At 50.7% G+C, this 144,179-nt stretch overlaps 1 protein-coding gene across 1 annotated transcript; it reads right to left on the bottom strand.

Moving 5' to 3' along the window:
* Nucleotides 1-38,384: 38,384 nt before the first annotated feature.
* Nucleotides 38,385-136,321, bottom strand: BCL11B (BCL11 transcription factor B). Its single transcript, XM_087447963.1, is given in 5 exon segments — nucleotides 38,385-43,970; nucleotides 43,972-45,265; nucleotides 95,818-96,033; nucleotides 121,482-121,850; nucleotides 135,134-136,321. Coding segments are annotated over 5 exon segments (2,694 nt in total). The 5' UTR covers nucleotides 135,192-136,321; the 3' UTR covers nucleotides 38,385-43,213.
* Between the last annotated feature and the right edge of the window lie 7,858 nt (nucleotides 136,322-144,179).

Raw genomic sequence — 144,179 nt, 5'->3', positions numbered from 1 at the left:
CCAAACTTCAGAAAAAAAGACTTTTTGGCCACAGCATGTCCAGGGAGACACTGAAACAGGGAGAGCAATGAGGAAGCTGTTGCCAGGGGCCCAGTGGAGGCCCCAAGAATGGATCTGGGAGCCGGAGCCTGGGGTGTGGCTGGGAGAGAGAGGAAAGGGGGGAGCATGCCAGCTGTAATGCCTGGGAAACCCTTGACATCAGGACACTGTCCCCACGCTCCTCGCTCCTGCTCCTCCGCCAAATCCCAGCTCAGGCCTCACTTCCAGAGGAGCCCTCAGGACCTCCCAACCAGGTCCACGTCCCCTGGAATAGGCTGTCATGGTCACAAGTTCCTCTGCCTCCCAGTTCTTACCAGACAGCGTTTTACATTTACTCCTGGGACTTCTCAATGAAGATCTCTCCCCAACAAGATACTAAGCTCCACCATTGGGTTGGTCAGTAGGTAGGTTGGTAGACTGGGTCGTAGGTTGGGTGGTTGCTTGTTTAGTTAGTTGGTTAGTTGGTTGGTTAGTAAGTTGGTTAGTTGGTAGGTAGGTAGGTTGGTTGGTAGGTTCGTTCGTTGGTAAGTTGGTGGGTAGGTTGGTTGGTTGGTTGGTAGGTTGGTTAGAAGGTTGGTAGGTAGATTGGTTGGTAGTTTGGTTGGTTGGCTGGTAAGTTGGTTGGTTGGTTGGTAGGTTGGTTGGTTGCTTGCTTGCATGGTTTTCTTTGAATCATCATCATTCAACACAGTGCCATGTACATAGTAAGCCTACAATAAGTATCTGTTGAGTTGTCTCAAATCCATATTATCTCATTTGATTCTTGCAATATCTCGGGGCCCTAGGCACACAAGGAAGTGATAACCTCACCGATGTGCAGGCTGTGAATTAAGCCAGACTAGCCTGGGTTCAAAACCAGCAAGTCAGAGGCAGAGCCAGTCCCTGTGCAGGTCTGACAGTCATGGAGCTCTTACTTCTGATGAGTGAGAGGAAACCCTTCATGGCAAGGTCAAGAAAAAAAAATGAAGGAAAATAGCATGTTTGTTCCTCATTAGTAATCGTGCAGCATTGATTACCTCCTACCACCACTACCAGCTGGAAGAGTGCCTCTCAGCACCTGCCTTCCATTCACGTGAAGTAAAGCGAGCCTCAAAGCCCCCTGACCACTGTCTTCCCCTTGGCCTGCAACAGGAAGGTAGTGAGCATTCCTGACTGAGACCCTGCAGGAAGGGGAGGCCACCACCCCGCCCCTACATGAGAGCTCACTGGCTTCAGCGAACCCCAGGCCCTGCCTCTCCACCAGCTAGTTGGCTGGCCTTCAGCAAGTCATCCGACCCATCAGATCTTCAAGGGAATAATCCTAGAGTGCCCTTCGCAGCATCAGCAAAGAAGCGGGTATGTGGCAGTTATAGCAGCCAACACCTATTAGGGCTGGCCACGTACCAGACACTTCTCTAAGCACTTTCCATTCGTTACCTTCTTACGTAGATGCCTCTAATGCCACCATCCCTGTCTCCCAGATGAGGAAACTGAGACACAAAGAATTAAGTAATGTGCCCAAGATTTCACAGCTGGTGAGTGAAGGATCAGGCTGGTGCTGAAGTTGAGGCTGGTGGGAGGAAGAGAGAGACCCTGTACGTGCCACTGTCCTTACTACTCATAGGTTTGGTACCCACTGCCGTGGCAGCTGTCAGTCACGCTTTGACATTCTGATCCAATTGTGATGATGGTGTTCGGGCTCTCTCCCCTGGAGTGGATGAGTGTCTCTGGCACGCTGCCTTGGAAGCACGATCCACAAGTAAAAGGAAGAGAAACCTGAGCTTACAAAATCAGCCTTAAGAACACTGTTTCCCAAAGTGGAAACGATCAACAAAGACCTCCAGTGATGTGTAGCCTCTGCCGCTGCTCGCTGCCAAGCCCAGCCACCCAGCTAGTGAGGAACGCACACGCTCGCGCACATGCCTGCTGTTGCAACTTGCCCTCCAGCTCCTCTCCCCTCTGCCCCTATTACAGGATAGGAAACTAATCCTTCGCCCCTTTCTTCCCAGCACGCGGGCTGGGAATGCCAGGGCTGCTTCACGGAAGGGAGAATGCCCTAACTCAAGCCGGTTCCAAGGTAAACAGAAAACTCCTGCCTGCCCGGCTCTGTGGTCTGTGAAAACCAGATGCACGTTCTCTTTCACATCGTGTGTGTGTGTGTGTGTGTGTAAGGTGTGTGCACGTGGGAGTGAGTGTGTGAATGTAAATGTGTAGGTGTATGTTAGTGTGTGTGTAAGTGTGCATTCTTAGTATATGTGTATGGTGCGTGAGTGTGTACATAAGAGTGTCGGGGCAAGGAGGCGTGTGATGTACCAGGAGCTGCCGCCCAGAACATGCTAAGAATTGGGAGCCCGGGTCTAAACCTCGACCCCCTGAAGAGATGCTTCTTTGAGTGAATTTCCAGAGAAATTCCCTCTCCTCCTCTCACTTCCTTCCATTCATTCCCAAACCCCTTGGGACAGAAAACCCTGAGCCCCTCCCAGCTGTTTTGTGCTAAAGGAGTAGAATTTAGATGGGCAGAGAGGCAGGAGAGTAAGGTCTCTGTGTGAGGGTAAAGGCAGTGCCCGAGACCTACAGGCTGAAGTGGTCCAGCAAACCCTCCCGACTCCATCAAATCGCTCAACATCAGAGCCGGGAGGAGCTGCAGAGCCCATGCAGTCAAGCCAACCCATTCTACAGATGAAGACACCCAGGGGGAGAGGAAAAGGAAAACCTGACCCAGGCCGGGGACCTACAACATGCCGAGTGCCTTGACACCTGCTGTCTTCGTGAATCCTGCACAGTCCTCGAAGACCAGTGTCCACCGTGCGGATGAGAAATCCTAGACTCTGAAAGTTAAGTCACTTGCCTGTTAAGGTCAAGGGAGCTGAGAAGTGGCAGGAGCGGAGCCAGGTCTCTGGGAACCCAGGCTTGTCTGTCCACCGCTCCTCGCTGCCTCGGAGGCCGGGAAGGCAAAGAGAGAGCCAGGAATCGGGGCCTGCTGAGCCTAGTCAACGCTCTGCTAAGCCAGCTTCTAACAGCTCGAGACTTGGCTTTCCCTTCCTCTCGTGGCACCGAGGGATGTTTGGACTTGGGACTTGCAAGACAGGGGGCAGAGGGAATGTTTTTGGTTTGGTGGCTTTTATTATTGGTTGGCTTTTCAGATTCAACCAAACGGCCCTGTGGCTGAGTCTCCTGGCCAGTTTCAGCTGAGTGGCTGCAGTGCAGAGGCTATGAAGCCTGTGTGGGGAGGCAGGTTCCCACGTGCGGCCCTGGGCCCGGCTTCCCGGGACTCCAGCCTCCCTCGCCGCTCCTCCCGGCTCCAGTTCCTGGCAAATCCTCTCCAGGAGGCTGCTGCACATGGAGCCTGGGGTCTTTCATAGAAGACGAGGGACCGCTACAGAGGAGTGGGCAAGAGCTGGAACGAGAAGTGCAGGCCCTTCTCTGGGACGGTCCCTGATCTGCATGCACCCTCCCTTCTCGGGCCCTGCCACTAGGTAGGCCTCCCCTCCTCTCTCTCCTATTTCTGCTTCCTTATCCCTCTTCCTCTGTCTTATCTTTCCCTCTGTGTGTATCTCTCCCTCTGTCTCTCTAAGAGGGTCTCTGTCCTTCTTGCTCTCTGGCTTCCCTCTCTCTTCCTCTTGGGTTTCTCTCTGCCTCTGTCTATATCCCTGGCTTTATCTCCATTTCCCTCTGTCTTTATCTCTCTAGGTCACTCTTCCCCGAGATGATCTCTCATTTGCTCCTTTCTTGGTCTCTACCTCTCTAGGACTTTAGAGTCCAACAGGCTCACGTTCAAATCCAGGCTCAGCCCCTTCCTAGCTTTTTGACTGAAGGTGAGTCATTTTACCTCTCGGGGCCTCAGTGTCCCGATCTGTACAATGGGGATAATAACATCCATCTCACAGGATCCTTAGGAGGGTTTGAGAGGTAACAGAAATACAATACTGAAGAAGCCAGGTGCAATTACGGTAGAGGGGGAGATGACAGCTGCAGAGGAGTGGGCCTGGGGCTGGAATGAGAAAGGCAGGGCCTTCCCTTGGCTCGGGGCCCCACGCTCCCCTCCATCTCTGGCTCTCTGCTCTCCTCCTGCTTCTCTCTCACTGTCTCTCTCTCTTCATTATAGGGGTTCAGGAAATGCCAGGCTGTCACCACTTTGCTCATTGTCCCTGTCCCCAAAACAGAGCAGTGCCTAGAGCCCATTCAGCATAAGGCTAAGCCAATAGAGATCTCTGGAAAGAATCCCTTTGCCATGTGGAAGGAGATGCTTCTTTTTACCCATAAAGTTGGCAAAATTAAAGAAGACGTCGCTACCCTCTGGCCTAGGAAAGGAAGCAGAGGGGCGCGGGCTCCCGTGTTGTCAGCGGGATGAAAGAGCAGAGGCGGTGGCTTTACAACCACCCTGGGCCTTGTGGCGGCACGTTAACAAGTGATTGGGATAATAACCACCAGTGAATGTCATAGTAATATTTTAGTAAGTGAGTATCACAATAAGATTTTGTCAATTGTTGTTAAAATGAATATTATAAAAAGATCTTTTTCAGTTGTTATTTTAAAAAGTCTTATGTTATACCTCCTGTGTTGGTCACTGCCCTAAGCACAGAAAGGTTAAGTCGTTTGCCCAGAGACACACAGCTAGGGAGGAGATGAGCTGGGATTCAAGCACATAAAACTATAAAAGTATATAAAATATATAAAGCATATATTTAAGCGTATATAATACTAACATATCATATATTATGTAACACATATAAGAACATATATAGCATATATAACATACAGCATCTAATAATTTATAATTTATATATGATATATAATTTGCATATAATTTATACATAAGATATATAAATTTATTTGTGAACATATGTAATTTAATATGTATAATTTATTTGTACAGTCACGTGCCACATAATGACATTTCAGTCAATGACAGACCACGTATATGACGGTGGTCCCTCCCATAAGACTAGTACCGTAGAGCCTAGGTGTGCAGTAGGCTGTACCATCTGGGTTTATGTAAGTACACTCTATGATGTTCACACAATGACAAAATCACCTAATGATGAATTTCTCAGAAAGTATCCCATCGTTAAGCAACACATGACTGTACATAAAATATTTACAGCACATAAAAATTTGCAGATGAGAACATTATAACAATGTAAACTGGCTGGATATGTCACTGACTACCTTAGAACACAGTGAGTTCGCCATCGCGGGAAGTGTGCAGGCGGAGGCTAAAGGGCTGTCTGTTGCAGCTGCTTGAAACGGGATCCGTGTCCAGGAGAAGGAGGAGCAGAGGACTGTGCCTCAGTGACCCTTGATTCTCAGTCTTGGGGGCTGGCCTGCTGGGGCAGGCTGGGGAGGGAGCCCCACTTACGTGTCCTCTTGAGCGATGGACGGGTCTCACGCCAGGGTGGATGGAGAAGAGTGGAGAAAATGTCAGGAAAGCCAGCCTTGCCTTCTAGTCCTAACTCCGGGGTTTCAGGTTACCAGCCGGGACAGTGCCAGTGCAGGATGGCACTGCATCCACCCTGTGGGGGAGGAAACAGCTGACAGTGACACCGGATGGGAGCCCTCACCGTCACCGGGATCCCCACACCAAACTCCCTACTCAACAGCACCAGCAGCAGGGAATGAGCTCATCCCCACAGAATCCGCAGAACATTGGAGGGAATGGGGCTACGGAAATGAATGGGCACCAGCGTATGGCAGGCTCCACTGGGTACCAGGGCGCGTGGACAAAGATGCTCGGAACCGCTGGCTCCTCATTCTCTCTGGTCTGACGCCCAGGGAGTCAGAGTCAGAAAGACCTGCTTCTCAATCCCAGCCCTGCACTTACTGGTCTGAATAAGTCACTTGTCTGTCTGAGCCTTACTTGTCCCCTCTATAAAATGGGATAATACCAGGCTCTATCTCCTAGGGTTGTTGAGAACGTTCAATGAAATGCTGTTTATAAAGTGGCCAGCTCCCAGCCCGACACACTGCGGGTGCCCGACAGATGTGGGGTTCCTTCCCCTTTTCCTGTGTGAGCCCATGCAGATATGTGAAATGCGGGAAAACGGTGGCCCTAGAAACAGACTAGAATCAGGAGTTGTGGTTCTAATCCTAGGCCTGCCTCTGTCTGCCTTACAGAGTCACTTTGATCAAGTCCCTTCACCTTCTGGGCCTCGCTTCCATCTGAGAAATGAGAAATGAAGGGCATAGACCTCAGAGCCTTCCACAGACCATTCGGTCAGAATGCCTTCTCATTAGAGAAGAGTCCCTGGACTCTGGGACCAGCATCTTGAAAAGCAGCACACTGCATTTGACTCACACCAATATCTGACCCACTGTACAAGCTGATGCCTCAGGGAAGGATCTCTTTTTCTTTTATCCTGACAGCAAATCCTGAGAGGCAAGGGGCACTAGGCTTACTCCCATTAAAGATGGGGAGGCAGAGGCCAAGGAGGTTGTGCCACTCCAGGCAGCAGGGAACCTCCTTCTCTTGGCTCCCTGCTCCGTGCCTTCCCCAGCCCCAGAAAGATAAAATAAAACCACAATCATAAGGCCAGTGTTCACACACCCTTCTCGTCCCCCGCCGCAGGGCAGGGGCCCAGCACTTTTCAGATCCATCAGCTCTTTAGCCTCATCCCAGCAGCCTTGTGGTCACAGCCTTCCCTCCACTCTGGGTGTTTCTGAGAGTGACAGAGGAAGACAGAGCCCCTATAGCATCAGAATCCTCCCTCCCTTGCCTATAGTCAGAAATAAAAGTCCTTACTCATTTTTGTAAGACAGAGCCGAGGCAGGGAGTCACAGTTGGAGTTGGGTGGGGGCGGGGAGCAGCTTGTTTTTTGGGGGGTGGTGGCATCAAAGATGTAGCGCTGTGAAGCCACCCTCTGTATTTTGCTTGCTCCCTCTGTCTCCTCCCAGAGCAGTTCCTTATTTGGGGAGCATTTGACGATGATCACGGCTCCATTTGCATGAGAAGTTCTTGGGAGGGAGAAAGGACTTGTCACATTTCTCCCACAAGAATGTGTTCACACCAAGAACAAGAGAGATGCCAACGGTGGCCTTTGCCGTCACCAGAAGTGGCAGCTGAGTTGAAGAATTTCTTCCTCTAGGCACATTTTCCCTGTCTCCCTATGAACCGACTTCTCTCTAGGGAAAGAGGATCTCGCTGTCACCAGCGCAGCCTCCCCGCCCGCCCTCCACGCTCGGCGCTCCAGTTAAAATCACGTCCTGTCGCTGCTACAGGTTTATGAGGCCCTGTTTCAAGGATGACAGTCTCCTCTCTGGGTGAGAACAGGAGAGCCAGGGCCAATCGTTACAAAACAGGCTTTTGGAAGGAAGCTGGCGGGGGTGGAGAGGGAGACCCACAGTCAAACTAGGACAGCCTTTCCCAAGAGGAGCCCAGGAAGACTCCACGTGATTTCAATCAGGGAAGGACACAGGCTGTTAGCCACTCCACCTCCCCATCAGAGCCAGACGCATGCAGATGTCTGCACAACAGCCTGTCTTCCCCAGGCGCCCTGTCTCTTCCCACCGCTAGCCTTTCCCTGGCCCTGCGGGGCACACCTGAAACGCGCTCCAGCCCTGGCTGCTCTCCCAGGCCAGTCATAGCTGCTCCAACCACACACACATGGGTGTAGTTCACAGAGCATTTTATAGCTCTCACGGGGTTGGACGTGAAGTGATGAAACAGCACGGGCCCTGAGCTGCTCCTTGGCTGCTGCTCCTGGGGGGACGTTTTGCGGTGTTACACAGGAAGTGGCATGGTGGCCCTGGTTGGACTCACTGGGGGATGTGTTTCCAGATGGAACTCCCAGCAGGAAATGAAACAAATGTCTCTTCCCGTCAAGGGCAGGGTTTAGACACCGCTGCCATCAGCACGGCAGGAAGAAAGCCTCCGCGCCTGGGGGCCAGGGCCCTCAGGTCCAGGAGGCAGGGAGCTGCCGCAGCGCTCAGCCCCTCCGGCCTCCGTGCTGCAACACTGCTGTGTGGTGGGGGCCTGGGGCCGCACAGCCGAGGGCCAGGGGCGGACCCAGGCCATGGGCCCAAGGCCAAGGCCACAGAGTTGATCCGGATGAGTTTCCCCAGCCCCTCAGCTAAGGAGGCCTCCCTGGATCCTCAGTGAGGACAGGCAGGAGCCCGTGACTGAGCCCCTCAACCCCCTTTAGGGCCCTCATTACTGCAGGAGTCCTCATTCTTGAGTGCGGGCGTGCTCACGTTCCACCCACCCTCGAGCCATTCTCACTAACCCCCAGGCTGACTGCCCATCCAGTATTACTGTCCACCTGTATCTGGACGTGGTGGATCCCACCTGACTCTAGTCGTGAATCACACCCCAATGGGCAAAGCCGGATGGACAGGCTCCTCAGCATTCCAGCCGAGTGACCTCCACCATGCACCTCAGCACCCACCACTCCATCTGAACACTTGAACGCTGCTGCTCCCAGAAGGTGCTCCCACCTGAGCGGAACTTGGGCTGCACCCTTTCTCTGCTTTGCTGTCTGCCCTTGGTGGGCCCGTCCGATTCGTGGACCACTGTTCGTGCCTGGTGCTGAGCTGCTTGGCCAAGTGATATCTGAGGCTCCTTTCTATTGTAAACACTCCGAGACTCTGCCCTCTGAATTCAGCTCCCAGAGGAGACAGTTTTAAAACTCAGACTTGGAGTAAAACCCAGGAATAAGACAAGTCCAGGGCAACATGGATTCAGTGCGTTATCTCCAAGCAAAGGAACAGCCCACATCTCCCCGGAAGCCTCTATCATTTTGCACCTCCAGCCCCACGCACAGGAAGAAGCCTCAGTTCCGTGCTTTCTCGTGATCTTCTCTGCCCTCCCTGATCTGCTCCTCACTCCACCTGCCCTTCCTCCATTCGTGGTCTTTCTGCAGGACCGGGGTGGTGCTCCCTCCCACTCCAAAATGAGCTGGGCCTCAGACGTCAAGGAGGATGTCAGCAGGGGCCGAATGGAGGCTGGAGATTTTAGACCAGAGCCCTAGACCCGGGAACGGCGGACAGCTTCAGGAGGGACGAGGGTCCTGTGTGTGATTGCGCCCACGTGCGTTTTCCTGGAGAGCTTTAGTCAAGTTCTCAGGGTGTTCTGTGATGCAGAAGAGGCTCAAAACCAAAGCAGAACAAAAGGAAGAGAAGAAATTGGGAGACTTTGCTCATCCATTAATCAGCCAATCGTTCAGTACTCCTTAGCAAAGGCCTGCTGTGTGCCAGGCTCCGTGCTGGTGTTGGGCATACAGTGGGGACTAAATACCATCCATGTGCTTACAGTCTCTGGTGGAGACAAGTATTAATCAAAAGCACACAAATAAAGGTAAATAGCAACTCGGCTAAGAAGAGGTCCATGGATAGGTCCAGGAAGTGGCGAGCAGCCTGCTATGGTAGAAGTAGTGGTTCAGGGACTTAAAGACAGATCAGTGACAGGCTGCTGCCAAATCCAAAAGAGCCAGGAGTGGCCAGCTCACAGCCTGGCCTTCAGATGGCTTGGAATAGAGAGAGAGCGGGCCAAGAGCCAGCCAAAGGCCACAGCAAGTAACCCTGTGGGGCCAGAGATGAGTGGTTCCATTTGACAGATGAGAACACTGAAGCATGGGGAGTTTAGACAACTAGAGAAGGTCACACGGGGTCCTGTTGCCACCCCACAGGGGCCTCCATCTTCCAGGCACCCCGAAGTGGGGGCCTGTGGGAAACCCCACACATCTAAAAATAAGGAACTCATCACCTACCCTCAAAACCTGCCCCTCCAGCTGGATGTTAGGTCTCTGAGCTCCTCAGAGGTGGGGCTGGCAGCAGAGTGCCAGGCACACAACAGACCATGGAGAATTGCCTGGATGAAGAAACCCATCGTCGAGGGAAAGGTGGCTGTGGTCCCATCAACAACACCGCAGGCCCCCTCCTCACCTAAGGGCTAGAGGGTGACTGAAGAGCCAAGGGAGCAGGCTCTGTGTCTCAAATCAAACTCAGCCCCCAAACCACGGGACAGAACATCAATATGGAGCCAGACAAATTAATAGTCAAGGGGGGAGAGTCAAAACCCAGGGCCGAGCTTGTGTAGCCGTCTCTAATGGACAGAGCCTGGAAGCATTGTTTTTTTCGTTCAGAAAATATGGCCCCCATCAGTTACTGGAGAGTAATTACCCATTAGAGCAAAAACTGTGAATGTGCCGCTCTGCCACGTGAAACGAGCAACTTTTATGATTTGGAGGGAGGAATAAATTGCTCTAAGTATGCATGCACAAACAGCTGTGCTCTGCCAAGATGCCCTGAAGAACCCACTTTAAATGATCACCTATAGGGCGTTGGAAGGGGCTCTGAGGAAAGGCCTCCTCCAAGGCATCAAAACCCAGTGGTCTGTGTGCCGGAAAGCTTCCTCTCCACCCTGACCCCTTCCTCGCCCCTCCTGCAGCCACTGAAGCCAGGTCTGCAGAGTGCATTTTCTGGGCTTCATATCTCCCACCTCCACCACCTCCCCCGGACTGTCGCAGCTGGGTCCCCAGGGGCACCCCTGCCTCTAGGCTCACCACTCGGCTCCAGCCTCCTCCTGGCGACCATAGTGGGCATACGCGAATCCAACTGCAGCACTCCCAGCTCAAAGCACCCCAGTGCCTCCAATGCCCCCAAGATGAAGGCCGCGGCATTCCACCCAAGGGTGAACTTGTTGTTTCAGCAACCTGCCACCTGCTCTCGGATCTTCGGCTCCAGCCCCAGCTCCTCCAGCCTCACGTCTGAGCTTCAGATAATTTACTGCTTCTTGGGCGTCTCCACTGGATGATCCACAGGTGCCTCACACTCAGTATGGTCAGGACCAAACTTGTCACCTCAGCCCTACTCACCCCAATCTGCCCCCTTCTCCTGGTTCAGTAGACGGTCCCACCTTCCAGCAGGGACCACATCCAGTGGGCAGTCCAGGACCTGCCGGTCTTACTCCCTGAACTTCACCCCTCCCTCCGTCAGCCTGCAGCCCGGCTCTCATCGTTTCTCCCACCCCCACAGTCTCTCCAATGATTTTCCTGTCCCTACCTGGCCCGTTTCTCCCCCAGGGCAATGCCAGCTGCTGTGATAAATAAAACCACAATCTCAAAGGTTTGACATGACAGAACCTTATTCTTCACTTATGTGAGGGTCCAGTGCAAGTGCCCTGACTGCAGCGGGGCCTTTCTGCAGGTGGTGATTCAGGGACCCACATTCCTTCAACTTTGTGTTTCTGCCGCCCCGGAGGTCTCTGGCTTCTCTGCTTACAGACAGTGGGAGAGCTCTCTGTGGAAGAGTAATGAGGCTCCCATTCTTCTTTCAAGACCCAGCTTTATCTCTGGCATCCCATTGATTGATTAAGAGCTAGTCACCTGGCTACACCTGGAAGCAGAGGGTTCTGGGAAATGTAGTTCTTCCATGAAGAGCCTCGCCTGAGCGAGTGGGAGAGGGAGCATGAGTTTCTTGCTGGACCACAGCCATCTCGCCACACTATACTCTCCAATGCATAGGAAGGCCAGTTCAGCATCCTTGGAACATGCATAAGGTGTTCTCCAAACAGGTGTGGCTCATCTCCCCGGCCTCAGCCCCACACACGTTTGCCCTCTGCTCCCAGCAGGCTGAAAGCCTTGACAGTCTCTGAATGAGCAGGGTCTCCTCCTTTCCACACCTTGGCATGTGCAGTCCCCTCTGCTGGTGCCAGGATAGAAACATTGACAGTGAGGAGTGTGGTGATGAACCTTCAGACGCAGACGTGGCCCCTCCAAGCAGATCTTAGACTGGGGGCGGGGAGCTGGATTCCAGCACACAGCCCACAGGGCTTTGTCACACTCCTGACGTGACCAGGTTGTGGGCTGGACATTCACACACCTCACTTCACTGGAACCCCCAGCGAGCCTGGAGGAGGGCACAGTCATGCCTCCCTTTGCAGATTCAGAACCAGAAGCACGGAGGGCAGGGGGTTCAGTTCAATGCCGCAAACGTTGGCTGGCTGGCTGGCTCTGATGTGCCAGGCAGTGAGGACACAAGGATTAACGGGCAGGGAGCCCCCACCCTGCACCGCCACCTCAGGGCTCAGCAAAGAGCCTGGCTCTCAGGCCCACTTGTCCCAGGGCAGCCCTTCTGGCCTGTGCCACAGGACCTCTGGGCGGTGAAGATTCATCCGCCCCGACTAACTGCCACTGGTTCCAGAAGAGGGGGCTGGAGCTGTGTCCCCTTCCTGCTCCCTGAAGTTCCACAGACTTGGGCCGCTTCCTGGGGCCACAGAGAGGCGGGAGCACACACAGGTGGCCTGGAGAGAAGCTGGGGGCCTCGTGGAAGGGCGGAGGTTCAACTTTACCTGAAAGCTTGAAGGACAAGCAGCAACAACCTGAGGAGAGATGGACAGGAAAAGTGGTCTGGATGGAAGGATCAGAATGAAGGGAATGCAGAGAGGGGCAGGATGCTGATGATGTGGGGAGGGAGCAAAGGAGTGCTGGGGCCGGGGAGGCTGGGAGCACAGGGCAGGAGGCCGGGCCTGGGGACGATGGAGATATCAGCAGCTCCCGGTCAGGGAGGGCCTCAAGTGAGGCTGGCCAGCGCCCCTCATCTGGGGCCAGCAACGGGGCTTCGGCCAGAGCAGAGACACAGTCACAACCGAGTTTGTGGGAGAGAAGAAGCCGGGGTGCAGCTGGCCCCCAGAGCTCCCAGCCTGCCTGGCGCCAATCAATTTCCAAACCCCTTCCCCTCAGGAAGCCAGTCTGGGCTTGCTTGGAACAATCCCAAATCAATAATACATCTTAATCAAATAGTACCAAATCTTTAATTGAAACCAATCATGGAATTGCATTCTCCTCCCTTCCAAAGAGCTGTGCTTTTGATTAGGCAGACAGAAGATGGCGTAATTTCCCACCCAGGGACTCGGGGTCCTGCCCAGACCCCGCTTCTCTGCTCCGCAGCTGTGGAAGATAAGCCCAGTGGGGAGGACTGTGGGCTCCAAGATAGGCCCAGGGTCCAGGGCTGCCTGTGGTGTGGGTTTCCCTGTGTGGTCCCCAGAGGGTGGAATGCTCTTGGGGGTACTCCTGACTTGGGGAGAGGCTCCCTGATGAGGCTCGGCAGGGATGGGCAGCAGGAGGTGGGAGCTGTCCCCACCTGGGCCCTATAAGCGCTGGACTGGGTACTACTGTCTCTGTAGCCCCAGTTTGAAGGATGGATGAATGAATATCTACATGGCCTGGAGGTGCCAGGAGGGCCTCCCTGGTGCCCTGCAAGTGGCTGGGAGATGGGGCACTGGGAACCCCAGAAGACTGCCAGCAACTGGACCTGGCCTATGGACCTCAAGGCCACTGTCCAATTGTGGCCCTGTCATCCCTCCCTCCCACCCCAGCCTTGAGCATCCCACGTGCTACGGGGCACAGCTCCTCAGTCATCTTTCCACGAGATGTGAGTGGGTTGGACCTGAGTGATCACAGACCTTTGTGACCAAGCACACCTTTGGCCCTGGCACTGGTGAGGCAACCCATCCCCCAGAGACCTGAGCCCCTGCCCCAGCCCAGCCTCAGTCCTGAGCTCTCACCGTCCTCACCTCCATGGGGAGCCTCCTGGGGCCGGACGTTGTGTGTGTAACCACATCATGCCACTTCATGGAAATGGGTCTCACTGAGCCAGGAGTCTGCTAGGCATCCTGCTCACCCTGCCTCCCTCAAGAACTCTGAATCTCCCCTCTGATGGTCAAGGGGCCCGCCTGAGCCCGTGAAGTCAACAGTGTTAGCTAGCGCATGTCTACATAGCACCCTTCTCCCACCGCCTCCTTGGCATTCCTTGGGAGGACTCCCCAACTCCATATGACACTAGCAGGACACTTCTTCATGAGTCCTGTACCCCCATCCATCACAGGGGCCAGGCTGCCAGAGTACCCGACCCCTGGCCACAGCAGTTTGTTCAGAGATGGATATATGAGCCAGGTGAGGCCAATCACAGGCTTCTGCCAGCATGCTAAGCTTGGAGGATGTTGCTGAGGTGAGCACCATCTTACCTGCCAGATGAAGCCAAGAAGTGGCCAGCAGAACCATGACATGCATGAGAGAGTGGGGAAGCTTGACAGCATTGCTTGAAGCCCTGGATCCAGCTGCACCTGAAAGTTCAAATGGACATCTCAGTTACTTGGGACAATAAATTCCCTTTTTGATGCTAATTCAAAAAGATATATGCACCCCTGCATTCATTGCAGCATTATTTACAATAGCCAAGATATGGAAACAACAAAAGTGCCCATCAATGGATGAATTGATAAAGAAGATGTGGTATGTATACAATGGAATACTACTCAGCCAAAAAAAGAATGAAATCATGCCATTTGCAACAACATGGATGGACCCTAAGAGAATTATTCTAAATGAAATAAGTCAGAGAAAGACAAATACCATATGATTTCACTCGTATGTGGAATCTAAAAAACAAAACAAAATAAAACCAAAATCAGAGATACAGACAGGTGGGGGGTTGGGGAGCAGGCAAAACCAGTGAAGGGGGTCAAGAGGTACAAACTTCCAGTTATGAAATAAATAAGTCATGGGATGTAACGTACGGCATGGTGACTATGGTCAGTGATATGGTAGAGCATCCTTGAAAGCTGCCCAGAGAGTAAATCCTAAAAGATATCTTGTATGGCAATGGATGACAACTAGAATTATTGTGGGGGTCATTTCACAATGCCTACAAATATCAAATCATTATGTTGTACACCTGAAACCAATATGACATTGTATGTCAATTATGCCTCAATTAAATCAATCAGTCAATAAATTCCCTTTTTGTTCAAACCCGTTTGAGTCGGGTTTTGCTCACTGGCATTAAAGGACTCTTAACTAATATGCCACCAGGCCTCCTAACCTGATCCCGAAGAAAATGTCACAGCCACGTGTGAGCATCTCAGAGCCTAAATGCTGGGCTAGGAATGACCCAGCATCACTACACTGTGAACTCCAGGGTCGCTGGTTCCCAACCCTGTTGAGGATGAGGACTCCTTTATAATGTCAAAAACTCTCACAAAGGCCCACAAAATAATACCTGCACCTTTCATATCTCTAGTGTGATTGAGAAAACACACAAAGAATTCGGTACACTCTTTAAATGAATTTTTGTTTTTTCTACATCCATAGCATCTGCCTACATCAGAGAAAATTAACCATATATAGGCATGCGAGAACGTGAATGTGCAGTCCTGAGAAATGCTTGGTGGCACGTGGACTCGGGAGGGCAGTCCCGGCAGCTCCCTGCCCGTCTCCCAGTGAGCCAGAATCCGAGTTTCCCAACTCATCTGGGGAGAGGTTGCCAAGCCTGGGCTCCAGGTCCCTGCACCGGCAAACGAGGGAATCACTCCACTCCTCCCTCTTCCAAAAGGCCCAGGCTGCCCTGGAGCCCGGGTCTAGCTGGCCCGGCCACCACCAGTGTCAGGGACCTCTGTCTGACTCGGGATCCAGCACTCAGGTTTGTTTAAGGTACCTCAGGAGGTTCCTGTCTTCAGTTGGTTTCAGGGGTAGCTTCATGTCCTCCCAGTATGTTCTACACCAGTGCTTCTAACTTGAGCATCAGACCACGTGGGAGACATGGAAACACAGATTCCTGGGCTGCATCCCAGACTCGGATTCTGTAGGTCGGGGTGGAGCTCAAGATTTTGCATTTCTAACAGGCTTCTTTCTGACTGTGGCCTTGGCAGTTCAGCCTCACTAACCTGAACGTTCCTAACATCTCATGTCCTGGCTTCATCTGTGCTCTCGGTACCCCGCCCACTGTGGTGATAGGAGGGACACATTCAGGCACATGAGGTAGAGAAAATCACTACCTGGTTGGAGTCCAAACAGGACATCCATCCTCCATAGTACAGCAGCTTCCTGTGACACTTCCTGTGTCACATCATTAACCTTCCCCAGGGAACGGCTTGACCATTTCCCACCCAGTACTGTGAGCAAGGAGAGCTAGGCTCTCCAGGGTCTCCCAGGGCTCATCTCCACTCCTCCACTCCTACCAATGTGTTTAGCCAAGCCAAAACACTTCCAGCTCCTCTGCAATGCCAGGCTACCAGTTTCTCTTTCTCTCTCTCTCCTTCTCTCTTTTTGCTGTCAGATTTCACCTCCTCAGAGAAGCTTCCTTGTTCCGCACATAGTCAAAGTTAACTATTCTACCTCCCAAGCTTCCTGGCCCTGTGCTACTGGGAACTTGCGCTAAGATATGAAGCCCTGGAAGGCAGGGATGGCTCGTATCTACCTCCACTGCCTAACACAGTGGCTGACCTGTAGGGACTCAGCATCTGTTGATTTGGAGAGAGAAGAGTATACAAAGTCGTAAGACAGGAAGTTGTAGCTATTACAGCAAGAAAAGAGCAAAATCCAATACCTTCATCATAGAGATGAGGGTGCAGAGGCTCAGAGAAGTGAGGGGACTTGCCTAAGGCCATTCAGTGATGAAGTGCCACAGCAGGGATTCAAACTCAGGTCTGAGTCCAGAAAGCTCAGGTTTTTCCAGCTGCGCCAGGCTGTCCCCACAGAACGGTGTTTCCTGAAATGGCATTTTAGTGTTGGGCCTCTGAGTAACTCTCCTTACTTTTGATTTTAGTCTTGAGGACACTGAAAACTGGGGATGGCTTATTTTGTCCTCTTCGCTTTGGCAGATAGGAAGCTCAGAGACAAATTTCTGGCAAACGTAACAGACATAGGGTGGCACCTTATGAGCTAACCTCCCCTTGTTTTCATTTTCTTTCTCTTTTTCCTTATCTTCCTACCCTGATTTTCTCCCTTACTAATTTGTTTCACTTGTACTATTTATTGCATCCCTCTAGGTGGAAGATATAGATAACGGAAGAGTGATGTAACAAATCTGGCAGGACTGGGATCAGAGCCACCTGTCCTGACCCCCACCCCAGTGCTCCTCAGCATCTCGAACATCCCTCGCCCTCAAGGAGCTTACAATCATGGTCTTCTGGACCAAACCCTGGAGATCTTTCAAAAGTTGTCTCGTTCTCCTCACTTTACTTTTCCCAAACTTTGGAAATTTCTCTGAAAACCTGATTAAACATTTTCCCCGGCACACAGCATACGAAAAGCAAAAACCTCCCCAGCCATCTATTTTGCCAGTTATTCTGGGAGAACAAGAAGAGTTCAACGAGAAAAGAACAGACGTGCATTTCATTACCATAAGAAGACACCACGAACGGAAGATGATTCACAGAGGTCACTGGGTTCTGACAGGCACATTTTGCTAAACAATTACCTGTTTTGTGCATTGTCGTAAACTACGGCATCTTCCATAAAATGCCCAAATGTTACCGCGGGTGGAATTGGACCTCGGGGCCCCATTTCCTGCCACATTACAAGGTGGTAATTAACTCAGCTCAGAGGTCCTGTTCTTCCCTAGGCACCTCCAAGTTTTGCCTTTTACAGTGTTCCTTTCAGCAACGGCTCAGCCAGTTACAGAGGCAGAGCCTCAGGACTATAAAATGCTCCCCACCTTCTCAAACAGTGCACCACCAGGCATGCTGATGCACCTCCATTAACCTCCCCTGGTAGGTCAACCACATGGCAAAGAGGTTCTCCAAGGTGCCATCAAAGGAATACACACTGCGATTCCTGAGGAAATCCTGTTCTCACAGCAATGCTGGGACATCAGACTCTAGTTCCATATGCCCATGAGAGCCAATCGATGGCTCCCTAAGCAGAGCGTGAACTCTGTCTCCTGGAAGAAGCGCTCAGGGTCCTCCAGGACCTGATTGCTCCCTCAGTGGCCATCTTCTGCCACATGAACCTACATTCCAGCCTCCCACAAGCCCGGTGCAGTTCTCCAAAGGTGCCCTGTCCTGAGGTCTCTGTGCCTTTAACCATTCTGCCCCAGCCTCCTCATCTTCCCTTGACAAACTCCCACTCATCCTTCAAGACTCTGCTCCATCATTAACTCCTCCAACAGCCTCACCCCAACCATCCACTGGAAAAATTAGCCAGGTCCTCCTCCTGTCTCCCTTGGCCATTAGAGCAGCTCCGTGGAGCCAAGTCCCAGCTGAAGGCGGTAAAGGTGAGTCCAAACCTCAAGCCTGTGAAGGGAGGCAGTGTGGCCTGGTGGGAAGAACCCTCACGTTCCCGGTCACACCACAGCATCATGATTGGTAAACACCATAAACATGGATGCATACAACAGATGTCACCAATAAAGCACACTTTTAGCTGTTTGGGTTCCATGTCAGATTTCATTTTTTAAAACACAATAAGCTTGTTTTGTGCTATTGGAAAAAATTATGCTATGAATTTGACACTGGCTCCTGTGAGCGGGTGGAGGGGAAGTATGAACCATGCTGGGGGAGGGGACACCATGGGCTGCGGCAGCTGAGCCGCCTACCTCCCAGAGGAGACAGCCTTGGGTAGGGCTGGCCTGGAGGAAGACACAAAGGGCATTCTGAGCCAGGGCAAACATCACTTTGGCACATTGGTTCCTCTGCCCAAGGCCACAGCACTTGTCAGGCAGCCCCTATCTGCCCCTTCCAGGTTCCGGTAACCAACTCCCTTGCCTTTTCAGGCCTGGCGGGGACAACTCATCACTGGTGCTACCCTGGGGCTCTCACCAGCCCTTGTTGGTTTCATTTAGCTCTGCCCACAACTTTGTAAAAATCCTTTCCTTAAACTCTCTCCAATCACCCCTATTGACCACGCCATCCATTCCCCGCCAGGACACGTACCAACATCGCTTACAACCTTGATTCATCAACTCAACCACGGGAAAGAAAAGAATGCAAATTTGTAGAGTATCACATGGGGCCAGGCCCTCTGCCTGCATTGTCTCATTTGATCCTTGTAACAACTCCATGATACAAGTGTCATTGCTTGTAAGACAAGTGGTCACTGAGGGGGAGACCAAGGCATAGAAAGGTGAAGCGGCTGGTCTGAAATAATACAGCTTTTTTCTTTTAATCTTAGAAGGATGTTTTCTAAACCTCCATCTCTCACTGAGAAGCAACATGACTAAGGACCACCCATCCTTCTGCCTGACTTATGTGTAAGGAGCTTCCTGAATGATGGTCACTCAATGTTAATGATGTTTATTTGGGGGTGGGGGAGTGACAGAATTTGTGACGTTTGAGATTTTTTCTTTTTATCTTTATGCTTTTATATATTGCTTAAATTTTTAAAATAGTGAACATCCATCATTTATAAAAACAATAATATTTTCTAGAAGGTTAAAAAAATGGCAGGCTTCTTTCAGTACGCAGCAAATATTAAGTCAGTGAGGAGCATGTTGTGCGTTTCTCTGTCGGGTCTGCGGGGCTGGAAATGAGGGTGCAGTGTCTACCTTCGCCTTCACACGAGACACTGGTTCAACCCACCGAGACCACCCCGCACATTAAAATGGGTGAGTGGGCTACAAGCATTTACCTTCATCCTACCACTCAAATGCAGCTTCACAAAAATATTTGAGTTAATAATTTTGTGATCTAGAAATTTGCTTGTGTGTCATTTTACAGTCGTATGTCTTGCTAGCGAAAGTGTTTCTGGTCCACATTTCAGGAATTAAGAGAATCTGTATTTCCTAGGGAGCTACAAAGAGCCCCATGACATCTAGATTGGGGTCCTCCCTGCAAAATGTACTTGAGACCCAGCTGAGGAGGGGATGTCCAAGTCCCCATCTACCCAGAAGTGTGAGGATTCTGTGTAATCAGCCGATGGAGAGAGCACCTAGAGATGATCTCATCTCCCAGGCTAAGTCCAAGGAAAGGGTGTGGCTGCCAGATAGAAACTGAGACGGATTTGGAGTTACAAGTGGGCTCATGGGGAAAAGAGCAATGATTGACTAGTCAGGTCTGCATGGTTATCCGAGGCATGGGGGCAGTAAGAATGCTGGGAATCTGTCATCTGGTTCCAAGTCTTCAGATTCAAGTAACTTAATCAGAAACTTTGTTGTTAATTCCTCGTGATAATTAAAATTGCCTGGAATATTGCAGCATGGCAGAGCCCTCTCCAATTCTCCACTTTCCCTGCTGTCCTGGGAACATCTGAAATTCAGGTGAGGCATTCTTTTTTCAATCTGCTTTACTGAAATATAATTTGTACACAATAAAATTCACCGACTTTAAGTGTAAAATTAGGTAAGTTTTGACAAATGTACACAGTCTTGTAAGCACCACTGTATTCACAATATAGAACATTTCCATCACACCAAAAAGTTCCCTTGTGCCCTTTGGAGGTCAATCCCCTCCTCCCAACCACTGGCCCCTCTTGTTCACTAATCTTCTCTCTATCACTGTAGCTTTGCCTTTTCTAGAATTCTACGTAAATGAAAATAATGCATATAGAATCTTCAGCTTCTCTCATTTAACATAATGCATTTGAGATTCATCCATGTTCTTGCAGGAATGAGTAGTTTGTTACTTTTTAATGCTGACTACTATTCCTGACTACTATTGCTGACTACTTTTTATTGCTACTTGTGAATTTCTATTTTAGAAGTCCTGCTGAGATTTCAATTAGGATTGCTTTGAATATATAGATAAATGTAGGGAGACTTAATATTGAGTCTTGCAATCCATGAATATGGTATATCTCTTCATTTATTTGAATTTTTTTTAGTTTCTCTCTGCCGTGTTTTGTAGCGTTCAGCATGCACAGTGTATCTGTTTATCCATTCAATCACTGACGGACATGAAAGTTGTTTCCAGGTTTTTTGGCTTTTAAAAATAAATTTAGGGGAAAATTTTCATGTGAACTTATGGTTGTATTTCTTTCAGGTAAATACTGGGGAACACAATTGCTGGGTCATACGGTAAGGGCACGTTTAACTTTATAAGAAACTGCCAAACTCTTTCCCAAAGCTCTGTATTATTTTGCATTCCCACCAGCAGTGTATGAGTGTTCCAGTGGCTTTTTGTTCTTGTCAGCACTTGTTACTTTGCAAATATTATCTCCTATCTAAGGCTTGACTTTTCATTTCCTTAATGGGGTCGTTTCAAGAGCAAATGTTTTAAATTTGAAGTCCACTGACATTTTATTTTTTTTCAGTTCATGTATTTTGTGTTTTATTTTTAAAACCTTTGCTTAATTAATACAAGGTCATGAAGATTTCCTTCTATGTTTTCTTTAGACGTTTTATCATTTTAGCTCTTACATTTAAGCCTGTGATCCATTTTGAGTTAATTTTTTTGAGGTGGGAAGTAAGGATTGAGGTTCATTTTTTGGCATATGGATATTGCCTTGGGACCAGAGTCAAAAATCAGGTGAACATGTATGTATAGTTCTATTTCTGGACTCTATATTTTATTCTATTGATCTATAAATCTTCCTTTATGCCAATACCAACAGTCTTTATTATTATAACCTTACAGTAAGTCTTGAAATCAGGTCATGTGGGTACTCCCTTTTTTTTAATTATTTAGGCTATTCTAGATCCTTAGTATTTCTATATAAATTTTAGAATCAGCTTGTCAATTTCTAATTTAGAAATCCTGCTAAGATTTCAATTAGGATTGCTTTGAATATGCAGATAAATGTGGGAAGACTTAATATCGAGTCTTGTGATCCATGAACAGTGTATATCTCTTCATTTATTTGAATCTTTTTAAATTTCTCTCAGCCATATTTTGTAGTGTTCAGTGTACACACATGCATTTTTTGTTAAATTTATCCCTTAAAATATCTTTTGTGATATTATTGTAAATAGTATTGCTTCTTAAAATTTAAATGACCATTATTCATTGATATTTATAGAAATACAGTTGACTGTTGTATATTGACCTTGTATCCTGCAACCTTTCCAAACTCTCTTATCAGTTCCAGTAGCTCTTTTGTAGACTGTTTGAGATTTTCTACACAGAAGATAATGTCATCTGGGAAGAAAGACTGTTTTATTTCTTCCTTTCCAATCCGTGTGCCTTTTATTTCTTTTTCTTACTGATGGCCTTGTCTAGAGTCTCACATATAACGATGAATAGAAGTGGTAAATGCAGACATCATTGCCTTAATCCTGATCTAAAAGAAAAGCATAGTTTTACACCACTAAGTAGAATGTTAGCTATAAGCTTTTGTAGACTTAGAAAGTTCCTTTGTATAACTAGCTTGCTAAGAGTTTTTTAATGATTACTAGGTATTGAATTTTCTCAAATACATTTTCTGCATCCATTGAAATGATCATACAGTTTCTCTTTTTAGTCTGCTAACATGGTGCATTACATTAATTGATATTTTAATTCCTGGAGTAAAACCCACTTGGTCATGATATATTATCATTTTTTATATTACTGAATTCAATTGGCTACAATTTTGTTAAAGACTTATATCCAAGAGGGATATTAGTCTGTAGTTTTCTTTTCTTGTACTATCTTTGTATGGTTTGGGTATCAGGGTAAGGCTAGCCTCATAAAATAAGTTGGATTATCCCCTCTTCTTCTATTTTCAGGAAGGGTTGGTGTACCATTAATATTATTTCTTTTTTAAATAGTAGACAGAATTCACCAATGAAGCCAGCTGAGCCTGGAGGGTTTTTTGTTTGTTTTATTTTTGTGAGAAAGTTTTTAACTGCAAATTTAATTTCTTTAATAGATATAGAGCTATTCAGTCTGTCTATTTCTTTTTGATGAGCTTTGGTAGTTTGTATATTTCCACAAACTTGTCCACCTCATGTAAGTTGTGAAATGTATTGTCATAAAGGTGTTCATAGTATTCTTTTATTATTATTTTAATATCTGTAGGACATGTAGTGATACCTCTGCTTTCATTTTTGATATTGGTAATTTGTGTCTTCTCTCTTTTTCCTGATCAGTCCAGCTAGAGACTTACCAATTTTATGGATCTCTCAAAGAACTAGATTTTGTTTTTGTTAACTTTTTCTGTTGTTTTCTGTTTTCTATTTCAATCTTTCTGCTCTTACCTTTATTCTTTCTTTCTGATTACGTCGGGTTTAGTTTGCTCTATTTTTTCTAGTTTCTTAAAGCAGAAGATTAGATCACTGATTTGAGATCTTTTTTCTAATATAAGCATTTAATGCTATAAATTTCTTGTTAAGCACTGCTTTAGCTTTGTTCCACACATTTTGATATGTCTTGTTTAGATTTTCATTCAGTTCAAATATTTTTTAAATTTTTCTTATGATTTCTTCTTTGACGCGTGAATCATTAAGTGTGATGTTTACTTTCAAAATATTTTGGGAATTTTCCAGATTTCTTTTGCTTATTGACTTTTAGTTTAATCCCATTGTGATCAGATAATATATTTGTATGATTTTAACCACCTAAATTGATTAAGACTTGTTTTTATAGCCCAGAATATGGTCCATCTTGGTGAATGTTCCATATGTTCTTAAAAAGAATATGTATCTTGCTTTTGTTGTTGCCGTGTTCTTTGAACGTCAACTAGGTCAAGTGAGCTGATAGCGTTGGTTGATAGAGATGTCTTCTACATCCCTTTTCATTTTCTGTCTATTTGTTCTATCAAGTATGAAGAGAGGAGTATTGAAATCTCCAACTCTTATTATGTATTCGTCCATTTTTTTTTCAATTTTATCAGTTTTTGCTGCATATACTTTAAAGTTCTGTTATTAGGTACATAGGCATTTAGGGTTATTATATCCTCTTCATGAATTACACTGCTGTTGGTATGCTGTTGAGGCTTATCATAGTCCCTTTTATAAGTGAGTCTCAACTTTTTTGTCTGAGTCCCATTTAGGTGGAGCAAATGACCTTGCAGTTTGTTACCCTACTCAATCCCATTTTCCAAAGCAATTACCAAGAAAAAAAAGATGAACAAAATTAAAACCTAAAAGCTATTCTACCAATGTATTTTCCAATATGAGACTAGAAACCATTGAGAATCACATGAATTCAAGACCACATTGATAATTCACTAATAACAAAGTGTCCTTCCCCCAAATTAAGGAAATTTCAGATCTTTGCCTATACATTTGATTGACAGGAATTTTGCAATACTGTCAGGAAGTCAGACTTCATGATAGAATGCTAAAATAAAGTCCTTAGTAAACTCCAGTAGCACACTACATTTAATTTATGAGAACTATATGGTAACTTTTAATAACTCAGTGAGTTACTGCTAAGTAGACATCAGTCATACAGGTCAACAAAAGTAAATGAGATTGTGCATAAGTCACTGCCAAGAACTGGATTCAGAATGTGCATTTTTAATCAGTTTGTGACTGTCCAGAGTCCCTTTCCTCCCACCAGTGGACAGTGGACCACACATAGAGAAACACAACTCCAAACAACGATCTGTAAGAGAAATTGCTTTCAGATTAAAGTATCAGGAAACACTCTGCAGGAAACACCCCTGAAGGACTACTGTGGTTCTTTCCACACTGATGACATACTCATTGCATCCCTTTTCTCTTTGACTGCCAGGAAGCTCAGAGCCAAACTTGCAAATCAAACTTTAGAACCCTCTGCCTTGAGTGTTTTCATCTTCACTTCTTCTATTCAAACTAGCATTTGCCCTAATCTTATTATTCATATTGTTTTAATTTATTAAACATCAGCCATTTTTTTTCTTATTTGTGTGTGTGGCACTGGCATGAATAAATAAATGCATGACTGTCTGTGGGTCCCTTCAGATAGTCCCACAATCCATGCCTGCTAAATTCCTGATCACAGCTTTGCACTCTATTAGTTCACTCAGGCCCCTTTCAAGCAGCTAAAAATACCATTCGTACTTACAAGCCTAACTCTAAGATAGAGGAGAAACAAAGTCAGCTTCCTGCCAACCTTCAGGCATGAGAACACCTGGGGATTGCAGACACAGCCAGGGCCTGGTGGGCATGAGCTGATTGAGAAACGAGAAGCGATCCTGACTGCACCGCATCGCAGTAGAACCTGGCTGTGGGGGGATGTTTTGTGCATTCTACTAGAGCAGTTACCAGGGCCTGGAGTCCCGGCGAACATGACATTGTAATCTCAGTTATGTTTTATTTATGGGGAGTGGTGGCACAGCTAGGGTGTGTTAACAAACAAAGATGATTGCTTCTGAGCCACTCTCTCGTCCTGAGGTAATTAACACAAAGTAATGCACCAGTCGGGAGACTGAAAGAGTCGACAACCTTTTCCATAGGAAAATGATCTGCAACCCCCGGGCCAAAAGGGTGGAATCTGGAGAAACAAGGACGTGTTTTATCTTTGTTTAAAGGTGAATCATTAAAAGGAACTGGCATAAATTATTCTCCCTTTTAAAAAAATCCATATAACATTAAGAAAACTACGGAGTATAAAATGTCAGGGGCAGAGATGTGTGGATTTGCAGCTGTTAGCAAAGTGGGCCGGGGGCTCCCTGTGTATCTCGAATGGCATAAATTAAAAATATTGACTGCAACCAAAATAGCATTTGCAATCAGCTCAATGTTGCAACGTGTTATACAGACCATTTGCTTTTAAAAAAATTAAAATATGAATCAAACTTGGATGACAAAGAAGTTCAACTTCTCGGGAAAAATCAAATGCATCATCAAAAGGTCACAATTCGTAGAGAAATTGCTGTTAAAATTTATTACTTGTTTGCAAAATGTACTGTTGATCATTGGTAACTGCTAAATGCTTGGGCGCCTCTGACAAAATAAATAAATAAATAAAGCACTCTGCATTCATCAGGGGAAAAAGCATGAAAAAGTACCCAGAATGCTAAAATCTTGCTGATTTTAGCTGAGGGAGGATAGGGAAGGTGAGGGCTGCTCGGGTGGGCGAAGCAGATGAGGAAGGACCCGGGGAATTCAGAATCAAAAAGAAAAGAGAAATAAGCATCGACTAAGCTGACTCATTATTGCTCCCTTGGAAAATCTGAGATGACCTATAATCTAAAAAGCATAAAAGTCAGAGCATCTAAACATAAACCAGCAAGGTTCCTGAGGCCCCAGGGGACATGCTTAGAGATTCCGTGTAATTCAGCTACCCATCCTGAGGGCTCCGACGCTGACCATCATGTGTGCCAGGTTCTCAGACGTCATTCCCTACACAGCTCTGAGCTCCCTGGCGGCAGAGACCGTGCCCGGGTCAGATCTGTACCTCCAGGCCCAGCAGAGCACCGGGCACAGAGCAGAGCATTCTGGAGGACTTCGTGTTTCTGCCTAGCACCCTTTCCACCCTTCCCACATAGGGCAGCAGCCATAGGTCTCAAGGGGAATGGCCTCACTCTCCATTCCAATCCTAGGCCCTTTGCCACCCTGACTGATTTAGAAAGCCAGGATTAAGCCAACTGGCACATGGCTTTCTTCTGACCAGGGAATGAGTTCAGGAACAGCCATGTGCTGCATTTCAGGCCGATGAGATGTGAGGAGAAGTTGGTTAGGGAATTCTAGGAAGGGAGATTTCTCCCTCTTCTGAGAGAGTTCCTGAACACCAGTGCCCTCTTTCCTTCGGGATGGTGTGGGGTGAGGGTGTAAGAGTGGGGTGGGCATGGGAAACGGAACAGAAGGAAACGAAACTGGACAGATTCACTGAATCCAGCTGTGAAGGATCTGAACGCCATGCTGAAGCCTCTGCAGATCTTCTTGAAGTTAGGTTGGGGCCACGTCATCGCTTTCTGGCCAAAGGGATCGGAGCTGAAGTGATATTCACCACTCCCAGGCCTGGCCCAGAAGGACCCCTGTATGTGACTATCCATATCTTCCATTGTGGGTAGCTCAGTGCAGAGGATCCAGCAGATACCCCCCAAGGACACTCTTGATCAGCACTATTCAATAGAACCTTCTGCCATGGTGGAAACGTTCTATGTCTGTGTTGCCAAATACGATGGCCACTAGCCATTGGCTATTGAGCACTTGAAATGTGGCTAGCACAACTGAAGAACTGAATTTTTAAATTTTTTAATTCAACTTTTAAACTAAATTTAAATTTAAATAGTTGCTGGTGGCTACCATATAGAACAGCACAGCTCTAGAAGATGGTAGCGAAATAAGACAGAAGAATCTGGAATCCCTGAATCACCACATAGGAAGCTGTCCACCATTCACTTTGTGGAACTGTGACGTTAACAAGAAATAAACCTTCACTGCATTGAGTCTCTTGGATTTTGAGATTGTTCCAGCAGCAAGTATGAATTATCCTGACTGGTGTTTGTTGTGCTTACACCATACACCACACTAAGCGCTTTGCACACCACATCTTATTAATCATCTCAACAACTGAAGGAGGTAGGTACTGTTATTATCCACATTTTACAGATGAGGAAACTGAGGCACAGAGTGGTCACGCATATAGAAAGAGGCTGAACAGGCATCCAACTCAGGTCGGTCAGGCTCCGGGGCCCCTCTGAGGGTAAAACCAAGCCACCCATGAGGGCTGTTCTTGTAGGAACCCAGAAGGAAGGCAGTGGCTAGATTGGAGACAAACCCCAAAGAGTTCTACAACCCAAGGGGGCTCAGAGAAGGCAGGCCTCATGGCAAAAGAGGTGCCAGGCCCCTGCTGCTCTTGTTCCTGCCGTTAAACTCCTTCCTGCCATGCTGCTCTGATCGTGTTTGTGAGGGGGGACCAGCTGATTCCCCAGGGTTCTGTCCCCCCACAGGTGGGCGTCCCCTCCACCGAGCATCGCGAGACACTTCCTCCTTGTCCCACTCATCAGCCCTCCAGGACCTGTCATGCTAAAAGCCACAGGGGACTGTGCCAGGTCAATGTGCCTGTGGGAGAGAAAGCGCCACAGAGTCTGGGGTGCAGGAAATACAGGAGGCAGGGCAGGAGGGGACCTTGAACGATAGGTCCTGTAGGGATTGGATGGGAGGGCACAGGTATTCCCCAAGGAGGGGACAGCATGGAAAAAGACAAGATGTCTGGGAAGAGCTTGCAGTGTTCCCAGGGCAGGAGGCTCCATCCAAGGGATGCTTGGTGGCAGATGAGGTGGACTGGGGGTTGCCATCATTTGGTTGTTTATTTAACACATCCACCATTTTCTGATATATGTGTAGGAATGTAAGCTCATTCCTCGTGTGTCACCTCATCAATCTTCCCAACCATGCTGACAAGGGCTCGTCCACCCCAGCGTGCAGAGAAGGACACAGACTGGGAAGTGACGGGACCTGTTCAGGGCGAGGCCTCAGGAGAGTGGACCAGGAGCCAGGCGGCGGGAGCTGACATGAGTGTGGGCAGGAAAGGCGGGCTCTGGAGATGAGCATTCATTTGACTCTTATGGGGCTCCTTGCACGTGGCTCAGAAAACCCCTGCATCAGAATCGCTCCGGATTTGTGTTTAAAATGCATATTTCAGGCCCCACCCCAGACCTCCTAACCCAGAACCTCTGAGCGGCTGAAGTGGGAATCTGTATTTTAACCAGCTCTGCAGATGATTCTTCTACTAGTTAAAGTGTGGGACCTACCCAACTAAGAAGGCTTGGGTTCCACATCTTCAGGGAGCCTGTGGGGCTTTCTCCAGGAGGCAGCAGGCCTCTGGACAGGGTCACCCTTCCCTAGAGCGCTCAGAATGACCCGGGGCGGGGGCTGGGGAGGGAGAAGCACATCTGCCCAGAGAGGTGCTCACAGTGGCCTGTGCACTGGGAGTACAGCGCAGGGGAGGGGGGAACGCCTAAGAGGCAGGGAAGGAGGGGGCACGCGAGAACATAAGGAGAGATGGAGAAAGTGACCAGAGAGAACAAGCCAGAGACAGAGGCGAGGGAGACTCAGAGACAGACAGACAGACAGAGTGAGAAGGTGGAGGGAGAGAGAAGAGAGGGAACATGAGAGAGCGATTAGAAAACAGGAAAGCAGTGTGACATGAGTCGTTCCCATCTGCCAGGCCTTCCAACACCCCCTCGAGTGAGGGGCAGGCAGGCAGGACCAGCAACCCACCTCCAGAGCTGGCCCCCTCCCCACATGCCAGCCACCTCCTGCCCAGCTGCCAGGCACTCAGGGCCACGCCAAGTGGGTGTCTCGGTGACTGTGCCGGGCGAGGCTCCCCCGAGGCGCACACATGGTGGGGGGGCGGGATCTAGTGAGCCTTCACAGGTCCAACACCAACAGTGGCACGAGGCAGGCGAGAGGCTGCCTGGTCCTCTGCAGAGTGTGGGGGTCCAGCAGGGGTGGGAGGCAGGGAGCAAGGAGGTGGAGTGGCGTGGGGTGGGGTCGGGGGCTTGCTGGGAATGTGGCACCAAAAGTAGAAAAGGGAAAGGAAGGCAAATGGAATTTTTGGGGCACCTTCCGTGTACCAGGGGCCTTGTCTACATTTTCCTGTTTGATCCTTGAAACAGCTCTGTGATGTAGTGATCTTGTGCCCATATTACAGATGGGGAAACGGAGGCCAAGAGATTACAGACCTCAGGCATTTAGCTGATAAGAGGCAGAGCTGAGATCCCTACTCAGCCTCAAGTGTGTCCAATTCTAAATTCCCTATTCTTTCCACTGCACTAAAGTTCCCAGGTTCATAAGAAGACAAAGAACACAAAAGATTCTTCAAACATTGCAATTTAGCAATACCAGAGCCATCACAAGGCAGTCATGACTGATCATGGACACGGAGGCTCAGACACAGCAGGAGTCTGGAGGGGAGCAGAGTCGTTTCAGCAGCGTCCTGGGATGGCTTCATGGGGTGGAGGGCATTATCTCTTTATTTATTTATAATTCTCTACCCTACCATCTTCTGAAATGTATTGAGGAGGTTACAATAAAATCACATATACAATAAGGCTGTCAAAATACAAAAACAAAACATAGTGGATAAAGAGGAACTTTTTTTAAAAAAAATCTCAAACTAATAGGGCTGCTGTGATTGAAGATTAAATTTCACACTGAGCTTCCTGGAAGTTGTGGCAAAAAGGGGAATGCAACATGTTGGATGATTCAAATACAAGATGAAACATACTGACTTATCAAGAGAGACATTTATCTCCCAATGCTAAGTCCTAGAAATCATGGATAAGACTTCTTGATGAATAAAATGTCACAAACACTTGCTATCTTGTTATATTGTTATACACACATATAAATAACTATATATAAAAAAAGTGTAATTATATAACAATATGGTTTTGTATATATATATATATATATATATAACTATGAGACTATGACTGTGTATATATATAACTAGTTGTTTATATATAATAGTTGTACAGTTATGTAGTTATATAGTATATAACTACATTGTTTTATATGTATACAGCTATAGTTGTATAGTTATATTGTATACAGTTACAGTTATATGGTATACAGTTATATATGCCATGATTGTGTGTGTGTGTGTGTGTGTGTGCGTCTAAACTCAAACGAAAGGGAATCCCTGAAAGCAAGAAAAATCAAAGCCAGAGTGGAGACAGCTGACTCCACAGCTCACGGGTTTCAGACCCAGAAATGGATCATGACGCTCAGGACTAGAGTTCTGGCATCAGTCTGTGGGAGGCATAAAGCCTGGATTTTGAAGAGCTGTGACCATCAGCAAAAATAGGACAAGAAACGCTACACCCACTGGGAAGCAATGAAGAAGCATGTGGCCAGCCTGAGCCTTGGGTGGAAAAAACCACGGGGCCAAAGCATGTGTGGGATCCAGGGCTACACTCCCCTCCTAGATCAACTGAAGCCCCTGGGGTCCCACAGAAGCAGCCAAGAAAGTGCTCTGAAGGACGTTTTTATAAGCAGAACTCATCAGACTTGGCCAGAGGGGAAACCCACAAAGATGAGCTCACAATCTGAAATCACAAACCATCAATGAATCAGATCCATGCGAGTCCTCGAAACACAAGAGACCTTGGAGTAGTGGAATGAGCTGAGCCAGACTATAAAACTACTGAGTTCAAAGGATGTCAAACAACAGTGGAAAGCATCTTAACAACTTTTCTGTTTGTTTTCATCGGCCAAGGTTGAGAGAATTGCTAGGTGACAGTGATTCTTTTTGCAGCCAGCCCTAGAAAGACCATCCATGGTAGATGAGACTATGACGTTACAATGAACTTTGCTCTAGGTGTTGACGTGGGTAGAACAAAGCTAATGTGCCTCTCTAGTGCAGCTTTGTGATGTTGTACCTGGAAATAAGGGTAGAACTTGAAATCCAGGGAGAGCTGGGCGGTCCCATGTGCTATCTTTACTGATACACATGGTCCAACTCTAATGAGGACATGAGCCCTGGTCCTTTTTAAGAAAGGGGACAGACTTTAAGCCCAGTTACAGATGCTCAGAGTTTTTCACATGGTTTGTTCACTGGATACAGAGGCACATTTACAAATAGTGATTGAGTCCTCATCATAACTCTGTGAGGTAGTGTCTTAGTCAGCTCGGGTTGCCATAACAAAATATTACAGAATGGGTGGCTTAAACAACAGAAATTTATTTTCTCACAGTTCTGGAGGCTGGAAGTCCAGGATCAAAGAGTTGGCAAGGCAGGTTTCATTCGGAGGCCTCTTCACTTGGCTTGTAGGCGGCTGCCACCTCTCTGTGTGCTCACGTGACCTCTTTTCTGTGCACACAGAGAGAGGACAAGAGCAAACTCTGTGGTGTCTCTTCTCATAAGGACACTAATCCCATCACGAAGGCCCCACCCTCACCACCTCATGTAACCCTAATCACCTCCTAAAAACCCTACTTCCAAATACCATCACATGGGGGGTTAGGGCTTCAACACCTGAATTGGAGGGGGACACAAATGTTCAGTCTGTAGCAGGTAGGCACTATTATTATCCCCACTCTTACAGATGAGGAAACTGAGGAAAAACCAGGTTCAGTGACTGGACCGAGATCCCATAGCTCGGAAATGGCAGAGCTAAGCTACAAACTCGGGCAGCTGCACCCTGAGTACCTGCTGTTGGTGACTACACTGCGCTGTTGCTTTGCAGATATTTATTCCCAGATTCTCTTGACAACATGGGGACGGGGGTATTATCAGCATTTAACTTAGTAGGCATCTCTAGCTTCCCATGCCAGAGAGAACTCTTGACCCCTTCCATCTACCCCACCACCCTCATTCCTCTCCAGCCTTCCCCAGGTCAGTAAATGGCCATTCATCCTATTTCTCAGGTTAAAAAAAAACCTTATCGTCCTTGTTGCCTCTCTTTCCTCCATACGCACACCCAATCCATCAGCAAGTCCTATCAGCTGTTCTCAAGTTCCAAAAGGGATACTGAACCTGACCTCTGCTTGCCTCCTCCAACTCTTTCCATCTGAGTCCCAACCATCATCTTTTCTCCCTCCCCAACCCCTGCTTAACCTCCTGCCTATGACAGTCCACCCTCCACGTACAGCCAGAAGGGCCCTGCTAAAATGTAATCCAGAGTCAGCCGCGTTTATCCTTCTTAAGCATTTCCTTCCAGCACTTGTTTTGATTCATATGTGTCTTCCTAAAATCACAAGCATATAACAGACCCTGCAATGTTCTTACTTTAAAAACTAACATTCCATCATGAACATATCTCCAACGCCATTTAAATTGCTCCAATAGCCTTATTTTTGATACCTGCATAATATTCCATTGCACCGATGTCCTGTCATGTATCTAATCCCATGTTATTGGGCATTATCTTTATTTCCAGTTTTTGCTATTGTAAATACAGCTACAGTGAACATCTTCGTGGCTAAATCTTTGGCTGAATTACAGCTTCCTTCAGATGACCTTCTAGAAGAGAAATTATTTCAGAGATTAATCCAAAATGACAAGATTGCTTCTGTTGTTATTAGAGTTAGATTATAGGATGTATAGGCATTTCCATCTCGTCCAGTGATGCCTCTGTACAGGGCCTATATGTGTCTTGGGAAATCATTAGCTGGAGCAAGTACCTCCAAGAGTTGGTAAACACTGGCAAGACATTTGCAAGAGCCAGTCTAGCACACATCATTCCCTTGAATATTTTCAGTTGCAAAAGCGATAGGACCAACTTCCTGAAACTTTGGAAAAGGCAGGAGAAATATCTTTCTGATGAAGCTCTTCCTCAAGCATCTGCATGATACACGTCCATATCTGCATACCCATTTAGCTAGATAATTTGGAATCATAGCATCTGAATATTTTCTATTCTTTTAAAAGTTAACATTGTCTCATACACAGTTTTCCTACTGTTACCAAAGGCTTCAAGCCCTCGTTGTAGGTGGATGTACATAGTCCATAATGAACAAACTCTTCTTCTCTCTTCCACTCCTTCATTGTTGAACACAGAGGCTGCTTCTAAAATTTTGCTATCATGTGTCTCATTCACTGGCGTGTTTCTCCTCATGGATGATAAGCAGTGTGTCTTCTTTCCCCTTTGGCTACCAAGAGGCTTAGACTCAAATTTACGATTTCAGTGTAGCAACATGTAGCCTGCTTCTCCAGGCTGTATTTTTACATAGGTGTATACATTTTACTCTATCTACTCATCTCTCTGGTCCTGATGTTTTATTACTTATTTATATTTTATTATGTTCCCTATTGGCCTCCTCAGATACTTGTGGAATGAGGAAGGATGCAAATCATTAGTAAAGAATTTAAAGAAATGCTAAGTGACCATCCAAAGACATATAGCTTTTACTCTTTCTAGGAATGGCTAACCAGTATACTTAGCATAGTTTCGGAGAATGACATGACCAGATCCAATAGTCAGAATATCATTAGGCCCCTTGATATACACTACCCAGTGCTTTCCAAAGGTAAAAGGGGAATGTAGTTGAAACATGATATAGGTAACCAAACTGAAACCTCAATTATACCTCCAAACACAGGTGAAAGGGCTGGGTCATGCTGAGTGCCGAAGGTGGTAGGGGGTCTGTCACCTGTGGTCTACCTCTCAATTTCTGTCTTTCACTTACCAACTCTTTAGTTCTGTACAACTGCTTCCATGCTGTCCTGTAGGACATGGAGTAGATGCTCAGTACAATCTTGTTGATGGAAGCGAGAGGAAGGCCTAGGAAGAAAGAGGGGGAGGGAGGCAACATCTTTGACCCTTAGTAGCTCCGTGCTTTGCTGCAAGGCTGGCCTCCTCTTGGAAACCTTAGCCTGCAGTGCATTTTGAGCCAAAAAAGTTTCATATTGCCTGTCCCATCAGTGACATGCCAGCATCACTGTCTTTTCTTGGGATTTGGACAGGGAGAGTGACCACCCTCTTCCTCTAGACAGGATATCCTAGGATGTGTCCTAAGTTGCACATTTCTTATTTTAAAAAATTTTGGAGCCAGTGCTGATAGCCAGCAGTTGAAGTTCAGCGCACTCTGCTTCGGCAGCCTGGGTTCTGTTCCCAGTCACAGAACCACACTACTTGTCTGTCAGTAGCCATGCTGCGGTGGCAGTTCACGTAGAACTAGAACTTACAACTAAACACACAAGTATATACTGGGGCCTTGGGCGGGGGAAGGAGGAAGATTGGCACAGATGCTAGCATAGGGTAACTCTTCCCATGCAAAGACAAAAGAATGTTTGTAAGGAACCAGCGCTCTTAAAAAAAAAAAAAGAAAGAAAGAAAGAAAAAATTTTGATTATAAAAGGTCACAGAAACACAAGTATATTCTCATTATGACCTGTGAGGAATAAACCATAGTAACACAGTGTGGGGAGGCTGGTTTTCCTCATCTGTGATGGAGGACATGAACATTTTCTCCAGCCTCCTGCTGGACCCTGTGCTCCCATCCAAAAGACTGAACCTTGATTGTCAGTCCACTCTCTGCCTCCCCAGCTAATACAGAATCATTCTGGGGTATAGACTGCATCATCAGGGCCCATGAGTGTGGGACACTCGGTAGGTGCTCAAAGGGAGTTAAGGGAATAAATAACTGAATAGATGGATAGATGTTCCATCCTCCCCACTGAAAGGTAAACCCTTGGAAGGCAGGGGTGAGTCTTATTGATCTGTAACTTCCCAGAAGAGTCTGTGGCACAGCACAGGCCTTTGATAAATGTTTATTAAATGAGAAAACTTGTGGATGGATGGATGGATGGGTGGATGGATGGATGGGTAAATGGATGGATGGATGGATGGGTGGATAGATGGGTGGATGGATGGATGGGAGGATAGATAGATGGATGGATGGATGGATGGATGGATGGATGGATGGATGCATGGATGGATGCATGGATGGATGCATGGGTAAATGGATGGATGGATGGGTGGATAGATGGAGCGATGGATGGGTGGATAGATGGATGGATGGATGCATGGATGAATGCATGGATGGATGGGTAATGGATGGATGGATGGATGGATGGATGGATGGATGGATGGATGGAAGGAAGGAAGGGTAAATGGATGGATGGATGGATGCATGGATGGATGCATGGATGGATGGATGGGTAAATGGATGGATGGATGGGTGGCTAGATGGAGGGATGGATGGGTGGATAGATGGATGGATGGATGCATGGATGGATGGGTAAATGGATGGATGGATGGATGGATGGATGGATGCATGCATCGATGCATGGAAGGAAGGAAGGGTAAATGGATGGATGAATGGATGCATGGATGGATGCATGGATGGATGGGTAAATGGATGGATGGATGGGTGGATAGATGGATGGATGGATGGATGCATGGATGGATGCATGGATGGATGGGTAAATGGATGGATGGATGGGTGGATAGATGGATGGATGGATGGATGCATGGATGGATGCATGGATGGATGGATGGGTAAATGGATGGATGGATGGGTGGATAGATGGATGGATGGATGGATGCATGGATGGATGCATGGATGGATGGATGGGTAAATGGATGGACGGATGGGTGGATGGATGGATGGATGGATGGATGGAAGGGTAAATGGATGGATGGATGGATATACGGATGTATCTACTATACTTTAGAGTTTGGGAGAGGATTCTTGTGTTAGAAGAGGTTGTACTAGATGACTTTTAAGGGCCCAGCCAACTCTAGGATATTGCTGCTTCTTGGGCTTGACTGTGCATTTCCAACATTCATGCATTTTTTCATGTCATACCCTCTGCAAGACATGTCTTTTCTCCCTCACCTGTCTTCATCTTCCTAGTGAGTCCTTACTTATCTTTCAAGGAGCAGTATAATTTCCCTAGTCCTCCCTCTCCTCAGTTGATTAACTGCTTCCTTATCCAGGCCTCTCACTGGCCACATTACCCTGTCCTACAGTCTTGCTCCATAATGCACTTCCCTCATTGAACAAGTTGCTCCTTGAGGGCAAAGACCAGGCCCGAGACTTTCCTGTGTACCAAGGCCTGACATCTGGCTCAGTCTGTGCTTTGGAAATCAGTAGATTTCCAAGCTCAACCTATTTTGACTTCTTCAGAGCATCCTAGATGGTCCGTAACCAGAATCCTATAAACCTGTTTTGAAGGTAATGTAGGGCAGGCAAATAGTGACTAAAACCACACCTGCACACAAGAATGTCAGAATTTTCATCCTTTGTGGTTCGAAAGTACATGAGCTTCATTATATATTTCATCAAGTTAATATTTTTTTAAAGTTCTATTCATCTAGTTTTATCTCCAAAGCACAAGATGTTTTCTAGCTTTAATTGCTTGACCTATAGCTGAAAAGTGAGGTGTTCAGAGGCCAGCTCTGAGCCCCAATCATGACTGGGATGGCTTGGAAAATGTGGAGACCCTGTGACTTCCAAAGTGGCTGAAGACTCCAACTCATGACCAACAACAACATGAGACTCTCTGTTCCTGAGAACCTAGTAATCTGAACAGGGAACATTTCTGACGCTGACACTCCCATCAAATTTTGTTACTCTGTGCATGCGTCGCACTCCCATCAGAGTCCAACCATTTGAAGGCAGAATGGGTTCTTCCAGATAACCTAACTCTCCATTTTACGGATGGGGAAACTAAGACCCAGAAAAGGGAAAGGACTGACCCAAGGCCACAGAGCTACTGATGGGACAATGGTGAGAACTGAATTGAGCCTCTCCTTTGACCCACTGGCAATCCCCAAATTTAGCTTTCTTATAAGGATGAGGGAAGGGACAGGCTGTGTGAACGACAAGCATGCTTGAGTGTTAACACACTCATCCCAAGCAATTTTTGATCCTCAGGCTAGGTGTTTGTTCCCCAATTCTAAGATGGAGAGTCTCCCCAAAATGAGCATGTCCCTGTGTATTCCAATCGGAAAGCAACTGAGCATTCCAATTCTGCTATTTGCACAGTTTTCTGGCTGGGAAAAAAGCAACATCTGGGACATCTGTGTTTTAAAGCCAGCTGGGGAAAGACTTGGGGCCCAAGACCTGTGGAAAAGAAGAAGAAAATTCCTCCCTGGGAATTCTTATTCCTTAAGCCCCTGGAAAGCAGGGCAGGTCTTCTCCTGAATGGCTACTAACTCCATTTTTGGTATTGAAATTCAAATCCCACTTCTTTTCCTCCAGTGGTTAGACATGACCTTGGCAGAATGGTGACTGTTTGGGGTGAAGACAGAACACAGAGGAACATACTACCCTTGCTTCTCCTATCATCTCTGTGGGCAGACCCCACAAAGCATCTTAGTAGGCATGGCTTGGTGTTGTCATTTTTGCAGTCTCCTTGCGAAGATTCTTGGGCTGCCTAGCCTGGTACCTGGTTCATGGTTGGTGTCTGATGAGTTTGCAGAAAGTGACTTGAGTGGAATGTTCTTTGTGCCTTTAAGAGCAGGAAACATAAGAAGAGTGGTCAAGAACCCAGTGGGTCTTTGATCGCTTTTCATTCATGGGTGGGCTCTGACTCTCACTCACAAGGAGGAAACCAAAGGTTCCTGTGTGTCTGAGTGGCTGAAACCCAACAGAACACTACCTTCTTCCATCTCCTTCCAAGGCTTCCAAGGAAGCCTTGTCAGCTGCTCTGGGCCCAACACTGTGAAAAGCCAAGTTAAAGGCTATTTCCTTCTGAAAGACCTTGCTTCCTTCTCTGGATCTGTGAGATTACCCCAGAGAACATTTCCTCAAATCTGTAGACATCTAGCACATGGGAAGGGAAGGTGGTCCTCCTGCATGATTTTGTTAACACTCATGATGGTCAGAGAGGCTATCTAGTCCAACGACCTCACTTCATGCATGGGAAATCCAACTGGACCTGGCCAAGGGCACGGAGCCCTTCAGAGGCTTGCAGTAGGGCCTCTGTCTCACTCATTTCTGATACCTCAATGCTTCACCCAATGGCTCTCACTGGGTATTCAGGAAATGTTAGCTGAATTAAACTAGACCCGAGACTTGCCTTTCCCAAACAAGTACTTTTTCTTCTATACGACTTATTCTCAGACTTGACTGTATATAAGAATCACTTGGATCACTTTGAAATACTGATGCCCAGATCCTACCTCCAAAGATTGTGAAAGAACTGGTCTGGGGTAGGGCCTGGGATTTTTAAAAGCTCCCAAGTGGTTCCAATGTGCAAACAGCACTGAGAACCCCTGTTCTAAATCACACTGCTTCACAGGGGTAAATGAAGAGAACTACTAGTCTTTCATTATTTTTCCTGTCTTCTCAGATATGGGCGCAAGGGTTTGGGTCAGATGGAAAATGGAGAAAGACCTTCAATTCACCCTTGGAAATAAGCTGTCCATCCCCCAAGCTTAAAAGACACAGAAAAGGACAAGGTTTGGAGATCAAGTTAAATGTCCAATTTATTTTTATAACTTGAAACCAGAACAAACTTGGTTTTGAACAAGCGTACAAATGAAATGGCAGACACATGCTGAACTCAACATTGTGACATTAAGGGAAAAAAGAGGCCCAAAATCTTGTACAGAGAATAAAAGGAACAATAAATATTTTACTAAGCCATATTGAAATGACCTCCTGTCATCTCAACATTTTATCCACAATAAAAAAAAAAGTGCCCGTTTTTGAAACGGATCACAAATACCAAGCAATAATAAATAGTTCCAAACTTGTAGTAAAAGACAGAACCTCCAAGTAAACAACAAAAGCTCATACAATAAGTAATAGAAAAGGTAATAAAAATATTTCTCCTTGCCAGTACAAATGCAAACAACTTAAATCAATGTAACTTTGCTTTGCAGGGCTAAGATACAAAGAGCACCAAAATCTCGGATTTGCCTGTGTTCAACAGAACCTTCGACTGACTGTCACTTAGGACCAGGATGAAAGGCTGACTTCCTTTTCACATTTTGCTTAGAGTAATTCAGCCTCCTCCTCTCCCCATGAAAGACCCTCTAATGGCAAGTGGCAGGTTCCAATTTGGGGCAACTTTGAACAAAGTTGTGGCAGTGTGGAAACCGGCCTGAGGTCGGCGGGGTCACCCATGCGCGGGAGCCTCTCTCACTGGGTCATCTGCTTCAGTGTTGGCTTTTTAAACATGAAAGAGAAGCAAAATTCTCTTTTCTCTGCAGTCGGCAGAGACACAATCTTTGTGCTTTAGGATGGCTTAGTCCTGGCATTCTGGTGACTTTGCGGAAGCTGGTGAGAGCTGGCTCGCTGTTGTAACTACAGGAGGACCACCTTGGAGGCTCTCAAGTACCTTAACAGGGCAGCCCTGGGTCTTCAGATCAAGCAGGTAGACAACTGACATCTCAGCTTAATCTCCCACTCCCTCCCTCTTTCTTTTCACTTTGCAAAGACAAGTGGCAAGGAGGAAAGAGCGTGTTCAACAGAAAAGCTCCCAGAATCAAGATTCCTGCATTTGGTCAAGAATTGCCCAAAAGGATGCTTGGTTATACTTTCATAACCTGAAATAATGGTTTCTTATAGTTCCTGAAATAAAAAATGGCTTCCTGATATAGGTATTTTTTAAAAATGTATTATTCCCTCATCCAAAAAACCACCACTTTATTATCTTAAAGCTACTTGGCTTTACAAAAAAAAAAAAAAAAAAAAGGAAGAGGAGCGGAGGGACAGAGAGGGAGAAAGAAATAAAAATGAAAACAAATAAAGGATGGACAGAAGCTGGAGGACAGAGGGGAAATGCAGAGGAAGGAGAGAGAAAGAGATATGGAAAGGCACCGAATTCATCCCAGGCCCTAGGCATTCGGAAACTGACGGAATGTAGGTTTTGGAGAGAAAGGCAGCAAAGCAGGTAAGAAAGACAAGAGGCCAACACTCTCCATGGAATGAAAGGTCGTGGTTGTGATGGGGACTCCTTCCTGACATCCGATTTTCGCCGGTCTCAGTAGAAGATCGCGTCACCTGTGCCTAGCTGACAGGCCAGCTCCTTTTATGACATTTTTTGTTTGTTTAATGTTTTCTCAAGGACTAAAGAAAGCTCGGTTTGCATTTCTCTCTGCTCTTAAGGGCAGGAGAGGTGGCGACAGTAGAGGAGGAAGATGCTCTCTCCCTCTCTCTCCTCCACACCTGACATCTTACAGATGGCCTCTTAGAGAAAGGGAGGACTCTGAAATGTTACCGACATCGTTACAAAAACTAATTCTTCCACTCAACACGAATAAAAGAATTTCCCATCTGGTCTGTTGTGGCCATACCAGGGAGCCTTGATGCAAGGTTCGGGGCGTTCGGAACGAAGCCCTCCTCCAACGGTCCTTTGTAGAGGCCAATTCCGACAAAAATATATACAACTAAAATGATTTGTGAACCAAAGCATTTAACTACTTCCTTTTGTTTCTTTTCCCCAAAGGTTGTCAAACAACCTTTTTTTTCTCCTGTACAATAGGACTTAACATACAAATTTTTTTTTTGCAATATTTTATCCTGCCAAATTAAAAAAATATATTATGGCAGCCTGTTTGTTTTTGTTTTTTTTTTCTTTTTATTTCCAAATTCACTAACAAAAAGGTACATTAAATCCCTTTAAAAGGACAAGCTTACAGTTAAAAAATTACAAGCTTCAGTAAAAATACAGCAAGTGCCTACATCATATTAACCAACCAATATATCCATTCCAGAGGGAGGTGGGAAGAGAAAAATAAGTACAGGTCAGAAATGTGATTTTTTTTTTCTGCAAAGCAATAACAATATTAAGCACTTTTTTTCTACATACTTTTTCTACATGGTGTAGCAATCCCCTTTTAATCCCCAAATACAAGTTTCTATACATTTTTTTTTGAAATAAAAATTCAACACCCAAGGCAGAAAAAAATTTACTAAAACTCCGACTTTACAGTTACTGTGACAAGAACAAATTTATAGACCCACCATTTAAATTTTACTGCAACATTTTCAAGGAAAAGAAAAGGGTTTTTTTTTTTCTTGTTTTGTAAAATGCCCAGGCATTCTTGATTATTACAAATACTGGTCCACTTTTACAGTAATCAAGAAATTTTAATATATATAATATATACTAAAACCCCATCACCAAAAGAAAACAATATACACGCAGCCACTGTGGCATTTTTTTATAACCTATTAAGCAAACTTTGAAAAAAAATGATCGCTCCAACACACATACACACAATTTTTTTTACCCTTGTATGTATCCAATACTGTAAACGTATTTTTAAGACAGAGTGCACTAAATTTAACTTTAGAAAAAATTAGCCGTTGTTCCTGAATCGTTTCTGTTTTGTTTTTCATTCAACGATATCAACTTGTAACTTGTGTCACTTGAGTTTTAATTCAGCAGTAAATCACCTCCACTCCATATCTAAGCAGCGTTGTCCCACAAACAAAAGGGGCTGAGGATAATTCAGCTAATGGATGTCCAAGGTTGTGCTGGGTTTATTTCTTCATTTAATTGGGTCTTATGGCATTTCCATGTCCTCTATCTTCAACCAGAATTTTTTAAAATTTATTTAAAGTAAGTGTGGCTTTGTTTGTTTCTAAAGACTGTACTTTTCTTGTTTTACTTTTTAAAAAAGTCTTTTCATGTCAAAAAAAAAAAGTTTTGCATTTGTCTCAAGAGACTCAAATAGGAAGATCAGTTTTCAAGGCACTCAGATCAAATTGAATGGCAGTAGAAAAACTGTCCAATAAATTATTATTTTATTTTGTTCTTTATAGTGCCAGTATTGTGAATGCCACGCTTAGCAACACTGACACTCAATCTCAGCCGTCCCTTACAGTTTAACCCACTTCTGGGCCAAAGAGAAGAATATGCTGCAATTTCTTGTTTAGAAGCCATTTAATTTAAATGCAAACAAAAGCTTTAAAGTGCGGGTCAACAGAATTCAAAAGTCTAATCTTAACAGTCCAATGTTTAGTACCTTCCAACCTAATGGGATAGAAAAAAAATTGGGAAGTAGCGCTGGGCACCTTCGGATGGAACTCTTTCCCTGCTTTTACAGTAAAAGGGAACAGAAATTTGCAAGATTTTTCCCCCCGTCCGTACAATGTCATCAGTGTGCATTAAAGGAGAGAACAATAACTTCTCTCCCTTCTCCATCAGGGCACTTGTCTGCTTGAGACATGATCAATTATCACTGGTAGCAACATGTGACCAGGGATTTTTGTGGTGGGGGCAACAAAGAGAGAGAGAGAAGCCGTCAAGCCAGAAGAAGCCCAAAGAACACCGCTGGTTTCTTCCTTTCTGTGTCACTGCAGGCCACCACCATCTACCCAAAAAAAGTACCCTCAGCCCATTTTATTTAGCCTAATCTACAGCAAATGCCAAACAAAGATGGCATTGCAGGGCACACCAACATTCCAAGGAAAGGACAGTTTCTGCTGGTAATGTACAATTTTAGAATGCTCTTGGGCCATGTCCCAGGGCAGCTCTCAAAGGCTCCTAGTTCTCTGGCAGTGCTGAGTTTTCAGGGAGCCTCTCCCCCACCACTCCAAGTTTCCCTTATATAATGTAAAGGTTGAAGTTAACACAGAAAAGGCCTCTGTTACTCAGGACATGTCAGTGCTACATCTCCATTCCAATTCTGAAACAAAGTGCTACAACTTTAAAGATTGTTATCCGCTGTACACACCCCCCCCCCAAGAAAAAAACCACGCATGCCACTTTTTATCTCAGGACCAAAAAAAAAAAAAAGGAATAAAAAAGTAAACAACTTTAAAAGTCATTTAAGTGTTGGCTTCTTCACAAGAAATTACACATGCTTAGCTTAAATTTCAAAAAAGCAGTGCCCTCCCCCCCAAATTATAATTTAAAAGATATGCTTCCCCTCTACATTGCTCAGGAGTCATTGCTCAGGCTGCTACTGGGTTTAAAAAAAAAAACACAACTGAAGAAGGGATGGATACCCAACAAAATCTTTTAAAGGAATTTAAACAGAAAGAATAATAATAAAAAGTACCTGCACATGCCAAAAAAAAAAAAAAAAATACAAAACCCAATAAATACAGAAATTATTGCACAGTTAAAAGGCTCCACAATTTTGACTGCCTTAATCAACCCTCGGGTTTCCATAGGACTTCGCAGACACAGGTTAGGTTGGAGCGCTGCCTCCCCTGGGCCCCGGGGACCCGCGGGGTGCTAAGTGGCGGTGACACGGAGGCAAGTGTCAGGTCAGCATTCTCTCGGTTGGCAACGGTTCCACTGTACAGGTGCGGGGTGCCCGGGCCCGCGCGCGCGCGCTTAGCTCCTCTCGGCCTGCTCGATTTTGACGTCGTTAGTCAGCAAGTGCTCGCCGTGCCACTTTTTCATGTGTTTCTCCAGGGTGCTGTAGACGCTGAAGGGCATCTGGCAGATGTCGCAGCGGTACACCTCCTTGCCGATCTGCCCGTGCGTCTTCATGTGGCGCGTGAGCTTGCTGCTCTGCGCGCACGCGTAGTTGCACAGCTCGCACTTGTAAGGCCGCTCGCCGGTGTGGCTCCGCCGGTGCACCGTGAGGTTGCTGCAGTTCTTGAACACCTTGCCGCAGTACTCGCACGTGTCGCTGCGGCGGCCCTCCTTGGAGCTCGGCCGCCCGGGGCCCGGGCCGCCCAGGTGCGGCGTGCTGCCGCCGCTGGCCGTGCCGCTGCGGCCCGACAGGCCGCCGTCCAGCAGGTCCCCAGGCGGCGTGGAGAAGCGAAGGCTGCCGTTCTCGGACGAGTGCTCGGACGACGTGGCGAAGGGCGACTGGCGCGCGTCCGTGAAGCCCAGGAAGGGGTCCTTCATGAAGTGCCGCGACGCCGCGTAGCCCACGAGCCACTGCGAGTACACGTTCTCGGACGGGATGAGCGCGGCGGGCGGCAGCTCCAGGTCCTTCTCCACCTTGATGCGCTTGGCCGCGCTGTTGAGCCCGGGGCTGGGCAGCGGCGCCGGCTTGCGCGGGAAGAGGCCCGGGAAGGGGTCGGCGCCCGGCGCGAAGCCCCCGCCGCGCCCGTTGACCGCGCCGCCCGGGCCCGCGTCCCGCAGCGCCAGCGTCGTCGTCGTCGCCAGCGTCGCCGCCGCCCGCCGCGCGCTTCAGGAAGGCGCCGCGCTTCTGCTTGTCGGCCAGCAGCTCGCCGTACTGCGGCAGCGCGCCCAGGCCCACGTTCTCCATCACCTTGCCCAGCACCAGCGCCTTCTCGTCGGCCAGCGCCTTGGCCGCGCCGCCCACGCCGCCGCCCGCGCCCGGGACCCCGGGCACCCCGCCGCCGCCGTTCTCGCGGTTGCGGCTGAGCTCCGAGTCCATGCTGAAGCTCGACTCGGGCCGGCTCTCGTTCTCCAGCAGCAGCTCCTCCTCCTCCTCCTCCTCTTCCTCGTCCTCCTCCTCGGGCTCGTGGCCCAGCGACGGGTCACTCTCGTGGTGGCGGAAGTCGCCGTCGGCCGCCTTGAGGCCCTCGCCGGCCAGCTCGCTGGTGCCGGGCTCCGGGGAGCTGGCGGCCGAGAGGCCGTCGTCGGAGCGGCCGGCCAGCGAGCCGGCCTTGTGCATGTGCGTCTTCATGTGGCGCTTGAGCTTGCTGGCCTGCGAGCACGCGTGGTCGCACAGCTGGCACTTGTAGGGCTTCTCGCCCGTGTGGCTGCGCCGGTGCACGATGAGATTGCTCTGGAACTTGAAGGTCTTGCCGCAGAACTCGCACGACTTGCTCTTGGCGGGCGGCTGCGGCGGCGGCGTGCCGCCGGGGGGCATGGGCGGCAGCGGCGGCGTGCTCAGGAACGGGGACTTGGGGCTGGGCTGGAAGGGGTTCAGGAGCCGGTGCATAGGGTTCCCGCGGCCCGGCGACACGGGCGGCGGCGTGGAGCTGTTGCCCGCCAGCTCGCGGAGCCGCCGCGAGAAGTCCATGGCGGGCGAGTCGATGGCCATGGGGTTCAGGCGCATGACTCGGTCAAAGGCACTGGGGTGCTGGGCGACGAGCCCCATCTCCTCGGCACTGAGGCGGTGCGGGTCCAGGTGGTGGCGCGGCGGCGGGCTGAAGAGGGGCGGCGTGCCGGGCAGGCGGCCCTCGCCGAAGCCCGGGTGGTCCCGCAGGATGGGGCCCGTCATGCGCAGCAGGTTGAAGGGGTTGCTGTCGCCAAGGAAATTCATGAGCGGGGACTGGGCCACGGCCTCGGGCCCGAGCGGCGGCGGGATGGTGAGCCGCGGCGTGAGCGAGCTGCTGGCCGGCCCGGGCTCCAGGTAGATGCGGAAGCCGTGCGTGTTCTGCGCGTGCTGCAGCAGGAACCACGCGCTGTTGAAGGGCTGCTTGCATGTTGTGCAAATGTAGCTGGAAGGCTCATCTTTACCTGGGGAGACACACGGACAGAAAGGCAGAGAGAGCGTGAGAAGCGGACGGGGCGCACGCACCACGGGGCCACTGACCTGGAGGCGCGCGGGGCGGGAGCGCGTCCCGGGATCTGCGGTTCTGAAAGGCGGCTGCGCGCCCACTTCCGAGCAGGCCCACGCCCGCGACGTGGCGGACCCTCCGGCCGTGACTCCACCTGGCTGGAGGGCTGAAGAAGCCAGCTCTGTGGGCAGGCGGCCCCGGCAAAGCCCACATCAGCCACACGCCCTCAGCAAGTTACTCCAATTCTGTAGCCCGTGGGTTGTGCCCCTAAAATAGGTGTTCTTACCCCTGAGATCTCGGAGGCCAAATGCAATGGCGTCTGTGAGAATGCCTGACCCCAATAATAGGATAGCTGGGATACCCACAACCCTGTGAACCAGGGTTTGTCAACCAAGGCACCATTGACATTTAGACCCAGATAATTCTTTGGGGGGGGGGGGCGCCTGCATCACAAGATGTTCAGCAGCATCCCTGGCCTCTACCCACTAGAAGCCAGGACTACTCCCTCTCCCAGTCCTGAGGACCAAAAATCTCTCCAGGCATTGCCAAATGTCCCCTGGGGTGGGGGCAAAACCGCCCCTCCCCCTCCCCCTTGAGAGCCACTAATTAGGCAATATTTGATCCAAGGAAGTTCTAAAAAACACGAGTCAAACTGAATCACCTCACAAATATTTTTTTAAGAGAAATGGCTGATACCTCTGCATCACTTGGGCTTTGAGCTATAGGAAATTCTAGGGTTTCACACACCAGTGCCTGTGCAGAAAGCACTGTCAAATTTACACAGGGATATGTAGGAGCAGAAGGAATTTAGCATGTTACCAAGGTCACTACAGTGTGACGGCTGCTCCCCCTCAAGCCCCCCATGGCCTCACACACACACCCCTAACCACAGTGTGGAATATGGGGAGACCCCCCCAGGAGGGGAGGGGGCCACTGGCCTACACGAAGCCCTTTGCCAGAGTACTAACTGAATGAAAGAATGTCATATCCGACAGGGCGGTGAGCATGAATGGCGGCAAGTGTGGATTTGTTACAAAGAGGCTCTGGTGACATCAGAAACAAATCTTAGTGGACACCGGTGGCACTGAGCCAGAATGTCACAGTCTCTGTCACTGGGGCAGTCACAAAATGGAGGCTGAACGTTTCATCTAGAACCTGTCTTGGGGCGCCCTCCTCCACCTGCAGGTGAAGCTCGCTGATCTTCCAGTCTGAGCCTCTCCCAATGCTTTACATAAACGCGACAGGTGCGGGCAGGCCCTGCCTTCCACCATCGGATTCGCGCACTGGCCAGGGAAGGAAAAGGGAAGAAGACATCACAGCCTCGATCTTGAAAAACCCCTTTCGTTTTTTCACACTTTCGCGTACCTGGAAGATTTCGTTGCTGATAAAGTACGGTCGCCGCAGACTCCTTGGTGAAGGCAAACGTGCAGATGCATTTCATACCCAGTCTCAGTATGGCGATGTGAGAGTACAGTGGAGTGCGAGTGGGGAAGACAGTCCCCCATCCCAGCCTCTCCCCAAAAGACTTAAGGACTCCTGAAATCCCGTGCAGGGATTTATTTTGTTTTCCACCCACGAATTATGTTTCAGGGGCTTCACTCTTAGCAGTAAATACCAAATATCCTCAATTCCGTACAGGTTAGACTCCACAGTTTCCGAGGGGCCAGGACCTCCCGGAGCCATGCGAGGTGTGTGATGTCACAGAAAGGGGCCGTGCCGTCCAGGGAGCAGGGTGGAGAGTCTCCCAGAACCAAGTGGGCCAGAACACCCACCACCAGAAACCATGACATGCTTTACAAGTTTGGTGTTCTAGGGGGATCGTTTCACTCTGGTCTCCTGTTTTGTCTGCGTGTTTGGTGGTGAGGAGACCAGAGGGTAGGGGAAAGGACAGAAAGAAGAAAAGAATGTTGAAGTTCAGCCTCGCCTTGCTTTTAAAAACCGATCGAGGAGAACTTCTGAGGTGATTTCTCTCTCTGGGGGGTCTGGGTAATTTCTTTCTCCCAGGATGTCTGGGTGATGTGGCTGTCCACACTGGAGCCCCCAAGGGGAATTTTCTCCGCCTGGAAAATAGTAGGGATGCCTTCCTGAGGCCCTGGGCGGCCAAGTTTCTCACGTGGGAGCCCTAAGGCCACACCAACACCCCTGCCTTCCCTCCCTGCACCCCACAGCTGGCATAGAAAGCGCCGGCTTCTTTGGTGGCACCATCTCCTTTCCTAGCTTATTAGTTAAGGTACATGGGAAACAGAACTCCACCTCAGACAGCCTCACAGGAGAGCTGGCCAGAAGCCATAGTTAGAGTCCTCCTCAAACCCTTTCCTGGAGCAAGCCAGAATAAATAAGTAATAAAGAAGAAGAAGATAAATAAAAATCCTTTTCTGACACAAGCTAATAACACAAATGAAGTGCCACCTCCCACAAGGTCATATATCTTCCAATTAAGAGTGTTTCTGTACCCTTCACCTCAGCTTCAGCCACTCTAATTAATCAATTTATGGCCCACAGCTTCTCTGGTTCTTGTTTTTAAGTCAGACCATCGGACCACCTCCCTTCCCCCAACCTCTTTTTTTCATCATCTTCATTTCCTTGGGTATCTCCAGAGCACTTCCTGTTTCTTGTTCTGACGGCCGTATATTTTCTAGAAAGTTCTACCGCCAGTGAGGAACGCGGCTATCAGAAGAAAATGCAAGAACTCCTAGGCAGGCCAGGAATGAAGACTGCTCTGCAGCCGACATGGCCGATTAAAACATTTTTTTTTAATTCAAAATCACCGCAGCTGGGAAGCATGTAGGTACATGTTCTAAAGTGCTCAGATGTTTCCACTTCTTGTTTAAAAAAAAAAAGGAAAAAAAGACACTTCTAAGACTCTGACATGGAGCAGCCAGGGAGGAAGTTACCTGTCTGTAATTCACCATCAGGTAGGGAAAGGCTATGTGAATCCATTAAATCGGATTTCAGGGCCACCCGTCAGGCCAGGGTAAGCTCTTTCTTTTTGGTTCCCACACTTCCCTCCATGTGATGGCAAGATTCACTGCAACGGCCTTCCCGGGATCTGACAGCTTCCGATTTTTAAAAAATCTCCCAGCCCCCAAAGGCCCTCCCTAGACAACTCTTTTTCCACTCTCCCCTCCCCTGCCTTTCTTTTTTTAATAAAATGTTCATTTTCATATTACCACTTCATGGTTATCTCTTGCCTAAAAGTAGCCTTGAGCACTGGGGCTGCTCACTTTCAAGAACTGAACAACGTCAGAAAGTCTTTGGAGAGCCACTCGGAACATTTTTCTATTCAAAAACGATAAATATTTTAAACGCGTGGCACACGCAGCCAGGGAGGGCTCCATTTTTAAGCGCAGTGGAAGACCCTCGGTGAGCAGGCTGCTTCTGACTCAGGGCTGGCTCTCTCCCCTTCTTGGGACCAGAGGTTTCCTCGCTGTCACCGTCTCCTGGAGCTCAGAGCAATCTGCCCAGAGGTGAGCTGGAGGCTCCGGGAGGGGACAACTTTGCCAGTGGCCCAGACCAGATCCACTTCCCACCACGCTGCTACTGCGGCTGCTGAGGTTCTGACGGAGAGGTTGATGCCTAGATTATTTTGAAGCCACTTACCCAGCGACATCAAACCTGGCCTGCAGACCTAGAAACGTCAGCTGCGTTTCAATTGCTAAGTCAGGCTTTCAACTCAGAACCCAGGGCCCATGTCTTTCCTTGCTTGCTTGCTTCCTCCTTCAGACATTTTTAGTATCAGTTGGCAAAAACCCACACTCGATCTTCTTTGCTCTACTAGCACTAAAGGGAGCCCTTTATGTTTTTCTCAAATGCAAAACCCTCCCTGTGATCTCCGGGTGGCGGGGCAGGTTCATCCCTCTGCCTTGACCTTCCCAGCAGAGTGAAGTCAATCAAGTCACTTAACCCTTCTGAGCCTCGATTTCCTCATCAGTAGAATGGGAATAATATTCCTGCCTCCCAGGAGGGCTGGGGGGACCCCATGAGATCTCATGTACATGGACACACTCGATAAAACCACATATCACCATGCAGACATTACCAATGGGCTCTGTACGTTTCGTTTTTTATTATTCATCCCTGTACCTGGCCATGGATGTTCCAAGGATGGCTTTCTGTGTAACTCTAGCAGTAATAAAACCCTGGAGGAATTTTAATGCTGTCTGCCTAATGCATTAGAGGTTCCAGGGAAGTAGAAACTTGCAAACGTTGAGAAAACATCATTTTTTATTGTGACACTTGGGAACCAACATGCAACGGACTCCTGCAATGAAATGTTGCTCTCCTTCTGCTATTAGGTGTTGTTTTGGTTTTTTTTTTAATGAGCATTTAAATAATTGTTCCTCCTTATTATGCCAAGTTACTCTAATAATACCAATAAAGGTTATCAGGGATGTTTAATAAAAAAATATACCTTTAATTGAGTTATTATTCAATGAAAAGGCCATAATCAAGAGCGCTAGTTGAACAGGTCTCCTCCTAAGGCTGAGCGATACCAAATGGAAGGGCATTCCTGCCTGCAGGAGATTTAGCGGTTCACTGCTGCTCAGGAGGGAGCATCAAGGAGACCCCACCTCCCAGCTCAAGCAGGGCCTGGCGTGATATCCTCCCCGGGCTGTTCTCCAAAAGCTAGAGGCCAAAATCAGAGTCCTGACACTCGGACACCGAAGTAAGAGCCAGGTCTTGGCTTCACATGGCGTTCTACAGTTTGCAAAGCACTTTACAGTTGGTTTGCCATTTTCACACGCGGTAGGGCGTTTCATCGTTACTCACATGGCCTCTGAGGGAGGCCAGGCAAGGACAGCATCCTTGCTGGCGAGGGATGAAAATGAAGTTCAGAGAAGGAAAGTCCCACAGCCACAAGGGGAAGGCGACCCCCCAGGCTCCAACCAGCCGCCTCCCCGGCACACAGCACCACCTGAGGGATTGATCCTTCTCGTTACCCTTGTCAGGGCCTGTTTTGCAATGAAAACAGCCAAGAAAGAGGTTCTCCTACCACACAGTATATGTCCTCCCAGTGAAGGGCCTGGTCCCTGCAGGGGAGACGTTTCACGAAGCGAGTGAGCCCACTGAGGACAACATGCCACTCAGCGCCTGGTGATGGGGTCAAAAGATGCCAGGCAGCCTGATCCAGGGGCAGGAAGCTGGATCCCAGGTCCCCTGGGGCAGGCCCCTTCCCCTGTCTGGACTTCAGGGTGCCCAGAGCCCAAGGAGAGGGCTGAATTCACTGGCCAACCACCCAATCCCTTCCAGAATCTCTGACCACTAGTGATGCTGTTCCAAAACGATGATAATTATTGCGACTATCCCTTAGATGTGCAGACCCCTTACTAGTTTAAAAACTGTCTCCCCTTTCATGATCTCAGAAAGAAAGCGTCAACTGGTGACCTCAGGGGTCTTTGTAAGTTTCGTGTTTGTATTATTTCTGAGCTTGGTCATCTAGGAAATCTATAACCCTCCTTGCTTGTTCTATCAAACCTCAGCCTCTCCGAGAGAGGAGGTGGAGCTAGGAAATAATAATAACAGCAGCAACAACAAGCCATTATTAAATCCTTACAGGAGCCGGACCACAGCTAAGTAGAACTGACCTCACATGAGGCTCCCAACAACCCCCAGGTAAGAACTGTCATCAGCACCGTTTTACAGATGAGGAAACTGAGGATTGGAAGAGATGAGGCAGTCCGCCTGAGGCCACACAGCCAGCTGTGCTCTTGAGTGTGATACTGACCGATAGAAGCCTGGTCAAAAGAGAAAAGTGTGCAGACCTGGGGCCCCCAAGCCAAGGGGCCCAGGGGAGGGGATGGCGTAGCCCATGTGCTAACTAAAACGTGGAGATGTGTTGCTTTTGGCTAGAATTGCAATAACTCGGTGAAATCATGCTGATTATCTCATGAGAAAGGAATAGATGCACTTTGTTGGGTGTTGGTGCTGATGGGGAAAGCAGTGGTCCTGCTACTGCTCACAAAGGGTCTCCCTGATGAGGAAGTGCTGAGGCAGCCTCATCTAACAGAGCTCAGGCCCCTCCACCAGTGTCTGTGGCAGATAATCCCAGTCCATCCCTGCACTCTCCCCCAGGCCTCAGAATCCTCTTTAACCCCGCGCTCCAGGCAGGCATCACCACACAGTGTACCTCTGCTGCTTTGCCATCCCTGGATGCAGGGCACTTAAGCCCAGTAAATGGGGGACCAGGATAGACAGGGCTGAATAAACTAGGTAGCAGTTTACATGCTGCTGAGAGCAATGACCACACCTGCCCTTCACTCATTTACTGAACAAGAAGGAGCTGGGCATCCTTTTTCCACTAGGTACTCTACTGGCAGTCAGGGAAACAGCTTGCTTTTCAGGGGGAGAAGGGAACACCTAACAACCCTCTCAATTATTTAATGAAAAGTATCAGTGCTGCCAGGGAGAAGTTCAGGGCACTGGGAAAGAGAAGCCAAGGGCTTGGCTGAATTTTGGGGTTGAGAAGCTGCATGATGCCCGCCTCTCACCTACATCACCCCATTTAGCCTCAAGATAACTCTGTGCACCGTGACCATTTACAGGAGCAATAAAGGAGGCTCAGAGAACTTAAGTTGCTCAAGCCCACATTATTGGCCTTGGGTTATTTATCTAAAGTTCATCATCTGGGCTGGATTCCAACCTCCCTGAGGACAGGAACCAAGCTGGTCGCGTCCACTGTTGTGACTCCGGCCGCCAGCACAGCGACTAACACACCTGTGCTTCAGAACTGTCAGTGGCCTGGGTTAATGCTGTGTTCTGTCTGTCTGCTTCCCCATGGTCGGTGTCGCTGAGGTCATCACCACCAGGACAAGGGTGTCTGTCCAGGTCTGGGTGAACCCGTCTGGCTCCACAATCTGCCCTCCAGGCTGGGCCGTCTCTAGAGCCGGGCTCAGCCCAGCAACAAATGGCCCCACTTCCCAGGCACGCCAGGCAGAGGCCCCACCCAGCACACCCACGCCTGTCCACCAGCTGCATTCCAACCGCCGGGGCATGCTGGGATCCAGGTGACTCCGAACAGAACTGAGACACTACGCCACTGCCGCCGCCCACCTCTAAGCCGCTGTCTGCAGAGGGGCTAAGTAGGCCAGCAATTTTCCAAAATCACAGAGCTGACAGCCCCTGCTACTCTGGCGGAAGCACCAGGCACTCAGCCTTCAGGATCTGGCGGACTCGTCGCCCGCCTGTGCACTGGCCACCCACCCTCCTGGTCCTCTCCTTGGGGCCGTGCATTTTCACACCTCCATGCCCTTGCACGGGCAATTCCTGACACCTGCCATACCTGTCTTTCCTCCTCTACCTGCAAAACATCTTTTTAGACCCAGCCCAAGTATAACCCCCTCCGTCCTCCCCCAGAATTTTGGGAATGCTGCTTGATACTGCTCACCATACGCATCGTCATTATTTGCCCTTGACTTTGGTGTGTTCAATGTGCATACAACCTGCACGTGCCAATGCTGGACTTGTGCTTTCACGTAGATGCTCACGGCGACTTTGGAAAGTGGGTTTTAATTCAGGTTTTATAATAAAAAGGAAACTAAGTCTCATCACAGTCAAGTGAGGGGCACAAGGTCACACAGCTCGTGGGTCACAGAGCCCGATTCACACTCCGGCTGAGCCCATGGCCTGTGCTGTGTCTGGACACAGACCTGGCTGCCCCCTCCACAGGGACTGCAAACTCTGCCATAACTGGCCCTGAGGAAGGGCCCGAACCAGCCACGTCAAATCCTTCCCCCTGCCCCCATGAGCACCAGCGAGTGGGCCGGCGACAGCAAACTGCAGCCTTTGTGCAGGAAATGCCACGTGCACCTCGGCCAAGAATAAAGGGGCCTTACACAGTGAGAAAACCTCACTCAGCCTCAAAGTGTTTGGGGACAGTCCAATCGCCCCAACAGCGTCCGAGCAGCAGAGGTAAACTTTTGTGCTAGGTGTGCACAAACGTGCCGGTGAATCTTGCTTCCAGCAAAAGAGGCATTCCTAGGAAGTTACTGAACCCAAGGAAATCTCATCCTGTCCCAAATGCTCTGGGGACATGCATTTCTCATTCATTCATTCATTCCTTCACTCATCCATCCAGTCACCATGTACCAGGTGCGGCCACAGTAGGGACCAGTCAGAGAGACTGGCCATGACCCCTCCCCTCCAGGGGACCACAGGTGGGAGTCAGGGAGTGGGGGTGGGTTAAGCTGTGGACACAAAGGATTCTAAAGCAGAGTAGAACCTGCTGAGTGACTTTGGAGCTCCTAGGAGGAGTTAGGCAGGAAACACGGCATGGAGGTGAGTTTGAGCTGGACACGGGGAGAACCAGACGTGCCCAGATCAAGGAGGGAAAGGCATGCAGGATGGGGGGCATGGCATGAGCACACTCAGGGGGCCGGGATGCCTGGGCTGCACAAAAGAGAAAGTTGTTCTGTTTGCTGCAGAATGAGGCAAGTGAGGGGAAATGGGAGATGCACTGGAGAGGCAAATATCTACAGATAATTCCACAAGAGGTGTTTCCATGTGATGCAGGCCCCTGCGCGTTCTGCAGGGTTTCCCGTGCACCGCTGTTCTCACTCACCCACACTCACCACCCAAACCCTGGGCTAAATATTGGACATTAAGAAAATGCCCTGAGGGCCGGCCCCGTGGCTTGGTGGTTAAGTGCCTGCGCTCCGCTGCCGGCGGCCCGGGTTCGGATCCCGGGTGCGCACCGAGGCACCACTCCTCCAGCCATGCTGAGGCCGCGTCCCACATACAGCAACTAGAAGGATGTGCAGCTATGACAGACAACTATGTACTGGGGCTTTGGGGAAAAATAAATAAATAAAATCTTAAAAAAAAAAAAAAAGAAAATGCCCTGAGCTCAGGTGTTCTTATTCCTCTCCTAAGGAAGCCAAGAAGCACAACGGGACAACACCCAAGGTCACGCTACATCTGGCAGCCCAGAAACTGTACTGCTGTAGCAAAAGGTGAAATGACCTTCTAACACCATTTATTCTTGTGCCCCTTCCTCCCTTCCTCTCTTTACTCCACAAATGCACAAAGCATCTGCTCCATGCCAGGCCCTGTGCACGGAGGACACAGAAATGAACTCAGGGAGCCTGCAGTCTAGTGCAAGAGGCTAATGATTCCACAAACATCTAGTAAGGGCTCAGGCCACTAGGTCACTAATGAAGGGTGTGACACGCAGCTTAGGACCCAGAGGAGGGAGACACCGACAGCCTGGGAGGATCAGGAAGACTTCTCTGAGGAGGAGACCCTGGAGCTGAGTTCATAAGGCAGAATGAGTCTGTCATGCAGAAAAAAGGTGTGCCTGGCAGAGGAAACTACATGCTCAAAGGCATGGAGGTGGGACCCTCAATTCACAGAGGGGAGGACCTGGAGATGCAACTGAAAAGGAGGTTTGGGATCAGTCTGAGGAGGCTCTGAAAACACGCAAAGAAACTTAGCTGGATATAGATCAAATTCCATTGCTGTAAATTCCATCACAGTGAAAACTTTCATATGAAAAAAACAATGAAGATTTTTAAGCCCATACTCAAGGCCTTACTTGAGTCATGAACTGTTCAGTATAACAAAATCTCAATACAACAAAAGGATGTAGGTGAACCCCTTGGAGAGTTTTGTTTCAGACCAGATCCACCCTTCCCAAACTATGAAATCATAAGCTATAAAGAAAGAAAACCATGGAGGTGACTTAAAATCCAGTCTGAGGATCACTACCTTAACAAGTAAGCTTCTAAATCACCCTCTCCAGCAGGAGTTCTATTGTTACATCAAGCCTCTCATCCGAACTCCCTAGGCCTGTGAAGGCACCTTCGGGAACAGGGCCGTCCAGGTTCTTAGTGGAACGGGGAAGTATTAAAACTGAACTACACCTGCAGGCACCATACACCCCAGACTTCCCGAAACAGTCTCGATTTCAACTGCTCAATTCTGTGGTCAGACCAGGTGTGCAGTTCAGGCTCAGGAAACAGCCACCCAGCCCTGCAACAAAGCGACATCGCTGACCGCGGGGGCATTTTGGGGCAGGGTGAGAACAGTGGTGTTGGCTAGTAAGATAGAAGAGACGGAGGCAGGACACGCGGAGTGACTTTATACGTGGCAACCCACTTAGGGCATTCTCGAAAAACTACAGCACATTCCTCAAGATCATCTTTCTAGAGTTTCCCTCCTTTGCATAAGGCACTCAAATCCGCTGGAAATAACGTCTTCCCCAAAACAAATAATGCATCGTCAGGCTCCTTTGAAATCTGCTTTCTGTAGACTTCTCTGAAAAGGGCCCACACTTTTTCAGTGGGTTTTGGTGGGCTGATAAAGGAACTATTGGGGGGGGGTTGTTCCCCTCACCCCATTCCCCCAAATGTGAGGTTTTCTGAAAGGATTCTACAACTCTGGGGACAGGAATTTAGCAAAGTACAGGAAGGAGAAGCACAGAGCAAACCATCCTTATCACTTAATGGAAAAATAAGCAGTGAATTAAGAAATAGGCAAGAAAAGCAAAAAGTGGGCTGCCGGCGTGTGCCAGAGGTGGTGCGCGCACACGTGTGTGCACACCTCACGCGTGTCTCTCACACGTGTTCTGGCCGAGCCCCCTCCCAAGCACACGAGAGAGCAGGCCTTCCTCCTCACGCCACACAGGAAGTCTCCCTTCTCCATAATTCCACTTCCTTCACGAGGCCTGCCTCCAGCCTTCCTTTCCTTAAATCCACAAAAATCTGCCACATTCCACCCCAAAAGTATGGCAGGGGCAGTAAATCTGGTTTTAATGGAGTGTACGTTTAGCTCTGAGGAGATAATTGACATTATGGAGAGCCCGAACGCCGAGTTATATAGGTTAGCTAATGCAGAGGGGACTCATTACCGACACACTGCAAACAAGTAGTAATATATGTATATTGTTCTGAGTGCCGTTATAGCAAAAGTGTTCCGGTCTGTGGGGATTGATAAAACACAAGAAAACAGCAGACATGCACTTGTAAATTTGTCTCATTTGTCTCTGAAGTTAAAGGTTATTCCCTTGTTCTGAATTTGTAATAAAAACATGCTAGCCCAAGGTTTGTGGAGTATGTTTGAATATTTAAATTGTGTATAATGATAGGCAATTATAGGGTAAAAATTGGACCTCGTGAATGGGGGAGCGCTGTCTGGATCACCAAGTGTTTTCCCACTGACGACTCATTTATCTTTAATGCAGTGCGCAAGCCGTCCCTCCAGCCCCCAAAGGGCTGCTGGGATCATTACCTGGTCCCACGCTACTAACCAGTAACCAACCGAGCTTGGGTTTGCCTGGGTCCGTGGGTTCTTTTCCTTTTCCTTTTCTTTTTTTAGTTTTGTTTTCTTAAATATGCGTAGTACATCTCTCCAAGCAAGGGCTGAGACTGAAGCCGTGGCCCCTCAAGGGCAACCCACCACACACCCTCCTTCCCCAGCTGGTCAGTGCTTCTCTGCAGTGGGGAGACGAGGCCAGGCACAGGAAGGGGTCTGCGAGCAGAGTGTGAATTTCCTCTGCTCCTCAATGCAGCGCCCTTCTCCCCAACGCCCTCCCTCAGGAGAGCAGGGAGGCTGGCAGGGAGCCCCAGCTGTGCTGCGCCCGTGGTGGCACCACAGCTCCCCCGCTGGAGCCGAGATGCCCGGCTGGCCCCATCCAGGTTAACCAACTGCAGTGTTAGAGTAACTCCAGCCAGCTTGTCACCAAGCACAAAAGTCATCAGCGAGTGAATGTTCTTTTCTGCACCACAATTAAGACGAATCAATACGACGTGCCACAAATGGTATTTTACTCTCAATAAGAACTCGAGCTGAGTTTATTCAGAATATTTTAGCGCTTCCCCGGGGGATTTTGGGCCGACGCAGATGGCAAATAAAGTACTCAGCCTAAGGCTACAGCACATTATGGTAATTCTAATGTCAGATGTACTTTAATATACAGCTCTATTTAATCACCCCATTATTTCACATTTCCATATGAAAAACCTGCGGCACTTCTGCAGCGCTCTGCCTCTGCCACGGTGCCAGCTTCCTCCGACCCGCCGGCAGCCGGGGAGATGGTCATCCTCTCCAGGCACGGCTAATGGTGCCCAAGCATCCGGGTACCCCGTTGCACGGCCAAGCTGCCCAGTATGATCGGAAAACCAGAGGCTTCAGAGATGTACAAACGCCATGGAAGTTATGGGAAAGAGAAACCTAGCGCCCCCACCCCACACACAGGTTCACGTGAAAATGCAGGGGAGTGTGTGTGTGTGCGCACACACACACACAAACCAGGTAGGGGGAGAGAATTACACCCTTGCTCACAAGACGGCCCCTCTCCAAACACCAGCAGCCCCAGCGTGGTGGCTGGGTGGCCCGGTGGCTAGATCCGGCCATGGCACTGGGCCAGGCGAAACGTGGCTCCTGCCCATGGGCCCACAGAGGCTGTGCCAGCTGGTTCTCATGGCCCTGCCCACCCACTCCATGAGGGCAGAGGAAAGCAGCAGCGACGCCAAGGGGCAGGAGGAAATATGCGGGGGCCGTGGAGGCTGTGCTGGTGACAAAGGAGGTGGCAACAGCACGAGGTGAAGTGGGGTGCTGTGGTGGGGGGAGCTGCAGCCCACGCTGACTATACGACCTGGAGCCAGGAGGCCCCCAGGACAGTGCTGTGGGGTTTGCACCGGAGAACCTGAAGCGGAGAAGCCCAGGCCCGGGGGAGGTGGAGTCCTGTGAACTCCAAATGGCTCCAGCACCTCAAGGCTGGCTTGGCGCGCCAGCTGGCAGAGAGAAGCCAGCGGAAGCACAGGTTTTGGCTGAGCCCAGGAAATCACTCTCACGCTGTCACACACGTACTTGGCCTCATGGTGATCCAAGGCGGCCCAGCACAAAACCCACTGGCCACGCCATTCTAGATTTCTCAGAGATGGGTTTGCAGATGGACGAAGTGACACCCAGCACCTGAAGCTATTGGGTGCCCCAGTAATGAGTCAACATTTAAAGCCACAGAATACGATTCTCGTAAACGGTTACAGAGTATGTGATCAAAATGAGGGGCTTGCCTGTGAGCAGGCTGGGTCCAACACCTAACACAGTAAAACACTTCTACTGGAAGGAGGGAGGTGAAGAGACATAGAGAGGGAGGAAAGGAGAAAAGAAGGAAGGAAGGGCAATAAAATTGAGAAAGTTGTAGCATACCTTGCCAAAAACACTGGCAAATTCCTCAAACCTGTCCATTCACCGTTAAGATTATCAGTTACCTAATTCTAGCAGAGTTGTCTTATAAGCTCAGCATGGGAAATTTTTTAGAGAAAAACTGCTTGATTATCGAAGATACAGCCTCTGGCCTGCCTGGTCATTCCAACTCCTGCAGGTGTGACTATGACAGACAGCTCACTATCCCACATCAGCCACACACCAGGGTCACCCCTCAAACTAGGACCCTCCTGCGACTTCTTTTTAAAACACACTTTGGGGGTAAAATTCAACAGTGGGAATTCAACCTCAATTTCCAAGGCCTTTGATTCCATGCTATTATTATTGGTTATTTGTTTATTTTTTTTTATTTTTTGTTTATTGCAGTAACATTGGTTTATAACATTGTAAAAATTTCAGGTGTACATCATTATACTTCTATTTCTGCATAGATTACATCATGTTCACCACCCAAATACTAATTACAACCCATCACCACACACGTACCGAATTATCCCTTTCACCCTCCTCCCTCCCCCCTTCCCCTCTGGTAACCACCAATCCAATCTCTGTCTCTATGTGTTTGTTTATTGTTGTTATTATCTACTACTTAATGAAGGAAATCATACGGTATTTGACCTTCTCCCTCTGACTTATTTCACTTTGCATTATACCCTCAATGTCCATCCATGTTGTCACAAATGGCTGGATTTCATCGTTTTTATTGGTTATTTGTAAACCTAAAAATAGATACTCATATTCTCCAGGTTTTCTTCTAGTTGGAGGTTTAGGAAAAAAAAAACAGGCTAGACCAGTGGTTCTCCACTGGGGACTGTTTTGCCTTCCTCTGGGACTTCTGGCCATGTCTGGAGACATTTTTGATTGCCATGACAGAGGGTGTGGGGGTGCTTATGGCATCTAGTGGGTGGAGTGGAGGAGGGATGATGCTCAACATTCTGCAGCAAAAAATGGTCCAGCCCCAAACGTCCCCGGTGCGGAGGTGGCTCAGTCCTGGGCCAGACCCTTCAGTTTAAGGACTGGCTTTCCTGCAGGCACTGTGGCTAAACCTAACAAAACAGACTGTCTGCAGGAGAAAAGTGGGGAATAGAGGCGAAGGCTGAGAGTGAGGAGGGGAGGAGACTGAGGGTGGAGAGAAACTCCGAGAGAGAGGAGGAGGAGGGGCCGACAGCATTTACTTCTGGCAATAACCAAACTTGTGGAATCCCACTCAATTTCATCATTCTAGAAACCATCTGAATTCCAGAGCTGCCTGGAGCTGCGGATCGGGGGCTCCTGGGGAGCTCTGCGCCTCGTAAAGGGGAATGCCAGCCTGAACAGGCGGAGGGAACTGGTGCATTCAATGCGTCAGCACCCCTTCCCCCCAGCCCGCCACCAAAAACCGTTCCTTGCAACGACAGACGCCTCCCTCCAGAACCGGGCTCGGCCACCAGTGCAGGGACGGCAGAGGCTGCCCTAGATTCAGCTGCTCAGACGTGAGCCTTGCAACAGCGGCTGCAGGACATGAAAACCCAAATATACTTCCTGAAGTCAGAGAGATAAAAATACAATTTCTGCTGCGTCCGCCACTCTTTCGCGCGGCCACGATACTCATGCGAGGGGGGGCGGGGGGAGCGGGGAGGATGACCATGCAAGCTTACGTACATCTTATTTTTTTAAAACACGATCTGGAGAGATTACATAAAAAGTACAATTAAGGACCGCTCCAAATCCCAAGGCCTTCGAGAACGTGCTGCCTCTGGAATATTTTTAGAACAATCACTGGAGTGATTCTTCTTAGTTGTAGAAACACTCCAAATCAGAAAGTCAATTTTTCCTCTCTTTGCAGGAGCGAGCTGGCTCCACTGGACGGAATGCGCGTGTTTTGCTTGGCGGCTGTTCACAGCGCCGTCTCGGCAGGGTTTCCTTGGAGCGCGCACGGCGAACCTGGCGCCCGCACACAGTAGCACTCTCATTATAAGCGCCCCAGCCACGCTTCCCTAATAACAGCCTGGGAACTGCAACCCAGCCCTTTAAATGGGGAACAGAGCTCGGCTTTCGGGGCAGCTCTCGCCACAAGAGGGATTGTAAACCAGAGCTGGTACTTTCAATAAAGCGGTTAAAAGGCGGAAAATAAAACAATGCCAGCACGTTCTGGGGACAGCGTGCCACCTTTCACTTCGCCCCCGGCCACACACACACACACACACACACACAGAGGCCTACACCTGGCTGGCTCCTCCTTCCCTCCTGCTGCCTCCATAGGTATCAGGTTGTCTCTGAACCGGCTAAAGTTTGGATGGGAAGGGACACGGCGACTTCAGAACCACACTGGGGCTGGCTCCTTGGGCCTGACAGATCCGATTCTCCTCTTCCTAGCCTTGGCTGAACACGAATGAGTGAACCCGACTCTGAGCTCCTCTTCCCTTCTCCACAAATGGGGTTAATACGTGTATTGAGGGTCTAGAGCATGTAGGTAAAGAACCTTGCATCTGGTCAGTGCTCAGTAGAGAATGCTATTTATTGGTAAGAATGCGAATGAGTGAGTGAATGAATGAGTGAATGAATAAATGAGTGAGTGAACGAATGAGTGAATGAATAAACGAGTGAGTGAATGAATGACAGCAGGAAGGGGCTAGGAGGGAAGAGGAGACAGACCACTCACAAGCCTACCCCTCTCCTCACTGATCAGTAGCCGTGGTCCTGCCCTCCCCATCAGGGGAGTTGTCACTCAAAAAAGGGACTTCCAGGTACCATTTCCGCCCCTCCCCAGCGTCAAGAGATGTAGTTATTTTGGCCTCTTAGAACTGGCTCATCACCACTGTCTCTGCTTCACACGTTCCTCTTTCTTTCTCTCTGTGTTGTTTACAAAGGTTTCATTATGTTTTCAAGTAATCAGAAAGGCCCCACTAATACACAATTAACATGTGATTATAAAAAAAAATTAAAATAGCTTCCAGAAGAAGGAAATGTAATTAAGTAGAGAATGCTTTTCAGTAAGTGCTTGCTTTAACCCGTTGTCAGAACACGGTCTACGCTCGTCCACAGTGCCTGGAACAGATGCCAAGGGCAGGATGTTAACAGCAAGTCAGAAAAGGACGTTATTTTCTGGGGGAATAATAACCATCAACTTGGCACAACAAGCCAGAGAACTCCGATTCCGGCTGCAGAGGGGTGACCTCCCCCAATTCTCTTACCACTCCGTTCTGTAAAAATGCTTCTCTTCTAAAAAATAAAATAAGTGACTAAACTCAAACCTAACATAATAAGTGTAACTGAGTGAAGAAGGATTGCCCAATGCCCACATCTCCAAACTCCACTGTTAACAGAAGTTCTAGACCAGACCATGGGGAGACCATGTCACCACTTTGTAATCAAGTCTGGGATCATCTTGTTTCAAATCATTTTGGCCAAATTTCAGAAGGGATCTGTCTTTAAAAACCTCAAATGTAAAATGGCTTTTTAACCTCATGTTCAAGAACCAAGCTGACTTATGGAAGGATTTTGTTATTTGCCCCCTCTTCCTGCAGCACCCCAAATCAACTCCTCATGCCAATGAGATCTAGCCATTTTATGGGCCCAAATGCTTGTCAACATGAATGAGGGCACCATAGTTTTTGATGGTTTCTGCCAATCAATATGGCCCCACAGCAAACTGGAAATTCAGTGAGTTACCAAGGAAATGGGAATTCTGGGGAAAACACGGATGTCCCCCCACACGGAGCATCTGGTCTTCACCATAATTCTCCCAGGCATGATGGAGAAGAAAAACAATTGGGAAGCTCAGGGCTGGTGGCAGGGCTGCCACACTGGGCACCTGTCCTCCCTCCTCCAACCTGAGCACAAAGCAAATGCTCCTGGCCCCAGACTGTCCCCAGCAGCAGAGGTAATAGTCAATGAACAGCCAAAACCCCATCCAGCCTGCACTGGCTCAGAAAACACGCCCGGGTCTGGTGATGGGCCTGCCTAGGAGCTGGGGCTTCTGGACAAACGTTCCACAGTGGGGCTAGAGCCCGAGGCCTGGCAAGCATGGCCAGCACCCCAGCACTGCTGCCCCACGCTCCTTAAGCAATGGACGCAACACTACGGGTTTCTATACCAGACTCAGTGGTTATTAGGTGGGCGACCCTGGGCAAGGTGCTCGACTTCTCAGAATCTGTTGTTCAGTGTGACACCCCTCGTCTATAAAATGGCCCTGAGAGGAAGCTAATTTGTCTCTGTCTTATGGGGAGAAAAGTGAGATTCAAAGGGTTTCCGTGGCTCGCAAGAGGTCCCGTAGGATGTGAAGGAGCCGAGACCCAGGCCTGGATGATTTGGCTCAAGAGCCCGTCTCCTTAACCACACAGCCGACTGTCCTCAATGACAGCAATCCCCAGGAAGCTGACGGACCCGCACCACGGACACCAGGTCGGCAGGATCTCGCCTTATCCTTACGGCAATCCCACGAGGTACGTACTTTTACTGCTGCTCATGGATGAGAACCTGAGGCTGAGGATTTAATCCCATTTGCCTGAGGCCACCCAAAGCGTGTAATTAAGGGCAGGCAATAAGCAAGGTCGTCCAGCCCTCCCCACGGTACCAGATGGGGAAACTGAGGCTGCTAAGCATGGAGAAAGGACTTCCCAAGGTCGCACATGTGTTGAGGGAGCCAAGGCCTGGTTCCTGATCCAGCCTTCTGAGTCCCCTCGCCAAACCCACCACAGGCACCAACATGGCCAGTCTGCTCTGACCCAAGGCTCCTTCTGGAAGAAAAGGAAGAGAAGCCGCCAGCGGCTCCCCTGATATTATCCGCGCCTCCTCCATGACACCAGAACAGCAATGGCACGCCCACAGCCTACAATTCCCAGGCCAGCATCCTGTCTTCACTCCAGCCCACTCCACACCCTTTGAGACCTGGGACACTTCCCTGGGACACAGCACTCCAAAAACAATGGCCTGTGTATCTCAGTATCTCCAGATGGAGAATCCAAGGCTCAGAGAGATAAAGCAACCTGCCTGAGGCCACACAGCTCAAACCCATCCCGGGGCCTGTAGCCCAGGTGGTGCTCAAAATTGAATGTAAATAAGTTCCCGCGTGATGGCACCCCACCCCCTAGGGACAACAGGCCTCTCTGGAGTGGAAGCCTCGTCCCGTCCATCCCCGTATGCCGCACCACATGGCACTGTCTGACACATAGTAGGTATCCTACCAACACCTGCTGGACTGAACCGAAATGCCGCCCTGCCTGCGCCCAGAAGAGCTGTTAAAATTCTGCAGTCGGCGCCTGCCCCGCGCGTCTGCACGGCGCAGCAAGAACTGACAATTCTTCCTAGATAAATATCTGGAAAGAAGTCGGGAAACAATTAAAACTAGAAGCTAATAAATGATGAAGAAGCCCATGAGCCAAGTCCTGGCCCATTTCCCAGTCTTCATTCATGCATCAAAAAAACCCCAGCGGTCCGAGGCTTCGAGAGGGCAGCTGGGCAGTGGGGCTGTCCGGCGTAATATGAATGGGAATTAGATATGATCGAATGTACTCAATGCATTCCCAACAGCAGACACTATCTCCCCACTCCCCCGCCCGTGTCTCCCCAGCCAAGCCCCCTTCTTGGGAACTCGTGACAGATGATCTCGTAACCAGGCAACCAGGCAGAGGAGAGGTTCCGAAGTTCCTCCACAGGACAGGGGATGGCTGTGTTCTGCTCATGGTGGCTACTGGGACGCAGCGCCGTGACACCTTCTGAACCTTAAAAAATGGGGGGTGGGGTGCACGGGTGTTCCTCCTTCCCCCTGCCCCTGCCCCCCCCACGCCACGCCCCGCCCCCACCCCGGCCAGGCCAGCAGCCAGCAGCCAGCTCTGCAGGGAGACAGCTCCACGTCCTCTCCACAACAACCATTGCTATCATCCAGCGAACAACGAGAGGTCCCAGGCACAGCCTTTCCAGAAAGGCTCTCACTCTGCAGCGGCCCATCCCCCTTGACTATGCGCCATCTGCAGCTGTTTTGACAAATGCTCCTGAGATTCCAGGGGACGAGGCCTCTGAGGGTCAGCTGCACTTTGGGGGAATATGTGCCTACAGTCAAAGAGAATGCCTTGTATCCACGGGAGCGGGGGAAACGGAAAGAGGATCTTGGGGTTCTTGACCCATGAAACAGAAGCTCTGTGTGCGGTGAGCATGCGCACCCATCCGCTCTGAACAATCAGAACACTTTCGAGGCCGTCTTAGCCAGCTCGAAAGCCGAGCTCTGTCATTGGGCATTTGGCGTAAGAGGTGTTTTCACATCCAAGGTGATATTGGGTTCTCAGCGGTGAGGTGGGTATGTGATTATCACGCTGATCCCGGTAACAGTGAGGCTCGGGGCTGGAGCGGGGAGAAGGAACATTTACCAAGAGCCTACTATGTGCAGGAACTTGGCCCGAAGGTTTCACATCCCCAGTCTCATGAAATTTATTCTCACACCTGGGAGTCTACCCAGACCCCCAGATCCAGAACCAGAAACCAACTGATGTCTCTGCGTCTCCCTACCCTGCGACCTTCTTAGGGTACATGACAGGGCCTTTTGCCAACAGTCATCTCGTTTTAGGGCACTGGATAGGACTACAGTTGGTGGCAGCGGGTTGGAGGCAATGAGATGAGTGAGGCGAGGACACGGGCAGAAGGCCCAGTGGGTGCCAGCACCGCCCTGGGGCCTGGAGAACCCCTGGCCCCTTCTTCCAGACATTCTGAATTCAGGGTAGAGCTGTCATTTTCTTTCTTTCTCTCCAATAACCATAGTGCACTTAATAAAGAAAATGAGTGAAGTTGGAAAATTGAAAACTGGAAAGAGAATAATTATTTTTCCAGGAGGCAAGCCTCCAGGAGGCTCCTGCGGGTGTCAGAGGTTGAGTGAGGGGCACTCTGGGGAGGAAATGAAGACCTTGTTGCGGGGGAGGGGATATCATCCACATATCTAATAAGGTTCTTCTGACAACACCAAGATACACACACACACCACTCCTTCTTCCACCTGCGTGCATAGAATATGATTCCTCCTAACGTCTCTATCTGAATGGAAATGACCACAGCTAGCGACTAGGTGGACGGCTGAAGTGGAGGAGGCACAGAGACTGGGGCTATCAACTCAACCAATGTCCTCACCAAGTGTCCCCACTTCTGGACATGCACTCCCAGCCCCAGAGAAGGAGGGCCCCTGACTCCCCATTTGGAGCCACCAGCAGGGGATGGAAATAAGGCCAATAAAAAGATGCCTCCCACACGCAAAGGGACCCTGGGTGTTGGGAAGCTATCCATCACAGTCTGCTGATGCGGTGTTTTCGCCCATATCCCCCTGCTACAGCTAAGGGCTGAACAGTTTTCTGGGAAGCGGAAGGAGGAGCTGAATAACCACAAGCTTGGAAGAGCCCGAGGCAGGGTGCCCAGCTAGAAACTTCTCTTTCCAATCAGCAAAAGTCACCATAACTTCTGAAATCAATGTTACTGTGTCTTCCAATTTTTAAAGGAACACGGTCTTCTTGTAGAAAACTTTAGATCCAGACCAGGATGCAGAAGAAAATAGAAACCACCAACATAGCTTCTGTTGAAATTTTGGTGTTTCCTTTCGTGCACTTTCCTATGGACTCAGACACATCCACCAATTGAGCTCTTACTGCATACAGTTTTGGTGTGTGCTTTTTCCTCTTGATATTACGTTGGGAGTATTTTCCCATATTGCTGGAAACATCGTGAAATCACTATTTTTAACTGCTATGTGACATTCCATCATACGGCCGGGACACTGTTCATTTAACTGTCCTCCTCCTATTGGAACCTACTTGCTTCCAAAACTTTCCACTATCACAAGGACACCACAGGTGCGTGCCTATGTTTTCATGCACATCCCCGGTCAGTCTTCAGGCTGGCGTCCCAGAAGTAGAATTCCTGGGTCCAAGGGTATGAAGGACCTCGCTACATGTTCCCAGTTACGCCTCCAGTCCTCCAAACACTGCCCCATGTTACAAGTCACCTGGTGTCTCATCCAGGGCACACAAGAATACTGTGTGACCTCACCCTTGGAAAGCTTTCTTGGCGTGTGCTAACCACGTGATCAATAATCTTGGAAAAACCTTTCCCTGCTGGGCTGGCAGGCATGCGGCTCTGCTGGTCCCTGCCAGGCTGACACCTACATCGTCTGGACAGCCATCTCCCCCGGTGCGCCCCGGAAGCACGCCCAGCCCCGATGACACACCAGCGAGCCCCCTCCAACTCGCCGGGCGCCACCCCCCTCCCCACGGAATGACGGTGTGCACGGGCCATTGCCCACAATCATTTTTTAAAAAACAAACAGAAAAAGCACATCGCCGATACTTTTGCGAGATACTTGTCTGCTTCCTGAAAATGCGAGATAGTGAATAAAAATGTTCATTACGGAATTATTCACTTTCCTCCCTGATTCACGTCCTGGTAATTACCGTGACCAGCCTAATAAAAACCACTACACACCGAAGGTCAACTGGCAGTTAGAAGCGTTCATTTTCATTTCAATGTATTCATCTCTGGCTCCTAATGGCTTCATTTTCTCCCATGCTCCTTAATAAATACCACTGAATTACAGGTTAAATAGCTAAATTAAATTATTGCAATTACAGCGTGCAGAGCCTGAATCTGGGTTTACCTTTCCCAGTTCAATTAGAGGCGAAGTTTCAACAGCCGCGGAATTCTGATTGCTGTCAATATTCTCATGTGCCGAGAATCCACACAGACGCCCAGATATTTGGTGAGAGGGGTTTTTTTTTTTCACCCCTGCTCGTTTCTGAGGGGCTGATTGGAGCGCTCTCGAATGAAACAAAATCACACTATCAAAAGTGGTTTTTGGAAAACGACCACAAGGCATAATTGATTCTTTTCGACTGAAAAGGGAAAAGACTTATCAGGGTTCTGGCTAAACGCTCTGTGTGCATGTGCGTGCGTGTGTGTGTGTGTTCTTACACAAAAGAAAAACCCCCGTCTTCTGAAGGGGAAAAGTACATTTTAATAAATCCAGACCCTCTCTCCTTCATGCCACCGGCCCACAATTATTTTACGGGTCCACATTAAAGAGCTTCCTCATTATTTAAATATATTTGAATGCTTGTTGCTGTTGCTTCACCACAGGATTAATTATCTGGCATTCTTTATAAGACAGAGTGTCTTAATAATATGGAGTGCCTGGGAAGGAAAAAACCTCCCCTGTTCTGTTTCCCCAAATCCCAAGATATGAGAGTCTATTTCTTGTGAAAGAGCTCCCCCTTACTTCTCCATCCCTCTGCTTCTAAAGGCACCAAATTCCACCACTGACGGAGACTTGCTTTTTTTTTTTCAAACAATCTTCTTAACACACAGCACGGGTGAGCGGTGAAACCCCATTAGGCCCACCCATGAGTGTTCAGAAATGTGGGATGCTGCAGGGGTCCAAGTCATGGAGAAGAGAGCCCGCCCCTTCCCTGGCCCCCAAGCCCAGGACTGGTCAGACTGGAGGAGAGGGCCAATTCTACCCCAGTGGGCGGGGGAAGGGGCCCGGCTAGAATCCCATTTGGAGCTTTGTCATCCCTGCTCCAAAAGCCCACAGCTGAGCCAGTGCCAAGCACTGAAAGGCTGGTACCCACAAGCCAGAGCCAGCGGACTCAGCGGCAACTCAGCAGACTTTCATCTGCTCCCCAGAAAGGTGGGGGAATCTCTGCCCGGGCCCAGGGAACCACCTTGCCCATGACATTGGGGTGAGGGCATCTGTGTGCACACCACTTGGCCCTCACCTCCAGCCAGGGCCACGGCCAGGGCCCTGGCCTCCCCAGCAAATGCCTGCTCCAGGGCCTAGGCCACAGCCTGCCAGGGCCACATGCTCCTGGCACAGGGCAGAAGGCTGGCACAGCCACTCCCAGGCCAACCCAGAATGGAATCAGAAGCAGGGAGATCCGGACTGGGAGCTCCTCGAGGACAGAGCCTGCGTGCAGTTCACCTCCGGGACCCTCCCCCAGGCCTGGCACACAGCAGCCCTCGGTCAATATTTGCTGACCCAAACTGAATGAGAAGCAGCCTCCCAGCAGTCCAGGAGCTGGGCAGAGGGAGCCCAGCCTCCCCATCCACGGCCAGCTGCCTCAGGAAGCCCTTGGGCCTTTTCCTCCCAGAACAGACTTTGCTGACATAGAAAAGTGGGCACAGCCAAGCCCTGTGTGGTGGGCAGAAGCCTGGGCATCGAAGCAGGTCAGAGAGTGGACACACATCACCCCAACTTTCCAGGCCTCCAGCATTTTCCTAAGAGTGGGATCAAAGCCACAGAGCATCCTAGTTCCCCAAGAGAAGTGGCCAGTGGCCCAGGCAAATATTTCTACAGAGGAAAAAGCAGCTTGAGCCAGGGATTTCTATCCCTGGAAGCCAAACCAAGCCTCATTTCAAGAAAGCCTGAAAAACAAATTGACCATCAGCTGCTTAAAACTGATCAGTAGTTGAAAAGCTGTCATGCACAATTAACTCTTGAAATACTGGGGTTTTTTTGATAGGGGGGCTACAAAGGGTAATAGAGCAACCCCACTATGTACTAGGTATGCTCACATCCAGACCCTTATTTAAGCCTTGCAGCAACCAGATGACTCATCAGCATCCTCATCCCCATCAGGAGCAGCGGCAGCAGCCCTCTGGGGTGCTTCCTCCAGCTTACAGATGAGAACCTAAGGTTCAGAGAGGTGAAGTGAAGTACCCAAGGTCACACAGCTGGGAGCCCTCGGTCTCTCATTACACGGCTACCCCCTGGGAAAAGCCCCCTCAAGCCTGGCACCTGTGCTCGTCTTAATCTGCCGCCAGCGGCCTGGTCCACCTTCTGGGCACCCTCTCCCAGGCACCCTGACACCGAGCCATCAAGAGATACTTGCAGGTCCCAGAAGAGTCTCCTCCTTCATTCTCTTCGCACTGGCATTCCCTCTGCCTCACATGGCCCCACATCCTCCATGCTCACTGGGGAATGTCTTTGCCTCCTTCACGTCCCAGCTCAGACCCCCTTCCAGAGCACCCAGCCTCCCTGAACCGTCCCTGGATGCGTCTCACTGTCCCCTGGCTCTCTACCTGGTGTCCTCCAGGGGCTGCACCCCTGGTCTGTGTCCTGGTGCCTGGAACAGCGCTGGGCTCCAAGGCTCCTCAAGCACTACCCCCGCAGGACTGCGTCGACAGCATCGATCAGAGCCCCCAGACTCTTGACAAGAACCCACAGTCACTTGTTTTTTTCTTGTGAAAGCTTTGTATATGGTGGGAGCCCAGGAGGGTTCTTTTTTAATCCACCCCAGGAGGAGAAACAGACACTCCTCCCTCAGCTCCCCAAGTCAGTCGGTATTTTGATCAGAGAAGGGGCTGGGTGGCAATTTGGTGATCAGCTGAAAATGTCCCTTGGAGTAGAAGAGGAAGCCCAACAGCTCCCTCCTGAAGCCGTGTGTCTTAGTCCACTCGGGCTGCGAGAAAACACCATCGACTGGGGGGCTCATCAACAACAAGCATTTACACCTCACACTTCCTGGCTGGGAAGTCCAAAATCAAGGCTCCTGCAAATTTGGTGTCTGGTGAGAGCCCACTTCCTAGTTCACAGTCGGCCAGCTTCTTGCTGTGTCCTCACGTGGCAGAAGGGGCCAGGGAGCCCTCTGGGGTCTCCGTCATAAGGGCACTAATCCTCGTGACCGAATCACCTCCCTAAGGCCCCGCCTCCTAACACCATCACCTTGGGAGTTAGGACTGAACATCTGAATTTGGGGGGACACAAATATTCAGACCATAGTACCACGTGACAACTCAGGGGGTGGGGCTAAGGACTCACAGGGCTTGAGGGAAAGCAGCAGCCCCCCACAGGTTCCCCCGGCCCCTGGCAGGGCCCACACCCTTCTAGAGCCCTGAGGAGACAGGAGAGGCCACTGCTTGTCCATTGGAGCGCATGTCCAACAGCACTTGAGGCTGCAGGGCTATGTGACCTCCTGGGTCCAACCTCACTCAGGCCAGCTCACAATGGGGACAGCAAGGCAGCTGGGTGGGACAAGCCTGGGGTCTGACACAGCTCTGCCCTTGCTCAGTGACCCGAACAAGACCCTTCCCTTCTCTGGGTCTGGGTCTCTGGTCTGGGAGGGCGTCAGGCCAGATAGCACCCCGCTCTCCACCCAGAATCCAGGGCCTCCCAGCCCAAGTGCTCTGCGGGAGGGGTGGCCACTGAAAAGCTACGTCCATGGAGATTCACACCGGGGCCCTGGTCCCCATCCTCAGCCGTTCAACACCCACAGCCCACTTGGACAGAATAAATGGCAGCTGCCTTTTCCAAGCCCCCAGCATGCCCAGGCACGAGGCTGGGCTCTTCCACACCTTATCTCAACTTACACTCAGTTTCTGGAGGAAGAAACTGAGGCTGAGAGATGAGAAGGAGGCTTCCCCAGCCACAGAGCAGGAAGGCAGGGGCCACTGCACCGCCCACCAGCCGTGGTCTCATCCCGTGTGGCCTCGGGTGGGCAGAGCAGGCCTCGATGGCAAGCACCAAACAGAGGGTCCCCACCCGGCTCAGGACCACACCTGTACCATCTTGGGCGGAAACAGTTCAGATACACATCCTCGGGACAGAGAGATGCTTCCCAGAGGAAAAGATCTCTCTCGACCGCAGAAACCTTTCAAGTAGCAGGGACGCTGACCCGCGTGTCTGGGATGAACAGAACACACAATGCTGTATTCATGGCTTTAATTTCTTAGGTGGGTTCTTCAGGGGTTCATTCATTGAACAAGCACCTACTACGTGCCAGACACTATGGGGATCCTGCCAAGGTCCCCTGCCTTCAAGGAGCTCATGCATTCACTTGTTCATTCATTCATTCATTCTTTGCTCTTTCATTCCACGAATGGGTCTACCACGTGGGTCTTCTGTGCCAGGCTCTGTGCTGGGCAGGGGGATGCAGTTATGAAGGGAACTCCCCCACAAACATCTGAAGGCACCATGACAGCCCAGTGCAGCAGGAAGCAACCACCTCTGCCTGTCTGGGCCTAATAAATCCCTTTACAGCACCCCCACACCAGCCCCTCTCACCCCCACCTTCAAGCCAACAGACAGCGCAGAGAGGTCCCAGGAACTGTATAAAGGCTTCCTCCTTGTGGTCTTGCGGCCACTCCTCTGCCCCAGACTGCTAGGCTCTGCCCAGGGGGACGGTCACTGTCCTGGGCAGTTGTTACAGACAGCATCCAGACTTGAGCTGTGTGGTGAGCTCCTGCTGAACTGTGGGGACCAGGGGGTCTGGAGTGAAGGTGTCTCTCCCTGGCCTGAGCACAGAGAGTGAGGCATCTGTAAGTACCCACTGGCCTGTACCTGGGTACCTTGAGGTCCTCCTGTCTGCAGTGACCACAGGCATTTCACCCAACAGCACAAAGGGGAGGGGAGGGGGCTGGCCTGGGGTAGGGAGGACTCAGAACTTTGCTCCCCCACCCCAGCATTTCACCCCAGCAGTGCACAGGTAGGTGGGAGGGGGACTCAGCGATGCTCCCCGGCATTGCTCCACGGATGTCCTGGCAGTGCCCAACAGTGACCCAACACTGTTGGGTGCTGCTCACCCAACAGACAGACACTGAGCACGTCCTCAGTGTGGAGGCAGTGCCGGGCAGCTGGGAGCTGGGCACAGACATGTGCCCAACAAGAGTCTAGAACCTTCTCCTTCCCGGTCACTTCCCTCTTTCCCTGCACCCAGGCGGAGCAGGAGCTTGAGCCCAAGTGGTGGAAGGAATGTTTCAGATAAACTGAGCACCAGATCCTAGTTCCAACCTTGGGTCCATGGAGGTCATCATGAAGGACATGCCTTGTTCAAAAATGTTAAAAATATTAGAAACCTAAAGACATTTGTGAACTTATCCACACTAAGGCCACAGGGGCAAAGTAAAACATGGTTGCTTGGCTTGGGGCCTAAATTAAGTCCACCTGGTGTGACAAGACGGTCACCGGCGCTGCCTCACCAAGGGGTACCTGGGATGGGACAGGTGGGCCAGGTCCCAGATCACCTGTCAGCTGTTCAGAAGATGCACCTCCAGTTAAATCACCTCTAAAGGGAGGATGAGATGATCATTACTGAACAGAAACACGATCTTTCACAGCAGCGGGAAGGGGGAATTAAAATAAAATAGGTCCTTGAAGGAACGGTGGGACCATCCTGGGCAGTCGAGAAAGAGTTCTAGGGTTGGTAGCAACAAGGCCTCTATCCTTGGCCATTGCCTAGAAATGGGGGTTCAGGTACAACCCTAACTAAGACACCAGGGCCAGCTGGGTCCACAGAGAACTCCCGTCCACTCTGGTGCCCTCATCCGTGTTTTATACAGTTTGAGAAAATTCAAGAATTCTCCCAAAGGTCGCACCGGCCACCTCTGACAATTGTCACTAAATGCAGCCATACTACAAGGCATCAGCCACACTAGCATCTAAGGAAAGGGGAACATCGGGTCTCTGCACCTCCTGTGCACCAGGCCCCATCCGGCAGGCTTTACGAACCTCCATCTTCCAGAGGAGGAAAAAGAAGTCAAACATACGTCTCTGCAGTCCTCGCCCCTCCCCAGCCTTTGTGGCGTGAGGTCAGGAGAGTAAGTAAAGAAACAAACTGAAAGTCAGTGGTAATGAGCTGAATTCACAGAAATTTCTTATTCCCATATTTTGCCTCCAACAATTAAAAGGAAATATCAGCACAACTATCTGTTCCCCAGAGCAGTTCACTTCTTAACCATCGTGGAGCCATAAAGCCAGCCCCCAGGGCTTCCTTCAAATACTTTTCCTTTGCAGAACAAGTTGCTGAGGGAAGGGCAAGGGCAGCCCTTTACAGCGAGGGCCAGCGCTGCCTTTCCAGCTGAAGGCTGAGGCTTTGGGAGGGGGACACCAAGCTGGTGAGGTTCATCTGGCCAAGTCCGGGGCCAGTGGTCCCCTTGACCCGATTCTCCCTCTCTCTGGGGACAAAGAGGCAGAGTGAGGTCTGGGGGTGCAGAATAAGAGGACCAGACCCTCCACTTCATGTTTTGTCTCAACTTCTGCCAGGGTCAGTACACAAACACGTCTGCATTTTTGTGTGCTGAGGCCAGAGTGACCTGTCACTGTGATATTCACTATTCCTTATCTCGGAGATCCACAAACTACAGGCCATAGACTGGCCACCTGTTTTAGTTAATAAAGTTTTATTGAAACAACAGCCACACCCATTCGGTAAGCATTGTCCGTGGATGCTCTTGCTCTGCAATGGCAGAACTGAATAGTTGCAATAGAGACTTTTGGGCCCACAGAGCCTAAAATATTTACCATCTGGACCTTCACCTTAGATAAAGGCCCTATCTTATCTAAAAACCATGACAGGAAGTCTCCCAGGCTTGAGATTGATGCATAAATCTCTCTATCCTGAAGCATTACTCTTTCTTTCATAAGCAAATCAGAACTCAGCATGTTTCTCTTTTTGCCTAGGCTACCAGGAAGCTCAGAGCTAAATTATGAACTCCACCACAGTGCAGCTTACTGGAAAAACCTTTCCCATCCCTGGTTTGTATTCACCATCATTTTAATACTTCAGTAACAGGTTTACTTAAAGTTAAGAGACTTCAAATTCCTTTATTATGGAAGTAGCTATGGTATAGATAATAAAGAAAGAAAAAGAGCACAAAGATAGGATGATGCTCAAGCTCAGGGGTCCCTCTGCCTCAGGATAAGCCTTGGCAGACTCCACTCTCAGAATTCTCCTGGGCAAGGGCCCCCCCATTCCTTGCTTTCCAATCTAACCTCCCTCCAGCTGAGTCCTATGGACTGGGAATTCCTGCATGAAGCTGGGCGAGCTTAAGCCCTCACTCTGGTCACTTCCAGGGCCCTACCTACTCCTGGTGGGCAAGAGAACTCCAAAGTCAAGCTCACTCACTCAGACTCTCCTGGACGCCAAGGCCGGCACTGAGTACAGAGACCAAGAGACAGATGCACAAAGCACAACTGTGCCCTGGGGGCCCTTCGGGTCCACACAAGAAGGATACACCGCAATGGGCTCAGCCCAGAGGTGTGCACTGAGTGCTGCCTGGGGGAGCTCCTCCCGGAGACGCGGCAGAGAGCTGGCTCTTTGGGATTAAGCAGGATCCCGGCTGCCCGGAGAGACCGGGGAGCTTGCTGGGTAGAGTCTGGCTAGGCCCAAGGGCGGAGGTACCCAGGGCCCCACAAGGAGCCAGGAGGCCGAGCTCAGTCGCCTGACAACAACCAGCCCTGAGTGACGGGGTTCTGGCCGAGCCGTGTTCCACAGATCCACCTGGAAATGAGCCGCATATGAGCCAGGTTGACCCTGAGTGAATTACAGAGGCTCCTGGGTCTCTGTCTCCTCGTCCCAACATCGCAGCAGCAGCCTTGGGAGGACTCGAGATGACAAGTGCGCCAGGCCGGGCACAGAGCGGGTATTTTGTAAATGGAAGCTACGACAGGCAGCCTGGTTAGGGTGGTGGGGCACACGGGGCAGCCCTGGGAGAAGAGTCCAGAAGGCCCTCAAGGCCATGAATGCAGCAGGGAGGAGCTTCCTTTCCCACGGGGTCCCTGAGAGCCCAGGCGTCTTACAGCAAGCGCTGAAGGATCTTGTCCTTCATCATTCTGAGCAGCGCAGTCTGAACTCGAGCTCGCCAGAGCCTGCGTCCCTTCCCGGCTACAGAAAAGCCCGGGTGTCAGCCCAGGCCACAGGGTGGGACTTCCCTGAGCCCTGGGTTCCAGGTGTGGATGAGGGACCAGCGTCTCCGGGGCTGCCATCCGCTAATGGCCACGTTCGTTACTGGGAGTTGATTAGCAGCTGCTGCCACCGGCTGCTGGCAGGCTCTAAGATTTACACCCCGCCTTCTCGGGGTCTCCTGAAACACAGAAGTAACGAAAGGGCCATTCCTTCGCACTGCAGACCGGCAGACCAACCAAAGCAAGACCAAGTGCGGGGTTGCGTTTAACAAGAGGAAGGGGGGTTTTCAGGCTCCCTTTGGCTTGAGACTTCATGATTCCGGTTAATAAGGCCCATCTCGGAGGCGACGCGCCCAGCTGCCTCCACCGTGTCCAGGGAGACCAGGGGGCAGAGCCCCTTCCCAGAATTCGACTGGGCCCCTTCTCTGAGGCAGTGCTGGCCAAGGCACAATGGGGTAGCATGAAGGTGGGTTCACTGGAAGAATTGGTCTGGTACCCATCCGTCCATTCCCCAGACATCACCAGGCCCCTTTGGGGGGCCAGGCACGATGCTCATGTCAGAGACACAGAGGTCACGAGACCCAGTCCCTGACTCAGCCAAGGTCCAGGCTGGAGGGGGCAGGCAGACGGACACATACACTGCAGGCAGGGCCAGGAGGGGGAAAGCAGCCCCATACCGGAAGCCAGGACGCGTCCGGGGGGACAGAGCAGTGACAGCACATGGGGCTCCAACGAGCTGCGCAGGAGGGAGGGACTGTACTTCACACCGAGTCTAGAGAGAGGAAAAGAAGGGCCAGGGTCTTGGGGGGCCGGCCCGGTGGCACAAGCGGTTAAGTGCACGCGCTCCGCTGCGGCAGCCCGGAGTTTGTTGGTTCGGATCTGGGCGCGCACCGACGCACTGCTTGGCAAGCCATGCTCTGGCGGCGTCCCATATAAAGTGGAGGAAGATGAGCATGGATGTTAGCCCAGGGCCAGTCTTCCTCAGCAAAAAAAGAGGAGGATGGGCAGATGTTAGCACAGGGCTTATCTCCTCGCAAAAAAAAAAAAAAAGAAAAGAAGGGCCGGGGTCTTGGAAACCTGGGTACAATCCTCCCTCTGCTGATTCACAGCCGTGCAGTTCTACGGGAGAGCCTTGACTCGCTGAGCCTCGGATTCCTCTTCTGTGAGATGAGAGTGGCCTCGCTCCTCCGGGAGCTGTGATGAGGATTCAGGAGGTAAAGGGGGAAAGACCAGGTCTATGGGGTCGGGGTGGGAAGGCAACTCCCACCCCAATCTCTCTCCGCTCACATTCCTACTGGACCCAACACTCCACTTCCTGTTGATCAAAACACACAGCCTCCACTGACATCAGCAGGAACTCTCAGGCGACTGGAGAGCAGGCCACGGCCCTGGGGTAGAAATCCATGGAGACCACGAGGCCACGTGATGGAACAAGCCAGTCCCCGGCCAGCACGAGGTCAGTGTGAGGGCTCCCCAGCCCGGAGCTGCGAGCAACCACAGAGCTGCCCGTGGCACCTGGGACAAGCAGGGAAGAGAAGCGGGTGGCCACAGTCCCACACTCACACTTTAGGGCTCACAGCGGTGTCCATGAGGTGCCAGAGGACACGCGTCCCCGGACAGCCTGCACGGCGGGAACCTCAGCCTCAGGCTGGGCCGGGGCCCACTGCTCCAGGCAGCCAAGCCCAAGGAAGACCTGGGAGGGGGCGGCTGGGGCAGGGCCCCAAAGGGCGATACTCGGACAAGAGGCGAGAGCCCTGGGGTTGAACTGGCCGGGTCAACCACCCTCTCTGTGTTTCTAACACTGTGACCTCAGGCCGGAGCCTTACCTTCTCTGCACCTCAACTGCAAAACTGTGCAAACGCGGTCTGCCCCAGGGGGTCAGGCTGACCCTGGCACATGCTAGCCCTCCGCGGGTCAGCCGTCATCTTACAACAGCAACACTTAACCCAAGGCCTCGCAACTAACTCCCTCCAATGGTCCAATGACCCAGAAAGACCCACAAGCCCCCAGACGCTCTCCTCAAGGACCAAGGAAATGCTGTGAGGTGGTGTGTCCTCTCCCACAATTGCCCCAGAGGAAAGTCATGCCAGGATGGAAACAAAATTTCAACTTCTGGCTGACATGATTGATTAGTAGTGGCTGCCTCGTCTATCAACTTGAGGCGTCCGGGCAGAGGCCGAGAGGAAAGAGGTGCTACAATCAACTAGTGATGTCTGCCACAGGTGCAGGAGGGAGCAGTGGAGGTGCACATGCTATAGCCACACCCGCTAACGCAACTCTGGACAACAGCATCCCATTCCTTCTGGGAGAAAGAAACAAAAATATACAGAACAAGGACTGTGGAAAATAGGAAAGCTGGGACAGCTAGTCCGAAAGAATGACCAAAACCAGGGAGGGGAGGAAAAAAAATTGCCCAGAATTCCCATAAATCTCTGGGCTTTATCAGCAACAATAAACACAAGGCCACAGGTTTTCCAGTCCCTCTTGACTGCAGAGGTGTTTACTGAGAAGGTTTTCTCCAGGGAGAAATAACTGAGAATAGATCTCTCTCCTCAGCTGGCCATCTCCCTGGCCCCAGCCCCTTTGTTCCGGGTCTGGAACAGGCTCCCATAGGAGCCCAAGCAGCTCACGCCCGAGAACCAAGAAACCAACGTCCTGAGGTCTGAGTCCATGGCGAGGTGTGGAGGCCACTCGAGGAAAGAGAGACATAGCCCAGGAAAATCGGGAGGCCAGCACAGGGCAGGGGGCGCCAGGTGACCCGGAAGGGAGACGGAGGGCAGGGCTTCCCACTGGGGACAAGGATGTCCCCAAAGCCGGATCCAGGCGAGCACTGCAGCCCCACAGAGCAGCTCACTGGTCTAACAGGGGTGACCTAGACACTCCCGAGCCTGGGGTCTCCACACCTAGGACAGGGGATGACCCTGAGGTGGGAGCCCAGCCCTTACCACCACCCCTCAGCTCAGCTGCACACAGTGTTGCAGACCCCCTGGGTCACCACCAAGGAGAAGACGCCGTCCCTTCTACCTACAATGACTACTGTCATACTAAGATCAGCAACAGTCCCCTTGCTGGGGCCTTCCATGTGACAGGCCTTGTACTAAGCCCTGGGAACACACTGGCACCTAAGTGACACCGTCACCTCCTTTCAGGGAGTGAGGAATCCAGGCTCCAAGATGGAGGTGAAGGGCCGCGGTCACCCAGTTAGGAAGGGGCAGAGCCAGGGCAGGCCCAGGCCTGGCAGCTTCCCTGCAGGGCTCTCTGCCCAGCCAGCTCTGCTGCTGAAAGCACCATCAGGGCAGCCAGCGTGCACCCAGGAGGGTAAGGGCTGGGGTCCTCAGGAGAGCCTGCAGCCATGTACTTGGGCGTCTTTTCCGCGCCTCACTCCCTCCTGGTCCTGTGCACCTTTTGTCGCTCCCTGGCCCTTCACAAAGCGTCAGAGCAGCTAGCCACGGAGCCTGGTCCTCAGGATGGACAAGCACTGTTCATGCACACACACGCACGTACATGCACAGGTGCACACACACACGTGCCTACAAACGTACACACATGCACACACATGCACACACACATGCAGGTACACCCATACACGCATACGTATGCCCATGCATGCGCACACACATGCCTCGGACACTCATATCCGTTGCCCTCACTCCCAGGGCGACAGCGGATCTCCTTAACATAAATGAACGTGCTGATGTTGGGGTGGGGGTCCCATGGCTCTGCCATGCTGGCCTGTCTCCCACCCAGAGGTTCTCTTCAAACTCCTCCCCACCCTCCAGAGCCCCTACTGCTGCTTCCTTTCTTCTAAACCCTTGTTTATTTCCTGGGAAATTTAATGAGTAAACAAACTGCATTTCCAGCCTGTGCTTCTCATCATCCACATGGGCTTTTTCTTCTTACTCATAAAAAGAGGAAACTTCAACTTAATAGAAGTAAATGAACTTGAACCCCTGCCCACTCCCCCACACACATCCCAAAAAAGATGTGACACTCCCAAACTCAGAAACCACACTTTGTATCAGATTCCAAGCCCGACAGCCTTCTCCCATCCTGGGCGCCGACTTCTACCCGTCCTGATCCCCCCACATCTTCCGTCCTTCTCAGAGCGTCCACAGGCACGGCTCCTCCCACCAGAGGATCCACCTGCGCGGTGGGCAGGTTGGAGCATCTTGCTGAATAAAGAGAAGCAAAAGCAAAACGGACCCCCAAAAAAGGCTAAATTTCCAAAAATCGAGTAGAGCACCCAAAGCCAGAGAGATGGAACTCGCGGTTGGTCTGACAGCTGCGTCTGACAGAGCCTCAGGTCTCATATTTCTTAAATGTGCAAAGCTGCAGTGTCCCCCGGCCTGAGCAGAGACTGCCCAGAGGACACTTCCTCCCTCCCTGTCCCCTGCAAGCTGCATCTGAAGCCAACGGTCAGCTCACCTGCAGCCCAGGCCCTGGGGGGCGCACAGGGGCTGACCCCACCTCGCTGCGCTTGCCTCCCTCCCCAGCCTGCCTGGCTGCTTTCCCCCAAAGCAGGATGCACAGCCTTCAGACAGAAGTCTCTGGGTCTGCCCCCTCCCCATCCAGTGACACCTCCCTGCCTTGTCCCCGACTTGGTCATTGGAGACTTCTGGGAAGGATACAGTAACTCCAAGTCTACAGACCAGTTTCTTTGAGGGAACAAAACCTAGCCTGTGTGTTTCTAGCAGGAAACCCACCAGAAAGGGAGGATCCTGGGATTCTGTGCCAGGGGCAGGCACAGAGTGGGGAACCCACTCCACCCCGCTCCCATCTGCTTCCAATTCACATGAGCAGACAGACATGGAACCTTTCAACTGGACATTAATCATCCACATCAATTAGATACCCGAGACCTGGTGGAGGGAACCCCAGGAATGAAGAACGCCCCGAAGCACCCAACAGCAAGGCTCTGCCGACCTAGGTGTGCCGACTTACAGGGAATTAAAGGCCTGCGTTTGCTCCCTCTCAGGTACTGCATCAAAGCCGCAACTGGAATCAGACTTCATAGGGTTGCGATGCAAAACTCCTGGTGGATTATTCAGCAATAAGGTATAATTGAAAGGATTAACATGAATGCGATGTTTCCCTTCCAAAAATTCGAGGAACGCCGAAACGACTCTCATCTGGGCTGTATGACTCATGTTTTTAATAGAGGAACTTAATTTTCACTTCTGAGGAATCTGGGCTCAGGGAAACATTGTCTAAGAAACCCTCATTTTACTCCACCACCAACAAGTACCACCACCCCAGACAGAGCCCCCAGCCTGTCCCTTGTCGCCCAGAATGCAGGACGGATCCTCCGCGGGCCTGGACAGAGCATGAGGTCTCAGGCGAAAGCGTGTGATCTTGAGGTCAAGGTTAGGCAGGTCCTAACTCAGCGTGGTGGCCTGGGGCCAGCTCCTCCCCGTCTCTGGGGCACTGCTCGGGCCGTGCCCACTCAAAGGGCATCTTGCAACGCTGCACAGGGGCCCAGGCAGGGTGTGCTGTGTGGCAGGACATAAGGCTGTCCACCAGCATGAAGGGCACAAGGGCACAGCTCGGCCAGGCAGCTTCCTCCTGATCCCGGAAGGCTCCAGATAACGCAGCTCCTGGTGCCTATCGGAGAGGGGCAGCCCCCTTATCCCCACCCTAAGGCGTCCTCCTCCCAGTGGAGCTGGCTCCCGGGAGACTGACCCCAGGACACTGCCTCCTCCCTCTGTCCAGAGCCAGGTCCTCACACCAGGCGGGGGCCAAAGGAACCAGGCCTCAGAGGTCAGACAACCCACCAGCTGCGTAACTAGTGGAGGTAACGTTCCCCATCTCCATGCTGAGACATCACAGAAGCTCTAGAAACGCCAGTCCCTTCCCAGACCCCTCCCTACAGCACACATCCACATCCCTGCCCCGAGTCTCCACAGAGACCCTTCCTCCTGGGGACTTCCTAGCCCACCCCACTCCACTCCGGATTCTGATGACTGTGTGGTTTTATGTAAAAAGTGAACACAGTAGGAGCACCTAGGGTGGAGACCTCTTGCAGGCAGCGGTACCTGGCAAGCCAGTTTTCCTGCCTCTTTACCTTCCTGGATGTCTCTCCTTATTAACACAGCCCCCAGCAGGTCCCCAGTGCCCACACGCTTCTAGCTGATGGGTGGTTCCTAAAGGGGAGGAGAGATCGTGGGGGAAAAGAAGCAAGTGCTGGCTTGAGGCAGCGGCACCCGGGTACCGCCATCACGCCGCTGAACAGCTCCGCAGGCGAGAATTGCCCATTGAGCATGTTGGGATGGAGGATGCTCCCAGATACCACCAGTCCTCAGATGCTCATCGCCACATCCTGGCAGTTCTGTTACCTGGCCGGCCACGGCAGGATGTCCCTTCTGAGCACTGCACACCATTCACAAAGGCTTCCACAGGACCCCATAGTGGCCAGGACGGCACCCACCACCCCAGCCCCCACCCCGCAATGAGGAACATATACCCAGATCCCCTCCCCAAGTTGTCCCCACCTCTGCTCCGGCCAGGGGAGAGGCACTCATTTATAAGTTGCAGATAATGTCACCCACCATTCATCCAAATGTGTCACTAACATCCCATTAGACTATAATTATTTTTTAATTAAAACTAAGAAAACTGGCATGCCTGTGCCGACTTGATGCATCTGTTATGGGTTAAAATAGCTTTTAAAAAATGTTTCGGAGACCACAGTCTATTGTGGCCGCGGCCTCTGCCAAAGAAAACGCAAGCTTGCTTATTTTCTCCATGGGGCGCAACAGCGCCTGTGTGTGCCGGAACAGAATCGGCTGGCCGTGAAAAGAATTCTAAATAAAACACAAACATGGAATTTGGCAACGCCACAGAAGCAAGCTTAAGACTAATTCCAGCATGCGGACGGCTCTCACATAGTAAGTCTGGCTCCAGCGTAAATGAAACCAGGCACTGTAAAATACCAGGCAATTTGGAATCTCAACTTAAAGGGACAGAACGCTGGTTCCAGGTATAAAAGCTTATTAAGCCGGCTCGCGCTGGCTCCATAAATCCATAGGTTATTAGCTGTTTGCTTTCAGCCAATCCCCCCTTAAAGAGATGCATATTAAGAGAGAGAGAGAAAGAGAGAGAACGACAAATGAAAACCATCACTTTGCACTTGACTTTTAGTGCAATGGTTCTGGAAATACTGTGTTCATTATCTCAATTAGGGGAGAAGGACTATCTGAGACCTCAAATACACACGGACCCAAAAGGGAGGAGGGCAGATGAGGGAGAGGGCGGAGGAAGGAAAGGTAAGAATGCCCACCCTATCAGAAGGATGGAAACGGCCCCAGAAACCAGAGATGTCAAGATGTCAGGAGGCGGGACCCAGCCACAGGGGAAAGAGCCACGTGGATGCTGGAATACCTCCACCCACAGATACAGCAAGGATAATGATTGTGATAATAATAATTATAGCTATAACAACAATAAAAATATTATTGTAATACCTGCTACTCTTCACCACCTTTCATATACCAGCTGTCACAGAAGGCAGGATAGTGTAATAGGGACGGGTTTTAAGGTATAATAAAGCAGTAAGGGCTCTGGAGTCAGCCTGCCTCAGTTTCCACATCTGTAAAATGGGGATAATAGCAGTGCCTTCCTCACAGAGCTGAGGTGAGGGACGTTGAGGATGTTAGGAAAGCGCCCCATTGTCATGGCTACCCCTCCCACTGAGTTGCTGCCATCCTTTTACAGACGAGGAAACTGAGGCTCCTAAAGGCTAGGGCACTCGCCAAGGTCAAAGAGCTCGGAAGTGTCAGAGCCAGGATTTGAACCCGGCTGTCCATCTCCAAAGCTGGCTTCCCCCAGCACACACTCCTGGGTGGGTCACACACGGGACTGGCCAAGTTTTCCAGGACATGAACTGCGGGCTCCCACTGAGGCTGGAGCAGGCTGGAGGATGTGGTCCTCCCCAGAAGGTACTGAGAAGGCGGATTCATCCCCAGAGAGACTCGCCCTCCAAGGCCTCCTCGGGCCTCGGTGCTGAAACACGACCACACACACCGCAGTCCAGAAAGAATCACGAAGTTCAGGGAGGAAAAATAATCAAAAGTGCCTCCACCATAAACACCCGGCATCAGGTGGCGGGAGGTGACCCGTTCTGTGCTGAGAGTTCCCCCACGCCACCACACACATGTGCCTGCACATATGCACATGTATACACATACACCATACGCACTCACATACACTCACATATGTATGCACACACATGCATATGCACCTACCCACATACACCCATACACACACTCACATATACACATACACGCATGTGCACATACAGCACAAATACACACACTCACATATATACACATATGTATGCACACACATGTGTACGCACCTACCCACATACACCCATACACACACTCACATATACACATACATGCATGTGCACGTACAGCACAAATACACACACATACACTCACATATATACACATATGTATGCACACGCATGCATACGCACCAACACACATACACCCATATACACACTCACATATACACATACACACGTGCACATACAGCACAAATACACACTCACATATATACACATATGTATGCATATGCACCTACCCACATACACCCATACACACACTCACATATACACATACACGCATGTGCACATACAGCACAAATACACACACATATACTCACATATATACACATATGTATGCACACGCATGCATACACACCTACATACATACACCCATATACACATTCACATATACACATACACACGTGCACATACAGCACAAATACACACACACATACACTCACATATATACACATATGTATGCAGACGCACCCACCCACATATACCCATACACACACTCATATACACATACACACATGTGCACATACACGCACAAATACACACACACATACACTCACATACATACATACACACATGCATATGCACCTACCCACATACACTCATACACACACACTCACATACCCAAATACACACTCACATACACACGTGTACATACACACATACACTCGCATATATACATACGTATGCACACACACATATGTACATACACACATATGCACATACAAACACATAGGGCCTTTTATTATGGGGTCTGTGCCAGGCCCAAGGACCCCGGCAGAGGCAATGGGAAAACCAGGGAGAAAATTACGAGGCAATGTTTGGCTCCAAATGAAAACGCCATGGAATGTTTTCCCTCAAGTCTTGGTTACTTCCTGCAGCTCCGCTCAGACCTGGGTCATCCCGGGGTGGTGGGTCAGGTCACCATTGCCCAAGGGAACTCCCAATCCTTCTGGCCCCCCGAGCTGAATGAGCTGCAGTCCGCCCAATGCTACCGGCCACCTACCAAGGTGTGGCCAGGACACCCCAGGCCACCAGCACCCCAGAGGCCACGGTCAGGCTGCTCATGGACTATCCTCCCACCAGATACATGCTCAGCAGAATGGGGCCCAGGCCTGGGCTCCTGACCCTCGACCCCATCCCACCCCACCCCCTATCCCCGCTCTGCAGCCTGACTTCGTGACATCACACTCCAGCGGGCTCCAAGCTGCTGTTCCTGAAAAGACGCACAATGTCGTAGAAGACACAGACTAAAAATACTCCTGGCTTCTCAGAGCTGGTTTACAAAAATAATTATATTTTCTTAAAAAAAATAGATTATAGGCAAGTACGTGTCCAGCTATTTTTAGCTCCTATTCAACTCTGCTAATTTTTTCTCATAATAATCATTGCAGACTTGTTTTTAAAGGCACCCCCCTCTCTGTTAATAACTGTGTTCTGACGTGGCACGGGGGCAGACTGGGAGGCCACACAACCTCCCATAAACCGTGGAGGTCTGAGTGCTGCCCAGAGAGGACGGCGTCTGAGAGTCACCGAATTCCTGGGGGAAGAACGTGTGGACACCATCTCAGGTTCAACGTAGCACACATGTGGAGGAGACCCCACACATGCATGAACCTGTCCCAGACCCTGGGAGTTCACACAGGACACCAAACCAGGGTTCCTGCCCTGGAGGGCCCTACAATCCAGCAAGCGGTATGTCGTGGGTTGAATGATAGCCCCCGAAACAAAATGTCCATAACCAAACCCATATAATCTGTGAAGGTGACCTTATTTGGAATGACAATTGTCCTTCTAATTGTCCAGGAGAGGAGAAGACAGGCCCCAAGGGAGGCCACGTGACCACGGAGGCAGAGACGAGGGATGAGGCCACAAACCAAGGAACACCTGGAGCCACCAGAAGCTGGAAGAGGCAGGAACAGACTCTCCCCTAGAGCCTTCGGAGGGAGCACAGCCCTGCCGTCACCCTGAGTTTGGACTTGTGACCTCCAGAACAGCGAGAGAATAAATTTCTGTTGTTTGAAGCCACCTAGCATGTGGTCATTCGCTGCGGCAGCCCTAGGTCACTAACACAGGGCAACAGAGAGAAATCACAGCTCCACCCAGTAATCCTCACTCAGCCCCACGATTATATCCCCCATCAACAAAGGACCTGTGGCTACTGGATCAGAGCAGCAGACCCAGTAAGTTGCCCTGTGGTCCAATTCAGGATGCCCCTCTTCAATTCCTCCCAGGCCAGCCGGGGAAGCAAGGCTGCACGATGATCCCAAGAGACGGGGAGACCCCAGGAGACTCAGAGAGGGGCAGCGTGGGCCCCAGGACACCAGCCAGCTCTACCTTGCTCCCAGGTGGTCCACTCTACATACACTATGTGGCTCTTTCTGCTAAACCGAACCCAAATCAACACCCTGAAGACACAGCAGAAAGAAAAGTGAAAATTGTCCACTTGCAGAATTTTCTTCCCTAAACTCTCAAGCTAGCGAAATGTTTAGCTGACTGCTAAAAATCAGCCAGCCTGGGAGACAGGGCCGTCATGGGGAAGCATTTATAAGAGAAATGGGTTAGAGACCCTCAAACGCCACTTACTGAAGGGACTGGCCCATGACCAGGGCTGCAGGCACCCAGCCTAGAGCAGTGGGAGCTGGTTCCATCCCAGCCTCTCAAGTTTACTAACCACACAACTTGGGCCAGTTGTTCACCACATCCCAGAGACTTGGGGTCCTTAACTATAAACTCCAATGGTCAGGGGAGGATGTGGAGAAACTGGGACCCGTGAGCACTGCTGGTGGGAAAGTAAAATCGTGTGGCTACCGTGGAAAACAGGTGGGCAGTTCCTCAATGAGGTAAACATAGAATTGCCATGTGATCTAGCAACTCCACTTCTGGGTATAAACCCAAAAGAACTGAAAGCAGGGTCTCGAACCATAATGTGCACACCCACGTTCACGGCAGCGTTATTCACAATAGTCCAGAGGTGGACACAACCAAGTGTCCATCACAGGATGAATGGATAAACAAGACATGGTCCATCCACACAATGGAGTATTACTCAGCCATAAACACGAAGGCAACTCTGACACAGGCTACCACATGGACGAACCTTGAGAATATCATGTTAAGTGAAACAAGCCAGTCACAGAAGGGCAAATACTATATGACTGCACTTCTGTGAGATACCCAGAGTAGTCAAACTCAGAGAGATAGAAAGAATGGAGGGTACCAGGGGCTGGGGCAGGAGGGGATGGGGAGTTAGTGTTTAGTGGAGACAAAGTTTCAGTTTGGGATGCGAAAAAGTTCTGGAGATGGATGGTGGTGATGATAGCACAACAATGTGAATGCACACAATGTCACTGAACCGTCCACCTAAAAAAGGCTAAAATCGTAAATTTTATGTTTGTATAGTTTACCAAATTAAGAAAAAAATTCCAACAGACATATCCTCGTACCATTGTGAGAAAGAATCAGTGGAGATGATGCATATGGAGCCCATGGCACACAGTGGGCCCTCACGCAATGGTTCCTTTTACTATTAAATCAAGAATAAAATGAGAAGCCTGTTAATGAAGCACAAAGAAATTCGAGATTCGAGAAGAGGGAGCCGGCATCAGGAAGGACTGGTTAAATACAGCTCCGAGGAACGACTCACGCACCCGTGGGCCTCGTCCCACCAGCCATTCTTCACCTCTTATTAACAAAGGCAGTAATTAAAAATGTCTGGATTTATGAAAAGATTCCAACTGCCCCTGCCTCTGCAGGTATTGACCCGTTTTTGCATTAACCTCCTTCAAGAAGTCTCAAGCCCTCTGATCCCTTCCTCTGAAATCATAAAATACAAGCGTTCTTATTACCCAGGGCTCGCACCAGCCCTGTGGCAGCTCCGTGATTCATTAGCTCGCTCCTCTGCCTCGGCTGCTCCCACTCACACCTGCCAGGTGAAAGGCCAGCAGGAGGGAAACCTGGGGGCCAGAAAGCAAGGAGAGGAGCAGGCTGTGGCCCCCAGACCCAAGGAGACCCAGGTTCAAATCCCACCTCTGCTGTCTACCAGCTGTGCAATTTCGGGCAAGTCGCATCACCTCTCTGATCTCAGGCTCCACACTTGTGAACTACAGAATAGGTTATCTTCCTGAGAGAGAAGCTTCCGGGAAGCTTAAATGTCTGGGAAGGCCCCTGCTGAGGGCCTGACACACAGTAGGGGCACAGAAATGGCGACTTGATCATGACCTGGTGGCCCCATTGCTGAGTGTAAGAAGGACCCCGATGGGAGAGGAAATCATGGTTGATGCTTCCGCCCTCACTGACCACACACCGCGGTCACACGCCACCCCCCAGCTGTTGGTTATTATTAAATAACGCCCAAGGAGGGGGCTGGAGTGAGGGGCAGCTGCAATTCCCCTCAGGGGTAATGCCGGGCGGCGGAACCCCACACAGAGGGACCCCTGCCCACCAAGGATTTCTTCCCACTGCTTTCTGGATTAAATTGGCCAGCCTTGATTATGTTTGGATAAACTATATTTCATGGTTTCGACTATTTGGGTTTGATTGTGAAATATGTACAGTACACAGCCCCTGCGCCCTGCCTGGCCCTCGGGTTTGAAAAGTCAAGTACATTTTGTTCCCTCCACCAAAAAAAAAAACGACCGAGAACACCTCAAGCTTTAAGAAGGACGAAAGCTGGTTTCTCTCCAGCGAAGAGAAATTGCTTCTAGGGGACTGTGTATGAAAATGAGGCAGTACGAAGAGCTTTCTCTGTGTTTCTTTTGCTTTCTCCCACAGACGTGAACCCGGCCTTCTCTGGGTCTTCATCGTCCACCAGCGTTCCCTGAGGACCTAGAGGGCCAGGCCCTGCTTGGGGCACTGGAAAGAGCGTGACGGGGACATAAGTCGACCTGGTACAGGCTGGAGTGACACCAGCTGCCGAGTCCCTGACTCCCACCCAGGCCCCAGAAATCCAATTTGAGGGCAATGTGACAAGAAAATCTTTTCCCACACCCCAGGCTTCTTCTTCAATGTCAAAACATCGTTCCGGTGGTCCAAAGGTCGGTTACTCTGTGTCCCCATAAGTCACTAACAACTTGGACCCCTCATGGGCGAGTCAGGGCTGGAGGAGTCTCGTTGGGTCAGCGGGATGCCCCCGGGAAGACGCCCACGTCTGCATCCGTCACTGACCCATGCACTGCAAGAAGTCTGTCCCCACCTCCGGCCTCACCTACCCCATCAGGTAAACCCCAGCACACCTCCAGGCCCTCCCAGCTCCCATAAACCCAGTGCTTTCCTTTTTCTTAAGCAGAGAAATGCATCATGGGGCGTGTATTTCACCTTTGCCCTAAAGCCTCACCACCGTGAGCTCCTCTAGGGCAAGAAGCTCCTTGAACTCACTTCTGGACCCCTGCATCTAGCCCAGGATCAGGCCTCAGCTTGGCCAGCGAATGAAGGACAACCTGGGGGACCCTCCCTGGACGATGTCCGAATGTGATCTGGTTTCCCACCTCGAGCTGCATTTCCGTTGCCCGTGGGTGAGCCGCCACTGCAGCCCAAGCAGCAGCAGGAGGGGAGAGCTGGGAGCTCAACTTCAGGGCCAACCACAACTGAGTCCCAATCTCAGTTCTGCTGTCTGTGTGCTGTGTGACCCTGGGCATGTTGCTTGGCCTCTCTGAGCCCCAGTATCCTCATGAGCAAAAGGAGGGGGCTGCCTCTTCTGAGGGGCATTATGAGGATGCGGTGCCTGAGCGAAGTGTGCAAAGCGACTAGGGCAGTGCCGGCACACAGTAGGTCCTTAGAGTACACCAGCAAGTCATAGGAGCAGTGATGGTGGTGGGCCTTCTTCCTCTTTCATTCACGCTAAGAAAATCTCCCAGCAGGAGACTTTCAAAGAGATGGCGGCCAAGTCACCATAGGGGCACGGGGTACCCAAGGCTTTTCAACAGCCCGCTTCCTCCTTCTGCCCCGTCACACTTCCCTTCGCCTCTGCTTCCCTACATGCTGGCAACCAGCTATGGCCATTCCAAGATGGCAGCTAATCAGTAGACCCTCCAATGCAGGGATGATGAGTGGGGACTTCTAGTGCCCCCATTTCACAGGTCAAGAAACTGAGGCTTGGAGAGAGGAAGTGGCTAGTCCAGGGTCACATATTCACATCCATGTACCCTGAGAACAAGGACTGAGCATGGTCCCATCTCTGGAGCTTCCCACAATGCCTGCAGCTCCTCCGCTGATTATGTGTCCATAATGGCATTTACTTTCAAACACGAATCCATGCCACAGAGCCCTGAGAAGAGATGAGGCAGCCAGCAATCAAAGCACAACCACAGAATGTCTCCAGCCTAAGGGGCATGGAGGTGTGTTCCAACCACAGATGGCAAAACTGAGGCTCCAAGAGGCTAAACGCTCAGGGATCCTCAAAGCAAAAACTCGATCTGCTGCCAAATCTAACTGCACATTACCCGTGGCCTCGGCTAGATGAATTTCCTTCTCTAGTTTTCATTATGAACTCAAGAGGGGCAGTATGGTCTAGTGGGCAGAGCCTAAGGGACGCCGTCTGAGTCAGCTCTGCCACACACGTCTTGTGGCCTCTGCCCCTCTCTCTGCCTCAGTTTTTCCATCTAGATAATGAAAGCATTGGCCGAGATGACCTCTCTGGACCCCCGATCCTCAATAGCTGAAGACTGACTCAAGCCTTCAGGTCACGCAACGTGAACCCACTTCTAGACCTGTCTGCTCCACGTAGAGGGCGTCCAGCCTCCTCTGCCACTTGCAGATTCCCTTTCAAGCTGCAGAGCGTGGCCGCCGTGCTCTGAGATCCCTGATGTCGGCGGCCAGTGCTGGTTCTTCACATCCACTAACTGCTTTAAAGCCTGCAACCAGCGCTGCATTAAAAATTAATTACACATGCTATTTTATTGCCAGTGCATAATGTAATGAGCACCAGCTGTGCTAAACAGCCAAACTCCTTTTTAAGACAGCTATAAAAAAAAAAAAAGAAAGACAGAAAGAAAACTGCACTTCCAAATGCCTCTCCTGTCAGAGCAGAGAAACAGCAACATCTTGTACGGATTTGAACAGAATTCTTTGATTTAGCTCTGCCTTCAGAAGGTCTGAAGGGCCGGCTCAGACAGTGAAATGGAAGCTGGCGCGGCTGCAGCGGTCTCTGCTCTGGGACGTTGCTGGGACCCCTTTTATCTAAGGACGGTCTCGCGGCTAGGTGCCCCTGCCCCCCACTAGGCAGCACTGCACTCCCTCTTCTGGCCGCTGCGCCCGGGCTCCTTTGGGCCCTGTTGGTGCTAGAGGAGATGTGCCTTTCTGGTAGTCCGTCCAACCCCTCCCCCCCTCGGCCACCCCCACCAGCCTGGGGAGTTGGCCTCTTCCATCCTGAGGGCCTTGCATCTCTCCCTGGCTTCTCCTGGCACTGCCTCCCGTTACGGAAGGAGGCATCTGGATGCTAAAGGCAGACGAGCAAGGGCAGGCTCTGCAGTGGTGTGATCCCAAGAAGCAGGCAGACACCAGAGTAGAATCCACAAACTAGCAGGCACGAGTCGCCAACCGGCTGGAAATGCTGGACCACCAGCCCCATCAGCGATGCAGACGCAAGGCGTACAAATGACCCTTTAAATTTTTCATAACTCCCCTGAGAGCCTTTTTTCTACAGTGAGTCACCCCCATGGACACTGGGACCTGGTTAGCCCAGCAAGACCCTACAACAAATGCACCTTTTGCAAAGGGAATCGCAAAGAGCACGCCTCAAACCTTCCCCCGATGGAGCACTTCTGTCCACACACGCTCACCCACGCTCGCTTCCCTTTTCCCCCACCCCTATACTCACCCCTCCCTCCAGAGTCTCAGTGGAGGCTCTCACGCCCCTCTGCACCCCCTGCACCAGAATCGAGGCAGTGCGCCCGCGGGGGCCTGGCAGGCGCTGCCATCTTGGTCCGCATCGCCCTTTGCCTTCCCACTGATTCTCGGTGTTAATCAAACCCAGTCCAGAATGAAACTACAGCTTGCTTCTTGTTCTGGTATGAAATGTGCAAAGCACAGACCATATCATTAACATAAAACTTCCAGAAATAAGGCCACTTTCCAGACAGACTGTATTAATTGCATCAAGCTTCCACAGCTCGGGTGGTCTAATCCACAGCGTCCCATTGGATGGCCCTGGTTATAAAAACCAACACAAAATGAACACTGGGATATAATTGAAGGAGGGGAAAACGATAGATTCTACTGTTAAACCTACTATTTACTTACAGGTATTCTTTTATCTTTACTGTCCCTTTAACCCATGCCAAGAAACCCCAGACTAGTTAAATAACACAGCAAGCACCATTTCAGTAGAAAAGTAAATTGAATTTAACTTTACAAGATTGCCCTGTGATTTCAGCATATACCAATGACTACAACTGACTCCTTCTATTAAATCCAAACACTTCCACTTCTCCGAGCTGGGATCCTGCGTGCTGTTGTGTGAGACCTTGAACTTCACCGAGCACATGTATTAATCACTGTGGCTGATGACCGTTTGCGGCTTTTAAATATGCAATGAAGTTTCTCGGTTCCCTTTCCACTTCCCAAGGCTGGTACATGATCTGAGCCAGCCAAGACGCTAAATGCCTTTAAGAATGGAGACTGGGGATCGGCTTGAAGTCAGATTCCACACGGTGCCCACCACGTCACCATGTGAGCTTATGTGTTTCACGCGTGAGTCATAACTTCTAAAGGGCTTGCTCAGCGTGAGGAGTTATTCTCAGCACCTGGCGTCTGTGACCCCACTCAGTCCTCAGAACAATCCTTCAAAGCATGTACTGTCATCACTCCCATTTTATAGGTGGGGAAACTGAGGAAGAGGGTAGGAAATGACTCATCCAAGGTCACACAGCCATCCAGGACAGAGCAGCCTTCCCTCTGGGAGTCTGATACACTCAGGACTGCCTCCCAGTCGTGGAAACCACAGAATCAGAAAGGGTTTGGGGGCGCCAAAGCCCAATGGTTTTCAAACTGTTCTCTGAACACCCCACCCCCGCCCTGGGAACCCTAGCCAAGCCCCATGCCCAGTCATCCATAGCATCTCAGCAATCGAAACAGATCAATATGATCCACTTCAGAGACCAATATGAGGAGCCTCATCTTTAAATGTTACATATATATCAGATATATATGTATGTGTGTGTATGTATATATTTTTTTTTTTACAGAAGGGGAAACTGAGCCCCATAGAGGGGGAATGACTTATTCAAGGTCACTGGCCAGTTGGGAATAACGGCCAGGACCACAGCCTGAGCCTCTTGACTCCACGGGCACCTTGGAGAAGTTCCCACGTGGAATTTCTCAGGGAAGAAACTTCAGTTTCCAGGAACGCCCAGGCTCAAAGCCCCGCATTATTTCAGCAGAGTCAAAAAGCAACGGATACCCCACGTCCTTCCTCCCACTGTGACCATCAGAAGGTCTGGGGTTGGGGTCCTGGGAGGCAGGGCTGTTTGGGATGCTGCCAGCCAAGAGGTCCACAAACACTCATACCTGTGTGGTTCTCTCCCCCATAAAATCACACCCTTCTATAAATAACTGAATGCGTTCACCGGCATGCAATTAATCTGCGTGAAACACGGTTACATCGGGGTTTTCCGTATTAATTTGAAGAGGTGGGTTCAGTGCATCCTGATCCGAAAAGGGACAGCACAGAGTAAGGACGGCAGCCCCTTTCCTTCCTTACAGAGGACTGCTTCTTCCTAACGGGTTACCGGGAATGTAATGACTCCATTCCAACTACTGATTAAACAAGCACTAAAAACACTTAAGCAAACAGCCCAGTGCCAGGGACAGAAGCCACAAAGGGACAAAAACCACTGGAATAGGATATTTTCAGGTATTGAAATTGATCAAAAAATATGGCAGCGCAACCTGGCGCAGGCTAATTAATGGGGACCAACGATGAAAGGGAACAGTGCTGGAAATCAGGGCAGAGCATCAGAGGCTGAGAGCAGGCCCCCGAGGAGGGTCACGAGGAGAGGTCCCAGGGACCCCAGGAACAGACCGCCCCGCCTCACTCCCCTCCCCGGCCCTGCCATCAAATGTGGGGGCTGCTCACGGGCTCTGAGCCCTCGTGGCATCAGGTTCTAAAGTCCAAGAAGGCTGAGCCAACGCCCAAGATGAAGCAGGCGCTGGATCACCAGCCCAGGACCAAATCCCACCTCCGCTCCTCTGTCCCCTTCAAAGCGTCCACTCTGCAGGTCCCCATTCCCGCTCCTCCCCACCCCCACAGACTGCAAGCTTCAGGAGGACAGGGATCCACTGCGCCTGCCTCCCCCTTGGTTTGCTCCCTGCCTACAAAACAGGTGCCCGAGAAACGGCTGTTAGTGAAAGAATGAATGAATGAATGAGCAAATGAATGAAAGTGACCTGTGAGACCTCACTGTCTCTGAGCCTCATGTTCTCATCTGTAAAGTGGGGAGAGTAAACCTCCCTCCTAAGGCTGCTGTGAGGATTAAATTCAAGAATGCACACAAGTGCCTAGCACAAGACAGCACACAGTGGGCTCTCAGTACACAGTGCCTAGAAGGAAGCGGGAGCAATGTGGCTGAGAGCGGGTCTGTGAGGAGCTGCTCCAGAGCCCAGAGGTGGGACTGTCCCCCCACCGATGTAGGCAGAGGCATGTGGCTCAGTGGGAAAAGGGGTGGTCTCGTCAGGAGGCATCCTGATGACAAATCCCAGTTCCATGAGCCACTCACCCTCCTCGAGCTTTTACTTCCCCATCTGCAAAATGGGAATGCAACAGCTCCGCTCAGCACGGTAGCTTCTAAGCACAGCCAGAGCCAACAGAGGGTTAAGCCGTCTCCCTCTGCCAGGGAGATCGTGTTTCTGCACCGCAGAACTTGACCGAGTCCAGTCATAAACACTCAGGCTGATCTTTGATAGCTCGGCCCCCCGAATGGCTGCGAGGACTGCAGCACTAATTACAGGAAGCCATAGGAGCAGGGCAGCCGCCCAGACGGAGCAGGCATCCCTCCCTCAGCCAGCAGGGATCACAGCACAGACCCAGGGAGCCGCGACGCAAGCCCCAACCACCCTGGGCACCAGGCCGGCCCGGGACAGGGGGCCGGCTTCTCTGCAAGTGGCGCCAACTCCTTCCTGGGCAATTTTAGTCTTTGCTTTGTACGTTCACGGCATAAGCCCAGGACCTATGACGTCACCATCTGTCATAGCAGGGGTGCTGAAGGCTGCAGGGCAGGCCAGCCCACCAGCAGGAAGGCCCAGGGGGCTCTTCACCCTGGAGCTGGGGCCTCCTGTGGCCCTCTGCAGAGCTGTGGCTCCAACAGCGACCGTCCCTTGGGACAGCTTCAATTAAAAGCAAAACCTGCCCAATACAAATAGTTTTCCTTTCACTACCGAAGTCAAGAGAAAGCCTGATGACCAAGCTGGGACAAACTGAATCTGCCCAGCTCTGCACCCACCCTCTCTCTTTTCCGGGCCCCTGCCCAGAAACCAGACCACAGGGTGCTCACCACCACCTGTGTGCGGCAGCATCTCAGCTCCTGCAGCCTCAGTGCGTTTCACACCAGGCCCTGCCGAGATACTGGGCAGGAGGGGCTGGGATGAAAGGCCCCTGCCCGCACATTCCAGGGACCCCAGGCCAGAGCAGGAGTTTGGGTTTTGTTTGGGGACAGAGGAGGGACGTAATGGAGGACAGACTGTGTCACCGCACTCCTCGTGTCTGCCCAACTGTATAATGGGCAGCCGCACCAACCTGGTGCCAGGCGCACAGTAGGTGTTCAGCCCCTGGGGTAGGCTGCACGGCCCCGCCCCCTGCCCCTACCCCCAAACATACCCCACAAGGTTTGACTCCCTGGGGTGGCCACAGCTAAAAGGCTCCTTTAGAGGGACTTTTTTTTCTTCAAGTTAATGGGCAACACATTCTCCCAGAGAAACTCAGCATTTTGGACGGCTCCAACGATGCACACAGACAACCAAGGAATCTTCTCCTAGCCATGTCTTGCGGGTGGGGGGTGGTGGCTGGGGCGGGGAAGAGCGGGTGGCAGTGGCGAGGGCAGAAGAAAACCTCAGATGTTAAGCGTTATCCAATTAAGTTTTAGCTAAACAGCTCAAAGAGACGAAATTTGGAGGCTGGGGGAACGCATCCTGGGAGTGAGACTCAGAATGGGCGGAGGGGCAGGGGGACCTCCGGACGGATGGGGACCAGGGCACCGGTGTACAGTTCTGTTGACAACCTTCACCACGTCCTCTTGCGCCCCCCAAAAATGCCTTTTGGGGTGGGGGAACACGTCATCCCTGGGTCCCCACCTTGCCCCAGCCCACCTGGGAGAGGCAGCCGCCAGCTCTGCCCAGGGCACACCCCACCATCCACGGGAGCCCACCCCCCACCGCGGCCGTCTGTTACCTGACAACTGACACTGGCATCCAAAGGGAGCCTCCGTCTGACCCTCACCCTGAGTCCCGTCACCCGAGACAGGGCGCGCGCTGCAGCACGGCAGGGGGAGGCAGGGCGGCAGAGCGCCCAGGGCGCGCAGAGGTGAAGTAATCACGGATGCGTGAGGGTGGGAGGAGGAGGCAGCTATGGGGGCCATCGCTGGCAGCTGGGCAGGCCTGCACGGCCCTGGAGAAAAAACAATAGAAAAGACTGGTCAGTCGGACCCTAGACTGTACAAGGGGCTCAGGGTGCAGAACAGGGGCCCAGGGCAGAGGGCTGCAGGCCACCCTTCCAGGGTGGAAGGCCCAGGGGTGCCAGGCCCCGCAGGGAAGGCAACCAGGACACAGACAGGGGCTGGGGCCAGGGAAGCGGGCAGGAGCCTGAGGGGGTCCTACTTCCACAGCTGCCAGATGGGGCTGTCTTGGGGCTAGACTCCCATCCCTGAGGGGCCTAAGGCAAGGGGCTGGGGCAAACGAGGGCTGTCAGGGCCCCGGCTCCCACAAAGTCATCTCCATGTGAGGGTTTCTGGAGTGTTCTGGAGCAGACTCCATTTAGGGATTTGTTCCCAAATATCTGGGCCACCCCCCTCTGGAAGAGCCGGGAAGCTCCGAGCCACCACTGTTTGCTCCATCAGGACGGGCTGTCTGCACAGGCCTCGGACACCTCCACCTCTGAGCACCTGGGCACTGGCTAACCTCCAGCCTGGCTGATGGCCCACTGGTGCCTCTCTCCAGCCCACAGTCCACCTCAGCGACCTGAGCACTGAGCATGTAGCACCCAAGCCCCAAGGCCTTTCAGAAGGCTCTGAACAACCCCCCAAGAAAACCCTAGCACCCTGTAAGTGCCTCCCCCGGGTCTGACAGCCACGACACAGGGCCAAGGGCCTGCCTGGCCTCCGCCCAGCCCCACGGCTCGCCTCGGCTCCCCGGCAAGGCCTGCGTTTGATTTGGCCGTTTATCTTAAATGGCTAAGAGACCACCAGGGCAAAACATTTATGTGAAGCCCTTGCCAAAACCACAAGTGAAGAAGCCCAAATTCCCTGGGTAAATAATTGAGCGGGGAAGCATCAGAGACAAAAAGAAAACATCAACAAGATGACGGGCAGCTGGGCCCCGGGCCGGCTCTGCCAGGGAGGCCACCCGACACCGCCCACCGCCCCACACAGGTCGGCCAGGGAGGGATCTGCCCACTCCGAGGCCCCTACGCGGGATTCCCCATCCACTGCAAGCCAGGAGCCTGTAAGTCTTCATCTGGAGGAGATTCCCAGCATGCCCATTGCACAGACCACGACACTGATGACGTGACCATGGAGAACTGCAGGCACCAGCAGCCAGCCCCACCCAAACCCCCGCTGCCGGCTCCAGATCCAGGGTCCTTTCTCTGTGCCCCTGCCTCTCCAAAACCTGTGCTATCCAGCACTGCGGGCATCAGGGCACTTGGGAATACCTGCAAATGTCCTGCTAAGAGGCCAAAGCTAACACCATCACCACGTGGGCTCCTCTGGGCCAATGAAGCCCTCCTACCAGGCTAAGCCCAGGGCCTGGAGCGTTTCTGAGCCCACCCCAGCCCCAGAGGGTGTGGCCAAGGACCCCATGAGCAGTTCCAGCCACAGATGCTAGGCGGAAGGCAATGCCCCAGACTTAGCGTAGGTCCCCAAGGAAGGTCGGCAAGTGAGGTCACTGTCACCTGCCTCCTCCCAGAAGCCTGCCCTGGCCAGCCCTTGCCTGAAACCCCCCAGCACTGAACACTGCCCATTTGACACTGTGCACACGTCAGCCCTGCCTTCAGACCACGGAAGGCTCCTGATCATTGTAACTGTGACAGTGGCTTTGTGGTGAGGGCCTATCACAAAGAGCTGGGCATAGTTCACCACAAACAACACGCTCGGCAGCAAAGACCATCCCCATTCCACAAGGGGAAACAGGCTCAGGGAGGTCTGGGACTTCAACCCAGCTGTGTCCCCACAGCCTGGACATGCCCTGCTTCCCCTGGGGCTGCAGCTGGGGTGGAGTGACCAGGGTGCCCCGGGATCCTGAGAGGAAAGGCCGTGCGGGGTGGCGGGAAGCCTGAGGGTCCTGAGGCTCAGGCAGGCATCGGAGGTTGCAAAAGACCAAATCAGGCCCCCGGGTTCTGTGTGAGGCCCCAACACAGCCACCACTATGTACCACGGCTGAGAAAACCAACAGGAGTGCCGGGACCTGGTAAGCGTTATTCCGAGCCAGAAGAGAGCAGAACCTGGCAGGTCCGGCCTCACCCCTCTCCTTCTGGAAAGGCCAGGCTTAGGCCACTGTCTGTAAAGGCAGAGTCATCCCTTAACTCGAGTAGGGGTGGGAGGCCGGGCCACCCCCTGGAGGGGCTTCCATGTGCCTCATTAGGAATTCTGACCCGGCTGAAGTCCACCTGCTCCAGGGGCAGGCTCAATGGAGGCAGCGGAGGGGGCAGCAAGGGTGAGAGGCTTCCAGTACCAAGCTGCCTGCAGAGGCCTCTCCAGGGTGCTGTCAGAGGACCCTCTGCCCTGGGGAGCAGCATCCCCAGCAGCATCCCCACCACCCAGGAGCTCTGTCCAAGGGTGGAACTCCAGAAACCCTCTTCTGAAGCTAGTGCAAAAGCCGAAGGGAATGACAAAAGCCACCTATTGTAGGATTCCACGCACAGGAAGTGTCCAGATCAGGCCAATCCAGAGACACAGAATGCACATGAATGGCTGCCAGGGGCTGGGGGAGTGGGAATGAGGGCTGATGGGTACAGGGTTTCTTTTAGGGTGATGAAAAGGTTCTGGCATTAGGTAGTGGTGATGGCTGCACAACATTGTAAATATACTCAAAACCACTAATTGTACACTTTAAAACTGGTTAAAATGGTGAATTTTACATCATGTGAATCTTATCTCAATTTTTTTTCTAAAAAAGCTCAAGGTCTCTGACTATCCCAGGCTACCTCCCAGCCCTTACTCCTCCTGAAGAAAGGGGTGTCTGCCTTCAAAAGTGCAGCCAGGGCATCCAGAACACACTTGACAGAGCACTTGCGACCCTGTGAGGAGAGACTTATACATGCACAGGAAGTCTGGAGCCCAGACGCAGCCTTGGAGCCAGAGGCCTGGGTTCGAATCTCCCCTCTGCCACTTCCTGGCTTCGTGACCTGGAGTGAGTCCCGTTCTCAGAGCCTCGCCTGTAAAGGAAGGTCAGGACGAGCCTGGCTTCTAGTAAACACTCAATAACGGGTCACCGTCATTCATTCACTTTCCATTCTGGAACTTTTCCTACTCCCTAAGGGTCCTCCCCAAGGCATCACAGCCTGACCACGAACGTCAAATGTCCATCCGGGGCTCTGAGCTCAGGAAGGCACCTGATAAAGCCCAGCAAGGCACTCCTTTAAAAAATACTTTCTTTTGAGCTGTAGGCAGGTTCCCCTCTGGAATCGGAACAGACGCACGTGCACCGAGGTATGTGGCAGAGGGACGCCAAGACGCCATCTCAGCTTTATGCGGGATCCAGGTGGCTTAAAAATAAAACCCTGGTTGGCTCGATTCCTTAACATGGAAGTTCACTTTCATTAGGGAAAAAGAAATAAACGATGAATACATATATCATCTCATTGCAGCCCAGCAGCCTTCCCACAAGGTAGGTAATATGACTCCCCTCTCACAAATGAAGAAACTGAGGCTGGGGCCCAGGACCACACGGCTGGCTCATCGGGGTCAGAATCTCACTCTATGCATCTAGTACAAGGAGGTACAAAAAAGTGCAAAAATAAGACACCTGAAATGTTTCTTAAGCTCCAAATCAGGGTATCAGGTAATTTTTAATGCATTCGTTCGGAGGGGGTCTGTAACCTGTCTCCCTTCTGGATGGGTCCTGCAGATGTGTCTGCTCCATTCCCCACACATGCGCACTACCCTGGCGAGCACGCCCACACTGACTGGCGTGGAGACACAAAAACACGCCTGGAAAAGCCCCAGCCTGGTTTTGAGGGGAATGTAAGCCTTTCCCGACGCTGAATCCTCGGGCGTCCCCTCCCACATGGGAGGGTTACAGACTCCTAGCTAGAGAGAGGAGCCTGGAATACACTGTGCAGGAGATGTATATTTTTCTCCCTACTGGTGTCTTTCAATTGATACATTTTTTAAGCCAAGACCTCCTACTGATAGTGCAAAAATGAGTCATAGATCAAGGAGGGAGACAGACAGGGAGCGAGCGCCTGTGAGTGAGGGCCACTGGCAAGGAATCCTGACAATCCGCGCGCCCCCTCCCCCCATGCCAAGACATTAATTCTCACAAGTCGGAGAAAATTACTATGCATGAATGCAAAAAGCATGATCAGGAGTAATTAACATGGCTTCATATGCAAATTTTATTAATGCAGAAGTACAAAGTCATTATGCAAATGAAACTTACGTCAACTCTCTTGACAAATATTCATCTCTGAGGCTCAAGTTTCTCCCTTTTTATTTATTTATTTAATTTTTTCTCTCCCCCCACCCTGTTTTTTCCTGGGTTTTGTTTTGTTTTTTTTTTTGTAGGGGGGCAGGTAGCACTGGTGGCCGCTTCGGCAGCAGCGAGCTGCGAGGACTGTTTGACAAGTTTGCAAAGTTGTTTTTCAAGCAGAGAAATTTATTCTTGCATTGTTGATTTTTTTTTTTTTTTTTTTTTTGGTTGTTGGCAGGTACAAGACAGCTCATAGGAGAAGAGGAAAAAATAAAAATTAAAAAAAAAAAAAGCTCTGGGCAGCAGGCAGCCAATCAAAACGCCAGAGCCTGTAATGAGGGCGATTGATGGCTGTTTGGCTTTTACTGCAGGGTAATGAACTAGAATCCAGTCTGAGGAGGGGGAAAAATATGAATATTCATGAGACTGTGCTCCTGCCTTTGATGATTAAAGAAATTTTTAATATTCAAATAAGCGCTTGCCAAGTGATTAACAAAGAACATGCACGCAGAAATATGGAAATGGGGGCCGGGAAAGATTTGAGAGCAGAACAGACTGCAGGAGAGGCAGCCCCAAATTTCATAAACAAGATAGGCAGATAACCCAATTCGCACGCGGACAAATAAAAACATTTCTTTCGTATCGCTTAAATATTTTGCCAGCTACTTTGTCTTAAGGATGATAAAAACGCTATGTATTAAGGGAGGGAGGAGAGAGAGAGAAATGCATTGCTCACATTTAAGAATCATTATTCAGATTCTAGCCTACCTCCCCCCACCCCGACGGGAAATCAGAACTCTTTTTCCCGTTTGCTAGAGAGAAAAGATGGAGGGAAGCCAGCTCAGGCTTGAAAACCCAATGCTTGAGGTTCAGGCCTGCCTGTTTGCTGCCTCTCCTGGCGGTGATAACGGCCCGGGTTGGCACATCCACAGGGCGTGGTCATTTGTGGCTTCTAGGCTGGTCCAGAGGCCCAGAGACCTAGGGATTGTGACTGCTGGGGCGGGTGTGATTCTTGGGGTCCCCAATCTGCAGAGCTCAGCACCTCCTCTGCACTCAGGCCCTGGCTGAAACACATAAAGGTAGTCACAGGGTAAAAAGAGGGAGCATCTTGAGACGTTGAAAGGACTTAGACTTCTGCCCGGAGCCCAGGCATCTTCAGGGCCAACCACATGGGGACCAGCTGCCATGGAGGGAAAGAGCCTCCACCGATCCCACAGGCTCCTTTGGCTGTGGGCTAGGGCTGCATGCTCATATTTTCACAGCTCCACCATGGGTTCACGTTGGAGCACATAATAACAGTATTAGCCAGTAAAATGATCCTACAGTTAAAATACATCTAATTAGCAGCCGATGACATCCATTTTGGCAATTTCCTATTCGAAAAAAGTGAAGTGCTACCTTAAATGAGACAGGCAGTGGGTACTCACCCACCAAGACCTAGCCTTCCCATCATTTGTCTCTCTCTCTCCCTTTTTTGGGGGGAGGGGGATAGGGAGGAGGGAGTGGCTGAGACAGCAGTAATAAAGAAGAATTCTAAGGAGCCTTCTTTGTTACTCAGTTTCAGAGCTACATGGGTCTTGCTGGGAGGGGGTACTCAAAAAATACATTCCTTCACTCCACAGGTATTATTTCATGTCTTTTTCTTTGTGTTTAATTACCAAGATCTAGGAACCAGCAAAGACTAGAACTTGTTTTTCATTTCATTATAAAAATATATATAATAATAAAACAAAGCAGAAAGGGAACCTAAGCCTTTAAGTGAACGCCATCAGTCACCGTGAAAACTGCAAGCCCAGAACGGGTCCTCAAGGCAGGCACAGAGAGCAAATGGGTGTGAGGTATGGCTCAGCTCACAGCACCGGAGCATTTGGGGGACCTAGAAATTCTCTGCGGGGGACTGGGGCCCCCTAAGTCCCACTTCCCACTTCAGGATTCTCATTCTAAGCCAGGCAAGTCTGAGTGCCCATCACGGGTCTCAGGGTCCCGTGCTGCAATGCTTTTGAGTTTGGGGGCGCATGTGTTAAGTGCCCGTTAAAAGAGGAGGAATAAAAGGGGAAATGAGGTCTCACAGGGGTTTGCACAGCTGTGTTTAAAGAGTTCCCTCAGGGTCATTACACGGGAGACATAAAAACACAGCTCCAATCCACGTCCAGCCTTTCCTGGGGCTGCCTGCTGAAAACAGCAGCCCTTTCACGTGGCTGGAAGGGTGGGGATTCCCATGCAGGTGAAAGAGCCTGCTTGGCTTCCCTCATCACCTCCGGGGCCTGGCTGGACTCAGAGAGGACCACTGCGGGGTGCCAGGCAGCAGGGAGGAGGGGCAGGTGAGAGGTGGGCTTGCCAGGGGCTCCATCTCTGGGCTCGAGACTGGCTCTACTGCTACATGCCCAGTGACCATCCAGAGACCCCCCACACACCGCCCACAGCCTTGTGTGGACACCAGGGCACCTTCCCGCATCTTCTCAAGAAGGCTTAGCCACCGAGAGGAGGCGAGAAGCACATCCCTTCCGGCCCCCTGAGCCAGGCCGCCTTCCTCCTGGCACCTCCCTCCTCGCACACTCCTGAGATCTGTCACGGTGAATCACTGCCTGAACTATTTTTGCTCCCCAGCAAGCTGCACACTTAATGCATCCCCAAAAAGGGAGACTCGAGGCAAAGAAACAATCGTGCCCCCCAACAACGCCACCAAAACCTGTTTTCCTCCTTCCACCAGGCCGTGGAAAGGGAACATCCTTCCCAGCAGCTGCATCTTGCAATTAGAAGCAGACACGCAGGCGCACTCCTTTGCCAGGTCCAAAAGCACCTGTTTCAATGGCTGCCGACCCCAATTTCCTCAAGACGCAAGCAGCTGAAATACTCTGGGCAACAGAGCCCCTTTCTGCACCCCGAGCCAAGGATCGGCGAGGTTACCTCACAAATTCCAAAACCTTCTACGGCCCTTTCAAAAGGCCCGGGGAGATGGCAGAGGAAATTTCAGGCGCTGCTGGGGACGAAGGATGTGTCTAAACCATATTCTGTTAACTATTCAGGGTCAGGTGAAGGGAGCTGACCAACTGCTCAGAGCTGACCATTCCAACCCCTAAGCAGGCATCTTCAGGAGAAAACACAAAGCTTCCACTCTTTTCTTTTGCTCATCTCTCAGGAAAATCCCTGAAGCTCTCAGAACTGCTGGAATGCGAATAAACACAACCACTTGTCCTCCAGCTGGGACGCTGTAACCTATGCACCCTGGCTTCGGGACGCACACAGAACAGATATGGGTCCTCTGGGGTGACCTCAGCAGGCAGCGTCCACCAAATTGGGGCCCAAGATCCCGGAATGGGCAGGCCTGGGGACAACAGAAGGTGAAACCATGTGTCTCGCTAGCTAGAAAAATGTGTGCATACACATCTAGTATACAGAGATTACAGATATATGCGTACAGACACATACACACACGCATATATCAGCAACGTGCACACGTTAAAATGTCTGCATGCATCTCCCGGAATCCATAGAGATCGAGAACAAACTGGAGTTGACAGATTCTCTGAATCTCACCAGCAAAAACAGCTGGCCAATACCTAGCAGAGGAATTTCCCCTTCGTCCCCTGATTCAAGCCTTTTGATTCAAGCTGGGTAGCTGCTTTACACTTTAGCAGTTTCTGCCCTAAAATATAACGTATCCAAGACTCTCCAGTGATTTTCTCTTAGGTTGCATCAGAAGCCACGAACAGTACACTAAATGTGCCTATCGATGAAGAGTGCTGTCTATAAACTGAAATAAAAAGCTGGGTAAGTCATTTGGATTCCAAGTATGATATGAAGAACTTGGCACTCGAGGTCAGGACCCCGTGGCCCTTTCCCAGACGGAACTTAGGGGCCAGACTCCAATGACCAGCTCGGCCAGGCATCCCTTAGACACGTCCTCATGGACACTCCCCACGGGTGCGATAGTTTAGAGCTGGGGCGGGCAGGCAGTGGGAGGGACTCTAGTCAAGACAGAAGTCACATATCACCTGATGCAAATAAACCAGGAGATGACTCTTCAGTTTGGTGCCTACAGTGAGTTTTAAACTAACAACACAGTGTTCTTTCTCATTAGCATTTACTATGCCTGACATCTGAAGAATGGCCTGCAAACACTGACTCCCGACTCTTGTTAAAAATCTGGTCCTCTACAGAACATGTTTAAAAACTGATGAGTTCAGGAAGTTGTCATGGTTCACAGGTCCCACAAACTCCAACACCGGCTTTGCCTCCACTGCCACGCACAGAGGGCACAAGGGAATAAAACAGAAGGGGGAAGTCTGAACTCGGAGAATCCCGGAGAATCAAGAATGAAAATAACACAGCACAGCCAATAAAAAGAACATCAGGAAAACGGGATGCCCAGCACGGAGGTGATTTCGATGACTCAAGCCGGGAGCGGCCAGGGAAAGAGGCTACAACTCCAGGTGCAGAGGCAGTTGTGGATTTCAGGAATGTAGGTGTCATCAACCTTAAGATCAGACCATAAAATTCTACCTGGGCAGTAAGGGAAGCACAGCCACAAGGCCTGGCAGGGTTCCTTGTTTTAGATGGAATAGAAAAATTAACTTGGTTAGTAGAAGGTGGAAAAAAAAATCAAATTGTGAAAAAGGGGGCCCTGCTACAGTTTAAAATCGTTTTTCGCTTTTAGTTGCATTTATTCGCGTTATATGCAATTGATCTCTACAACTGTAATAAAAAAAATCCAGCTCTCCCTGGATTTGGTTGTTGATTGAGTCTTTTTTTCCCTTTTCATCTCTTTTTACCTTTTACTAATGGACATATAGAATATTAAGGTTCAATGCTTTGCATCAGAGAAGAACAAAATCTTTCTATGGCCTCTTTATGTGTCTAAGCCAAGTCTGAAATGTCACTGACTAAAACACTGAACAGGCTGTAATTACTTTCAACAAAGTAGTTCCCTGAACTGAGTTTTCTGTACGTAGATGGCATTTAATATACATATTGTGAGCCTTCCTTTCAGCACAGGTAGCATTTGATGGCGAAAATCACAAATTTTCTTCTAAGGGAGCAGTCTGACAGCCACCTTCTTACTTGTTTTCTGACGTGAAACCCATTTTCATCTCCTAACACACTCACGGTGACGTACGGCGTGTGCACAACAAAATTTGTAAAAATTAACACTTCGAGGGATTAATTTAATAAAGATTGTTAGCACATTAACACGGGTAACATTGCTCCTTACGATTCAACCCAGCCCCGCTCCGGGTGCCGCTGTAACAGGGGCTTACGTTCAACTGAGGTTTATACCGCTATTTAATGTAATTAAAGAAACCAGGAGAATGGAAATATCATTTCTATTGCAGTATTCCCATTAGAAACTGGGGGAAATCAGAGCACACTGACTTTGATTTTGTTGTAGTTTTTTTTTTCCCTTGGCTATCTTTGAAACAGAGCTGATGGGCTGGACCTCAGAATAACCTCACTGCAGACGCCCTGCAAAGATGCCCTGATAAGGCGAGCCTAGTCTCCCGGCAGAAGCGCCCAATATTTATTTGCCATCTATTTGTTTTTGATACTGTCAAAAACATCTTTTTCTTAATCTGCAGTCTATATTCCGCTGTAATTCTCTGTCCAGCAAACAGCACCCCATCATGAAAATGACTTTTCACACATCCCCAAACAACATGGTGGATCAAAAGGCAGAGGAAGAGAGGCCTCCGCGGCGGTTCTTCTATATAAACAATGATAGTGTGTCTAGAATCCCAACACACTTCAAATCCCTCAGACTAGAATCTCAGTGGAACCTCAGAGGAAGAATCCAACAAGCACTGCTCAGAAGGCTGCAGAAACTAAACAGACACAAAACCAACCAGAAAAAAGAAAAAAATCTTTGCACCACATCATCCAAAATGGCCGAGACAAATAAGTCTTGGGCTGAAAGGAAGGGACCTGTCTCAAGCTCTCAGGCCCGAAGCAGCCTCTCCTCCGTCTGACAGCCACCTCCTGCCCCTGGAGCCGCCAAGTGCAAACGAAAGTGAGACCTGTCTCTTAAACCTGCCCGCCGCATGTCCCTGTGCTGTCGGGGTGACTGGTGGGTTTTTTTCCTTCCCTAAGTGCATTTTAATACTCTTATTCTACATCCTAATTTCTTTGGAAGAAAAGAAAAAAAATCAGTGTCACTAAAAAAACGTCACTGTTTTGCAAAATCCAGCAGCTTCCTTGGCAGCGAGAAAGGCTGGCTGGCATTATCCCCTCATTTGACAAAACTACTATTTCTGGGCATGTGCTCAAAAACAGGTAGGAAGCAAATGCTGAGAAATAAGGAAGTAAAAACAGCCAACAGATTTTTCACTACCAAGAACACCAAGCGTAAACATGATTTATTTAGCTGTGTTTAACGTGTCTGTCCTCCACGCAACTACGAGCCCACTTGGGTTGAAGGAAGGGTGGGGAGGAGGAGACAGCAAAGTGGGAGCAGGGAGGACAGAGGGGACAGAGAGGAGAGGCGGGCGGCTCTGCACGAGGACTTCCTGAACGGTTCCATTCAGAGTTTCAGGAGAACAAGAATCTTCTGCCCCAAAATATATGCATTTGTCAAAAGAAGGCTGCACTAATCTGCCGGTTAATTAACGAGCTGCCACTAACAAAAGATGGAAGACCCAGTTCATACAAACAATATTTACATGGGCGTTGCTCGATCTTGCCCACTCTTCTTCCTCTTGTGCAAACCATGTGGGCTGGGTGCGGGGACAGGCACGGGAGGCCCCTGGGGTTGGAGGGTTCTGAGGTTCCAAGTCCAGGCATGGGGGTAGGAGGGAATATCACTGCCTTCCCTGCCCATCTTCGCATGCTCGCGTGGAATTGACTGAGATCTGTATTCAATTAAGGAGCACCAGACCGCTTCTGGCTCCACGCCTGCATCAACGCAGGCTACGGGGATCTGCCGTGCCCCACCTCCAGCTCCGACGCCAGGGAGCTGGGGTTCCATCAAGTCCCGCTTTGAGAAGACAAGAGTCCCACACTCCCCAGCCCCACCCCAAAACTCAAGCCTGAGGTCTTGGCCTGCCAGGGTGAACCGAACCAATTCATAAAGACAGCATCTGTATTTTCTAACTAGCAAGACTAAACCAGAGGTTTTGGGCTCTGCCAGAGGTGATTCCTATTAAAAATCTATTTCGGTTCCCTCAGCATTGCCTGGAAAAAAATAAAGAGTCCAAACCTCTTCGAAAGAAAAACAACAAAAAAGTCAGATGAAACCCCAACAGGACACTTGGGGCCTCCCATTTCCCCAGCGAAGGTACCATTTCAGAGCAGCCAGCTGTGTGCTCTGCAGGCATAAATGCCAATTTTTGTTAGCTTCCAGAGGCGGCGCAAAAGCAAAACAAGATTCTCCTCACCTGCACCTAGCAAGACTGTGCACTTAAAGGCTGCCTGCTGTATGCATTCCTCCCCAACCCAAGTCTACACTCCCTCTGCCCAACTCCTCTCCTGGGGCCAGACACCAAATGTCAGGAAAGATACCTTTTCTGGTGTATTCAGGTCAAGGGCAACAACAAACCCACTCTGTGTTAGGATTCTGAATCACGTGACAGTCCCCACCAATAACAAGGAGCTGGGGGGGGGATTGGGGCAGAGGTGTTTCCTACTGGCATTAGGTTACTAAATTGAAAATTCAAATCCTCCCCTTCCACTCCCCCCTAAATCCCTTAATTTTTCCCCCTTGCATTGAAAATGACAGACTACACAAGTAGCTATTGGATTCCTTTCCCTTTTGCAAATTAGTCACCCTGCCCCAGTGGACGGAACAATAACATTCTACACTTTTATGATGTCTTTGAAATCAGCAATTACTTGACTTCTAAGGAACGGTTTGCTTTCCTATCTGGACTGTGGCGGGAACGTAAACAATGGGTCTCCCTACTCTATAGGTGAAGAAGCTAAGAGACGAACGGGTTTCCCTGGACTAGGGAGGAACAAGCACATTTGAGACTGTGCAACTGCATGCCAACATCTCGATCCTGGTGCTTCAACACTGAGATGGCCCCTAGCGCTCCAGCAACAACAAATATTGATCGAAAGTCTAACCAGGGCTCAGGTGCTGCCAAAGAGACCACGCTTCTAGAAAATCCTGTAAGAAAATCTAGATTTCCCAAAGTAACGAAATTGAAGATGCTTAACAGCACCTCCCAAGGAGGCCTCCCCAGGGTCCCTTTGGCTACCAATTCCACTGGTATTTCAACATGATCCAGCTGACAAAATCCCCCATTCCCAAGCAAATCTCCCACACATGGCTCCTGAACAAAGCCAGGCAAGTCACCTGTGCCCTGCAGACTCGTCCCACGGCTCAGAACAACACATCGCCAGGCAGCCCACCTGCCACTCGGACACAAGAAAGGAATGTACCCTCTGAAGGAACGAGAGCACCCAGAGGGGCTGCAGGCTCTCTTCGAGAATTCTGCCCCAAGCCTTAACCTAAAACTAGATAAACAATTTTTATCACTGTTGAGGTGTCAAAATAAAGAAAACAGATAAGTTGGCCTCCTCCTCCGTGTAACAGCCATTAAGTCAGCCAACCACACATTACCTGTCTTTCAAGCAAAAACATGAACAATCACCTCCACACACATCTTGTCTCCAAAAATCCTAAAATGTCCATCCCTCTAAGGGAACTGCAGAGACCTAGGATGGGGCCCCTCGAACACACACACATAATTAGTGTTTCATCTCTCTTTCTATAAAGGAATCCGGTAACATAAATATTAATCAAACAGGAGAATCTGCCCTTTCAGTCTTGGCCTATTATGAGTGCTGGATTGTAATCTTTAGCCGTATTTACAGATATTCAAAGGCAGATTCTATCTTGTTGGAACTGTTATAAATGGACGTCTGAGAAATCAACGAGCAAGTTCAGGCAGATATGAAAACCTTCCTGTCCAGAACTGGCAGCAGCTTTCAGTTCCCGAGTGTTGAATTTGTTACCTTTTCCGTAGGTCTTTCAAAAAAAACAAATTGACAAATACCTTCAGATTCCTCCAGCAGAAAAGCGAGCTGCTCAAAGTTGGGGCAAGCCAAATCTGAGATTTTTTAAGATCAACTCTTACTCAAAATGCCATGAAGGCATTGTTTACAAAATACTTTAGCTTTGGAGTGCACAGAAAGTGCGAGATTCTGTTATGATTTGGGTCAGCCCAAATCATAAATATATATGTATATACATATTTTTTTTTTAATTACCTTGACTCTTGTTACAGCAAATATATCCTGTTTGGTTCAAACCTATTTCCGAATAATGGAAAACAGAGACATGGTTCCAATTCTAGCCCAGAAAAGCTGTCACAGCAAAGGTAAACTTTTAATCTTCTATAGGCAAACAGCATACATTTTTATTTCCGGAGTAACAGCTTTGGGAAAATGTTTGAACATTTTAAGAGCTTTGTGGTAAATAGACTGGGCGTCCAACCACTGCTTTTCTGGGTCTTTAAGGGCCTGCTGGAGTGGTTTAAACAACTGGAGGCCAATTTTTAAGAAACAAAAATAAAAAGAGACTCCTAGCAAGGTGACCATTTGCATACAAATTCTCTTCAAGGGGGTCATTGTAAGAGAAGTTGTGGCTGGAGGAAGGACTGACATTAATTCCCTGTAATTCCACGAGGCTTTGTGCCCCACTGTAGTGGAGGGTTCCATTCCCACACAATTGGGAAAACACTCTTGTTCTTGAGTGTTTTAAAATCCCAGCCCCAGGAATTCCCTGTAGAAAAGCAGGCTCCCTCTCCTCCTCGAAAGGAGAAGGAAAAAAAAAAGCTCCAAAGACAACCACTTTTGGACAGGACTGTTTGCCCTGCATGGACACGAAATGCACAAGGGGGCTCTTGGAGGCTCATTCCATCCGGGCCTCACCTAGATTCAGAGACCTCAGGGCTCTGTCGGGCCAACATGGGCTGATGAGGGCGGCGCGACCCTTCAGAGCGATGGCGGTGGGCGGAGGGGGCTCCCCGGGCGCCCCCAGGACCTGGGACAAACGTCTGAAAAGGAATGCCACCACAGCGAGGCGCCCCGCCGCTCGCGCGCGGCAGTTTCGGGGAGGGGGCCACTAGCAGGAGTTTTCTGGGGTCTTGAAATGCAACCCCCACTCCCGGGAAGGTCACTAGCCCGGGCGCGCGCCCACCAGCCGGGGAGCGGGCGGCGGGTGGAGGAGGGGCGGCCCCGCGCGCACAAAGGGGTCCCTGGCCGGCGGGCTCCCGCCCTTGACCTTGGGTCTCCGCCTCCATCCATCTCCGCCGACTGCCAGGGAAGGGGGCTGGCCCCGGGCCAGGGGCGAACTCGCCAGGCGGCTGCGGAGCTGGGGGCCGACAGGGGGCCGCCGGAGGGCGGGGGGAAGGGGCTTGGAAAAAAAGACTCAAGGAGGAAACCTGCATTCCAACTCCCCCTGCTCGGGGAGCCGGGTCCGGGGCGGCTCCAACTCACTGCATGCCTCCCGCCCCCAAAAGCAAAAGTTGCACGGATGCACGAAGGAAGCCCCCTCCCCTTGGCTAACCTCGCCCGCCCCCGCCCTCCTCGGACCCGGGCCGAGAGGGGGAGGGGAGCTGTCACGGGAGGAAGAAAGGAGCGCGCCTTCCCGGCGAGGCCAGACGCGGGCAGGGTCAGCTGCGCCTCCGCCCGCCCCTCGCCGCCCCGCTCGGGCAGCTGGCCCATTAAGCCCCCGAATTATGCATGGGCCTGGAGCCCCCTCGGCCCTCCCGCCCCAGGAAGACACAATCAACGTGCGTGGCGGGCCCGAGTCCGGGAGAGCAGGAAGGAGGTGGCCGATGGTCGCATAGCCGCGCGTCCGGGGCGCAGGCTGGAGAGGCCGCGGGAAGTTGGCGAGGCCGGCTGCCCAGTGGGGACCAGGCGCGCCCAAAGGCCCCGGAGCAGCGCCTCGGAGCCCCAGGCGGGACCGGGACCGGCAGGGGGAGGGGCACCGACCTCAGGGGAGGCCCCCGGCGCAATCACGAAGTTGCCAGAGTGTCTACGCCGTTAACCGTGCGGGGCCCGGAGGTGCTTGCCGCCTCCGCGCCCCCGCCGAGCTCTGCACCACCCGCCTCAAAAAAGGCCATTGTGTGCCTAGGCTTGGCAGTGAGGGGAGACTGACTAATGGACCCCAACCTTGGAGCCCCCGGGGGGCGGAGCCTGAAGTCCCCGCCGGCGTGCCAGGAGGAGCTCAGTCCCTGCCCCCTCCCATGGGGGGAGGGGATGATCTGCTGGAGGTGGGCACCGTCGCGGGGAGGGGAGGGGGCCAGGCGGGAGGAGGGGTCGCTGGAGATCCCAAGAAGGGGCCAGACGAGTCTTGCAAGTTGCAACCGTCGGGGCACACGGGAAGTTGCATTAGTGGCGAGCCAGGTGGCGCCTGGCTTCTTGGGAGCGGGAGAAGAGCTTCAGTCGATGAGATGGGAAGATTTTGATGTCCATCTCCCCAACCCGCCCCCCTGGTCTTAGAACGCGCCGACGACCCAGGCCCCGGAAAGCTCTCCGAGCCTCCGCGTCCCCACAGCCCACGTTTTCGGTGTCCCGGGTTGCCGCGCACGGTACAGCACGGCCTCGACAGTGCAATGTGGACCTTGTTTGCTGTCTTGGGCCCCGTCTGTTTCTGGAAATGAGTTCTCTCTCTTTCCCCTTCTCTCCAAATCAAAGGCCAGGTCAGGAAAATTACACACTTCTTTTTCCCAGCGAATAAATTCGCCTGTTTGCAGGGAAAGTTTTACAAGCCAATGATGTCAGCGATGAGGGAGAAGACCACACTGTTTAGGTTTCTTAATTGGCTGGCTTTGAACTCGCGGTGGAAGAGGAAAGAATCCACTCCCGCTCCCTCGGAGAACTTAAGTTTTGTGGGGTCTACCGACCTCAACCATTTTAGCCAGTTGCTGGGGTGGGACGAGGTCATCAAAGGTTTGTCCTGTTTTCCCCTTAACGGAGGGGAAAACCCTAGACCGTTGCTGTCATATGCTGAGCCCAGGACAGGCAGTCCCTGGCCCCCAGCCCCATGGGAGGACCCCTAGAACACAGTTGGGGGGCTACACTCTCCAGAAGGCATGTTCTGCCCCAAAAAGCCTTTGAAACAAAGCCAGTGCTTCCTCTACTATTTTCAGTGATCCCTTTGCTACCGAAGTGAGGAAAGGGGATGTGTTTTCTGGACACTCCTAGGTTGTACATCCATCACGGTCCAGGCACTGGGGCTGCCGGGGCCCAGGGTTCTGCGCATGCGGGTTCATCATGGGTGGGCGCTGACCCACACACTCGTTTGCACCTTTGAGTCTGGGTTTATCTGCCTGCCTTTAAGGCTGTGTCCACACCTGCAGGACATGGAAGTTGCCAGGTATTCAGCCCCTGGGCCGTCAACAGCCCTGACAAACACTGCCTGGGCTTGGAGAACTAGCTGGCTGTCCCGGGCTTGGAGGGCAGACACTGCCCTTGGCGCTGCATCTGAATAGCCGCCTTCTCCTCTCCACACCAGGAGTGGGGGGTTGACTTCTCACCTCCAACGAAAGGCCATTTTGTTGCTATTTTTCCACCCCAAGGAGCCTGGGGTCCTAGTTTCCATGCTGTCTGAGCAGCAGCAGGCTGCCGCTTTCCCAGACCTGTCCCTCATCAAGGGGCCCTCCAGACCAAAACCAGCAGACCAGCAGGAGGGGCCAAGGAAACCCACTTAAAAACAAAACACAACGAAGCCTACGGAGCCTTGCCTTCTGCAGAGAGGCCCCTGCTTCCCCGGGTCCACCTGGGGGCCTCCAAGTCCCACCATCTGGGCTCATTTCGGGCAAGGCCTACACCCCTGCCCGCTTAGGTCACTGGCCGCCATCTAGCAGTGCCTAGGCGAGGAGGGGTCCAGATTCCGTGGGGCCTGAGGTTTATACAACTCGGGGGGCCGTCTTAACAAAAAACAAATACCAAACCACATCTACAACATTAGGGACAGGGCCTGGAAAAGGCCTGGCCACTCGAGGGGCACTGAACCGGAACTTGGTGGGCCTCACAGCGAGTGCACCAGACCCTCCCAGAAGGATCTTTACAGCCTGGAGCACAGAAAGACCCTGTTTATCCTTTAGGACACACAGTTTTCATTTTCAGCCACCAATTTCTTCAAAGAAAATTTACTTCCTAAGCCCAAGATGTAACAACTGGGAAAAGTCAGGGCCCCTGGATGGCAAGGAGAGTTAGGTGGAAAGCTGGAGTCAACACCCCGACCCCCCACCAGGATCTTGGAGCTGTTGGAAACCGCTGGTAGCTCCCTCTCTTATTTCAGCTTAGGAGGCTCAGGCCCAGAGAGGGGGAGGGTCTGCCCAAGGTCACACAGCATGGCAGCCACAGGGCAAGGATGCCACCCCAGGTCTTGGGCCAGAGTCCACCACCCTGCATCCAGTAGGCCCACCTGCCTCTTCCTACCCAACTGAGTGAGTCAGCTTCTAACAAGACGAGTTTTGCACAGACGGCGGTCGACACGCAATCCACAGATGTGGGTAGGACGGGGGAGGCCCACTGTCCTGATTCATTCACCCCACACTAGTCCCCAGTCCCATCACGGAGCTTCACCCTCGGACTGGAAATCACTCATCGCCTGCTAGGAGCAGAAGGGGCCGGTGCCAGCCACTGAACCCCACGATCCCATGGGACCTGGGCTTCCTGGAGATGACCCAATGAAGACCCAACGCCACCCTGTGAAGGTCACTGGCTGGAAGTCAGGAGCCTGGTTTCTAGGCACAACTGTGCCGCTGATCGCAGAGTGACTGTGCAAGGCACTTAACCTCTCTAGGACTTGGTTTGCTCATCTACAAAATGAAAGTAATATCTGATATACTGCCTTCGTGGGGCGGAGACAGTGGATGGGAACGTAGGATGAAATACGACCACAGGCAGCACCGCCTTGCCACAGGAAAGAGCCTGACTGCCTGCCGGAGTTTACACTCTGGACCCCTACTCACCCGCTGTGTGACCTTGGGCAAGTGACTTAACGTCTCTGTGCTTCAGTTTCCTCTTCTGTAAAGTGGGGTTGAGACTAGCACCTACCTCCTGAGGTTGTTAGGAGGATTAAATCAGTTAATATTTGTAAAACCCTTCAAACAGTGATAGGCATATAGTAAGCTCTAATAAGTATGTGTTAAAGTAAAAATCCAAATACGAAAAACTCCATCTTTTTGTGTCCCCAGTGAAAAGATGAACCCAAGGGCACAGGGGAGACAGCAGCCTGCCTTATTTATATAGCTTGCTGACACGGAGCCCACTCCTAACAGGTCCTGGAGCTGGTGCTTATGCATCAGTCAGGCATGAAACTTAGCAAAAAAAAAGCTGTCAAGTGCCTAATAAAAAACTTCAGTCAACTGCTAACTATTTACTGCCAAATAAAAAACCTAATAATAATAATAATAACTGAGGCTGAATGAGGGTTAAGTTCTCTGCTCCGGAGCCCAGTGCCCTTCCCTCTCACTCCTCCCGTCCTTTCCTTCCTCTTTCCTGAATCGATGCTGGAAGCATGGAAGCACCTATATAAATCACAGAGAATAAGGCCCCAAACTTAAAAAGGAAAAACCGTTATTATCCTTTAGCTGACCGGTATTTTTTGTCTTTTTTCTAATTCGGTAAAATTGTCGACCACGGCTCAATGCCACAGTCACATCGTGTGGCCACCGACCCTCTTGCTGTGGTCCGGCAGTTCACACAGCACTTCCCGCCTCCCTGGGAGGGGGCAGGACAGAAGTTGTTCACCCCCAGTTGCAGGTGAGGAGACCGGGACTTGACAAGGGGGAACGGCTTGCCTCAAGCCACAAGGCCGGGCAGCCTGATGTGGCAAAGGGTCCCCCGTCCTGACTCAAGCTACAGGGCCGGGCAGCCTCATGTGGCAAAGGGTCCCCCGTCCTGACTCAAGCCACAGGGCCGGGCAGTCTCATGTGGCAAAGGGTCCCCCGTCCTGACTCAAGGTAATTGGGGTCTGGACTCTGCCCTGCCAGTCAGCCACCAGTTACATAAGCTGAGACAAGTCCCTTAACAGGGAAGAATGGGAGGGTGGGCAACCAGATCCTTCCAGCTCAGGCCAGGAGGCCAGAACCCCCTTTGGGTACCACGGGAGGCTCTCTATTATTAACAACAGCTCACAATCCACAGTGACCTAGCATATGCATATTGTCTAAATCAAACCTTATACCAAGCCTGAAAGATAAGAAAGAAAGATTACCTCTATTTTACAGGAAACCGAAATTTGGAGAGGTGGACATCTGGCTGAAAGTCACACAAGTCACTGGCAAAACCAAAATTCCAGCCCAGGTCTGTCTGAATTCACGTTTTATTGCTTTTTTTCCTGCCACCCACCTCTCCAAAACCTTCACCAGGAAGTAGAGGCAACTATATGAGGATGCCACAGACTGAAAGTCAAGGTCTCTGGGGGCCTCAGGCTCCTGGCCGTATCAGCAAGGGTCACACCTGGGACTGGCTTCAAAGACCACCTTGGATGGGGTCTAGAGGCAGTGCCCACCACCAATGGCTCTGCCGGCCACGCAGAGATAGAATGCCTCCCTCTAAAAGCCTCCATACATTATGCTATCTGAGGAAGCCAGGCAGACCAAGGTCTGACTCCACTATGCTGTGTGACCTTGAGCAAGTCTCTCAACCTCTCTGAGCCCCAGCTCAAAGTGGGATTAGAAATACCTATTTCAAAGTGGGGTTAGAGGATCTGTTTCAAGGTTGATATCTATTTCAAGGTGAGATAACCCAAGAAAAGCACCTAGCACAGTGCAGGTTACCAAGGGGGCTCTCTTCTTCCCCTCTACCCGCCAGCCCTGCCCAAGCCTGGGGTCAGCCCTGCAACGCCCCACACCCCAGCCTGAGCCCAGAGCCATGTCGCTCAGACAGAACACTCCACTATTCCTCGGTGCAGACAGAACTCATAATTAGCTGTCACGATTTAATAATAAAAAAAGATAATCCATGCCACAACACACATGGATTTAACTAATCTTAATTTGGAGGGAAAATAACAACTCTAAATATATCAAATGCAAGTTTTTTAAGACAACCTGCAAAGGGAGTTTATCTCTAGTTTCCAGCACAAGCAAGTTATTTCGTTTCTCCCACCGGCCAAGCTAATAGTCTTTTTTTTCACATTTATTTTATTTATTTTTTAAAGTCAGAACAGCATGTAAATCCTCCGACTGATCAGAAGCCCTTTTCTCCAATGCATTTTGCCCAGCAATGGGTCCCTGGGGCCAAAACCGAACCCCTGTCTGTGCCCTGCTTGCTACGGGACACCCACCCCCACCCCCAGGAGCATCCCTGGCCCTTCTGGGTTCCAGATGCAGACGTGTGGAGCGGGCGGGGCCCTCTCAGCAGGGAACTGCCTACCACCTCCGAGCCCAAGGGGATCTGCCACCTCCTGTCACCCGCTTCCTGTCTCCCACATTTCTCCCAAAAACTGACACTCAGGGTTTGGGGGGAGGAGGAAGAAAAGGCAAAAGGCAAGCTTCTGACTGACAGCTGATGGCTCATTCCTCCCGTTATAACTTCATTTGGTTATGGAAGGGGCGATAACACACAAAAACGAATTACCTGTGATCAAGGGCCTTCCCTCCAGTGGCTAGAAAACGGGGATTCTAAGGAGGAAACAGCTGAGAGAGAGACCCACGATCACTCTTCAAGATTTTCACTGAGAAAGGCTAGCACCTTGTGCTGCCGAGCGGGGTCCACGCACTCCCGACCCTGGCTTTCCAGAAGCTTCTGCTTCTCAGCCGTCCACCTCGGACGGGACCCTGTGCCAGGAGGATGCTTTAAAACTCAGCGTAACGCTGAAAAGTAGGTGCTGACGAGGAAACTGAGGCCCAGAAAAGTGAAATGATTTGCCTGAGTGGGCAGTGAAATTCAACCCCGGCCACCTGACGCCAAAGCCCATGCTCCTTCGACCCCCCAGACCCCTCCCCAGGGGGACTTGCCATCAGAACTGTCACCATATGACAGGAATGTGACCAAAGATGGAGGTACGCATGACAGTCATTCTGTCATTGTTTCTGATGGCGGGATTCTCAGAACCCACTGGAAGTCTTCCCCAATTCCAGGGAGACCTCCGTCCACACCTCTATCACCAGGAGATGACGGAGCCAGGGAAAGCCGAGCGCCCAGGAGGGAGAGGGGAGGCGCTCAGATCTGGAGCACGTGCACCAGGCACTTGTCACTTAAAGATCACAAGAATCGTCAGGTCCCCCACACGAGGAAACTGCAGCTCAGAAGGCAAGTCACGCTGCCCGAGGCTGGCAGGCAGCAGGGCGGGGTGCAGACTTGGGCTGGGTCCTTTCCCACAGCAGCACGTGGCCTCCCCAGGGCAGGCCGCAAACCCCAGACACCCCTAAGCCCACTTGCTCCTCAAGACGCCCAGATAACAGCTCAACGACTCGTGCTCTTGACAAACCCTGAAACGCCTCTCATCTCTCCTCTCAAGGTTTACTGCTCCTGTCTCGTGATGGATGGTCCCCGAGCTCCATCAGGACCCTCCACCGGGGCAGGGAGGATGCAGTAGGAAGGGATCTTAAGAAAGGTGACGAACTCCTATATAGGCGGACGTATATCAGAGGCAGATGCCTGCCCCTCAGTCAGATCTCCAGGCCAAAGCTCCTATCTCTGACCCACTCCACCGCTCTGTTCCCAGATGGGCTTCGGACACAAGCTCCACGGCCCTCCTCTGCCCACAGCAGATGCTCAGGGAGCAGGGTCCGGACCTCACCGCACACATCAAGCGCAAGGCTGCACCCTGCTCACTCTCTGGCCGTGTCCCCAGTGCAGGACAGAGCAGCAGCCCTGAGGGCCATCCTCCCGCCCCTGGGGCCTCTGTCACCTCGAAGGTCCGATGGGGATGCCCAGGGCAGGGGAAGGGCGATAGGCGTTCAGTTGCTGATGAATGAATGAATGAATGAATGAATGCCCTCCAGGAGACAAAGCTTCAGAAACTTCCTCCTTCTACTCTCCTACTTCTCTATCATTAAAAAAAGAAGGAATAGTAACTACTCCTTTTATGTCCGTCTCTAGAATTACTGTCCCAAGGAAAGGGCGATCCAGGGTCCAACCTTGGTGCTATGACTAATAGAATTCCAACTCCGTTCTCACCAGGGGGACGCCCTTAAGGGTAGAAGGGATCCCACATATTTACAGGCCAACCCTGCCCATCCATCTTTGGAGCCTCGCCTCTAGAAGCACCTGGCAGCCCGGAGGACAACACACAGATTACTGGTTCCAGAAAGGCTGGACCCTCATGGCCACTGCGGCCACCTCACCCCGGTCACCAAGCCAGAGGCAAAGTCCCAAGAATTACCAGGCACCTGCTCGCCAGCTACGGACCAGGGCCAGCCCTGGGGACAGCAGCAGGGCATGGAAAAGCTGGAGCAGCCCCTCGCAGGAACGGGAGAGGCCTGGGCCCTCGAGGCCAGCAGTGCCCGTGGCCTGGGCCGCGGCTGTGCGGATTTCCGGAAGCCCAGGCGGGGACACGCCTGTGATTGCTCGTCCCCCTCTTAAAATATAAAGACTCGATTATCTTTGAGGAGCTTGTTTTACACGTGAATTGACACACTTATTTCACAATAAATAACTGAAAGTGACCTGTGTTTCCTTTACTGTTAATCTACACAGAGAAATAATAAACAGGGCTTGTCCACAGAAATGCAACCACTGCAGTCCTCGGAATTCAATTAAGCTAAAATAATTAATGCTCCCACCATATTAAACTACTTTATACATTTGAGCCACGGAAGTTTTATTCTTTCATCTTCCCTTTTTATTAAATGAAAAAAAAAAAAAAAAAGAAAAGTTGGCGCCAAAGTCGGGGGGAAAAAGAGAAAAGAGGGACCAGGAAGGACAGAGCAGGATGTGCTGTGAAAATGGAATGATCGTCTTCAGCTGACACAGCATGGAGACTGTTTTGTGCCTTTGATGAAAATAACATTTTAAATGCTTTGACCAAACATATCTCTTTAGACTTCTAAGGGATTATTTTACATATTTCTTCGAGAATGAAGAAATCCATTCGTCCTGTTGCTGAACAGAAAAAGCCAAAAATATCTTTCGTCACACATAAAATAAAAATACTGTAGGCTGCCGCAGTATTACAACCCAAAAAGAGGGGGGCCGGGGGGAGGAAGGATGAGGACAGAGCTGTCTTGGAGATTAACTTTGCCTTTTATGAAATCATATTTAGTCGCTCTTTTAAACAAACCTACCCACCATGATCCGCAGCCTCTCACTGGGAAAGACCTTTGACGTGAAATGAGGATTCGGATGGGTTTTGGGTGAAAGCAGAAAGCTTTTCCATTGGAACATAAATAGGGGCCCACATCTCATGAGCACAAGCCACCCCTGAAAGGTCTGTGTGCACTGATGCTAGGCATTTATACCGCCAGTGAAAACCATCCCTCGAGCATCAGGAGAAGAAAATGAAGGGTGGAGACCCCAACCACACACACACAAGGGACCCAGCACCTTTCTCACCTGACGTCCAGCCCTACCCAAGGAAATGCCACTCAGATCTGCCCGGCACTCCAAGAAACCAGAGTGTACATTACTGTGGCCTAGATGTGCCGGACATTTTTCTCAATGCCCTCGGCATCTCAGGAATGTGAGAGATTTCATGCTAGGACACACAGCAGGGGCAAGGCCCGCAGGCCAGTCTGGTTCCCCAGGGCCTAGCATGTGCCTGCAGGAATCTGCTTGCCACCAGTCTCTCTACAAGAGAGAGATCTCATTTATCCCATTTTACAGACGAGTAAAGTGAGGCCCAAGGTCACAGAGCTGCCACCTGGCTGCCACAGAGCAGCCAGGCTTGCTGCATTACCCTGACTGCCTCCTGGGTGATGGGGAGTCTCTGCCCACGCCCATCCGTCTCACTGCGGAAGTGGGGTGCCCTGACTATACCAGGCTCACCTTCCAAGGAGCACCCAAAGCCTCAGTCCCTCCAGCATCCCTGCTAGCTTCCACGACCAAAACACGGTGGAGAGGGATATGCACATTTTCCCAGCCGGCCACCTACTTGTACCCTGTGACGCCAGAAGGGACCCCCGAGAGGAAAGTTCCACTGGCAAAGCGTTTATGGAGGCCCTGCTCGTTGAATCCTCATGCCAGGCCTGCCAGTATTATCACTACCTCTTGAAAGATGGGGAAACTGAGGCTTGGACCCGTGTAGTGGCTTGTCCAAAGCCAACTGACAGGATTCAAACCCTCACCTGCATGCACTCTGATGCCTGTCTTGCTGCAGGACAGGCTGCCCCTTCTAGAGAACACAGGCCAGCCAGGGCCCGCCTTTCCCCTCAGGCCTCTTGGGTTCAGAAGTACGAACCAGAAGCAAACACTCTGGTTGCACAGAGCACGGGCTCCCTGGAGAAGGCTCCGGCATGCCATGGCCATGGCCTGGAGAGAGGGACTTGATGCAAACTCACTGTAGCAAGCAGACCCGGCTGGAGGATGCGAGCCCCATGCCTGTTTTACAAGTGGTAAAAACCAGCTGTCCAGGTGGCCGGCCGAGTGGACGTGCCAAAGGACATGTCCAGCCTCCCCCAAGGGGCACCGTACTCCAGCAAGTTCTCACAAGCCCTTCCCCAGACCTAAAGTAGGATCAGGCAGCGTCAGAGGGGCCTCTGAGATCAGAAGACCTAACCCCTCTCTTTCCAGACGGGAAACTGAGGCCAGAGAGAGGAGGGGAGAGAATGAGTGCCCCGGTTCATGAGTGCCCACCAGGTACTGCCCACACACAACACCTCCTTAAGCCTCACGACAACCTGAATGAAACGGGTTTCATCAGCTCCATTTCACAGATGGGGAAACTGACCTGTCCAAGTCGTGAAGAATAGATTCCAACCCCAGACCCTCTAGCTCTAAAGCCAGAGACTAAGCCAAGAACCCCAGCAAAGCGAGGGCCATCTGGACTTCCGAATTTCCGTTCTGTACTCCTGGCCACCTATGCAATAGGCCCCACAACAGAGCCCCATTGCCAAAAGCAAAGCAGCCGTCGGCCAGTAGGGCCTCCCTGAGCCCCAGGCCTGTCTCCTCCTGAGGGTCGCCTGGATGGTGGGCCCTCGGAAAGGGCGAGCTCTGGCTGGTGGCCCAGAGGCCGTCCTGGTAGCCCTGGGCCCTCCCTGCACCAAAGCCCTCAGACAGAGGGCGAGCGCCCTGACACAGCGACGAGGGAAGGCGGGCGTGGGACCCAGGAGGTGGCTTCGGCAGCGGCCAGGCAAGTGCCACATTCCATACCTGCAATGTTCTCCTGCTTGGGGCAGATGCCTTTAGTGGGCGAGAGCAGGTGGTCGTCTTCATCGGGGGTGACCTGGATCCCGATCTCCACCGGCTCGGACACTTTCCTGAGCTCGGAGCGTGAGGAGGGCGGCGGGCTGCCCTTGTCCAGGCCTTTGTCATAGCAGGCACCCAGGCTGCTGCCACACTGCTTCTTCTTGTGCTCTATAAAAACCAGGATGTCCCCCAGGGGGAAGTTCATCTGACACTGTCCACAGGTGAGCAGGTCAGGGTCGGGGCCACCCACCATCAGCCCCAGGCCGCTGGGCTCCTCTATCTCCAGACCCTCATCTTCTTCGAGGATGGCGGCCTCCACATGGTCAGCCTCTGCTGGAGAGAGAAAGGAGAAAGGGGGGGCAAAGAAGATAGAGATGGACTTAGGCAATCACAAGACCCATTGTTCATTCCATCCCTTCCCCACCAAGAGGCAGGCCCCCTCCGCTGTGGGATGCTAGAGTTCACCAAGTCCTCCCCACAACTCTGGGAGACAGTGGGTTCACCATCCCTCGGGCTACAGATGGGCAAACTGAGGCTACAGGAGCAATGTCACGGCTCCCAGAGGTTGTCACTTAAGTAGTGCTGATCTTACTGCTTTCTAGTTTATTCTCTGCCAATTCCTCCCCGCCAACATAGCACAGGAACACACACATGTCCACATGCACATACACACGCATCCTGGTTTCACAAGAGACTCGGCCATCACGGACCTGGCAGTCTCAGCTGAGACGTGCTTCTCAAACTTGGCAACATCTGAGCATCACCTGGGAGCTTGGAAAACCCCCGATGCCCAGGCAGCACCCCAGACCAATTACGCTGGGATCCAAACATCACGTTGTTGTTGTTTTTAAGACTCCCCAGGTGATTCCGATGGGCAGCCAAGGCTGAGAACCGAGAGCCAGAGCCGAAGCAGAGCCGGTCACCCCGCTCGGGCTCCATCGGCCGCCCCTCCCTCCCCTCCCACCTCTCATTCATGTCCTCCCCATTCATGTGGGTCCCACTTGCTTTCCTCGACCTGAGACCTGGCTGCACACCAGACAAGAAAACAGAAACCCAGATGGGCGTCAGAGGGCCAGTCCTTCAGAGAGAAAGAAGCCCATGTGCTCAGAGAGCAACAAGTGAGTGTCGGTTCAAAAAGAAAGATGGAAGGAAGAAACAACGCAGGAGAAGGGATGAGCTGCAGGTCGGCTCGCTGCACGAGGAAGCTGGCTTTCCTGCCAGACGCCCTGCTCCTGCTCAGACTTCCAATGCTCTGTCGACTTCCCAGTGCTCATCAACTCCCCACTGCCCTTTTTTGTTCGTTGATTTTATTTTCACTCCCAGAAAAAGCAAAGAGAAAAAAAATTCTTCAGACTCCAAAAGCATTTTTTGGCAGAGGACAAACCACACTTGTGTGCAATGGGCTGTACATTTTCATATTTCTTTAGCAGCCAATATAGTTCCTTTCTTTTTTTTTTTTTTTTTTGGTAGGGAACATGGCACCTAAATAGTTTGAAGCTAATAAATGCCTCAAAAAGCAGCAACCCCCTCAGGGAAACATTGGAAGACTCGGCTGAAAGTGTCGTAAATAAGGGAAGTGGACAATGAGGTTGCATATCCCCTCGGGTCTGAGCAAATTCGGGTTGGAATTTTTTGAGAGCAAACGTCAGTAGTTGTGTAGACTACAAGCGGCGGGGTCTTCACAGAAGGCAAGGGGCAGCCAGAGGTCTGCAACCCGAGGCGGCAGGTAAATTTTAAGTTGCATGGTATTTAGTAAGGGATAATGAAAACCACAGAAGACCAGAGAGAAGGAGTGGAAGGCAGGAAAACACATTCCGTGGCAGTGAAGTTATTGACAGGCCAGTGCCAAAGAACAGATAATTTAAGGAAAAAATTCTGTGGCATCTTCCATCCTACACATAAATCACTGTTCTGTGTTTTCTGAACACAAGCTTCTTCGGGGCCTGTGAGAGTCTATGTGTAAGACTGGCTCTAGAATGGACAGTAGATGACATATCACACATATGAACCACGCATGTATAGGTCGACACATAGGTATCCCTGAGGGAGGAGGTTACAATGTAAGATCCCGCCTGTGGTTACAGAAAAGCAGACCGAGCCCTCGATGACTGACATGTAGACACGCGTTAGAAATGTGGTGGTACTACAAGACCCCGCAGATGAGGAAATCCTAAATCTGTTGTCTGAAGCCCTCTAACAAAAGGTAAGAGAAACAGTTTTCACAAAGCCGGCCCCAGAAACCATTAATTACACTTTAAAAAGAAATCGGAGTTTACTTAAAAAGGAGTTTGAAGACAATGCTACATAATTAATTTACCAATTTATTTTATGAAAAGAAGCTTTGCTATGGTTAAAATGTAATCACAACCCTCCCGCCCAACACTGGTTCTAGGGGGAACTGGATGCCTGCGAACGGTTTGTCAGAATGTAAAAGGTAATTATTCGGGGCCTCTCTTCCCTTTAATGATCTAACATTGAGCAATACTGTTTATATTGAAAAGCTCGCACCTTTAATTACCAATTACATATACATAATTTCAGAGCCAAAGGAGAGAGCTGTGAAAACAGTTCTTTAGAAATATAAGGATGTATTGTGCACCATTTCTAGAGAAGGAACTCTAATAAATGGGAGGAGAATGTCAAAATATTGTTTTGTTAAAAAAAAAAAGAGAGAGACACAAAGGAAATGAGCTGAAAAGCAAAAAAAGGACAAAATGAAATTGAGAATTCAAATGAAACGGGCGAGTTCTGCGGTGGGGAGGGTGGTGGTACCTGGTACCGTTTTAAATGCCACTCCTGAGCAGGCCTGGCACCCGGCTGCGTCAACAAGGGCGTCTGATAAAAATAAATGACAACAGCTAATCCATCCACATTCCCAACTTGATCATCCTGAGGGTGATCATTCTGAGGGTGGGGAGGTGTTTTCTGTCGTTTAATTTCATCTTTGGTTTCCTTTTTTGGTTTTGTTTTGCTTTTCATTAACTTTTTCGGCCGCGTCCGGCCCATCCAATATCTCCTCCCAGTGACGAGGTTTTAAGCTACATGATTTCAAATTCATTTTCTAACACAAAAGAAACACAGACTAATTTAAAAATTACCGAAGGTCACACACTCCAGCTCCCAAGCATTTCCCCCACCCACTTCCATCTTTTGCTGAGGACTCAGTACCAGCACTTTTTTCCTTTTCTTCTTTTTTTTTTTTTGGTAACATCTGGTATTCTTTCCTTTATTTGGCAGTCTCTGCCTTTTCACTTTCCTCGTGCAGCAAGCCCTGTGAGGCCCAGTAATTGAGTTTGAAAGTATCCGAAGCCGTTCACTGTGCTGCAGTTCAGATTTCGGCCTCCAGTCCCCTCGCAGCCAACCCGCCTGGGCAGCCAGGCCCCGCTGACGTCCCGCAGATAGCTCTGAGCTCGCGTCTCCACCTCCCAGACCCAGGATCCAGCCCACTGCCTCTAAGGGAGTCCAGGAGCTAAAGAAACAAACAGAAAAAATCTCCTTCCCCTCCCACTTGCAGTGTTGAAAGTAAAACTCAAGATGACAGAGGGTGTTCACCCAACTCCAAGAATGGGATTCCCTCTCCCCACCCCCTGGGGTGTGGGCTCTGGGCTCTGACTGGCTGCGTGAGATACTTCCCAGGAAGGTGGCAACATCACCCCCAACATTCAGGCAGCAGAGTCACCCCGAACTCCCAGACTGTCAAACTGCTGGGTCAGAGCAGGTGGACCAAGACAGCTTGCTGAGCCTGAAAGCTCACGCTCGAGGCCTTCGGAGACACCCCCAAAGACGGGCTGTGGTTTCATTTCCGCTGGCAGGCGGATACCAAGCTGGGCGTGTGGGGTGCGTGTGTGTGTGTCCCTTCTTAGAACTGTATCAATAATGGAAGAAATAAAAGGAGAACGAGCCACTTGGCCAAGCTCAGAGAAGAGCCAAGAGAGGTTGTGTCTGGCCCTTCTAGAACCCTCCCTCCTATGTCCTGCGGGCACCCGGAGCCTCACAGCCCCGCACAGCCTCAGAGAACCAGGCCTCTGCCGTGACAGGCAGAGTGGCCCAAACTGCCACCCAGAGACGAGAAAGCACCAGAAAAAGAAAAGACACAAAATCAAAAACCGCCTTTCCAATTCCCAGACCCTACAAACCAGCCCCTGAGGCTGCCTTGTCCGGCAAACTCAGGCCTTAAAAAAAGAAGCCAAGGACAAGGTTTTCCTCTGTGATGATTTCTGCTTTCATGAAAAGCTCCCCAAGTGTCAGGCAGCCCTGGAAAATATTGCTGCTCTCACTATGATGAGCCGAATAAAGTCGAGGGATGGCTAAAATCTTTGACTCATTAAGAGGAAAAATGAATGGATGTAGCAGGCAACTTGTTCAAACGTCAGCTATCAGATCGGGGTGGGTTCTGAAATGTGAAATCCTAAAGAGCATGGACAAGTATATATTTACACACACACAGAGTTAATTTTCTTTTACAACAAAACCACATTTTATTTACAAGGCTGGGCCTCTTCCCAGCTGGTAAATGCATTTAGAAGCAATGAAATCAGGGTTCACAAGTAATAATGGACATTGTTGTTAAGTAGACAGGGAAGCACTTGATCTTAAGACAAACTCCCCCATGTCTAGCTCAGCTGGGAAGGAATTTGGGGCAGAAGACAGGAATGGAAAGACGTCGTTAACACCGGCCCAGCCAGGCAGCCAACACGCCCCCCGGCAGCTGCAAAGGCTTAGCAGGGCCTTACCTGGCCAGCGATTCCCCCCACGCAGGGTTCCAAGGGCCCCACCTGCCCGGGTCCATCTCTAACAACTGCCCCTGCACCTGCCCTTCGGGGAATTCCAGCCAAGGGGCCGGCCGCCTGCTGTCCCCAGGGCGCAGTGCGTATGCATTGCTGCACACCCAGCACACAGGCCTGTGCCCCCTTACCCTGCCTTGACTCAAATCCAAACCTCTGTCTTTAATGGCTAAGCCACAGTCCGGGAGAAACATACACAGAATTATTGTCTCAGTGATCGGGGGGTGGTAGGGGAAGGATGTGGGGGGAGGGGTGCCAGGCTCTTAAAATCGTGTGCCACCAACGTCACAGCCACCATCATGATGTGTACGCGTGTTTACAAGAAACGTTCAGCATCCATCCACCAGAGTCTGCATCCGACTGGAGACTTTACACCTGCTTCCTACGAAGACAGAGCCTTTGCCAGCAAGGCCATGCTCACCAATAATCTGCGAGGGGATCTTTTCATTCTCCTCCCCGAAAACGTTCAGGGAGGGGCTGAGACTCCAGGCGACACGGAAACACCACCAACAAGCACACTCGACGGAGCACAACACTTTCTGAGCTGCCATCAATTTTTAATTTATTGGATCCAAGAGAAAATAACAACCGTGGGGAGGAGGGAGGGAGAGGGGTGGATGGGAGAGAGAAAGAATCAATTCTTGGTGGAGAAAATAATCTATGACTAGATGACGCTTAAAGGCACAATGAGAGGTTTTATGAAGTTCTCGGAACAGAGGGAATAATGAAGTGCCCGGCAGGGGAGAGATAAGAGGGGAGCATCAGCCCAGCCAGGCCCGCTCTTGGAGGAGCATCCTCACAGGGCCACGAAGAGTTAGGACAATCCTAGGGTCCGGGTCCCAGCCCCATTTGCCCACTGAATGCCTGCAGCCAGCAAGGCTTCGGCTGATGCTGCTGAACCTTGGGAGGGCACAGCCAGGCCAGGTCCGAGGCAGGTCGCACCATACAGATGAACTCTCTCTCCCCTGACCACCTGCCCTCTCTGGAGGAGATGTGAGGAGTCCAGCCTGTTCCACGTGTCGCAGCACCGGCGGCCCAGGCCCTGTGCCTCCCTGAGACCCTCCAAAGACCACCTCCCTGCCGCCTTCAAATTGGCTGGAAGGATGGGTGCACACCAGGGCCACCACCCCACAGGGCCCTGTCTGCTCCATGCCAGCCACAGCACATGCCTCAAAGTGAAATTTCTGAGATTTCTGACATCTGGGCGGAAGACAGAGAGAAGGCTGCCAGTGTACCACCTTATCTGCAATGTGGGTTTCCCTCCCATGAAAATGATCAGGGGTCTGGCTGGAGGGGCCCTGGGGGGGAAGCCTGGACCTGGCCTGCATTCCAGGAAGGCAGGGATTCCTGATCCGAGAAGAGGTTTGAGGGGCAGGAATAACCTGAGTCACACAGCCGCCAGCCGGCAGACTCGACATGGGAAGTTCTGAGGATGTGAGGAGGACCCCCATATACACGCATTGCCCTACACACCCCCAGCCCGGTTTCAGGATACTTCAGCATATTAAAAGCTCCCTGAAAAATATCCTACCTTGTTCTACAGACTTAGTCCAACCTGTCCCCCTCCCCCCACTGCATCCACCTCTCCAGAACCCCAAAAACTGAGCTCAGGAGGCCGGGTCTCCAACATTCCAAAGCAGAAAAAACACCAAATGAATAAGGAAAGCAGCATTCAGATGTACTCACAGACCCTGTCCATTACTAAAAGATTGCTAATAAAACGTCAAATCCACAATACCAAAGAATGGGACGACCTGTTTTGATAAATAAAATAGTTCTTTAAAGGAAAAAAAGAAAAAAAAAAGATTTATCACTATAGAAATCCTTCTCAACACATTCAGAAGATTCTATAAAACTGCAAATGCCTTAAATCTTCAGAGCCACAACGGCTCATCATGATGGGATATAAAAGCATTCTTTGCAGCCAAATGAAGAGATTTGTTTTATTTAATGCTAGGCTTTTTCGAAGGTGCTAAGCAGGAGAAGAGAAGGACCCTCCACACAGGACAGGGACTGCGAGCCTTTAGCTGGAGGACATTCACTGAGGCTGACAGCAAAACAGCAAGAGAGCAGAAGCTGCTTTCAACGTCTCATTTCCAGGGTAGAAATTTAAACGTGACCCCATTTTTTTTTTTTTTTAATCTTAGCAGCTCTTTCATTTCTGAGGCACATGTTAATCACAATAACATTGGCATTCAACTTTCTTGAGTCATTTTTGCCTGTTGTTTTAGTGGAGAACCCATTAGAACTTTCACAAATGTATTTCTGTTTCGCCAGTTCAGTGGAAGGGGTCGTCAAAAAGTTGTGTAAAACAGAGGGTGTTTTTTTTTCACTTTGAAGTTACTTAATTTTGTGTGGTCTGGGATTTCATTCTAGTAAAATAGCTCGGTCTGGCTAATTCAACACCCAAGCAGATGATCAGCTGCCTCAGAAAAAGAAATAAAGAATGAATTTCTTGAATTTCAGCAACTACACAAAAGACGTGCATATGTCAAAATGCCGGACGAAAGACTCTGTAAAGCCAGCCCCATTCATCAAACCTCGATCTGATGTCACTCCTGCCAGTAAAAAATGATGCTGTTCCCCTCGCCCCCCTCACTGGCTCGTGCAGAAGACGCAGGAAGTGTGTCCCTCTGCTTTCGTGCCACCTCCAAATAGGCTGCTCTCGGCACTTTTTACACACGCCTTGGGAAAAGGAGTACTCAAGGGAGGCAGTCAACAAACGGCTTTGCTTGGGGAGGGGTGGAGACACCGCGGAGAGAAGGGAGCAGATCTCACCGCCGTCTGGCTTCCTGGGATGGAAGGAAGATTTGTGGGAGCGGGGAGCAACGGGGGGGAGGACAGAACACACAGGACCCCAGGCCCGATCACTGAGTAAGTAAACTGAACTGCAAAGTGACAAAGCCATCCTCAGAGCAGCTGGATGACACAGACATTCATTCCCGGCATTCTTCGGTGCCCTCTGCCCGTTAAAAAATATGTCGGTGTGCCTACAGCTAACACCACCTTCAGAGAAGGATGCTCAGCCAGCGTCAATAACTTGACTGTGTGGTGTGGGGCACTGTCCCCAAAGAGCATTTAGTTTCCCTTGTCCTCCCAGATGTGACACCAGCATTAAACCTAGAATCTAAAGACCTTGGCGAGTTTCAGCTAAAGGTAAAACCTAGTCAGACAGCCTGAGGGTCCTTCCTTAAGCCGTAGGAGATGCAGGAAACAAACCCCAAGGGTAAGGAACCCCATCTTTACCCTCCCCCATGTATATATATTTTTTTAAGCATTGTCCTATCTGTGGTCTACGTTTAGTTACAGCTTATGAAACTCCCCCAAGTTCCAAGGGAAAGGATTGGAGATTTCTAAAGTGGATTTTTTTAACGGTTTTCTGCAGGCCAGAGGCCACTGCCCAGCCCAAGGCTGGGAAGTGGTATCTCTGACTTGTCAAACGAGCTTGCTGCCGAGGTATGCTTACAACAGGCTCAATTCAAACATTAAATGAAGTCGAGAAATCATCAGATAAATTGCTGGCCCTCTGTATGGAGACTGAAGGTTCTTCCTCCAGCTGATGACAGCGCGAGGCTTTTGTCTGACCTAATTTATTTCTCTTTCAGGTTAGAATAAAGCACTCTTTCCTGTCGCAGGGTAACCTCCTCTGCCCATATACTGAACCCGAGCATAAGACTCAGGGCTAACTGTGCTGTCTGCAGATTTCTTGCACTTGGAGAAGAAGACATTATAGATCCAGAAATCCTGTGATCAAAAGCGCACATGTTCCCCAGCACTAAATTACACGTGTAAGGGAGAAATAGTCTCATTAAAAACCATCCATGGAGGGCCCTGTTTGGGGTGAAGGGTATTAGCCACGCTGGGTCTCACAATCATGTACTCCTTCCAAACAAAGTTTTACATGTTATTTGAGTTGGCATTTTATATCTTTGGGGAATGGTGCTATTTCCTTAGTACAGTGGGAACATTACCTAACAAATGGAATTGAGAATCCAAGTGTTATAAAATCTGAGCTAAAAGGATTTCCATTCATCAAGCTGTTTTAGGTACTCCCAAATGCAGCTATTCTCAGCTGTTCCCTGGGTCTGTGACAGGCAGCACAGAAACGGCCAAATTGATGGACACTCTTGCCAGACCCTCTCGCCTCATCACGAATGTCTTAACAGCCCAACGGAATTTTCAAAAGTCAAGACCACAGACTAATGGGGAAACACTTCCATTCAAAACTACTGATTTTAATTGTTTAAAAAGGAAAAAAAAAAAAGAAAAAGAAAAATGCCCCTCTCTGCCTAACGAGGGCTCGTAAATCAATGCCGATAGCTTGAAAATAGATTTCGCAAACTTATATTCTCATTTTGCCCCGCTCGAATCTCTGCAGGAAAATCAATATTACAACTTCACACTTAAGACATTTTGCAGCAACGTAAACTGCTGCGGCGGCTGATGGAAGACGCTCCTGGCCCATCGTAGCGAAGGCGCCAAGCCATGACACAGACACTGGGCTCCCCCTAGCTGCCAAGCGGCGCCAGGCACGGCTCGGCGCTTCAGCCTTGCCATCCACCAAAAGCCAATTCAACTGAAAGTTTATTTTGGAAAGTATTTTATCACAACAAGCAACAGAGAATGCAAAGCAATCAAGAAAGGAGATGAAAAGGAAAAAGGAAAGGCTGGTGCAAGCCGTATTCTAAGCTAAGAGATAGTGCCAAGAGCTGGATTCTGATAAGGAGCTAGAAACTGGTGCATTCGACAGTCGGATGGAAACTGATATCTGTAAAGGGGCTGTTCCGCGTGCTTCCATCTCACCTGAGACATAATGCTAATTATTGTCAAATGCACCCAAACGTGGCCTTCTCTTCCATCAATAAGACCCATTTAGTCCTTCAGTGGTCAGCAAAGAGTCACATCCAACCTGACCTCAGCCTCAGTCCCTGTTCCTAAGGCCAGCTTTACCAAAGCAACGGCATGCACCCCAGCATTTGAGAAATGACTCGTTTTCAGTTACAAAATACTTTGAAGGCCAAAACCTGCGAAGGCCAAAGCACAGGCAGATAGCAACCTCCCCCACCTCAAAAAAAGAAATATGCATATGTACATAATATTCAGGGAGGGGAGGAATAGCCTTTAAAAATATTAGGGGTTGTTAAAATATGCTCACGGCTGTTTTCTCTCAGGTGTGAATTACAAATGAATAAAATCAGCCTGGCATAACACCTTTGATGAACACATTTTTATTCTCCCGTGGAATCAGAGCAGCTGACTTATATCACACTTCTAATGATATGGGGTTCCCTTCTGTGCAGAAGGGAGACAAACTTCCCCCCACCAACTACCAAAAAAAAAAAAAGAGGGGCCCACATCTTATGAAATTTATCAGAGGCCCAATTTTGAAAGATACCTGGACAACTGGAGATGTACAATACCCTGGGGAGTTAAGATAATTGTGAGCACAGCCACCTTCAAAACACACAGCGACAGCAAAACCTAATTTAAAAGGCAACCATGGAATTAACACAGGCTAACTTCCGCGTCAAATCTTGGGTCTCTAGTTGTTTTGCAAAATCATGAATTCACACGGAAAATTACTGATCTTCCAAGGAAACCTGTTGGTCAGTTGTTGAAAAATCACCTTCATTGGGGTTGTGTAATTTACCATGGACATCTTATTTTCTTCGGAGAGCCTCAGAGCTCCTTGGTGGACTGGAGTTCATCTCCCTCCTCACTCACCCCGCCTGGCACAGCCGACTCACGGCCCTTCCCTCTGCCTGGTCAGTCCCGGCCCCTCTTCCTCCTCTCTATTGTCACTGTGTTGTTTTGTGTTTGTGTTTATTAATAGCTGTGTCTGTCCTCCGGTTTTAGAAGCCACTTCCATCTGGGTCAAACATTTTGAAACAAACCAGAAGCCCAGGTTTTCATCCACAGCTGTCTCCCAGACTCCCTTTGGTACCTCAGTCCTCTTCTCGCTGACTCTGTCAGTAAATTTAACTAGCCCCTTATGGAGCCCTTCTCCAACCCCCCGACCACCACCACCACCAAGATTATCGATGCTATTTGTGTGCTCTTTGAGTTTCCCAGACCATCAGTTATCCTAAGTTGCATCAGCCCTAAAGAACCAGAGGCTGCTACTCCACAGGCCGGCGAGCTGCCACCCAACTGAAGACGCACGTTTTAGGTGGTTCCTTTCACATTTAAAATCTAAAATGTGAACCCCGGGTCAGGGCTGTGACAGCACCCATTTTGCTGGCCAGGGCTCCAAAGCACCCTAAACCCATGAGTCCTGCATCCCTGCAAAGAGGCACTTCCACAGGCCATGCAGCCTAAATTGCATCCAGTTCCTGCCTTTCCTCTGCCTGCACTCCCACCTCCGGGTGACATGGGACAGACAGAAAAGCCAGCTGCTTTTTGATAATAAATAGCCTTGGCTGAAACTGGTTGGACCACTCTCCCTGTTGAAACCCCTGCACATGCTCTGGGCTCCGGGTGCCCCTGAAAGGCAGGTGGGATATCCTCTGTCCCCTTGGCTCCTTCTCTCCACCTCTCTTCTCCTTTGCCTCTCTCTTCCCTCCCCGCCACTGCTCCAGCGTCAGCCGGCTTTCCCCAGCACCGCTCGAGCAAGGCTGAGAGATGTGGAACAAATGAAGGATGGAAGGATGTCGCATCAGGCACCCCTCGCCCCCCACACCCAGCTGCCACCAGTCCTTCTGGCCAGGGCTTTCTCCTGATGCCCCAGGAATGCCAGAAGAGGAGAGAGCCTAAGAAAGCAAACCTACCTGCATCTTTCCCCTTACACACAACTGCAAACACTCCTGGCTCCTGTCGCTGCTGCCAGCTTGGCAACGCACCCCGGACAACTCCCCCCCCCAACATCCCCCCTCCTCAAAAATAACCCTTGCAATTATACAGAGGCTATGTGGGGCAAATTGCCTCCTGAAGAAATTAGGTGTCTCCAAGTATAGACCTTCAAACCACCACTCCATCACCTAAAGGGGGGTGGGTGGGATGTAGGATAAGCAATTCCTATGGCTTGGTAAAGGACAAAATGTCAACTGGCAAAAAGGACCTTGATCAACCCAGGCTCAAAGCTGGTTGCAAAACATTTTATTTTAAATGCAACCAGCGAGTCTTTCTTGATGTTACAATGGTGAAAAATAAGAAGTCCTCTTCCCTGCCCCCAAAAAGGCATCCCTCTCCCAAGGCGAACCCCACTTTCATATCTATTCCACTCCCCCAAAAAATAATAATAAATCCACAAATTCTTACTAATGTGTCTGCGGTAACAAAGAGATGGCAGCAGCAAATGCTCCGAGCAGATGGCTCCTATGCTGGGTTTTCAGGGGAGGGGAGAACCCCTTTATATATTTATTTATTTATTTAAATTTTTAAAAATATAACATAAATATTCGGCTCTCGGCCGCCCCGCAGCCAGTCCTCGGCGGCGGCCGGGCGCGCAACCCTCTCCAGCCCCGCGCGGGCAGCCCGGCCCCAGCCCGACGAGGTGCTCGGAGGACCGCAGGAACACAACCTGCCCGCAGTCTCGATGGCACCCAGAGGATGTTTTATTTCTATTGCAATAAAAAGGAGGAAAAAGCAAGAGCGACCCAGGCACCGCGAGAGAAAGGACCGCGGGGAAAGGTTCGCGCGCCGCGAAGCAGCGGCCCCGGGCTGCGGGCGGGGAGCGCTGGGAGCCGACCTTCCCCGGCAACTGTGCGGGCACCCAGGGCGAGCTCCCCTGCAAACACCGTACCTGGCCCGCTCGCGCTCGCTCTTCCCTTTTCTACATAAACCCAACCGGGGCGCTGGAAGCTGCTGCGTCTCTGCCCCGCTGCCTGACTTTGCCCGCCCTGCCACTTGCTTGAAATCCACACGATTTCAGCCGGTGGATTTCCACTGCGACCTGCCTTGTTTATTTAGATAGAGATGAAAGATACCGAGATAGAAAGATGGGTAAGAGATTGATAGGACTCTCTCCTTTTTTCTTCTCTTTCTTTTTTTTTTTTCCCCCACTATTTTACAAGCACATCCCTCTCGGCACTTCTAGCTGACAACCTTTTTTTTTCCCCCGTGGCGGGGATTTTTCACCAGCCCCCAATCCCCCCACCTTTTTTTGGAGTGGGGGAAAGAAGACAAGATCATCCCAGGAGACAGTCGGAGGTGGGGAAATGGGGGGGGGGGGAGCAAGAGCCCGGCAAGCAGCCGCGCAGCTGGATTCTTTTGCAAATAGCAAGAGGAAGGGAGAGAAAGGCGGCTGCGGAATCCCAGGACCGGCGTGGCCGGCGCCCTGCCCGGCCGGGTGCAGCGACCGGGTACTCGAAGCCGGCGGCCGCCCCTCGCCCCGCATCTCCCCCAGCCCTGAGCGCACCCCGCTCTCCTCCGCCCGCGCCGTCAGCGCGGACCCACGCGCTCGCCAACTTTTCCCCACTTCCCGGCCCCCCCCTCCCCCTCCGCTCCCCCAGCCCCCTCCCCCTCCTCTCCAAACCCCGCCACCAGCGCCGCCGCCGCCACACACGCCGCTCGGAGGGGCGAGCGTCCAGCCGGGCTCCGCGCGCACACACACACCTCCTCCAGCCTGCGCGCCCCCTCCCCGGCCGGGAGCCCGCTCCGCAGGCCCCCGAGCCCGAGGCGCGTCTGACTGCGCAGCACCCCGACTCCTCGGGCTGCAAAGAAACTTTCCTATGGCCCTCCGCCCCCCACCATGCTCTGGGCCGACGCCGCTGCCTCTGCGAGCCCGCGGGCAGCCTCGGCGCCCGGCCGGGTTGCGCCTGGCTCGGCGTCCCCAGCCCCGGGCGCCCGGAGCCCCATCCTCCGGCCCCTCGCGCGCACGCCGCAGACACTTACGGGTGATGAGCTCCCTCTGGGACAAGTGCTGCGGGTTGCCCTGTTTGCGGCGGGACATTGCCCCGGCATCTATTCTGGCATCGCCCGGAGAGCTGCACTGATGGGGGGAACCGGGGGAGGGGGTCCAGCCGCCGCCGCGCCGCTGCCGCTGCCGCTGCCGCCGCCGCCGCGCCTCCTCCTCTGCCCGGGTTGGTGTTTTGGTTTTTTTTTCCCTTCCTCTCTTGCCCTCTCTTCCTTCTCCTCTTCTTCTTTATTTTGCTCTTCCTTCTATGCTGTTTTTTGTTTTGTTTGCAAAAAGAAAAACAGAAGACAAAAAAGAAAAGAAAAACCTCTCGATCTAAAATAGGAGAAAGAGGCAAAAAAAAAAATGCTGTTGCTTGCCGCGGAGTGGCCGGTTTCTTTAAAAATATATTCTTCTGAAGGAAAAAAAATCGCTTACACTTCTTCAAACTGCTTGGCCTCCTAGACTTCCAAATGTCTTCTTGAACTTAAACCGGATTTTGCACCGGCTCCTGAGACTTTCTTTCAGGGTCTGGTAGGTGGAAAGCGCACTTCTACCAGGAGGGGGGAAAAGGAAAAAAATGCAAACAAATAAAAAAGAAAAGAAGAAAAAGAAAAGGAAAAAAAGAAAACTTGAGGACTTGTCTCGTACCCCCTCACCCCGCCCCCTCAAAAAACCCACAGCAATGTAAAGCTGCCCCGGTTCGGTGGTTTCTGGGTTTTCTGCGGGCTGCCTGTTTTTTTTCTCGGAGACTGACCCTTCCGAGGCTCTGGGGGACTGACTCCAGGAGCGGCTCCTTCCCAGTTCACCTGGCAGGCTGGCGCCGGCCGGAGAGGCTGCCGGGTCCCCGCGAGCGCTCCCCAGCGCTCCCCTGGCGCCGCGGGCCCGGGGGGAGCTGGGCTGAGGGGCGGCTCGCCCAGTGCGCCTGGGTCGGTGCGGGCGCGGACTGGGAGCTATAGATTGCAACGTGAAGATGGCGGAGTCCGGGTTCTCTGGGAGCTCTCGGTCTCTCTATGGCTGGGGCTGCCTCTGTACAATGGGATAAAATTCAAGTTCAAGTGCGGACGTGACGTTTAATCTGCACTAGAGACAAAAAGACCCAGAGAGTCGGAGCACTGGGGGCGACTAGCGGTGGCTTTTTAACATTGTACCCTGTAAGAGAACAAGAAAGCACACACACACACACACACACAGGGCCACACTCGCGCGCGCGCGCACACACATACACACACACACACTCGCCCGTGCGCACACCCGCAGTCCAGGCCGGCCACACGTGCAAACAGCGTTTTTGTGCGCTCCTCTTCTCCCCGTGCACTGGCAGCGCAAAGAGGGGGGAGACGGTGGGCAGGATATTTTTAAATAAAAGAAAACCCTCTTCATCCCTCCTCCCCTCCTGGGAGTAGGACCCCCTGAGAAGGGGGGCGGAGTGCTGTGTGCGTGGAAGTAAGTTGAATTAACGCAAGTCCCCACCCACCCATCGAAAGCTCTTTTGGACGTGGGGGGGGGGGGGAGCCGGCGTTGAGGAGGGTTGGAGTCGACATGGGGGACATGGTCAGTCGCTTCATCTCCCTGGAAAAGTAGCTTGGTTGTTTTTACTTTTGTTTTATTCGGGGGTCGGGGTTAAACTTCCAAAAAGTACCTCCATATAAATCCTGATATTACAAACTCTGGGAGAGCGAAGTGGACAAAATAAAAGATATACAGAGGAGAGAATTAAGAGCACATTTGGGGGAGGGGGACATGAGACCTTGTTTGAGTCCCATTCCGGAAGGAATGCTCACCGGAATCTGTGAGCTCTCTCCACTTCACCCCATTAACTCCTGGGGGTCAAATCCGGGCCCCACCCCCTAACGCCAGAGTCAGCAGGAAGTGGGGGCTAAGGGGGCAGGGGTGCTCCACGTGGGAGAGGGACTTGTCCGCGCTGACCCAGAAGTAGGCGGGGCCGGTACTCTGAAGACACTCCTGTGGATTACCCCCTCAGATCCCCCAGTTCCCTCCCACTCACTGACAATTATTGCAACCTGAAAGTGACGCCCCCACCCCCAGTGCTCCTCCGCCCAGGGCAGGACTTGAAATCTCCGGTCAGACTGGGAAGGACACAGCTGCCTTGTCAGCCGTTTGATCTCCAGCCGGAGAGGACAAGAGGAGTTGTGGGGGCCTGTCCGTGGCCCGCGGACAAGGCCAGGCCGCGGTCTGCATGGACACTCCGCCGCCCCCAGCCCCGTCCCTCCTCAGGCCGTGGCCAACTCGTCTGTTTGATGACCTGACCTCCCGGGCTGGACGCGCCACGCGGTTGGACCTTTCTCCCTTCTCAGGGTTTCCTGGTCTGGGCCGGGAAGCGGCCAGGGCGGGTCGGGGCCTGGCTCAGGGCTGGGCTTCGCGGGCGAGCCCAGCTGCACCCATCCCACCCTGCCCCCAGGCCCGGCTCCGGCGGCTTCACCCGAGCGACTGGTTAGGCCGAGACGCCTCCGGGCTCGCCGCCTCCCTCGGGGCCTTTTCCTTGGGGGGCACATGGGGTTTTTGTTCGCCCCCAAGGTCTCGGGTGGGGTCACCGTACCAGCAACTTAACAGAGCGCAGCGCCCATTAGCGAGGCCAGAAAGAGCTCCCTGCCTAAACCACCCCCCCAAAAATAATAACAATAAAATGTGCCCCAGCATGCAGTTTTGCGGACTGGGCTGCAGGGTCGGCGGCCAAGCGGGTGGAGACTGGGCGGTGGAAGGGGCGGGGGCAAGTCGGCACTCCCCCTCCCCACCACTGCACGCCGCTGCCCACTACTCCTAACCCACACTCCACCTCCACGTGGTCCAAAGTCTAGAAGCGCCTCCCTCTCCTCTCATCTAGCCCCACCGCGAAAATCTTTCCAGGAAAGTGGCCTAAGTAAGAAAAAATGCCCACACGCACCTTTCATAAACTTCTTAAGAAAACCATAAACCGGTCATCCCAACTCGCCCAGATTCTTAAATTTGGAAGAGCTGTTAGGTCTCTTTCTGAGAACTGGCCGTGTGAAGTCCAGAGAAGGTTAGCGTTTTGCCCAAGGTTACACAGCGCAAGGGGCAAGTCTGGACTCCAATCGCCGCCGCGTGCCTGCTGCCCCGCGCCGCCTGCGCTCCGGCACCCGAAATCCCGACACGCGACACTCGCCCTCGGGGCGATGATAACAAGGAAGGGGGACCGGGTCTGTGGCTGCGGGGAACGCGGCAGCCTCCTTCAAGAAAGGGGGCCCTCCGCGGACTGCGCGGGGCGCCCAGGGGCCCCGGCTGCAGCTGCCGCCCCCCGCGCGCTCGGGCGGCGGAGTCTGGGGAGGGGGCACCCCGCCCCACCCCCAGCAGGAAGTAGCGGGCAGGGGGCGGCGCGGGCCGCGACTGACCCGGGGAGCACTTCCTCATTGGCCCCGCGCTGCCCCGACGGCGGGAAGAGGGACGCGCGGGCGGGCCGGCGCAGGGCCGGACACGCCGCCGCCGGCCGGCGCGCTCCACCTCGCGGCGGCCCGGGAGAGGCTGCCCTGCCCCTGCCCAGCCCGCGCTGGCCCCTTGGCCCTCCTCCTCCTCCTCTCTCCCGAAAGGCGGCCGGGCGCAGGCAGCAAGCGATCCCAGCTGCCGCTCCAGTCTCCTTTTTTTCCCTCTGCCCGTCTGGCACGGGCATCATTAGCGGTGGAAGCTGTTAATGTCTGGTCTCACAGCTCCCCCTTTAGTCTTGCTGCGCTCCCTGTCTCGCGTTCCAAGCCGGATCAATAGCCGCTTCTCCGCCGACCTTGACCTCTCCCTCGACCCCGCCCGGCTTAGGCAGCTGGCCCACACTAATGTTTCCCCACTCTCCGGATGCCCAGACAACAGGCGGGCGGGGCGGGAGGAGATGGGGAGCCCGGGACACAGCCCTGTCCCTACCCTTTCCTCAGAACCCCAGGCAGACAGGGGACCCAGTACTCTTCAGAGAAGGTCACGGCGCGCGCACACACACCCCCACCCCACCCCTTCATCTACCAAGTCTTTGTTTAGAATAAAAGTCACTCCGTCCCCAAAAAAAGGGGGGGTGAGGGGGAGCGGGTACTTAACATATGAAAATAAAAGAGGAAAAAGTACAAGTACAAACGTGGTCCTGAGTCATATTACAATCCTTCAGACTCATTTCTCCAGCACCTGCTGCAGGCCTACTGGGTGCTGGGCCCAGGGCTGTGGCTTTGTGCAGACTGCAATCAGATGGAAAGAAATACCACATTTTCTGCACTATCTTTAAAAAAAAAAGATAAAACAGCAGATGTCAAAAAGCTTTTTGAACTCACAAATATTTCCCTGCTTTTCTTTTTCTAGCTTCAGAGTGCATTCCAGCAGATAATCCCCCATATTCTCAGTCACTTTAAATTTCTTTATAGAAGAATAGTTCAGAAATCAGAAATCATTGCATCAAATCAGAGTGCATTTTTATTAACCTTGTGTGGGGCTCTGATTCCCTGTGTGTGCTCCTCGTACCATGCCACGCATGGGGGGCAGATTAAACAGACACGTGACTTCCTAGCCAGGCTTCTTGTTTAAAATTCTCTGAAGGATTCTCAATCCTTAACTCTCAGCTGAGGTGGGCTCTATTTGCGATTCTACAATGTTATCTTTGCCTTATGAGCTGTTATATTTTCTATGACGTCTTTACAAAAATTTGGAAAGAATCAAGATAAGTAGTGTCAGTAGAAATGAGAACTCCCAATGTTTCTGCTGGAAAAAAATCGACTTTTCATTTGCTGTTTTTTTTTTAACATGGATCCATCCTCTAAAATGTAGTCAAATAACTTTGTAGCAATATACAAACTTAACAGCACATCTTACAGAACCGGTTCATCTATGGTGCTTTAAAAAAAAAATCCATGCAAAGAGAAGGCGCATCTTTTCGTATTCACAGGTGTAGGGCAGACTCAGAAGCAAACTGTGTCTGCTAATTTCTACTCCTCAGGATCTATAAACGCTATTGACTGTGAAAATGAGGATAAATAAAATTCTTCGATCTGATCAGTGGATTGACTTGTTTTAACTTTCAAAGAAACCGCAATGGAGGTACTAAGCAAGTCATATTTATGCACATATTAATAAGGCTCCCGAGATGGTCCTTATCTTCTTCTTACAGTTCTAGAATCTCTAGGAGCTATCAAATCCAGAAGCATAAAAAGACAAAAGAGGCCTTTTGGGCTTCCCGGCATATCTTATAAAATTATTTTATATCATTTCTGAAAATTACGGCAAATTTCTAAATGCCATAAGCACTCAGTTCAGGCTTTGCTGCATTTGGAGGAGTTTTTTGGATTGTCACCTTATAGCAGAGACGGGACCACAAAACTTGCCTTCTGATAATCGTTTGGATGATTCTCTCCGTGTCCTGAATTTAGTAACATCGCTTTTGTTAAAACATGACATCATTTGCACCTTACTTATTTCTGCAAGTAATATTTGGGCTTGATACAGTAGTAGATTTCCAACCATTGCTTAACTGCGGGAAGCATAGGCAAGCTCTAGAAAAACTAAGAGGCATCGTTGCCTGCTGTCTTTAGAGCTGCAGCCTGCAAGGGGTTAAATCAAAGTCACTCTTCCTGATTCATGTATTATTTTCCTTAAAAAATACTTACCCAGCTCTCCGTATATGAAAAAGACTCACACCCACATTGACTGTTCCTAGCTCTGTCCCTGTCATCAGAAATGATATTGAATGGCTCAGTACTAGGGGATCTGGAACTATTTCTACAGCTTTCTCACCTCATTTGGAATTTTCTTGCCTTGCTAATTTTAATGCTTTAGTTGAGTCATCAATTCAAATTCGGTAGGGACTGGCATCACCCAGTTGGTCGACTTGGGAGAAATATTGTTCACCAAGACGATCAGACTCCACCAGATCCCACCCCACCGTGTGCACAGAAATCAGAGTGGCTGTGGGGAGTGTGTATGCGTGTATGTGTGTGATGTGTGGTGTGTTGTACAAAAGAGTCTCTCTGCTGCTTTCCCTCTTGTCACTGAGTCTCCAAATTGTATGACTAAAAGTGCAACACACACACGTACAAACACACACACCAGTTTAAATTCAGGGGTCTAGTGACTGTCAATCTACCCTATTTAGACCACAGACAAGGAAGAGAAAGAGAGTTAAAATGGTTCATTTGGGGAAAGAACTGGGATGCAGAAGGGAATTTTCGGTTCCGACTCTGGCTGTCAGCCGCTGCCGTCAGAACTGGCGCTGCATTGAGTCTGGTGATAGGAAACGGGGAGCGGCTGGGATGGAGGCAATAATGATCACCTTCCTAACAAGGGTTTTTATGAGGCTGTGAGGATTAATTAGTTTGTATCCTTAAGCAGTTTGAGAAAGAGGAAGTTTCAGTAAATGCTAAGCAGGAGTTGTAGACAAGTCTGACTCAGTTGCAAGCTCTGCCCCCACCCCCAATCCCAGGCTCTGAGAACTCCTGTCTGTGCTGTGATGCTCCACAAAGAAAGCAGTGGAAAGGGAATCCAGGGAAGTACTGGCCTAGGGAAGAACAGAGAAGGAGAGAGAATCACGAGTCAGGCTAGCATCCCTCCAAAAGGCAGGCTAATGAGAAGGCTGCAAGGCGGTACTTACCAAAAATTAAAAATAAAAACCAGCCAACACCTTGTTTCGCAAATGCCTTCCCGAGCTGGAAAAGAAAAAAGGATCTGGGAGATCTCATCTGTTGTTTCGTAGTTTTGGAAACAGGTACGTATGCTTTCGAGTGAATTAACAAAGGTAGTCTGTATCCTCGAAAACACTTAAGTGGCGTTCCCTCTATTTAATAGAGAAGGGTTAAGGTTGCAAGATGACAAGCACACAAGCTTCTGCCACACAAAGTTTGAACCACGGGCGCATTATTGGAGATGGAATAGTATACCTGTAGTACGTGGAAATTATAAAAGTTGCTCTGTTGTGCACGTATTAAAACATTGCATCTGCGTGAAGACACACTTTCAGCTCAATTTACAAGGCAAACAATTTGCTACAACAAAAGATAATTAATGCTGCCCAGGGAAAACCGAGACGCTGAATTGCTGTGCGTTCTGGTATTAGTTTAATCTGAATCCTTTAAAAAGAATGATTTCACTGTGATTTTTAAGCCTTTGGGATCGTTGAAACAACAATGGCTTCTAAAATATGGATGTGGCAATAACGTTTCCATTTGAACTTGTGACAAAGCCCCTCTGCCTCTCTCTCTCTCTTCTCTCTCTCTCTCCCTTTCTCCCACATGTGTCCTGAAATGAAACAGTGGGTGAGAGCGAAGACTCCCATCCCTGACCTGTCTCCGATGGTCTGCCATCTAAATACAGGGCAGATTTATGGTCGATTTTTTAACGTCTGAATTTGGACCTCCGGATTCAAACGGGTGGATTCCTCAGCTGTTGGGATTCAGTTGGAAATGCAGTTTCATTATTTGTATCTGCTTAACAGGAACAATTAGAGAACTGAAGAGTGAGGAGGCCTGTTTGGGGACCATTTTGGTATTGTACCCAGACCACACATTCCGGCTGGGAAGGAACACAGTAATGTATAAAGCATTAGTGGGTTTAACACTCCACGTTGTGTTTGGGGAATCGAATTGTCGATGTTTCTGGCAAGAACTCATACTCCAATTGAAATCTATCAAACACCTTAATTAGCTCCCGGTACCTCAATGCACCCAACCCAGAGGCAAGTCGAAAAGCATGAGAAGGAAAGGACAGAAGCTGCACCGAGGTGGCAGGGGACTCCCTGGCTCCCCCCAGGGCCCTGTGGCCTCAGTTTCCAGACCAGGATGCACAGGCCGTGATGGGAAGGCCAACAAGCCCTGGCAGTAAACGCGCCAGCCACGGGGGACTCGAGTGAGGATGTCTGGATGGTTTGACCAATGTTGGCTGACGGGATGGGAAGAGGCCACAGTGACACAAAGCTGCTGCCGACGGTAACGGGAGTCTTTTCCTCAGCCAACCATTCCACCTGGACCTCAGTACAAATTATTGTTTTCAATTACCACCTGTGTATTCCTTCCCATGCAACTTATTGATGTAAAATTACAGCTACGCTGGTATAAATAAGTTATGCTGCAGTTGTAAAATGGAAGAAATTTTGTTGTAGCAATTATGTTCAGCAAGATGACAAAATAAATTTCCAGAGCTGTGCCTGCAGTAACCTGGGGAATTTAAACCTCATAATTTCCATTCATTTCAGATAATTTGGAGTAATTTCTATATGTAATAACGTTGTAATGAAAAACACAGCGGTACTGAAGTGATTTCGCTCCATTTTTTTCTCCTATGGTATACATGGCACAAAATAAATGATAAAAATAATATTTCCTTTTTATATGTGTGTGTGTTGAGTAATTCCTTCAGCAAAAAATCATAAACTAATACCCAGACTAAATCTCTGTCCACAAAATGAAAAATAAATTGAGTTAAAGAAAGTGAAAAAGTATAAAAGGCTTAGGATGTTTTATTGTGAGTTTATTGAATTGTCTTATTCTCATGCTCCTTCTGATCTCTAAGGGTTACAGTTCCCAAGTAAGGGGCAAATGCAGGGGAGCACCTAGACTCCCAGGAGGGGGCTGCCAGGAGACCCCCAAAGCTAGAATATTCTTGCCAGGTGGCAATTTCTCCCCAGAAACCGGTAGGAGACGCAGCGCCCTCCTGAGATGAGCTGGGCCGTTTTGAGTTGCTGTTTCCCATCAAGGTTTTTAACGCTAACTTTCACTGTGACTGGCAATGACCCGTTAGGCTGGGTAGTGGTCACGTAGGTCCTCCTTTAATTAAAGACATGACGAGGCGGCGCTGCGTTCCCTAGCTGCACCGGTGCCCTGCCCGACCTCTGATGGTGACACCCGCCACTGACGTACACAGCCCTCAAACGCCTCGCGTAATCCAGCGGAAGCTCCCACTGAGTTGTTAGAGGTGGCAAGGATTACAGCAGCTGCATTAGCTCTCAGCACCGTGCAATTAGCCTCAGCCGCAGCCATAGCGCCCATCAAGGGTTTCCTCCAAATGAAAAACGGAGGCTGGGTCTGCAGGAGGCATCTGTCCCCTAAATCCTGC

This window comes from Ceratotherium simum, chromosome 24 (genome assembly GCF_057802395.1).
Source record: "Ceratotherium simum simum isolate JZ-2026a chromosome 24, ASM5780239v1, whole genome shotgun sequence".
Classification (NCBI taxonomy): Eukaryota; Metazoa; Chordata; class Mammalia; order Perissodactyla; family Rhinocerotidae; genus Ceratotherium; species Ceratotherium simum.
Note: the sequence above shows the minus strand (reverse complement) of the source record. Positions and strands in the feature narration are given on the sequence as shown.